The 121,683-nt window shown below is 37.6% G+C and overlaps 3 protein-coding genes, 1 non-coding gene and 3 pseudogenes across 11 annotated transcripts; 4 read left to right on the top strand and 3 right to left on the bottom strand.

Annotated features, from left to right (window-relative positions):
* Positions 1-9,140: 9,140 nt before the first annotated feature.
* Positions 9,141-10,160, top strand: LOC113919761 (annotated as a pseudogene).
* A 6,905-nt stretch (positions 10,161-17,065) lies between these two features.
* Positions 17,066-17,699, top strand: LOC113919760 (annotated as a pseudogene).
* An 11,666-nt stretch (positions 17,700-29,365) lies between these two features.
* BBS5 (Bardet-Biedl syndrome 5) lies at positions 29,366-54,284 on the top strand. 4 transcript variants are annotated; one of them, XM_027589420.1, is made up of 12 exons: positions 29,367-29,562; positions 31,656-31,738; positions 37,053-37,118; positions 37,811-37,860; positions 37,991-38,118; positions 42,026-42,161; positions 44,951-45,046; positions 46,474-46,536; positions 48,144-48,278; positions 52,385-52,468; positions 53,377-53,400; positions 53,555-54,284. In XM_027589420.1, exons 1-12 carry the CDS (start codon positions 29,504-29,506, stop codon positions 53,654-53,656), a joined length of 1,026 nt encoding a protein of 341 aa, XP_027445221.1. In that variant the 5' UTR covers positions 29,367-29,503; the 3' UTR covers positions 53,657-54,284. The 4 variants fall into 4 exon arrangements, with proteins under 4 accessions (XP_027445223.1, XP_027445221.1, XP_027445222.1 ...); XM_027589421.2 differs by lacking the exon at positions 29,367-29,562 and adding an exon at positions 29,571-29,825; XM_027589422.2 differs by lacking the exon at positions 37,053-37,118 and having other exon boundaries at positions 29,366-29,562.
* Positions 39,203-39,309, bottom strand: LOC113921099. The gene has a single exon (XR_003519507.1). It is a non-coding gene; the product is annotated as a U6 spliceosomal RNA (small nuclear RNA).
* A 3,037-nt stretch (positions 54,285-57,321) lies between the features above and the next one.
* KLHL41 (kelch like family member 41) lies at positions 57,322-73,351 on the top strand. The gene is made up of 6 exons (XM_027590933.1): positions 57,322-58,516; positions 61,897-62,054; positions 62,178-62,285; positions 66,288-66,473; positions 68,141-68,287; positions 72,712-73,351. Exons 1-6 carry the CDS (start codon positions 57,407-57,409, stop codon positions 72,821-72,823), a joined length of 1,821 nt encoding a protein of 606 aa, XP_027446734.1. The 5' UTR covers positions 57,322-57,406; the 3' UTR covers positions 72,824-73,351.
* A 4,262-nt stretch (positions 73,352-77,613) lies between these two features.
* On the bottom strand, positions 77,614-120,987 carry FASTKD1 (FAST kinase domains 1). Of its 5 annotated transcripts, none has more exons than XM_027591172.2 (15): positions 120,888-120,987; positions 117,853-118,370; positions 115,622-115,687; positions 100,576-100,701; positions 97,829-98,227; positions 95,328-95,438; positions 94,322-94,453; positions 90,666-91,152; positions 89,288-89,402; positions 87,212-87,340; positions 86,028-86,159; positions 85,553-85,666; positions 79,827-79,965; positions 78,843-78,957; positions 77,614-77,861 (listed from the first exon to the last, which is right to left on the bottom strand). In XM_027591172.2, exons 2-15 carry the CDS (start codon positions 118,221-118,223, stop codon positions 77,766-77,768), a joined length of 2,532 nt encoding a protein of 843 aa, XP_027446973.1. In that variant the 5' UTR covers positions 118,224-118,370; positions 120,888-120,987; the 3' UTR covers positions 77,614-77,765. The 5 variants fall into 5 exon arrangements, with proteins under 5 accessions (XP_027446973.1, XP_027446974.1, XP_027446977.1 ...); XM_027591173.1 differs by lacking the exon at positions 120,888-120,987 and adding an exon at positions 119,724-120,879; XM_027591176.2 differs by lacking the exon at positions 97,829-98,227.
* LOC113920821 lies at positions 110,940-111,505 on the bottom strand (annotated as a pseudogene).
* Positions 120,988-121,683: the final 696 nt, after the last annotated feature.

A 121,683-nucleotide genomic window follows, 5' to 3' on the forward strand; every position in this document is an offset into this window, starting at 1 on the left:
GGCCAGAAAGGACTGGCAAGATATCTTCAGAGCACTAAACGAGAAAAATATGCAGCCAAGAATACTATATCCAGCTAGGCTGTCATTGAAAATAGAAGGAGAGATAAAAAGCTTCCAGAACAAACAAAAACTAAAGGAATTTGCAAACACGAAACCAGCCCTCCAAGAAATATTGAAAGGGGTCCTCTAAGCAAAGAGAGAGCCTAAAAGCAGCATAGATCAGAAAGGAACACAGACAATATACAGTAACAGTCACCTTATAGGCAATACAATGGCACTAAATTCATACCTTTCAATAGTTACCCTGAATGTAAATGGGCTAAATGCCCTAATCAAAAGACACAGGCTATCAGATTGGATTCAAAAACAAGACCCATCAATATGCTGTCTGCAAGAGACTCATTTTAGACCCAAAGACACCCCCAGATTGAAAGTGAGGGGGTGGAAAACCATTTACCATGCTAATGGACACCAAAAAAAGCTGGGGTGGCAATCCTTATATCAGACAAATTAGATTTTAAAACAAAGACTGTAATAAGAGATGAGGAAAGACACTATATCCTACTTAAAGGGTCTATCCAACAAGAAGATCTAACAATTGTAAATATCTATGCCCCTAATATGGGAGCAGCCAATTATATAAGGCAATTAATAACAAAAGCAAAGAAACACATTGACAACAAAACAATAATAGTGGGGGACTTTAACACCCCCCTGACTGAAATGGACAGATCATCTAAGCAAAAGATCAACAAGGAAATAAAGACTTTAAATGACACACTGGACCAAATGGACTTCACAGACATATTCAGAACACTCCATCCCAAAGCAACGGAATACACATTCTTCTCTAGTGCCCATGGAACATTCTCCAGAATTGATCGCATCCTAGGTCACAAATCAGGTCTCAACCGGTACCAAAAGATTGGGATTATTCCCTGCATATTTTCAGACCACAGTGCTTTGAAACTAGAACTCAATCACAAGAGGAAAGTCGGAAAGAACTCAAATACATGGAGGCTAAAGAGCATCCTACTAAAGAATGAATGGGTCAACCAGAAAATTAAAGAAGAATTAAAAAACCAATGAAAATGAAAACACAACTCTTCAAAATCTTTGGGATACAGCAAAGGCAGTCCTGAGAGGAAAGTATATAGCAATACAAGCCTTTCTCAAGAAACAAGAAAGGTCTCAAATACACAACCTAACCCGACACCTAAAGGAGCTGGAGAAAGAACAGCAAATAAAGCCTAAACCCAGCAGGAGAAGAGAAATAATAAAGATCAGAGCAGAAATCAATGAACTAGAAACCAAAAGAACAGTAGAATAGATCAACGAAACTAGGAGCTGGTTCTTTGAAAGAATTAACAAGATTGATAAACCCCTGGCCAGACTTATCCAAAAGAAAAGAGAAATGACCCAAATCAACAAAATCAAGAATGAAAGAGGAGAGATCACAACCAACACCAGAGAAATACAAACACTTATAAGAACATATTAAGAGCAACTCTATGCCAGCAAATTAGATAACCTGGAAGAAATAGGTGCATTCCTAGAGAAGTATCAACTACCAAAATTGAACCAGGAAGAAATAGAAAACCTGAACAGACCTATAGCCACTAAGGAAATTGAAGCAGTCATCAAAAATCTCCCAAGAAACAAAAGCTCAGGGCCAGATGGCTTCCCAGGGGAATTCTATCAGACATTTCAAGAAGAATTAATACCTATTCTCCTGAAACTGTTCCAAAAAATAGAAATGGAAGGGAAACTTCCAAACTCATTTTATGAGGCCACCATTACCTTGATCCCAAAACCAGACAAAGACCCCATCAAAAAGGAAAATTACAGACCAATATCCTTGATGAACATGGATGCAAAAATTCTCACCAAAATACTAGCCAATAGGATCCAACAGTACATTAAAAGGATTATTCACCACGACCAAGTGGGATTTATCCCTGGGCTGCAAGGATGGTTCAACATCCGCAAATCAATCAACATGATACAATACATTAACAAAAGAAAGAACAAGAATCATATGATCCTCTCAATAGATGCAGAAAAAGCATTTGACAAAGTACAGCATCCTTTCTTGATCAAAACTCTTCAGAGTATAAAGATAGAGGGTACATACCTCAATATCATAAAAGCCATCTATGAAAAACCTACAGTGAATATCATTCTCAATGGGGAAAAGCTGAGAGCTTTTCCCCTAAGATCAGGAACGCGGCAGGGATGTCCACTCTCACCACTGCTATTCAACATAGTATTAGAAGTCCTAGCCACAGCAATCGGACAACAAAAAGAAATCAAAGGCATCCAAATCAGCAAGGGGAAAGTCAAACTCTCACTCTTTGCAGATGATATGATACTGTATGTGGAAAACCCAAAAGACTCCACCCCAAAACTGCTAGAACTCATACAGGAATTCAGTAAAGTAGCAGGATATAAAATCAATGCACAGAAATCAGTGGCATTCCTATACACCAACAACAAGACAGAAGACAGACAAATCAAGGAGTCGATCCCATTTACAATTGCACCCAAAACCATAAGATACCTAGGAATAAATTTAACCAAAGAGGCAAAGGATCTGTCCTCAGAAAACTATAAAATACTTATGAAAGAAATTGAAGAAGACACAAAGAAATGGAAAAACGTTCCATGCTCATGGATTGGGAGAACCAATATTGTGAAGATGTCAATGCTACCTAGAGCAATCTACACATTCAATGCAATCCCCATCAAAATACCATCCACTTTTTTCAAAGAAATGGAACAAATAATCCTAAAATTTGTATGGAACCAGAAGAGACCCCGAATAGCCAAAGGAATATTGAAAAAGAAAAGCAAAGCTGGCAGCATCACAATTCCGGACTTCCAGCTCTATTACAAAGCTGTCATCATCAAGACAGTATGGTACTGGCACAAAAACAGACACATGGATCAATGGAACAGAATCGAGAGCCCAGAAATGGACCCTCAACTCTATGGTCAACTTATCTTTGACAAAGCAGGAAAGAATGTCCAATGGAAAAAAGACAGTCTCTTCAACAAATGGTGTTGGGAAAATTGGACAGCCACATGCAGAAGAATGAAACTGGACCATTTCCTTACACCACACACAAAAATAGACTCCAAATGGTTGAAAGACCTAAACGTGAGACAGGAGTCCATCAAAATCCTAAAGGAGAACACAGGCAGCAACCTCTTCGACCTCAGCCACAGCAACTTCTTCCTAGAAACATCGCCAAAGGCAAGGGAAGCAAGGGCAAAAATGAACTATTGGGATTTCATCAAGATAAAAAGCTTTTGCACAGCAAAAGAAACAGTCCACAAAACCAAAAGACAACCAACAGAATGGGAGAAAATATTTGCAAATGACATATCAGATAAAGGGCTAGTATCCAAAATCTATAAAGAACTTATCAAACTCAACACCCAAAGAACAAATAATCTAATCAAGAAATGGGCAGAAGACATGAACAGACATTTTTCCAAAGAAGACATCCCAATGGCCAACAGACACATCAAAAAGTGCTCAACATCGCTCGGCATCAGGGAAATCCAAATCAAAACCTCAATGAGATACCACCTCACACCAGTCAGAATGGCTAAAATTAACAAGACAGGAAATGACAGATGTTGGCGGAGATGAGGAGAAAGGGGAACCCTCCTACACTGTTGGTGGGAATGCAAGCTGGTGCAACCCCTCTGGAAAACAGTATGGAGGTTCCTCAAACAGTTGAAAATAGAGCCACCATACGATCCAGCAATTGCACTACTGGGTATTTACCCCAAAGATACAAATGTAGGGATCCGAAGGGGTACGTGCACCCCAATGTTTATAGCAGCAATGTCCACAATAGCCAAACTGTGGAAAGAGCCAAGATGTCCATCGACAGATGAATGGATAAAGAAGATGTGGTATATATACACAATGGAATATTATGCAGCCATCAAAAGGAATGAGATCTTGCCATTTGCAACGACATGGATGGAACTGGACAGTGTTATGCTGAGTGAAATAAGTCAATCAGAGAAAGACATGTATCATATGACCTCACTGATATGAGGAATTCTTAATCTCAGGAAACAAACTGAGTGTTGCTGGAGTGGTGGGGGGTGGGAGGGATGGGGTGGCTGGGTGATAGACATTGGGGAGGGTATGTGCTATGGTGAGCGCTGTGAGTTGTGCAAGACTGCTGAATCACAGATCTGTACTTCTGAAACAAATGCAACATATGTTAAGAAAAAAGAAAAAGAAGAAGATAGCAGGAGGGGAAGAATGAAGAGGAGTAAGTCAGAGGGGGAGACGAACCATGAGAGACGATGGACTCTGAAAAACAAACTGAGGGTTCTAGAGGGGAGGAGGGTAGGGGGATGGGTTAGCCTGGTGATGGGTATTAAAGAGGGCACATTCTGCATGGAGCACTGGGTGTTATGCACAAACAATGAATCATGGAACACTACATCAAAAACTAATGATGTAAGATATGGTGATTAACATAACAATAAAAAATTTTTAAAAAAATATCAGGGAAACAAAAGCAAAAATAAACTATGAGGACTTCATCAAAATAAAAACTTCTGCACAGCGAAGGAAATAATCAACAAAAATAAAAGACAACCTATGGAATGGGAGAAGGTATTTGCAAATGATATCTGATAAAGGGTTAGTATCCAAAATCTATGAGGAACTTATAAAACTCAACACCCAAAAAGCAAATAATCCAGTTAAAAAATGGGCAGAAGGGGTGCCTGGGTGGCTCAGTCAGTTAAGCATCTGCCTTCAGCTCAGGTCATGATCTCAGGGTCCTGGGATTGAGCCCCACATCAGGCTCCTCACTCAGTGGGGAGTCTGCTTCTCCCTCTCCCTCTGCCCCTCCCTGCTGTTCATGAGCGTGGCCCTCTCTCTCAAATAAAATATTTTTTAAAAATGGGCAGAAGGAACACCTTCTGGGTGGCTCAGTCGGTTGGGTGTCTTCTTTCGGCTTAGGTCCTGATCCCAAGGTCCCGGATCAAGTCCCACATCGGGTTCTCTGCTCAGCGAGAAGCCTGCTTCTCCCTCTGCCTGCTACTCCCCCTGCTTGTGCACTTGTGCTCTTTCTCTGACAAATAAATAAATAAAATCTTCTAATAAAAAATAAATAAATAAAAATTAAAAATGGGCAGAAGACATGAATAGACATTTTTTCAAACAACACATCCAGATGGCTAACAGATACATGAAAAGATGTTCAACATCACTCATCATCAGGGAAATACAAATCAAAACAACAATGAGATATCACCTCACACCAGTCAAATGTCTAAAATTAACAACACAGGATAAAACACATGTTGGCAAGGATGCAGAGAAAGGGAAACCCTCTTACACTATTGGTGGGAATGCAAACTGGTGCAGCCAGTCTGGAAAACAGTACGGAGGTTCTTCAAAAAGTTAAAAATAGAACCACCCTACAATCCAGCAATTGCACTACTAGGTATTTACCCAAAGGATACTAAAATACCTATTCAAAAGCATACATGCACCCTGATGCTTATAGCAGCATTATCAACAATAGCCAAATTATGGAAAGAGCCCAAATGTCCATCGACTGATGAGTGGATAAAGAAGAGGTGGTATACACACACACACACACACACACACACACACACACACACACACACACACACACACTGGAATATTACTCAGCCATAAAAAGAACAAAATCTTGCCATTTACAATGATGTGAATAGAGCTAGAGAGTATTATGGTAAGCAAAACAAGTCAGAGAAGGACAAATACCATAAGATTTCACTCACATGTAGAATTTAAGAAACAAAACAGATGAACATGGGTTAAAAAAAGAGAGAGAGAGACAAACCAGGAAACAGATTCTTAACTATAGAGAAAAAACAGAATTACTGGAGGGGAGGTGGGTGGGGGGATGGGTTAAATAGGTGATGAGTACTACAGAGGGCACTCATGATGAGCACTGGCTGTTGTATGTAAGTGATAAATCACTAAGTTCTACACCTGAAACTAATATTACACTGTTTTGTTAACAAACTGGAATTTAAATAAAAACTTGGAGAAAAAAATAAAATAATAAAAAATTTTTTTAAATCTTTAACTTCAAAATATCAAAACTCACCTAAATGAAATAGATAACCCAAATTGCCATATAACTAATGAAAGAATTAATCTATAGTCAAAATCTTCTGAAAAGAGATTTCCAGGTCCCAATGGGTTCACTGGAGAATTCTACCAAACATTTAAAAAAGATATTACACAAATTCTACACAATCTCTTCCAGAAAACAGAAGAGGAGGGAATACTTCTCAGCTAATTTTATGAAGTTAGCATGACCTTGATGATAAAACCAGACAAAGACAGTACAAGAAAACTATAGACTAATATCCTTCATGAACAAAGATGCAAAAATCCTCAACAAAATATCAAATCTAATCCAGCAATATAAAAAAATACACCATGATTAGGTGGGAAAAGAAGGCTCATTCAATATCTTAAAAATTAATCAATGTAATTCACCATATCAATAGTCTAAAGAAGAAAAACCACATGAGCATCTCAACTGATACAAAAAAAAGTATTTGACGAAAATCAACATCCATCCCGGATAAAAATCCTCAGCAAACTAAGAATAGATGAGATCTTTCTCAATCTATTGAGAAAAGTCATCCTCAGAAAAACCTACAGCTAACATATACTTAACTGATGAAAGACTGAATGCTTTCCTTCTAAGGTCAGGAACTTGACAAGGATGTCTACTCTCACCACTCCAATGCAACGTTATACTAGAATTCCTAACCAGTGAAATAAAGCAAGAAAAAAATAAAATAAATTGCATACAGATTAGAACTGTCTCACAATATGTAGAAAATCCCAAGAAATCTATTTCAAAAATTTCCTAGAGCTAATAAATGTATTTAGCAAGACTACAGGCTAAACAGCCAACACAAACACAAATATCAATCATATTTTTATATAGCAGTGATAAGCAATTAGATACTGAAATTTAAAACACAATATTACTGGGGCACCTGGGTGGCTCAGTCATTAAGCGTCTGCCTTCAGCTCAGGTCATGATCCCAGGGTCCTGAGATCGAGCCCCGCATCGGGCTCCCTGCTCCGAGGGGAGTCTGCTTCTCCCTCTCCCACTCCCCTTGCTTGTGTTCCCTCTCTCACTGTCTCTCTCTCTGTCAAATAAATAAATAAAATATTTTTTAAAATAAATAAATAAAATACAATATTACTTACAATGGCGCCAAAAAATGAAATATCGGTATACATCTAAGAAAACTGTATACTATAAACCTCAAAACACTGATTTTTAAAACAGATGTGAATAAATGGAGAGACATATTATGTTCAAGAATGGGAAGACTCAACATAGTAAAGATGTCATTTGATCTACAGGCTTAATGGAATTCCAGTCATCATCTCAGCAATATTTTTGGTAGTATAGGCAATCTGATTCTAATATTTATATGGAAAAGCAAAGGAACTAGAGAAGCCACAATAAATTTGGGGAAAAAAGTTGGAAGAATCACACTACTCTAAGATTTGCTACAAAGCTACAATAATCAAGAGTGTATTATTAGTGAAGAAATAGACACAAATCAATGGGAAAGAATAGAACCCAGAAATAAAATCACACATACATTAATTTTGACCTAGCATTTTGATGAAGAGAGGGTAGTTTTTCAGCAAAGGGTGTTGGAACAATTGGGCATCCATACACACACACACACACAAAAGCCTCAACCCATACCTGAACCATATAAAAAAATTAACTCAAAATGGGTCATAGATCTAAATGTAAAACATAAAACTATACAATGGTTAAAAGAAGAAATATAAAAAGAGATTCATGGCCTGGGGTTAGTCAGAGTTTTGAGACATGACACCAAAGACGCAATCTATAAAAGAAAAACATGGATAAATTGGACTTAATCCAAATTAAAAGCTTTTACTCTATAAAAAATACTCACTGTTAAGAGAATGAAAGACAAAAAATACTCACTGTTAAGAGAATGAAAGACAAGCTAGAGACTGGGACAAGTTATTTGCAAATCATATGTCTGATAAAGGACTTGTATCCAGCATGTATATATATATATTCTCAAAACTCAATAATGAGAAAACAACTCAACTAAAAGATGAGAAAAAACTTGAATAGACATTTCACCAAAGAGGATATTTAGAAGGCAAATTAGTGTAGTCCAACATCTTCAGCCAGTAGGGAAATGCAAATTGAAACCTGGATGAAATATCACTCAACGCCTATTAAAATGGTGAAAATAAAAAATATTGACAATACCAGGTGCTGACAAGTATGTAGAACAACTGTAACTCTCAAATACTGCTGATGGAAATGCAAAATGGTACAAGTACTCTTGAAAGTCATTTGGAAGTCTTTTATAAAATTAGATGTATCTTGACAATTCTACTCCAAAGTATTTAGGAGATATGAAGTCCATGTTCACAGAAAAACTTACACATGACAGGTCACAGTAGCTCTACCAAAACTGCCAAAAATTGGAAAAAACCAAATACCCTTAAACAAGTGAATGGATAAACAAACTATGGTGTACCCATAAAAGGGATTACTACTTGGCAATAGAAAAGAATGAACTGTTGATACATGCAACAACTGAATAAATCAAAAAGGCACTATACTGAGTGAAAAAAGCCAGTCTCAAAAAGTTACATACTGAATGATTCCATTTATATAACGTTCTTAAAAAGACAAAACTATATTTTGGAAAGAAGACTAGTAGTTTCCAGGGCTTAGGAGTCAGAGGAGGGTGTAATTACAAAGATATAGTGGGAGGGAATTTGGGGGAGATGATGAAACTATCCTGTATCTTGATTGTGGTGGTGGTTACACAAATCTACACAGGTATTAAGACTCACAGAACTGTACGCTAAAAAAATGCTAATTTTACGGTATGTTAATTTGTTTAATTATGTAAATTTTTAAAGTAAGATAAGACAGTTTTTGTTGGCCACAGCTCAATATATGCCAAAAGTGTGACTTGATCACCAAAAAAAACCATAAAAAACAAACGCAAAACCATCTTGGGCTGCATTAATGGAAGAATTAAATCCAAATCAAAGAAAGATATAGATGTGCCTTTCTGCCGGTGGACGCTGCAGAGTAAGCATCGTTAAAGTCTCCCCTCCCACCACCGTCAAGTCTAAGTCAGAGTCTCCCAAAGAGCCTGAACTGCTGCGGAAGCTCTTCAACGGAGGTTTGAGCTTTGAAACAACCGATGAGAGTCTGAGGAGCCATTTTGAAAAATGGGGAACGCTTAGGGACTGTGTGGTAATGAGAGATCCAAACACCAAGCGCTCCAGAGGCTTTGGGTTTGTCACGTATGCCACTGTGGAGGAGGTGGATGCAGCCATGAACGCAAGGCCACACAAGGTGGATGGAAGAGTTGTGGCACCAAAGAGGGCTGTCTCAAGAGAAGATTCTCAAAGACCTGGTGCCCATTTAACTGTGAAAAAGATTTTTGTTGGTGGCATGAAAGAAGACACTGAAGAACATCATCTAAGAGATTATTTTGAACAGTATGGGCAGATTGAAGTGATCGAGATCATGACTGACCGAGGCAGTGGCAAAAAGAGAGGTTTTGCTTTTGTAACATTTGATGACCATGACTCTGTAGACGAGATTGTCATTCAAAAATACCGTACTGTGAATGGCCACAACTGTGAAGCAAGGAAAGCCCTATCTGAGCAAGAGATGGCTAGTGCTTCATCCAGCCAAAGAGGTGGAAGTGGTTCTGGGAACTTTGGTGGTGGTCATGGAGGTGGTTTTGGTGGGAATGATAACTTTGGTCGCGGAGGGAACTTCAGTGGTCGAGGTGGCTCTGGTGGCAGTCGAGGTGGTGGATACGGTGGCCGTGGGGATGGCTATAACGGACTTGGTCATGATGGAAGCAGCTTTGGAGGTGGCAGAAGCTATAATGGTCATTAAAACAATCAATCCTCAAATTCTGGACCCATGAAAGAAGGAAATTTTGGAGGCAGAAGCTCTGGCCCCTATGGTGGTGGAGGCCAATACTTTGCCAAACCACAAAACCAAAGTGGCTATGGTGGTTCCAGCAGCAGCAGTAGCTAGGGCAGTGGCAGAAGGTTTTAATTACTGCCAGGAAACAAAGCTTAGCAGGAGAGGAGAGCCAGAGAAGTGACGGGGAAGCTACAGGTTACAAGAGATTTGTGAACTCAGCCAAGCACAGTGGTGGCAGGGCCTAGCTGCTACAAAGAAGACATGTTTTAGACAATACTCATGTGTATGGGCAAAAAACTCAAGGAATGTATTTGTGACTAATCGAATAACAGGTTATTTTAGTTTCTGTTCTGTGGAAAGTGTAAAGCATTCCAACGAAGGGTTTTAATGTAGATTTTTTCTTTTGCACCCATGCTGTTGATTGCTAAATGTAATAGTCTGATCATGACGCTGAATAAATGTGTCTTTTTTTAAAAAAAAAAAGGAAAAAAAGAAAGATATAGACGTATTGGACCCTAAGCTGATCAGACCACACTTACAGTTTTCTGTTCTCTTTGGACCTTGATAAAATCAACACTATCTAGAGGAAGGAGACCAGGATGAATAGGGAATGGTGGAAAGAAGATATTTAGCCTGGAGAAGAAAAGGAATGACATGGTAATTGTCTTATTCTGTTAGAAAAATTGCTCGGGCGCCTGGGTGGCTCAGTTGGTTAAGCGACTGCCTTCGGCTCAGGTCATGATCCCGGAGTGCCGGGATCGAGTCCCACATCGGGCTCCCTGCTCAGCGGGGAGCCTGCTTCTCCCTCCGACCCTCCCCCCTCTCATGTACTCTCTCTCTCTCATTCTCACTCTCTCAAATAAATAAATAAATCTTTAAAAAAAAACAAAACAACAAAAAAACATGTTCTTAAAAAAAAAAAAAGAAAAATTGCTCAATTGTTTACTAAGTCTTATTCTGTATTACTCCTCAGGAAGGAACTGGCTCCCTGGGAAGTAGTTGCAAGAAGGCAGACCTTAGACAACTATAAAGGAGGGCTTTCTGATAATTCAAGTCGTGAATAAGTAAAATGACCTGCTTAGATAAGCACTGAGCTTCCCATCGTTGGAAATCATTGAACATGTTTAAGCAGATATTAAATAACCATCTGTCAAGGTTATCCTCAAAAGGATTACCTCACCAAGTAGGAGACTGATCTCTTTAACCTCTTGGGTCTCTTTGAACTCCACCTCCTGTATTCTAAATTATAAAGGATATTATAAATCACCCACCCCCCCACTTGTATCTCCATCTCCCTACAATTCATTAGATTGTACATTAGATACAGAGTGCTCACAAAATCCCCTTGGACTCCTCCTAATACTGACGGTCCCGAAACAGCCTTCTAGGCAGTTTTAATGATTTCCAACCAGCAACAGGAAAGATATGCCGAGGAACAAGTGAAAAAAATTAAACTTGTGCAGAGAATGGATAACCTCTAATCGCATATAAGGAATGTTTGACCCTGCTCTATTTATGTTTGATGAGTTATTGAATCTTCCTAAAAATGGACTAAAATGAGGTTTGAGACGTATTTTGACTTCCCTGATCTGGTCATTGCTCTAGTCTAGTAAAGGAAACCAAAAAGTTCCATGTCTTAAAATTTACCAAAAGGCAGAAAGAAATACCCCTATTGTTTCCTGTCCTTTTCCATTATTTGAATATTACTCTTTATATTTGACTCTCTAGTTTTCTCAGTATGAACTATCTACGGCTAAACCTTCCAAAAGTCTGGCAACAAATTAGGAGTAAGAGTGCCTAGTTAAGGTCATAGTGGGTAACATCAAGGCAGGTTTAGCAGCCATCAGGCTGACAAGAATTGCGACAAGGAGAAGGTATGGGGATTAGTTTTATCTGGTGGGATATGAATCAAGCCAACTGATCAGTATTGGTATATCTGAGGTTGGAAGTGCAAGATTTAACACAGATCAGGCATGACTTAGATAGGACTTCAATCAGACATCATGTGGCACCCCAATGATTCCAAGAGAGCCAAGTTTTGCTGTCCAAGTCCAAGGCTATGATGATGCCTTCCCACATTAGAGTCCACAGGCCTGCCTAAATGGCCTCGTCCCCTTAGTGGAACTCTAGTTCTGAATTATTTATGTCAGATGCAACTTTACTCTTTTCACGGTGTACCTGAGGGTACAATCTTTCCCTTTCCAAGTCCAATAGAATTAAAAGTCCGTTTGGCAGACAAAAACAATCTATGGTATGGGAAGTCAGGTCACTCATTGGGGTAGGTAATCACTGGAAGGGAGCATAGTGGGGGGTTCTGGGGTGCTGGTAATGTTTCTTGATCTAGGTGTATTCAGATTGAAAATTCTAGTTGTGTACTTATGATCTGCGTACTTTTCTGTATTTATGTTATACTTCAATCAAAATGTTCCCAAGATAGGGAAAAAGCCCTGAGCAGCAGCTTCCCAAGGCCACTCTGGTTCCTGGGCAGCCAGCAGTGTAATCACTCAGTCTGAGCCCTGGACTCTCAGCTCTCTTTCTTTCTTTCCCTGTGTGTGTGTGCCTGCTCACACATGTTCACTCATACATGTGCACACACCCAAACACAAACAAGATCTATGCAGAGGCACAAGAGGCAGCAAGCACAGACCAGAGGTTTTCTGCCTTATATTCCCAACCCTGACCCCAACTCCAGGACTTGGCTCATGTCATTCTACAGACCAGGATTTGACATTCTACTCCTCACTGTTGGAAAGGGGGTCCTCCTTCTCTTGGTAGAAATCCAGACCTCTGAGGTGGAAGAAATAAGATAACTTTAAACATCAGTTAACTAATGACACTGTATGTTTGTAGTTATGTGTATTTAGCAAAAAAGAAAAGAAATATATCAAAATGTTAACAATTTTTACCACTGAGCTATGGAATGAATTGCATTTTTTCTTTGTCCTTTTCTCCCATTTTTATATTTTCTATGGTAATTGAATACTAATTTGTAATCAAGAAAAAATATATGCTATAAATAAAAATTTGTTTGTATATTACATTAGCCTTTCAAACCTATAAGCATATGTTTTCTTTTTTTTTAAGATTTTATTTATTTGACAGAGAGAGACACAGCGAGAGAGGGAACACAAGCAGGGGGAGTGGGAGAGGGAGAAGCAGGCTTCCCGCCGAGCAGGGAGCCCAATGCGGGGCTCGATCCCAGGACCCTGGGATCATGACCTGAGCCGAAGGCAGACGCTTAACGACTGAGCCACCCAGGCGCCCCAGCATAAGTTTTCTCAGTGGGTTCTCTTATATTTTGGATACAAGTCCTTTATCAGACATGAGTTCAGCAAATATTTTCCTTCAGCCTCTGGCTTGTCTTTTCATTTTCTTAACAGTCTGTTTTGCAGAGCAGAGGTTTTAGATTTTAATAAAGTCCAATTTACCACTTTTTTGTTTCATGGATTGTTCTTTTGGTTGTATCTAAAAATTCATCACCATCTATTGATTCTTACAATTAACTCTCTGATATTATTACCTCCGTTTTGCAGATGAGGAAACCAAGACTCAAAGATGAAGTTGACTAAGCTCACGTGGGCAGAAGTAATGGATTTGAGACTGATATAATCCAATACACATTCCATTATGCAATGTTGTAACGCTCTCTAACTCTATTCTTCTTGCCTTTTTGTTTTCTTTGCCTTTCTTTCCTTTTTTCTTGAAGGTTTTTTTTTTTTTAACCTAGGGTGAACATGTTTGCCAGAAGAAATGGCAACTTCCAGAGAAAAAGAGATGGATGAAACTGGTCCAAAGGTTATCTATCACAACAGTATTGATAAGAATGTACTCTAGAGCGCCTGGGTGGCTCAGTTGTTAAGCATCTGCCTTCGGCTCAGGTCATGATCCCAGGGTTCTGAGATCGAGCCCCACATCGTGCTCCCTGCTCAGCGGGGAGCCTGCTTCTCTCTCTCTCCCTCTCCCCCCACTCCACACCAGCTTGTGTCTTTCCCCTGGTTCACTCTCTCCTTCTCTCAAATAAATAAAACCTTGAAAAAAAGAAAAAGAAAAGAAAGAAACATGCTCTAAGGTAGCAGTGTCAAGTGTTGTGGAAGCTAAGGGCCCATTTCTCTAGAAACACACATAAACACATTTTGCATACAATTTTAGGTATTCTGAATGCCACTCCTGCTTTATGACATAGGTATAATTAGTTTAGCACCTGGTCATCTGGGAGACATATAAAATAATAAATAAATAATATCTAGCATAGTTCCTGTGCATAGTAGGCACTCAATAAATTCTCATTTAGTCTGAAGTCTGATTAATTTGGTTAATAGTACTTTTGGCCTTCAAGTAGGAAATCCATACCCACTCGATTTAAAATAGTCTATTACAAGGATTTGCCACAGGGTGTCACTATTGGTCTAGAGAAAAATTAAGAGCATACAAACCCCCCCTCCTCCTCGCTCCCCCCACCATGCCACGCCCCCTCCCCCCAACCTCCATAATTTAAAAAACTAAGTAATGCCTGTGTGGTGAGGAGGGGGCGGGGAAGGGCATTACTTTTGTATTCTAAAAGCTTTTTAAAAATTTAATATTAACACAATTCATTGCATTTGAATTATCACTATAAAAATGTTGCATCAACATATTTGGGGTTACTGAGCAGCTGTCCAGGGTGTAAAAGAAAAATTAAAAAGCACTATTTGGGTTCAGAAAGTTTACTCCAACCCAGAGGATCCTTGGGGAGTCTCAATTGCTCATTTACTCATTCATCAAAGATTTATTACTGGCTATGTGATATGCATCATGTAAATCATAGTATGCCAAGAGGTTTGGGCATATCTGGTCACTTTCACAATAGCTCGAGGTGATTAGACCCCTGCTTAGGGTAGCAATAGGATAGGGATTTGGTTCAGGATACCTATAGAGAATTTGGTCATCCCAAATAGCCTCTCATGGTTACTCGACCTGAAAAATGTAATAATAGTCCTACATCCTATAGTGCTACCTGGGGTAATATCCATCCATCACTGCTAAAGTGAGCAGCAGACACCTGTAAAATATCCTCCTGGCTCGTGCCTTCCTCCCTCTGGACACCACTGATGGCATAAGAGACAACATTCAGATAAGCAGTTTTGTTTTGCTTTGTTTATGTAGGCTCCACACCCAACGTGGGGCTTGAACTCAGGATCCTAAGATTAAGAGTCACTTCCTTTACTGACTGAGCCAGCCAGGCGCCCCGAACAGTTTTGTTTTATAACAGCATTTTTGAGATATTCATATACTGTAAAATTTGCCCATGCAGAGAGTTGTGCAATCATCACCATTATCTAATGCCACAACATTTTTGTTAGCGCCCAAAAGAAAACCACACACCCACTATCAGTCACTCCCACCCTTTCCCCAGGGTCTGGCTACACTTACCTACTTTTGGTCTTGCCGGATTCACTTATACTGGACATTTCATATAAATGGAGTCATAATACAGGAACTGTTTGTAAATGGCAAAAGAAAGCAATTCTTTGATCTCTATTCCAACTACCATAGTTTGGGTAGATTTCTGCTTCCAGAAAAGGGCTTTTAGAGTAGTGCCCAATATGTAATTTATAAATTTCCATAATATTCATCATGAACTCCTCTGGGGAATTAGTTCAACAATACATCCAAATTGAAGTGAAATTGGTGTTACTCAGGACAAAAGTGGCTGAAATTAGCCATCTTCTGAAATCATTACTTTTTAAGTATGGGTCTGTGAGAATGTGGGCTAAGAGTTATACCTATTATCTTATATTCTGAAGTAGGAGACAAGAAAAACTATCTATAAAGCTCCGCTATCTCTCTTAATTAATCCTTAAATAAATACCCACGTCCTCCACCCAGGCCCACAGCATAGAATGAGCTGACAAGAACCCGCCTGGTGGTGAAGAATAACATCCACAGAGAGAAAACCGTGCTAGGTATTGTGCTAGGCATTTTCCTCCCACCAATTGAGATAAGTACTATAAGAATGAGAAAATGAGACTCAGTGACATTCAATAACTTACCCAAGGGAGGCTACATGCCTAGTATGTGGAAGTGTTTAATAATGGATAAAAGCACAGAATCAGGAGCCAAACTATCTGGGTTCAAATCTTGAATTCCACAGCACACTACCTGTGTGACCTTCAGCAAGTTCCTTTACCTCTCTGTGCTTCAGTGGGCCTCTGTAAGGAAGGGATACTAATAATGCATACCTTATTGGGAGGTTGTAAGGTTCAAATAAGTTAGTACCTAAAGCACTTAGAACAATGCCTGGCATATTAAAAGCCCTCTAAAAGTATGAACTGTTACTATTATTAGAATCCAGATGTGCCTAGATTTAAAGTTCTTGACCTTGATGAAAAACCAAGCCTCTCCATGCCTACCCTCTATTCTTGCAGAGTTAGGAGATCTGGGCCGGAGCTGAACTGACAGTGCTACAGAAGGTGATGTCTCAATCAATGTGTGAGCCTGGTGCACTGAGCACATTGGTGGTACCACCCTGTTCACACTCCGGACAATGTCTGCCACACCTTATTTCCCCACCCACTCTATGCAAATACCACAGCTCTGGCCTGCATTGCAATAGTACGCGTTATAAGGATGAAAGAGAAGGGTGTGAGAGCGGTTGCCTCCTGCAAGAGCTCTTTTACATCACTGTAAAAGCAGAATAATAAAACTTCACTGTCACTTTCAAGAAAGAGAAAAGCAAAACCAGGCCAATGAAGTGATAACATGAACTAATGACCAGGGAGGTATTTGCCTGCCCACATCCCAAAGCAAAGGGGCCATTAAGATGATTGATGGCAACAGTGGGTTACCATTACTGGTCTTGACAGCAATTGTCTTTAAGAGGACTAGGTCCTGTAGTCCTACAAGTCTGCTTAGATTTCCAGAAGGAAGGACTCCAAGGGGAAAAAAAAAAAAAAAAAAAGCTGTTCCCTAATACATAAATAAAGAGGGCAAACTTGAATTTTGTTTTCTTTTTAATTTTTCTTATTAAGTAATCTCTATGCCTAGAGGGAGGGAGAAAGATGGCGGCAGCAATACTGGAACATATGGGCGCATTACAGATGCAGAATCTGAGGGGGAAGCTGGCCCTACGGCTTCTTTCATCTCATAATGTTTTACCCCAATCACATATCCACACGAGTGGGTCTCCGGACATTTCTCAAAGATAGGAAAAGAAGAATAAAATTGTTTATCCTCCACAATTGCCTGGAGAACCTCGGACACCAGCAGAAATCTACCATTGTCGAAGGCAAATAAAATACAGCAAAGATAAGATGTGGTATTTGACAAAATTCATACAAGGAATGTCCATTGACCAGGCTTTGGCTCAACTGGAATTCAGTGACAAAAAGGGGGCCCAAATAATTAAAGAGATTCTCTTAGAAGCACAAGATATAGCAGTGAGAGACAACAATGTGGAATTCAGATCCAATTTATATATAGCTGAGTCGACCTCAGGGCGAGGCCAGTACCTGAAACGCATCCAATACCATGGCAGAGGTCGCTTTGGGATCATGGAGAAGGTTTTTTGCTATTATTTTGTGAAGTTGGTGGAAGGCCCCCCCACCTCCACGTGAAGCACCGAAGGCAGCAGTCACCCACACCAAGGAGTATATTCAGGAGCTGCACAACCGGACCATTATTCACACTCTGTGATTGGCGATTCAGACTCCACAGTGTATATATTTTGCCATTTATTTCTTAAAAACAAACAGAAATTAAAGACAAATTCTTATTTTAAAAAAAAAAGTAATCTCGGGTGCCTGGGTGGCTCAGATGGTTAAGCGTCTGCCTTCAGCTCAGGTCATGATCCCAGGGTCCTGGGATCGAGTTCCGCATCAGGCTCCCTGCTCCTTGGGAGCCTGCTTCTCCCTCTGCCTCTCTCTCTCTCTCTCTCTGTCTCTCTCTGTCTCTCATGAATAAATAAATAAAATCTTTAAAAAAATTTAAAAAATAAATTTAAAAAAGTAATCTCTATGCCTAATGTGGGGCTTGTACTCACAACCCCAAGATCAAGATTTGCATGGTCGGGTGCCTGGGCGGCTCAGTCAGTTAAGCATTTGCCTTTGGCTAGGGTCGTTATCCCAGGGTCCTGGGATGAAGGCCCACATTGGGCTTTCTGCTCAGCAGGGAGCCTGCTTCTCACTCTCCCTCTGCTGCTCCACCTGCCTGTGTTCTCTCTCCCTCTCTCAAATGAATAAATAAAATCTTAAAAAAAAAAAAAAAAGATTTGCATGATCTACCGACTGAACCAGCCAAGAACCTCGAATTTTAAGTTTTCTTAATAAAATGTCTTATCTCTTTATCTGTATCTTTTATCTGCTTGCCTCTCTGGAATCATTTTAGAGAAGATTTAATAGTCAGTAAATAAATAAATCCCTGCTGTTTGTAACCTGGGTTCTGCCCGAAATGATCAAATGATAAAATTTGCTTCTTTTCCAAAATTCTTTTACAATAGGGACGACTGGGTGGCTCAGTCAGCTAAGCATCTGCCTTCCCCTCAGGTCATGATCCTGGGGTCCTGGGATTGAGTCCGCATCAGGCTCCTTGCTTGGCCAGGAGCCTGCTTCTCCCTCTGCCTGCTCTACCTGCCATTCCCCCTGCTTGTTCTCTGTCAAATAAATAAATAAATAAATAAATAAATAAATAAATAAATAAATAAATCTTTTATAATAGACATTATAATTAATCTAATTAAAGAAACGTGGTATCTTTTAATAAAACTTGCAGATTCTTTTTTAGTCAGTTCAACTTATTTTTCATTTTCATACAAACTGGTAAAATCATTTAGCTCACTGGTTACTTGGGTCCAGCCCTTGAGAGAGGAAGCTTTGATAAACTAGTCCCAGTTTATTCCAGGAACCCGGTTACATTGTTTCTGGGACTTTTGATCAGGAATGGACAATACTGAAGAGTCAAAAAAAATCACTGATATCATCTGTAATAGGTGTTTTGTGTGGGCTGGTGAGGTGCAGATAGAGCTTCAACCACTTACCCTAATTCCACCTCCACTGAGCTTAGACTGTGCCTCATATACTGCTCATCATCCACCTGACTCTAATTTCATCAGAAGGCTGACATTAAAAACCAGTGACTCAGTGAGAAAGGAATGAGTAAGAAGCCAAAAACATAAATAGAATCCTATTATGCTCGCTCCACTTTCACATATGCCTCTGGAGTACGTGAGTGACTAAATAAGTGAGTGAGTGTAAAAGCATTTGAATCTGAGTAACAAAATAAATAACTACAGTACTGTATTATAACTCAAAGAGTAAGTTAAATATCCATGATTCATACTGACATGAGTAAATGATTGAAAAAATAAATACATGGAAAAAAAAAGGGAAAATCTTTCTTACAGAATTCCAAATAATAAATGTAGATATTTTCACCTCCAGGATATGGAGCCTAATCTCCCCCCCCCCCTTAGGTGTACGCTGGACTTAGTGACTTCCAAAAATTGAGCAGGGAAAGAGAAAATAGTGACTTGACGGTGGAGAAACCTGGCGCAGACCCCACCTTAGCCAGGTGATCAAGGCCGGCATTATCAGCAATGTCATGTTGATATCATCTACCCCCTGATCCCATACCTACATCACAGAACTATCTAAATATATAAGGAAATTTAATCTTAAAAATATAATTAAAATCTCTTTTGTTTCTTTACACACTTGCCACAATTTAGGGATAGGTATGAGTGTGTGAGTATATTCAGGAATATACAGAAGAGGTTTGAGAGGAAATAGACCAAACTGTTAACAATGGGTACTTCCAGGGAGAAAAGTGTTCTTGGAGCAAAGGGGACAGATGAAGGAGCATTTTCACTCTTTATTCTACGTATTTCTGTATGGTTTTAAATTTTTTCACACTTTTGTAATTTTATTAATTTTAAAAAATAGAAATGGTCAAAAAGAAAGAGCTCTAGGGAGAAATTTGCAACTTTATACTCCATAGCTCTGGTCTCCTTCCAAACATGAAGAAGTGCTCTCATAAAGCATCTTTTGAAGATCTTTTCTGATTTGTCATTCTCTACGTTCATTGATTTTCAAAATACTTAATTACAACAATATAATTTAATGCTACTCTTAAATTTGAATTCTCCCTTCTCAACTCTAAACTTTAGTGTCTTTTTTGGCAAGAGTGTTAAGGCTTAGTTAGATGGTGAGTGCCTATATGTCTGTGGGTGTTCTATGTAAGTGATGAATCACTGAATTCTACTCCAGAAACCAATATTGCACTGTATGTTAACTACCTAAAATTTAAATTAAAAAAAAAAAAAGAGTAGCTCCCAGGACTACTAATCTTTGCCCATTCCCAGCTAAGGCAAGTGACAAGTGGGTGAATACATGTCTTACACACCAAAGAATCACTGGAGTTAGAATATGAAACCTATGAGAAGGACTATAAGAAAGGTAAAGAACATCACATCTTCACTGAATTCCCAAGATATCATTATTTTCATATGTGAAAACAGGTATTAATCTACACGAACTGCAGATGTCAGCACTATCACCTTGACTCTAACAGTAAAATTGGGTAAAACATCCTCTCCACATTCTATTCAATATCCAAGATGTCTGTGATATCTCAAAGGGTTTGTCTTCTCATGGTTTACAGCTCCAAGCTTTGACTTCCTCTGAATTAATTGGTTAAGATTATGGATGGCCCCTTCTTAAGAATCCCCGTCCCTGTTCTGAGCCACGAAATTTGGCACCACTTTCTGATTTCTACTGAGGGAGAAATACTCACACAAAGCCTTTGTGTTTTAAAGTTTTGTGAGATGAATGGGGTTTACATCACAATTCTACAGATAACTTAAAATCCAGAGTTAGATGTCCATGCCATTCAAATGACCTGACATTACGTTGAAATCACAATTTCTACTTTAGCTTCCCTCCAGGTTTCTCACTTTTCCTCTCCCTCTCTTCCCCCTCTCTCCTCACAATGTGAGTATCCTAAAGGTATATAAGCTGAAAGCCTCTTGGAAAGCATTTTTCATACTGTTTACTTTTTTATTAGTACAGATATTACAGCTTACAAAATGGATTCTTCTAAACTCTACTAGTTGTTACAATCAGCAGACAATAGAAATTCTAAGAAATAGGCAGTAACTTTTTTCTTTTCTATATGCTCTTTAATCTTTAAAATTAACCTGATGCTTAATGTACTGTAAATAGCCCCAACGTCATCAGATTGTTTTTGTTTTCAACTTGCATGAAAGAACAGTAACGATTAAACCCATTCCATTCATAATGTTTATGCTTAATGCTGTGAGGAGTTGCTATTTCATCAGCCCATTGAGCACTGAAGCTCAATTTGAGTGTACAAATCATATTGTAAAACAAAATAATAACCTTCTAAATGTGTTACTATGTACTACTAATGGCATGCTATTAAAATAACTTTGGGTACCACAGTAAATCTACCTTGGAAGTGTGAGTTTAAAATGTTTGTAAAATGTTTTGTAAATATGATTAATAATGAAATATAAATAATTACAGACATTTTCCTTGTTCTTTTTTATACAGAAGATACACAGGAATTATGATGTAGATCAACTTAGATCAAGGCCATGTATGTGTGTAATACAATTGTATTATAGTACGGATATAAATGACCCTACTTAGTTTTGGTAAGGTGGCTGCCAAAGAAATGTCTATCGTTTTGACGACAATGGTCAATACATAGCGGTTTACCCAGTTTTGGGGGAGGTTGCAGTAATATATATATAAATATGAATTTTGGAGTATAACTTGATAGTCTGATAGGTTTAGATTGGGAAGGATGGTGTACGCAGGGAACAGCATAAAGAAAAGTACAGGCACATACTGGGAATCAGTTCAACGGTTCAGAATTCCTGGCCATTGGTAAATAATGAGATGCAATGCTAGAATTTTGGGGTAATCTGGCTTGATAATGATAATGATAAAGAGAATTCATCCTTTTAAAGTTCAGGGAAGACACACTGACGTATGGTAAATGGAACTAGGGTGATTCACTTCGGAGTCATTGGTTTGTTTCCAATTTGACCAGATCAGTGGAGCTGTTAACATTGGGAAAAGAAGAGGCCTAATACCTCCTATTACTAGTAGCATCAACACAGAAGGGCTATAGCTATTACCATGAGAACTAGGTAGGAAGATACAAGGTGAGGAGTACATAGCCTTCCTCTCTTCCCTACTCTACTCTTTGCTGTCCCCATTAAAGCTGAGATCTGCCTCCTCTGCATCCCAACCTTTTACGCTAAACTCAATTCAATCTACCTGAACAAGAATACATCTACTTTGGATGTGGTACGTTAAGAAAATGAACAAGTTTTGGGTGTGCCTGGGTGGCTCAGTCAGTTCAGCATCTGCCTTTGGCTCAGGTCATGATCCCAGAGTCCTGGGATTAAGCCCCACATTGCACGGAGCTCCCTGCTCAGCAAGAAGTCTGCTTCTCTCTCTCCCTCTGCCTCTCCCCCAGCTTGTGCTCTCTCTCACTCTCTCTAATTAATTAATTAATTAAACAAACAAGTTTTTAAGCATGGCATACTGTTCTTGACCGCATATATTAATTGCTGATGAATATTCACAAATTGAGAATTTTTATGTTTCACCCAGTTGCTAAGCAGTACATTCCTTTTCAGTGATATAAGGAAACATCATTTCTTAATGCATCCTCTATGATGTCTAGGAAAGCATCCCACAGAACATCTTATAAATAAACCATGTTTCATTTTATTTTGCATAGGCTTAAAGTCTTTAAATGGATTCCACAACTTCTTCATAGTAAGAACATCTTTGTTCAACAAAAGAACAAAGGATTCCATAAATTCAATATTTCAGTATATACATTAATTCAAAATAAAAATTTTTATAGGAACATCAAAACCATCTAGTAGAGCTTTTACATTTTAAGACAGCGTATAGTAAATGCTACTCAGGGACTCGTGACATGTATTTAATGATTGTCTTCACATAGAAGCTAAGGAACAGATCAAACACTTGGAAACACTTGGAAAAGCACAAATATAATTACTTCTTCCTCTAAAGGCTTTTTGCTTAGTACCCATTTTCTAGTAGTTGGACTTGAAAATTTGTTTCTAAGTGCAATAATTTTATTTTGATAGAAATATATTTCAATCAACGTTGATTGCCATCTAATTGAACAGAGTAACATATTTACACTAATGCATATTTTGTTATATAAATTCTAGATTTTATATTTTTTAAATATTAAGGTTATAAAATATATTTTGGCTTACTGAATATCTTCCTAGTAAGATGTGTCTTCTTGGCAGAAAGAATACTGGGGTATCCAACGTATTATGAACACGCAATAAAAAGTAGAAACTAACACCTTGAAGGAAAGATTATCATTACCTATGAACTCTCAACATTAATAAAGGTGATCATTTTAAAAAGGAGATGAGTGGAGTAGAGGAAAGAAGAAATGACTCAGTGACATAAAGGTAACAACAAGTTTTTATTTGCATTTTGACTTTACTGTACTTCTTTATTACCCAAGCTATGTACTGTCTTTCACTGGGCTCAAGGTCATCATACATGCCCCCCTCCCCACGCCCTCATGCCCTTAAGTTTGCTTTTAGAAATAAATATAAATAGGTATTCTTTTTTATGGAAGTACAATTGACATACAACATTATATTAAAATAGGTGTTCTTGGCCAACCCTAAAGGCCCTCATTGGCAACCCTGTTGGGACCCCTCTCACTCTTGAAAGTTTTTTCTGTATCTTCACTTAATAAACTTCTATCACTTCACTCACACACACACAAAAAAATAGGTGTTCTTGAAAGAAGTGAGCAGGCAAGAGTAGATCAACAAATAGTACTAGAACAACTGGATATCCATACACAAAATAAAGGAACCTTATGGAGAACAAAAATGAACCTCTACATTTCCTCACACCATATGTAAAAATTAACCTAAACCAGATCATAAACTTATATGAAAATCCAAAACTATAAAACTTCTAGAAGAAAACAGAAGAAAATCTTTGCGATCTTGGGCTGGGCATAATTTCTCTGAGAGGATATGCAAAAAAACATTATTAAATAGGAAAGAAAAAAGTGATAAATTTCATTAACATTAAAAACTAAAAACTTCTGTTCTCTGGAAGACAAACATTAAGAATGAAAAGGCAAGCCAGAGACTGAGAGAAAATATTCACAACACACATATGTTAGCAAAGGACTTTACTCTTACAAAATTCAATTATAGAAAACAACCCCATAAAAAATGTGAAATGACATAAACAGGCACTTTATAAAAAATATTTACAAGTGCCTGGTAAGCACATGAAAAGATGCCCAACACCATTAGTCATCAGAGAAATACAAGTTAAAACCACAATGAGATACTATATACCCACTAGAATGGCTAAGATGAAAAAGATTGACAAGTAATGGAGATGAGTTGTTGGTGGGAATGTAAAATGGTATAACTGTTTTGTAAAATAGCTGGTAGTTTTTTAAAAAGTTAAACATACACCTATCATATAACACAGCAAATCCACTCCTAGGTATATTTACCCAAAAGAAAGGAAAATTTGAAATCGGAGGGGGAGATGAACCATGAGAAACCATGGACTCTGAGAAACAAACTGAGGGTTCTAGAGGGGAGGGAGGTGGGGGGATGGGTTAGCCTGGTGATGGGTTTTAAAGAGGGCACGTTCTGCATGGAGCACTGGGTGTTATACGCAATGAATCATGGAACACTACATCAAAAACTAATGATGTAATGTATGGTGACTAACATAACATAATAAAAAAATAAAATAAATAAAATAAATTTTAAAAAAAGACTTGTGCATGAATGTTCTTGGCAGTTTTATTAATGACAAAAACTGAATATGACCCACATGTCTAACAGGTAAAACAAACTGCAGCATATCTAAAAAATGCAATACAAGACAGCAATAGAAAGGAATGAACTGTTGACACATTAACAATATGGATGAACCTCAGGGTGCCTGGGAGGCTCAGTCAGTTAAGCATTCCATTCTTGGTTTCCACTCAGGTCATGATCTCGGGGTTGTGAAACTGAGCCCCGCATCAGGCTTTGTGCTCAGCACAGTCTGCTTGAGATTTTCTCTCTCCCTCTCCTTCTGCCTCTTCCCCCTCACACTCTCCCTCTCTCTCAAATAAATTTTTTTTAAAAATGGATGAACCTCAAAACATTATGCCAAATACTGGATGTTGTATGTAAGTGATGAACCACTAAATAGTATACCTGAAACTAACATTATACTGTATGTTAACTAACGGGAGTTTAAATAAAAACTTGAAAAAGAAAAAAAAATTGTGCCAAATAAAAGATACCAAATACAAAAGAGTACATATACTAGTCTTATGTAGTATATATATAATTTATTACACCATTTATATAAAATTCTAGAACATTCAAAATTAGTTTACAGTATGGCAAATTTTATGTTATAATTATTTTATCACAATAAAATAATAAAATAGAAAAACAATCTACAGTAATAGAAAGCAAACAAGTGATTTCCCAGGATCTGGAGTTGACTGCAAAGCACAAGGAAACTTCTTGGGGTGACAGAAATGTTCTATAGACATGGATGCATACACTTGTCAAAATTCATCAAAGTGCACAGCTAAATAAAATAGACGCATTTTTTAAAGGATTTTATTTATTTATCTGACAGAGAGAGAGAGCACAAGCAGGGGGAGGGGGAGAGGGAGAGCAGACTCCTCACTGAGCAGGGAGCCCGACGCGGGGCTGGGACCCTGGGACCATGACCTGAGCCGAAGGCAGATGCTTAACCGACTGAGCCACCCAGTCGTCCCATAGATGCATATTTGTATGTAAATTATACTTAAGTAAAATTTATTTAAAATTTTTGAAACAACAACAAAATTTAAAAAATTTTAAAAACACACACATACACACACAAAACTTTCCTTACAAAGGCAGGAAAAAAAGAAAGTCTGGGAAACAAAGTATATGAAGTTCCAGTTATAAGCACATTGAAATAAGTCTTCATTTCAGTCTTTGTTACAAAAGGCCTACTGTGATGTCAGTGTATTAATTTAATATTGCTGCACAATAAATTTTCACAATCTTAGAAATTTAAAACAACACAAATTTATTGTCTCACAGTTTCCATGGGTCGGGAGTCTGGGCTGAGTTCATTGCTTAGGGTCTCACTTGAAATCAAGGTGTCAGAGGGACATGATCTCATTTGAGGCTTAGGGTTCTCTTCCAGGCTCATTCAGGTTAGCAGAATTAGGTTCGTCGTGATTAGATGGCTGGAGTTTGTTTTCTTGCTGGCTCTCTCAGCTCCTAGAGGCTGCCCTCAGTTCCTAGCCTTATGGCTTTCTCACAACTTGTCTACTATTTCAACAAATCCAGCAGAAAAATCTCCTTCAAAGGTTCACCTGATAAGTCAGGCCCACCACAGATAGCCTCCCTTTTTGATGAATTCAAAGGACATTAATAACATCTGCAAAATCTCATCTTTGCCACATAACATAATCTCATGAAAGGGCTGATATCCAATTATATTCATAGATTCTTCCATGCTCAAGGGAAGTTGACTAGATAAGGTATGCACATAAGGAGGACAGGAATCTTCGGGGCTATTCAGAATTCTGCCTACCATCGTCTGCCCTCTGGCACTCAGTAATTCATTCCCCCCCAAAGGAAAAAGAAGTTCACTCCCTCCCAAGGTTCCCTTCCCCTGCCATTACACTGGCAGTTCAAAATCCATGATCTTATCATCTAAATCATCTATATGTGGTACAAATAATGCTCCTGGGTATAATCCATTAAGTACAGTTCCTCGAAGAAGCACAATTCCTCTTGGCAGACCTGGGAAACTAAAGAGACCAGTTGTCTGTCCCCAACACTCCCATCACAAAATGGTGGACCAGGCATAGAACAGTTAGAGATATTTCAGTTCAAAACTTCCATTTTTAAAAAAAACTTCCATCCTTGCCTTTTCATGAAAGGTATAACAAACTTGTAGGTGAGTAATTTTATCAGCCTGCTTCCTAACAGAATTTTGCTGGGTCTTAGCCTCTGCTGTTTGTTAGAGTAGCACCACCCTTGATTCTACAACCTGTCTTAGTTCTCTGTTCTTGCATATAACAAATTACCACCAATTCAGCAGCTTAAAACAACAGACATTTACTATCTCCCTGTTCCTGTAGATCAGAACTACAAGCATGGTTTATCAGGTTTTCTGCTTATGGGCATGCCAGGAGGCATCCCAGGTATTTCCTGGAGCAAAGGGCTTATCAGAAGAATTGCTGGAGAAAGATCTGCTTCCAAGCTCATTGAGGTTGTAGGTAAATTCCCATTCCTTGCACTTATATAACTGAGGCTACTGGCCCTAAACGCCGTATCATAGCAACTTCAAGGCAAGCAGGAGAGTCTTGCAGTCAGCTAAGATCAAGTCTTACATAACAACATAATCATGGAAATGATCTCCTGTCACTTTTACATCCCATCACTTTTGCCATATTCTTTTGGCTAGAAGCAAGTCACAGGTTCTGCCCACATCTAAGGAGAGAGGATTATACAAAGGCATGACTCATTGGGCGCCATGTTAGTATGTTCCTTTGTCTCCGTTATTTTCTTCAACCTGAGAAAAACTGCTATGGTCTTTCACATTTCTAGCATTTGGCACAGAGCCTAACACAGAGGAGCTCTAGATAATTTAAAGCTGCAGTTATCAAACCTATGATTTCAGGATCCCTTTTATACTCTTAAAAAACATTATTGAGACTTAAAAAAAATTATTGAGGACCTGAAAGAACTTTTGTTTATATGGGTTATATGTATTGATTTTTAGTAAGACATTTAAAACTTCATTTACTGATTCATTAAAAAGTAGTAAACTCATTATATGTTAACGTACATAACATTTTTTAAGATTTTTTTAAAAGATTTTATTTTTATTTATTCGAGAGAGAGAGAGAATGAAAGAGAGCACGAGAGGGAAGAGGGTCAGAGGGAGAAGCAGACACCCTGCTGAGCAGGGAGCCCAATGTGGGACTCGATCCTGGGACTCCAGGATCATGACCTGAGCCGAAGGCAGTTGCTTAACCAACTGAGCCACCCAGGCGCCCCATTTTTTAAGATTTTATTTATTCACTTGAGAGAGTGAGAAAGAGAGACAGAGAATGCACACAAGCCAAGGGAGGGAAAGAGAAGCAGACTCCCCATTGAGCAGGAAGCACGACACAGGACTCAATCCCAGGACTCCAGGATCACTACCCGAGCTGAAGGCAAACGCCCGACTGAGCCACCCAGGTGCTCAACGGACATAACATTTTTTTAAATAATTATATTATCCAAAAAAATGTGAGAAGAGTAGCATTGTAAAACAAAGATTTTGCTAATCTTTTTCACGCCTGGCTTAATGGAAGACAGCTAGACTCTCATACCTGCTTCCACATACAATTACACATCATACAGCCTCTGGAAAATGCCACTGTAGAAGGCAAAGAATGTCTCCATATTATTGCACATATAGTTTGACCTTATAGGTGCCCCGAAAGGATCTTAAGGAACTACAGGGATCGCCAGACCACACTTTAAAACCACTGCTTTAAATAATTGTCATAAGTTGAGGGAAGGAAGTCGTTTTAATTCACTCGAAAAGTTTTCGAGTGCCTACTCTGTGCCAGCTACTGTTCAAAGTAAACTAGATAGATCAGGTCCTGTCCTCGGGGTACTCAGGGTACGGTGACAGAAAGTTCAGGAACCGCTTCTGTTGACATTTGAGCTGAGACTTAAGTGAAAGAGGTCACGCCATGCAGAGATCTGGGGAAAGAGAGTTCCTGGCAGAAAAAGGGGGCCCTGCCTCTCTGGAATGTAGGCAGAAGAATCGGGTCATAAGAGGTCAGACAGGTGGGCAGGACCAGATCTGGCGGGGCCAGGTAAGGAATTAAGAGTTTTAAGTCTACGGGCGCCTGGGTGGCTCAGGTCATGATCCTGGGGTCCTGGGATCGAGACCCGCATCGGGCTCCCTGCTCGGCTGGAGGCCTGCTTCTCCCTCTGCCACTCCCCCTGCTTGTGTTCCCTCTCTCACTGTGTCTCTCTGTCAATTAAGTAAAATTAAAAAATTTAAAATAAAAAAAGTTTTAAGTCTAAATTTCTTGACTGTAGCAAAATGGAGGAAGAGGGTGGAATGGCTTAAGGTTGTGTGTTTGGAGCTAGGAAAGTCACTCAGAGGTCAAGCACATGCTCCTGGGCCGGGGCCAGTTTGGCTCCTCCCAGCCGCCCGACCCGGCCTGGAGCGTCAAATCCGCTTAATGACGCGACTGGGGGCGGAGGGGTTGGGGAAGAGCGCGTCCTACCTCAGGAAGTTTGGATCTCGGCGCCCGCCGTAGACGTCGTGACAGAGGCGACCCGTTGCCTGGGAGCCAGTGAAACGCCACTCGGCCTCCGCCGCTGTGGAGAGTGCCAGCGTTGGTCCTCGGTCACCATGTCGGTGCTGGACGCGCTTTGGGAGGACCGGGATGTCCGCTTCGACGTCTCCTCGCAGTGAGTCGCTCCCGGGGCCTGTAGAGGGCGCCGCAGCGCGGTTTCAGGAGGAGCCTGCGCCCCCGCAGAGCTCACGGCCCTCGCGAGAGTGGGAGGAGGTTTGATCCTGTGGTCTGCTCGCCGGGAGATCCCGGACTGGCCCGACCACTGCGGGAAGGCGTCTCCGTTAAACCGTTTCAGTCCAGGGCGACCCCAGCCCGCCGGGGAAGCTGAGCCCAAATACGTCCGGGACCATGTAGGGCTTGGGCGTCCAGTACACCCAAGTGAGCTTGGAGTGCCGGTTTCCTGTGGTGGAGGGACGCTGGGCAGGGACTCAGGAGACCAGGGTTCTGAACCTGGGTCTGGAATAGCGACACACCTTGTGGTCGCTATCCTAAGCTTGAGCCTCTTTGTCTGTAAAACAAGGGAGGTGGGAATAAAGATCCTCCAAAATTCCTAACCACGCAGACTTTTATTTCCATAATAAGCTTTCATTTAAATCACCAATGGAAAGAAGGAACTACTTTTTGGAACCTCTCAATAGAAACTCTGGGTTTTTGGGGGGAGGGGAGGTTTGTTGGGTTTTTTTTTTTTTTAAGCTCACGCTTTAAAGAAAGAATACTTAAAATCCTCTTACCCAAAGACCAGGGGGAAAATGCCCATTGAGATATTAACTGTTGGAAGACCGTGAAGCTAAGATTCTAGGGTTAATGGAATGAAGCTTCTTAGCCACTTCTTATGATTCCTTATTATGACCAAAACCTTAGAAAATGAAATAATTTCCTAGGCTTAGTTGTAGCTAGATATCTAATAATAACATCTTAGATCCTTTAAAAAGTTGTGAGGGAAGGGAATTTATAAAATTATAAACGATGGTTACATATTGCACACATTCTGTGATTTTCTATTATTCTTGGAGGGTTCTTAATCCAAGCAAAAGTCCATTTCATGAATAATTCCATTTTATTGAACACTTATCAAATGCTTACTATGTGCTAGTTACTGTGCTGATAGCTAGAGATACAAAAATAATAAAAAATTATTACCTGCCCCCCATTTTAGTGCAGGAGATACACACAGACAACTATTTTTAAAAATGTGGTAAATAGCATCCTGAAAAAAATGAACAAGAAGCTGGGGTATCATAGAAACAGAATAGTTCATTTTGCCTGGGGAAGGCCTTGAAGAAGAAATAATATTTGAGTTCAACCCTGAAGATTGGACAGGGCCTTGTCAGGATAGACAGAAGGAGAGTATTCCAGAAAAAAAGAAAACAAAACATTAGGAGCATAGTCTTGGAAGTATAAACGTCATTGGCTGGAAGGCAGGGTCGGCAGGTAGAGGATGGAGGAACAAACAGGTAGATTAGCCAAAATGTTTAGCTGAGGATTTTGGACGTCATTTTCTAGGCAGGAAAATTCTTAAGCAGGGAAGTTATATTATGATTATATCTGTATTTTCAGTAGGTAATTGAGTCAGCTGTATGGAGAATGTGTTAGAAGGCTTTACCAAATATTCTGCCGTTTTTGTTTTAGGACACTCTGGAATGCATTCTATCAGTCAGCAAACTATTTTTCACTCCTTATTTCCTTTTATTTCCTGTATCTAATTGTTTGCCAAGTCCTGATCATGCTTTGCTTTAACTTGCTCCTTCCATAACTGCCTGACTTCCTTTCCTCTACTCAGAAACCTCTGAGGGTTCTCCATTGTCCATAGGACAAGGCCCATACCTATCCGACTAGCATTCAGAGGTAGTGGCATATATTTCTCACTACCTCGTAACATGGATCTTTTTCCCTTGCCAGGCCCGTCTTTCCACATTCCCTTATCATTTCTTTTTTCTGGTCTTTAATCATGGACTCTCCTCCCTCTCTCTCTTATTTCTCCAAATCCTACCTCTCCTATTTCAGGCTTCTCTACATGTCCCTGGTCACTCCAGGCCCCAGTGGTCTCCAGATTCTTAAAGTTCTTAAGCCCTTATTTTCAAATGCATGAGCATGTGGTACTATTTCATTTATACTGTTGGCTGTTTTATGTGCATAAATCTCTTCTCTCCTTAACTAGATTGTAAGTGGGTATAGTTGTAGCTATTAAAGCCTTGATATTTACTTTAGACAAATGAAAACAAGACCTGGAGAAGTCCTTATTGATTGTTTAGATTCAATTGAAGACACCAAAGGAAATAATGGGGATAGAGGTGAGTATATTTTCTAATATTTTTTATATTTCTGGTTTGATTTACAAATGTTAAATCATACTAGCTGGAGAATAAGATATGAAACAGCATTATATGTAAATGTAATTGTGACAGTGAAAGAGTTAAATCCACATAAGACTTTTCTCAGACTTAAACAGGAGAAAAGGTGGGTATTAAACCTGTAGCCAGGGAATACAGGTTCTTCCTCGGAACTTTGGTCCTTCAGTAAGTCCCAGTTTTGACATCAGCTTTCTCCAACATAACTGTTAAAACTCTGGGATCCCTGTTTGTAAGGGGCATGGAATAGTTCTGACTTTTGAATCTGCCTCCCCACACAAAGAATATGACATCATAGAACATAAGTAGGTCACAGCTGTGCTATCTGGAGCCATGCTTCCTTTTAAGAAATCCAAGAGTAATTCACAATTCCCCAGACTGACACCTGGAGATGGACATGTGGAGAGCAAATTTAGTGCTGTATTGTGAAGTCTATTTGTAGGTTAAGCACTGAAAAGTCCTGTGAGACATTTATGTATGTCATTGAGGAGCAGCCAGAGTTGGACTCTGGACTCCCTCTCAAACCAAATTTTCCAAAGGCTGGAACTTTGAAAAGTCCAGGCTGCACACAACAGCTGTACATAGAGTCAGTATCCAGTGACCAGGTCTTGTAAGTATCATTACTGTTGTTTTTGGGGAAAAAAATAGGGGATGAGTGGGCAGCCGATTATATCTGAGAAGGTTTTTTAGAGGAAAGGAGGTTTAGGAGGATGGGTCATAAACCTCTTATTGAAAAGAGTAAGCGGGGGCAAAGGAGCTGACCTCCTTCAGGTGAGAAAGATCAGTAAATCCTAGAGTCTCCACAGTAACCCTTATTGGGAGAACATGCTCACTGCAGCCTTTCAAGTGGCCACTTGCTCTCTTAGTCTTTCTTCTGGTCTGCTCTGGGGTGGAATGTGAGCAGCAGGTTTAGTTGTGGGCCTTTCTTCCCTGTGAAGGGCACCTGTCGTCACCACCAGCTACAGGCAGATCCTGTCAATGGCAAGGGCCCATCCTTAAAAGAATGCTTAGATCACATTTATGAAATGCTTCCTAGTGTCGGGCAGGCCCAGGTGAGAGTGAGGTGTGAAGGTTTAGCAGCAAACAAGAAGTCTTAGTTTGTGCCTTTGAGGACCTTTGAGAGTGCAATAATAATCTCTAGATATCTGGATCTTGACAAATGTGAATTAACTTAAGGAAGCCAAGAGAAAATTCGGTTCTCATACAGACTGGCAGGAACTCTTATGTGACAGTCCATCCACCAGTCCAGACAAAGACTATGGGTACTAGAACATTTTTCAATTCATTGAGTACTCATTGAGTGCAGAATCTTATACTAGGATTTTGGAATAGAGGGGTCAAAACACCTCCCTGGCCAGAAGTATCCATCACAGTGAGTGCCTGAAATCTTCCTATTCATAAAAATAACTATGTGTACTCACCTCAGAAACAGTTCCCCAGAAAATAGAATATTACAGGAGGGCATAGAGCTTCTGGTTAATAAGAAGGTAGAAAAGAGAAGGGGACTCCTGCCTTCTCCTGCCATCTTCCTTCCCAGCAGTTTGAAAATGACCCAATTAAGGCATTCATTAAGTTCAGGAGACCCGTGTTAAAACTATAAATACCCCAAAAGATTAGCACATTTAATCCATTTCAACTGTAAGTACCCTGACATGAAATTATCAGATTAGCTTTATACATTGAAGCTGAATGGGAATGAAACAGCCGTATTTCAGTGTTTGAGATTAGGAAAAACAGGGACAGTTATTATTTTGGTGTTTGGAAAGAGAGTAAAGTCCATGCCTAGGACACTGGGTTTGTAGCGATAGGATGAGGCCTTTCAGCAAGAAAGAGGCAACTTAAGAATGATAGAGATTTGTAGGAAATGTACCAAGAACAGAAAAATAGGTAATCAGACTTGGTCACTGACTTTACTTACCACTCCATAATTTTTCCTGGAATCCTCTAGTAGACAAATAACAAAAAGAATCAAAAGATGTGGTAGGCTTATAGTCCAGTTGTGGAGACATAATGTTACTTACATGAAATGGTGTAAGGAAAACATAAATCAGTGTATCTATAATAACAAAATAAATCATAAAAATTGGTTTGTAAAGAATTAAAATATTAAAAAATAACAATAGTTAACATTTTGAATGTTTACTCTTTGCCAGTCACTGTTCTGAATCTTTTACATAATATGTGTAATATCATTTAATAATAAAATTAATAATAAAAAATGAAGTGGATGTTGTCACCCTTTTTCTTAATAAGGAAACTAAGGAACAGAGGTTAATTAACTTTTCCAAAGCCACATAGCTACCAAGTGATGAACCAAACAGCCTACATTGCTTTCCAAACTGCTAGGATCACATTATTCTCTTCTCAGAAATTTTCAGTTCTCTCCAATCCCAATTCTAAACCCCAACTCTGCCTCCATTGCTAACAGATCTAAGTCTGACTTTCTCTCTTTTAAATTTTTATTTTAATTCCAGTTAGTTAACAGTCAGTGTTATATTAGTTTCAGGTGTGCAATATAGTGATTCAACAGGTCCATGCATCACAGGTGCTCATCACAACATGTGCACTCCTTAATCCCCATCACCTGTTTCACCCAAGGCCTTCCCCCACACTCTTGGTAACCATCAGTTTGTTCTCTATAATTAAGAGTCTACCTCTTGGTTTCTCTCTATTTATCTCTCTATTTCTTTTTTCCCTTGTTTGTTTTGTTTCTTAAATTCCACTTATGAGGGGCACCTGGGTGGCTTAGTCCTTAAGCGTCTGTCTTCGGCTCAGGTCATGGTCCCGGGGTCCTGGGATCAAGCCCCACATTGGGCTTCCTGCTCGGCGGGAAGCCTGCTTCTCCCTCTCCCACTCCCCCTGCTTGTGTTCCTGCTCTTGCTCTGTCGCGCTCTCTCTCTGACAAATAAATAAGATCTTTAAAATTAAAAAAAAATCCACATATGAATGAAATCATACGGTATTTGTCTTTCTCTGACTTACTTTGCTTAGCATTATACTCTCTACCTCTGTCCACGTCATTGCAAATGGAAAGATTTCATTCTTTATGGCTGAATAATATCCCATAGTTTATATATACCACATCTTCTTTATCCATTCATCAACCAATGGGCACTATATCTTGGCTGTTGTAAATAATGCTGCTATAAACATAGGGGTGCATGTATCCATTTAAATTAGTGTTTTTGTATTCTTTGGGTAAATACCCAGTAGTGTGATTTCTGGATCGTAGGGTAGTTCTATTTTTAACTTTTTGAGGAACCTCCATACTGTTTTCCAAAGTGGCTGCACCAGTTTTCATTCCCACCAAGAGTGCATGAAGGTTCCTTTTTCTCCATATCCTCACCAACACATGCTGTTTCTTGTGTTGTAGATTTTAGCCATTCTGACAGGTGTGAGGTGATGTCTCATTGTAGTTTTGATTTGCATTTCCCTGATGGTAAATGATGAATATCTTTTCATGTGTCTCTTGGCCATCTGGATGTCTTTGGAGAAATGTCTGTTCATGTCTTCTGCCCATTTTTTAATTGGATTATTTGTTTTTTGGGTGTTGAGTTTTACAAGCTCTTTATATATTGTGGATACTAACCCTTTATCAGATGTCATTCGCAAATATCTTCTCCCATTCCATAGGTTGCCTTTTGGTTTTGTTATTGTTTCCTTTGCTGCAAAGAAGCTTTTTATTTTTATTTAGCCAGTAGTTTATTTTTGCTTTTGTTTCTAAGTCTGAATTTCTGGATCTAGCATTGAAGAACTTCTAGTTTGTCCACAAAGAGTCTTTCTTGCTTATGCCACTGGCTTACATTTGTCCCTCCAGGTCCAGCATCCATCACCCTTTCCCCCTTGCCCTGGAAAAATGACTTGTATAGACTACATCAGGGGGCTCTTATGCACTGTAGCTTTGGGTTGGAAGAGCCATTCCAGAAGATCAAAGGGAGGCAGGAGAGTGAGGTCTGGGTATTTATTCCCCTGGTTCTTTCTTCTCAAGGTATTCAGCTGTGCAGGACTTCCAGATTTGGCTAACTGTTCCCTGTCCTTGTCCCATTGGGCCCGGGGTGGTAACAGGTTTGCAGCACTCACTTATGGTTCCTGACACCCCACCCATACCTTTATAATAGTCATTTTATAAATAAACTTCAGTTACTCTAATTTGAGTGTGCCATCTGTTGTCTGTTTGACCTCAACCGATAGATGCAGTGTCTACTCTTCTATGATCTTGAGTGAATCTTATACTCTTGCCATGATGGGTTATTTATTTTTTGTCAAATATATTATGTTATGTTCCACAGTTTCTCTTGAGAAGGCCTTCCTTTATTTTGGTAACCGCCTTGTATCATCTCACTCTAGCATTCATACAAGCTTAGTTTCTCTGATTTTGGATATTCTGGAGGTTTTCAGGGAGGAAGAAGTATTACCTGGCTATAGATTACTCATCAAAAGAATTCTATGGTTATAATTTGTTGAAGAAATGTTGGTTAAAGTTAAGTGAGTTTTATTCAGGATATCACAAAGTTATGCTAAAATGTTAATTACATTATAAATCCGTAAGACAGTTTACCATGCTCAGATTTACTTGACTTTTTTTTCTAGAGCATTTATAGGGACTACTGTTTCATAAGACACACTTTGAGAAATGAAGTTTATCTAACTCTCTATTTCAGTGTAAGAACATCAGTCTGAAGTTAGGAATGAAAAGCATAAAGCCTTAAGCAGACTTCAGCCTGGTCATAACTTCATATGAGCAAAAATTTTTTGCTTATTGCAAAAAAATGGGTTTATAAGTGTCGCACCTGTAAATGAGAACTGTTAAGAGAGCAGTCCTGTGGCAGAGATTAGTGTATATATGAAAGTCCTTTGAGAAGTATGATTTCATTAAATGGCTTTGTAATTATTCTATCACATACTCATTCTCAGTTGTGCACCTATGACCTGCCAGGACTCCCAGAACAGCTTCCACCAAGACAAAAATCCAAGACACAGTTCTCTGTGCTAATTTGAGTCAAACCAAGCTGTTGACATTGAATACCTGTATCCCTTCTGTAACTATCAGATTTTGTTTCTCTGGGATTCTGAATCATGCATTGTATACTACACAGGATAGATACGAGCCATAAACATGTTCAGTTGATAAATGTATGAGAACATCTGTGGGGATTACTGCCGTTACTGAGCTAGAGGTTCCATGTTTACCTCTTTCTGTACTGTAAAAATGGGTCCTTACTTAAAGTAACCTATTTTTTGGTTTGTTTGCTCTTAGGTAGACTCTTAGTAACAAATTTAAGAATTATCTGGCATTCTTTGGCATTACCCAGAGTCAATCTTTGTAAGTATCTTTGTTAGATTACACTAAAGAAAAAAAAAATACTTTGTCAGGTGAACTTGCACAGTGGCTTTTGATAACCAAAAAAGCTATACCATGAAATATGCGGAAAACTTAAATTGATAAAAACTTTAGCAATCTTAGACTAACCACAGACTGTACCATTTTGCAAAAGAAATATTTTTCAGTCCATTTTGTCTCTTGGACATACACGAGATTAGTGCTTTTACACTGAATGGTTTTTGTTCTTTGCTTATCTTTGACAACTTGCTGTGACCTGTTTCAACTAATCCCAAAGAAGGGAGATCTAAATTCTAAGAAAAGTGCAACCTTCCATTGTGTTCACTTTTGTTTTACTTATATTTTTTAAAATTATTTTAGATTGTCCAGCTAGACTTTTTCTCTTGAGGTACTGGTGCTAAAATGTTCAGTAAATAATACTGTATAGGTTTTAGAGAAGCAAACTTCCTTTCTTTCTTCCTTAGAGAAGCTTTGAATGTTGTTTGTCCGAAGAAGCAGAATTCACTTTTAGGTCTTTTAATTATTTAACTTAAATTTGTAGTAATTTATTAAAATGTTTTAAAGTTGTACTTTCCATATATTTAATTTTTAACACTTAAAGTTCTGTATATAGAGGTTTTTATCTCTCAGTTTATTATATCATGTTCTTGAAATTCTTTGCTTTTGAATTTTAGCTATAGGTTACAACTGCATATTGAACATTACAACAAGGACTGCTAACTCTGTAAGTCTGAAAAATTTACTGAAATATATATAGTGAAGAAACATTAGATATTTGAGATTGGACTTTGTTTTCACTGTAAATGGGAAATTGCTCTTGAAATCTGAACTTTTAAATAAATTTGTCCTTACAGAAATTACGAGGCCAGACTGAAGCTCTTTATATACTAACAAAATGTAACAGTACTCGTTTTGAGTTTATATTTACAAATTTGGTTCCTGGAAGCCCTAGACTTTTTACTTCTGTGATTGCAGTACACAGGTATGGTAATACTTTATGGATTATTGAATAATTTTAAGGCAATTCTATGATAATAGAGGTTTAGAGGATAAAGTGTGTAAGTATGGTACCATTTTCCTCCAAGCTCAGAAAATTGCAATATTCTGAAGATAGATAGAAGAACATTCTGCATTATCATTTAATAAGCACTTTGAAAGTATTTATAAAACAATAAGACTACTGAAGATTCATAAAAATTTCTACTTGAAGATTCTATTAAATTTTTAAGCTACCAAGGTAGTTACAGTGAAATAGAGAGTTCATTCAATATAGATAACCAAGTTGGATAATTCAGTTAATGAATTTAAAAAGATTATTTTAGGGGAACCTGGGTGACTCAGTCAGTTAAACCTCCAACTCTTAGTTTTGGCTCAGGTTGTGATCTCAGGGTCATAAGATTGAGCCCCACCTCGGGCTCTGCACTCAGTGCAGTCTGCTTGAGTTTCTCACTTCCTTTCCCTCCCTTCCCCCTCCCCGCACTCTGTCTCTCTCTAAGATAAATAAATCTTAAAATATATATATTTTACTAGCAGTAGAAGGCATGTCTGGGTATTTCCCCAAAGAATTTTGTTGTTGTTTTCTTTTGTGGTTGTTTGTTCATTTGTTTGCTAAATTATTTTCACTACCTTAGCTCTTTCTTTTTTTAAGATTTTATTAATTTACTTGAGAGAGAGAGAGCACAGAGGGAGAAGGAGAAGCAGACTCCCTGCTGAGCAAGGAGCCCGACGTAGGGCTCCATCCCCGGACTCTGGGATCATGACCTGAGCCGAAGGCAGCTGCTTAAGTAACTGAGCCACCCAGGGGCCCCGCTCTTTTCTTTCTTTCTTTTTTTTTTTTTTTAATTCTATAAGGAAATGCAAGTTGACATTTTCTCATTTCCAAGATATGTAGAAACAACATATTTGCACATAATTTTTTGGGTGTAACTCAGCCTCAATCCACGTGTCATAAATTGCTTTGCAGGAATATTTTTCTAATGTCACAATTTCATTATTCAGTGCTGCACATTGTGCTCATATCATTTCCTCCAAGTTAATCTACAAAGGGTGGCAGCTGGGGAACTGCAGAAAATATGGAATGCTTCACAAATTTGCATGTCATCATTGTGCAGGGTCTATGCTAATCTTCTCTGTAACATTCCAGTTTTAGTATATGTGCTGCTGAAGTGAGCACCTTAGCTCTTAATTTTTAATCAGCCCTAAGTACGATGATTTTTTAAAAGCTTGGCTAAGATGACAGGCTGTTACACATATGCACAAATTAAGACTCACACACACAGAGAAATATATATGCTATTGTTTTAATTTGCATTTCTTTATTACTCGTGATGTTGACATTTTTCTCCTTTTTTGGCTATTTACAGTTTTCTATTATAAATTTCTTAATTATGTCCTCATCTGTCATATATGTTGCAAATTTATTTCTTAGTTTCCTAGTTATTTGATTTTATATTTTGTTGATGATTTTCTAATCTACATAATGGTTTAAATTTTTTTTTAAAGATTTTATTTATTTATTTGCTAGAGAGAGAGAGCATAGGCGAGAGAGAATGAGCGAGAGCACAAGCAGGGGGAGCTGCAGGCAGAGGGAGAAGTAGGCTCCCCACTGAGCAGAGAGCCCAATGCGGGACTCGATCCCAGGACCCTGGGATCATGACCTGAGCTGAAGGCAGATGCTTAACCAACTGAGCCACCCAGGCGCCCCATGGTTTAAATTTTTTGAGACATAACTCATATAATATAAAATTTACCATTTTAAAGTTTACAGTTTGGGGGGTGCCTGGGTGGCTCAGTTGGGTAAGTGTCTGCCTTTGGCTCGGGTCATGATCTGGGGGTCCTGGGATGGAGTCCCGCAGGGAGCTGAGCAGGGAGCCTGCCTCTCCCTTGGCCTCTCCCACTCATCCCCTCCCGCTTGTGTGCTCTCTCTCACTCTGCTCTCTCTCAAATAAAATCTTTTTAAAAAATAAATAAGGTTTACAGTTTGATAGTTTTAGTATTTCACAAGATTGTGCAGCTATCATCACTACCCAATTCTGGAATATTTCTCTCACCCCAGAAAGAAACTCTTATAGCCCTATAGTCCCCATAGTCCTTCCCCATTCCCTCCTCTTCATAGCTCCTGGCAACCACTGATTTTCTTTCTTTCTCTATGGATTTGCTTATGTGGGACATTTAATATAAATGGAATTATACAATATAGTGGCCTTTTATATCTGACTTATTTCACTTACATAATGTTTTCACTGACCATCCATGTTACAGCATGTATCAGTACTTCGTTCTTTCCTATAGCTAAATAGCATTACATTGTATGAACATATTTTGTTTACCCACTAATTGTTGATAAACATTTGGATTGTTTCTACTTTTTAGCTATTATGAATATTTTTCAGTTCTGTTGGACATATATCTAAACCTTATGAGCTCTTTATTTTACTTTACTTAGAAATATAATCTGAAGATGAGTATGAAAGGAGTATATAAGCTGCTTTTCTTCAGTAGTATAAAAATAAGTGTTCCCCTTACAGCATAAATAGTTTCCGTTTTGTCCACTGGTTAAACATTGATGATTACAGCACTAAAGGAAATTAAGATTTATAGGCAAATGCTCAAATCCTCCTCTTTCACAATTTATATGTTAGGTTAATTAAAGTTAAAATCACAAGTTTAACAATGAGTATTATGATTTATATAAATGATTTCTAAAGTTATTCAGGCTGAGAAAATCCTTTAGTTTTATTAAGTGGGTAAATTCGCCTATAATTTTGAGGGGTAAAATTATAATTAATCAAATGTTACAATAAAACTAATCCAAAAACTTATAATAAAACTAATCAGGGGCGCCTGGGTGGCTCAGTCATTTAAGCATCCTGACTCTTGATTTTGGCTCAGGTCGTGATTTCATTGTTGTGAGATTGAGCCCCATGATGGGCTCCACACTCAGCGGGGAGTCTGCTTGAGGTTCTTTCTGTTCCTCTCCTTCTTCCTCTCCCTCTGTCCCTCCCCCTGTTGTGTGTGCTCTCTCTCAAATAAATAAATCCTTAAAAAAACTAATCAAAACTAATAATACAGAACTTTCTTCTGTATTTATTATTTATCAATAGGAAGACATGGAGAGAAAACAAAGTTAGAGGGATTTTATATATATTTTATTTGTGTGTGTATATATATATATATAAATTGCACACAGACACACTGTCCTAGGGTCCCTTTTGGAGTTGGTACAGAATCATTCCAATTTCCTCTATAGAGGTAGCTGTGAGCACAATGTTTGTAGTTGCAATGAGAAAAGTAATTGTACTCCCAATTGTGCCTTTGACTAAAAGGTGCCTTTGACTAAAACAGAAATGGAGGGAAGCATTTTTTTTTAAAGATTTTATTTATTTATTTGAGAGAGAGAGAGCACATGAGAGGGGGGAGGGTCAGAGGGAGAAGCAGACTCCCTGCTGAGCAGGGAGCCCGATGCGGGACTTGATCCCGGAACTCCAGGATCATGACCTGAGCCGAAGGCAGTCGCCCAACCAACTGAGCCACCCAGGTGCCCAGAGGGAAGCATTTTGATAGGGAAAAATAATTTCCATGTCTGTTATATGGAAGCATTGTTTTTCAGCTTAAAGAGAAAATGTTTCCTCTCATTTGTGCTGTATGATACATGTTGTCTTAAAAATTAGACCTCCAAAAATAGGTTACTGAAATACTACACTAAAATGATAAAGTCTATAAAAGACTGTGACACCAAAATTTATTGAAAAGCAAATTTTTAAATTTATTGTGATAATTACTTGAGTGATATACATAAGTATTAATAAGTGTATATTTTGGTAGATAAGTAAACATAACCTAGGAAAACCACATTTTCAGTTTGGGTTGGTCTTTGTTCTTTTTTATAGAGCATATGAAACTTCTAAAATGTATCGTGATTTTAAATTGAGAAGTGCACTAATTCAAAATAAGCAACTAAGATTATTACCACAAGAACATGTATATGATAAAATCAATGGAGTATGGAATTTATCCAGTGATCAGGTATTGTGCAAAAAGCTAATGAACCTTTTGGGTCAGTACTTTGGTAATCATTTTTCCATTGTCATTGAGTTTGAATATTCACTTAACTCTGTTAAAATTAGCATTGTATCTCCTGATAAGCTAATATTATAGCTCTTGATATGAAATGATATTCTGATTTTCATGTTTTTATGGGTTTGTGTTCTTTTTAGCAACACTTGTTGTACATAGAATTTACAGGTGGAGTGGTCCTTGAGATTATCTAGTTCAGTCTCCATTCACATATAGACTAAAAACTCAGGCCCCAAAGAATTAAGTGACTTCACACATCTAGTTCATCTGAGAACTGTGTTCTTCCCCACATGCTGCACTACTCTCAACATCTTGATAACTTATGCTGATGGAAGATAGCCATGAGGTGGACAGTCGTGGAAGACTTTTAAACTGGTCTTTTAGGGGCACCTGGCTGGCTCAGTTGGAATAGCATGCAACTCTTGATCTCGGGGTTGTGAGTTCAAGCCCCATGTTGGGTGTATTTTATTTAAGAATAAAATCTTAAAAAAAAAAAAGAAAATCTGGTCCTTATGGAATTAAACGTAGAACTCATTTGGTGATTCCTACATCCATTATCATAACTTCTTATTTGCTCTTGAAGTTATGACCAGTTAAAACATCTAAGTTGGAATTAAGTAACACATCAATTTCTAAAGAAAAATTTTCTCTTACCTAAGAATAGTTTCCAGCCTCTGTGTTACACCCTAGGTTAGACTGATAACCTCTGGAGTAAAGCTATAGCATTTGAATGAAGAGCTTCTTGCTAAACATTGAATCATAAACTTAAGTTGTAATTAAATTTTGCTCATTTGAAAAGTTCTAGTTTTGGGGCACCTGGGTGGCTCAGTCATGATCCCAGGGTCCTAGGATCAAGCCCCACATCGGGCTCTCCACTACGCGGGAAGCCTGCTTCTCGCTCTCCCACTCCCCCTGCTTGTGTTCCCTCTCTCGCTGTGTCCCTCTCTATCAAATAAATAAATAAATCTTAAAAAAAAAAAAAAAGAAAAGTTCTAGTTTTAAACACTGATAATGGTTCTGTAGTATATAGACAGCTCTACATCTGAGTAAGTCCTCATCAGGATTCAGCAGTCTTTTTACTCTAATGGGCCAGATGGTAAATATTTTAGGCTTTGCAGGTCATACCATTTCTGTCATAACTTCTCAGACTTGCCATTGTAGTGTGAAACCAGCCAAAGGCAACAAATGAGCATGGCTATGTTTCAATAAAACTTTGTTATGGACGCTGAAATTTGAATTTCATACAGTAGTCATGTATCATGAATTATTATTCTTTTGACTTCTTTCCAGCCATTTAAAAATCTAAAACTTGGTTTATGGGGCCAAGAAACTTGGCTTCTTGGCTTGTGGGCCATACAAAATGAGGCAGCAGGCCAGATTTGTCCCGCAGACCATAGTTTACAGATCCCTACCTTAGGTCATAGCTTAGATGTCAGTTTCTATAAGCTTCCCTCTGTATGTTACTGATGCAAGCTATACTTAATTACCACTTTACATTGTTCCTGCTCTAAAATACTGAGCTTGTCTGTACCCCAACATTAGTAGGCTTTATAAGGGTAGGGGTGGAATCACTCTGTTAGATCCTTACCATCTAGCACCACACCACAGGCATTTTAAATTAATTAATTAAGATGTTCAGGATTATCAGAAATATTTTACTGAAAAGAGGAATGTTATTGTTAACCTAACTTATGTTTATTAAATATAAAATATGCCCTCCTGTTCTTTTAAAAAATCCTTAGTTTTGCAAGTTGCTCTCTTCTAAAATAAGAAGAAAGAATGACATAAATAATTATTCCCTATAAAATTAGACTTAGTACTGTTTAATGGGACGTGGGCCAGGAAAAGGGGGCTAAAATTTTTTGTATAACAATTTTTTGCAAGATGAGAGTAGAGGAGGGAAATCTAGACACTTACACATATGTTTATTAACTTAATTATAATTAAGAAATAGGTGGTCTTTTCTGATGTTTCAAACCTGGTCATCCCAGAAGAGGACTTTTCAGGTTTTGGGTTTGTAAGTTAATGTTTTGTGTCCAAACTCAGCGTATAAAATAAATTCCTCTGGGAGTATATGGTGGGGAGGAGGTGGAGGTGGAGGTGGATAATGATACGGATAAATGGTAGAGGTGGCTAATTTTGGTGCCATGTACTAGGTATTACAGATTTTTTTAGACCATTTAGTTACCATACTGGAGTAATTTTGAGTAGATGTTGAGGGGCCATATAATTGGAAGACAGTTTTGATTTATAGTTAGTATTGAAAAGCTGTAAAACATTTCTTGTGGACTAATGGGGGTTATCACATAAGTTTTGTCTTTCTCTCACCACAACTTCCTTGTCTTAACTTATCCCAGGTTTTGAATAAGAGTTGTAATAAGATCTAACTCTGCAGAATGCTTACTATGTGTTAGACACTGTGATAAGGGCTTTATTTATAGGGGTTATTTTATCAAATCTCCATTTTACGTTTGACACAATGCACCAAGAACAAATTTTTGCCCATGGTCTGGCAACTGATAAGTACTGATGGTATAATGATTAAAGTCTAACTTCAGAATCCAGGCCCTCAGTCATCTAATAGTTCTTCGATCCAGTGAATAATGAAGTCATTAATACTCCATGGTACTTAATTCTGGTATTCTCTGCTACTGTGATAATCAGAATTATTCTGATGTTTAGAAAATAAAGAATAAGTAGTCAAGCAAATAATCATTGATGTATCTCATCTTTTACAGGGAAATTTAGGAACCTTTTTTATTACCAATGTGAGAATTGTGTGGCATGCAAATATGAATGACAGTTTTAACGTCAGCATACCATATCTACAAATTGTAAGTGCATGCATTTTGGTGACCTTATTTTAATGTAGAATAAATAATTTCTGTTCATTAGTTAATAGAACTTTCAGGATTAGATGAATTCTGTCTCCCTCTTTTTAAGTGGCAGCAGTGTAGCTGAGAGCAGACTTTAAAATGTTGATAATTTACAATTTCAACATAGAAAAGATCCAATAGTACTTACATTCAAGGGAAACTCCACCATTATCAACTTGCTATTAAGAGAGAAATATACTGGATATAAAAATTTTTAATAGTCACCATAAAGGGGCACTTGGGTGGCTCAGTCAGTCAAGCGTCTGCCTTCAGCTCAGGTCATGATCCCAGGGCCCTGGGATCAAGCCCTGCTCCAAGGGAGGCCTGCTTTTCCCTCTCCCCCTCCCCCCCCCTTGTGTTCCCTCTCTTGCTGTGTCTCTCTCTGTCAAATAAATAAATAAAAATCTAAAAAAAAAAAAATCATAGAGTCTGATAGGAAGAAGGTGATTTCTGGCCATCTAAAGAAATACAAGAATTAATAATCGTGGCTGGGAATATATGACAGAGTCTACATAAGCATTTGATAAACTGGTGTTTGTATTGTTCATTGCTGTTTTATATGGTTTACATATGTTAACAGCTTGTCTGACCTAATCTCTATTATACTAAAAAGTTACTGAGTAGTAAACAACCTTGTGCTTTTTATTCTTCAGATAGACACTTTTTGTTATTTAAGAATACAGTTACCAAATATCGCCTCTGGAATGAATTCAGCCTGGTCCAAACAACTTGCAATCTGATATCATCACAGTCTGTCACTAGGACAGTCATATTCATGTGACTTTTAAAAACTAACCCAGCCTTGGGAACCACAAAAAACACTGGCTCTCCAGTACTAAAAGATTACTGGCCTTTGGTTTAAAATACTCAGAAAAATTGTAGACTCCCTGGGCGCCTGGGTGGCTCAGTTGGTTGAGCGACTGCCTTCGGCTCAGGTCATGATCCTGGAGTCCCGGGATCGAGTCCCACATCGGGCTCCCTGCTCAGCGGGGAGTCTGCTTCTCCCTCTGACCCTCTTCCCTCTCGTGCTCTCTGTCTCCCATTCTCTCTCTCTCAAATAAATAAATAAAATCTTAAAAAAAAAAAAAAAAAAAAAAAAAAAAAGAAAAATTGTAGACTCCCTGATTGTGGGGGATATTCAAGTCAGATAATTTTGTGCATATTTCAGAGATGTCTTCTTTGTATTACCTTACAAGTTTGCTGCCTGTTTCTAGTATGAACATTTTCATTTACTTGATCTCTATGGGAGTATAATGAAGGAAAGAGGGAGAATCTTTAGATTATGAAATGCAGTTACTGTATAGAAGTTGAAAAACTTGTGCCAAAGAATCACTAATATCAGATAATAAAAACGTGCATTTTCTTTTTTTCCATTTTACATCTAGCGTTCAATAAAGATTAGAGATTCAAAATTTGGTTTAGCTCTTGTCATAGAAAGCTCTCAGCAGGTAAGATATTTTGTCTGTATTAATCTTTAATAGGTTTTTTAAACTATGTGACAGTCTATATTTTTTGTTTTATTTATATAGTAACCAGTTTACATCCAAGAGGAATATTAGCTATAACATGTTAAATAAAGAGTTTAAAGTCATATAGTAATTGTCCACATAGGAAAAATCTTTTTATGTTTCCTTGTTGGGCAGACATAACCATTATTGTCATTATGATTATCATTTTTAATGACAGAGTTAAGTCACTGTACTTTTCATGAATTCTCTCAATCTTTACACAACCCTATGATACAGTTACTATTTTTCCCCATTTTACATTCAAGGAAACTGAGGCTTGGAGAAGTTAGTCTCACAACTAGTAAGTGGTGGGAATAGGTTTTGATTCAGGTCTGACTGACTCACCAGAGTGTCATTGAGAAACACAGATATATACAAATATACACACACATGCACCCTATTTGAGATTTTATACTCTCACATGCAGATTATACTATATCTAATTACAGTTGCTGTGCCCCATTAGGCCAGATCTTTGCAGAAATACATTTGAATAAAACATTTACTTATTTGTAAAATCAACGCTCTTCTAAATTCTAAATATAAATATAGAATGTCTAGTCACACCTTTCCCCTGGTCTGCAGATTTGTAGCTTCCATTTCCTGAGTGCTTACTATGTTCCAGGAACTGTATCAAATATCATGTGTACATTATTTTATTTAATACAACAATTAGATAACTGTTTTATGGTTAGAAGATTGAGGGTTGAATGGGGTAGCTGAGTGATGGGTATTAAGGAGGACACATGGTGTGATGAGCACTGGGTGTTATACGCAACTAATGAATCATTGAACACTACATCAAAAACTAATGATTACTATATGTTGGCTAACTGAACATCATAAAAAATAAATAATAAATAACAAGAAAAAGAAAATTGAGGCTTAAAAGATTAAGAAAAGTATGTTTCCCAGCATCATATAGCTAGTAAATTTGTTGTAAAACCAGAATTTAAACTCAAAAGTATATGCTCTCAACCTAAAGCATATGCTCTCACCTTTCACAGTATGCTACTTAATTTTTTAACACTTTTCAACAACAACATGTCGTGGTCAGGTTTCTTTCTAATTCTTCAAGGAATTAGCCTCAGCTGGGCCATTCCCTTTCTTTTAATATGTGGTCTGTTCCTTTTCAAGGTCTAGCTCAAAAAGTTCCATTGGCCTTCACAATCTGTAGTCTATTTTTTTAAATCTTAAAATATCATCTTTGATATTTACAGATGAAATGATGTGATATCTGGATATGCTTCAGAATAATCCTGAGTGGGTAAGGGGAGGAGATTTGGGGAAAGGGGAGGTTAAAGATGGAACAGAGTTGGGCATAATTTGCTACTTACTGAAGCTGGATGATGACTACATGGACACTTATTGTACCCTTTTTTCTATTTTTGTATATGCTTTATGTTTTTCATTACAAAAATTTTAATTAAAAAAATCAGCTTACCTATGGTGCTCTGAAATAAGGACATTAGAGCTATAGTTTTCATGTACTGTAAATACCCATTCCTCAGGCTTGTTTTTTGTTTATTCATTATTTTTTCTTACAGAGCGGAGGATATGTTCTTGGCTTTAAAATAGATCCTGTGGAAAAACTACAAGAATCAGTTAAGGAAATCAATTCACTTCACAAAGTCTATTCTGCCAGTCCTATATTTGGAGTGGATTATGAGATGGAAGAAAAGGTAATTTGTTCAGTATATAAAATACAGAGTTTGCTGAGTTGCTTTTACAGCCTATAAAATTCAGATATAAACACATTGTATACAGTTTAATTTTGAACTATGTTTAAAATGATGGATATAAAGACTCTGCTCAAAGAGCATGACCCCTCGGCCATCACTAATTTGTGCCATCTACCTGTCTTCTCACTGCCTGCTTCGTCATTCATTCCTGCCCTTCTAGATGAGCATTTTATCCAGAGAAGTGTCCATGTGCACGGCTCCTCTGATGTGGACAGACTTCAGTCTCTCACTCTGTTTTATTTTTATTCCACTTCTGCCTCCCACTAGCATTTGGGCAAACCTCACAGGCCTCACAGACACCACACCCACCCTGCTCTCCAGGTACATCAGCTCTCCTTTGACTTTACTCTTCAGCCTCTCCAGCTGGGACCCTTGTCATCTGGTCTGTCACTGGTGTCCTCACCAGTCACTCCATTAGAGATGTCCTCACTTTCTGCTCTGTCAGCGGTATTCTGGCCAGAGGTTCTGTCTCAGGTGCCCTCACTGACCACTCCTGACAGGTTCCCTTGCTGTCTGTTCTTTTGCTGGCGCCCTCACTGTACCCTACAATGGTGCCCTTGCCACCCACTCTTTCAGCAGCGTCCCTGCTGGTGCTCAGCACGTTGAGCCCTATCACATACATTATCTATATCTCTTCTGCTCTTGGAATGCAGCGTGTGACCAGAGAAGATCGGGAAGTAGGGCTGGGCAGCTGAGTTCAAATTCACACCCTCTGACTTCAAACAGACCCTTGTTGCCTGGTAGCGCTCCTTGCTAGTTTTTTCTCTCCCTGTAATATTCTCTATATATCCCCCTTCCCTTCCAGCTGAAACGTCTCTCTGGATCGCTGACACTATATTATACATACACTCATGTTTTTCACATCTTTAACCATCCTTTTCTGTTTTTCTCCCAACCTACACTTCTTTCAACACTATCCCTTTCATTCTGCCTTCTCTGTATTTCCCTCAGGAATATCAGCCCTCTTCCAGTTTCCTCAACCTGTACTTCTGTAGATGACTCCCACATCTTTTATTCTGATCTTGACACATTCTCTCAGATGAGCATGGTTCTAAATATTCCTGAATATTTTCATGTAAATGAGCATTCCAAACAACATAAATTGAATTTCTCACTTAAAAGTTTGTCCTAGTAATTTTCCAAATCTGTAAGATACACTGGGACTTGAGTATCTCAAACTTGGTATACCTAAAATGCTATCATTTTTCTCAAAAGCACCATCCTGCTGATGTATCTATTTATTTTCTGCTTATTTACTTTTAGCATTGGCAAAGTCAGCTGTGCTCAAAACCTCAGAGATTTCATTTTTTATTGTCCTGATTGTCTTATTTTACACATTCAATCATACAGCCCCCTCCCTTTTCCTATCCCTTTCTTTTCACTCAAACCACAATTACTGTTATTACTCTTGCTTGCATAATAATATTGTAAAACATGCCTGGTCCTTGGAACCTGGCAAACCTGACTTTCGTCCCAATTTCACCGTTTGTGATTCTAGGCAGATTTGAGCTTCAATTTTCTCATTATAAAATGAAGATAATCTGGGTGCCTGGGTGGCTCAGTCAGTTAAGCGTCTGCCTTCGGCTCAGGTCATGGTCCCAGGGTCCTGGGATCGAGCCCCGCATCGGGCTCCCTGCTCGGCAGGAAGCCTGCTTCTCCCTCTGCCCTTCCCCCCTGCTCGTACTGTCTCACTCTCTCTCTCACTCAAATAAATAAATAAAATTTTTACTTCAAAAAAAAATGAAGATAATCTCTCTCACAAAGTTATTGACCACATTCATGAAATGCCTGGCACATGAGAGACACTCAGTATATTAGTTCTCCTACCCATTCTCTCTCTACCTTTAATTTCTTTTCTTTTTTTGGCCCCCACTACGTAATAATAACCAGCCATAATAACCCATTCTGTCATCTCATATAAGGCCCTACTCCAAAGCCACCTCTTCAGGAGGGTCTTCCCTGACCACCGTCTAAAACAGCAGCCTCCATCATTTTTTTGTTCCTTATCCCTGTTTGCTTGCTTGCTTTATTTTTGGTAACACTCATCAGTCGTCTCCACTATAAATAATCTCCATGAAGTCAGGGATTTTCATCTATTTAACCACTGTATTTCCAGCAGTTAGAACTAGCACATAATAGGCGCTCTAGTGAATATTCATAGATGTTGAATGATTGCACTGAACAACTACTGTTCCCATTCACTGCTCTAAGAATGTTATACGCATCATCTCTTTTAATCCTCCCAACCATACTATAAAGTATAGCATTATTATTATCCTTATCTCACAGTTGTGGAGACTGAGGCTTACCTAGGTTAAGTTACTGGTACAGAGGGGCACCTGGGTGGCTCAGTTGGTTAAGCAGCTGCCTTCGGCTCAGGTCATGATCCCAGAGTCCTGGGATCGAGCCCCACATCAGGCTCCTTGCTCAGCAGGGAGCCTGCTTCTCCCCTTCCTGCCGTTCCCCCTGCTTGTGCTTGCTCTCTCTCTCTCTCTCTCTCTCCTGCTCTCTGTGTCGAATAAATAAATAAAATCTTTTTTAAAAAAAGTTACTTGTACACAGTCACACAACTCTGAACGTTGTTGAAACATTGAGGCTGTCCTCAGATTAGAGGATCAGGTCACTCTTGTCAAGCAATATACTTCTACCCTACACACCCTCCCACCAATTACCTATAGATAAAGTCTGAATTCTTTGGGCTGGTATTAAAGAATTTCAGTGGACACCAGCCTACATTTCCTACCTTATCTGCACAGCCACAGTATCTGGCTGTGAGGCTGTGCGCTGCTTAACTATGAGAACAGGTAAATGTAGGCTTTAGTGTGAATGATGCTCCTTGGGATTGTTCAGTACAATAGCCCTGCACAGCTTCTTCTGTCTCATGGGACTCTTCTGTTCTGACCATACTGGATTATTCATCATTCTTCAGCACATCCTATGGTTTCTCACCTTTGCTGATGCTGGTCCCCTCTGCCAGAAATACCTTTCCCCTAATCCTACCTATGGAAGTTATCCTCATTCTAAAAGGCCTAGATTACATGCCATTCTTTTCTTCATGAAAGTTTCTGGGATTCACAAGCCAGAAGTTGTGCTGTCTCTAAACTTCTTTATTATAATAAATACTACATTTGTTACAACTATTTTCATAGGTTGAACCATATGTTATTAATATCTGACCATGTTTGACTAATAAAAATGGCAATTTCATATGTTCCAACCTAATATTTAGTTATTTGTAATTGTGTTTTATCCTTTGCTCCACCCCCACTAGATTACAAACCTTTTGTCGGTAGGGGTAAGGACTTTTTACCCTTGGTAGTGTTAGCATAATGCCTAACACACCTAAAATACTAAAACATTTGGAAAAAGGGCGCCTGGGTGGCTCAGTCATTAAGCATCTGCCTTCAGCACAGGTCATGATCCCAGGGTCCTGGGATCAAGCCCCACATCGGGCTCCCTGCTCAGCGGGGGGCCCACTTCTCCCTCTCCCCAGGCTTGTGTTCCCTCTCTCTGTGTGTCTCTCTCTGTCAAATAAATAAATAAAATCTTTAAAAAAATTTTTTTGAAAAATGAATTAATATCAGCACCACATTTTATTCTGCTTTACCATTGGAATATTGCATGCAAATCTTAGTTCTTTTACTTTTCACAAATTCTATTTAATGACTGTTTTGAAGAAAATTGAAAATTTGCTATATCCAAACTTAGTTTTTTTAAACTATGTGAAAGAAAATCAAATTAAGTCCATTGAGTTTTTCTTTAAGGATATCTCTAAGTATCATATTAAGTTTGTGTAAATTTGTCATATTAATACTTTTGATATTGACTTCAGATTTAAAAGCTTAGGTTTAACTGATTTATTACTCAAATTAGTTTTAATAGAATATAAATTATACAATGATTTTTCTAAGACTTGAGTAGTTTTCAGTTGTTTTATCCTTTTACAAGTATTTACAGTTCTCACAGCACATTTTATTAAAATTAATTAATATTGTCTCCTTTATGCATTTTTTCCTTGATGCATTTTAATATCTGCTGATTTTTAGCCACAGCCCCTTGAAGCTCTGAGAGTTGAACAGATTCAAGATGATGTAGAAATAGACTCTGATGATCACACGGACGCTTTTGTGGTGAGCATGACAAAGAAGAGCTACTAAATTTCTTATGATTTTTTTAATCTGAGTCATGTGTAAGTAATGGCTTAAGTGCATAGAACTTGAGACTTTTGAGAGTTACCTTAAACATGAGTTGGAAAGTAATTTTTTTTTTAAGTTAAAGATTCTTTCTTTGTGTGAAATTACTTCTAAATTACCAAACTGGGAAATAGTTTGAGAACACTATTATTCAGAGGATTTCAGATCTATGAAAAATTTTTTACACCTTAGAATAATAGAACAGGTTAAATAGTTAAATTAATTTAAAATCTATACTTTTCATTATTAATCCTTATGAGATGGACATCCTTTCAATTTATTGGTATATTATCTTAAAAAGTGTATTTGAACTATGAGCTTTCCTGTTTCCAAATTTGTATTATTCATAGCCAAAATAATACTAATGCTTTCTATATAGTGTAGTGTATGAATCTGACCAGCATACCTCTCTGGGAATAAATATTTTTTTAAAAGTGTGAAATTAGTATAAAATATTTAATTATAAACTACAGCATTTGCTGACACATTGAAGCACTGATTGTTTTGTTTTGCCAGCACCTTCTTCTAAACCAAAAGTAGGGATGAAGTTTTATAGCTTCTGAGTCATTCTTTTTATCTCCTTTCAAGTTAACAATGCTAATTGTATACTAAATTACAAAACACATTTTTTGGAGCTCAAAGCATAACTCATAGTCATTACTAATGATTGACAGAAGTGAAATCTGCTGCTAGCACAGTAAAGACAGGTGTGAACACCATTAGATGCACAGAAGCAGACCGTAAAATACATTTAGTTACACAGTTCTGTAAATTAATTACTTGTTCCTTGGTCCACTGACCTGTTATATGTCAAGTATGTGAAATATAATTTCTTTGTCTTATAGGCTTATTTTGCTGATGGCAATAAGGTAAGGACATTTTATCTATAGTATATGAAATAAAAACTTTCTGTATTCCAGCATTGAGTATTCACAACACTTAATGTGAAACCTATTTTTTGTTTTTTTCCTCTTCCTTGCCCACCTTGTCTTTTCCCATCTCATCCTCTTATCTCCCAAAAAGCAACAAGATCGTGAACCTGTATTTTCAGAAGAACTGGGGCTTGCAATAGAGAAATTGAAGGATGGATTCACCCTACAGGGACTTTGGGAAGTAATGAGTTGATCTTGAGTTGAGCTGGATTTCTATTTAAAGATATCTCAAGATTAAAGATACTAGGCGCCTGCTATAAGGCATGGAATAGTTTCTACTTTTACAGAAAAAGCTTTTAAGAAAGTTTTTTAATGATTAAGGAAAAACTCATTTATCTAAGATTTTATTGCCACTTTTCTAAAACGTATATTTAAAATTGTAATCAAAACGTATCTGGTTTGTAAATATGTTTATTTTGTACCTAATGCTTGTAAATTATTTGTCTGCAGATAATAAATGACTGCATCATGTTGGGTTTAATAAAGAATTTATACAGCACCATTTAATGTTTTGAAAGTGTTATTTAAAAGAATAAGACTATTATGGAGTAATCAAAATACTGCCTTTTTAATTGTAAAACTCTGGTTTAAATAAATTATCAAATAGCTCCAAATGTAAGCCAACTCTACTATAAATTGTAGCCCTTAAACTTGTTATGTTTAAGTGACCATTTCTGTAAAACCTAAAAATTATAGTTAACTCTGGAGTATATCAACCCCTATGTAATGTTTTGGGCACTATCTTATAGTTTTGGCAAGAATACATTTGTTTTGTAAGGAAATAGTTTTAAATAGTTTGTAAATAAATTGTTCATTTATTGACTTTCTTTGTACTCATTGAAACCTCTTTGAAGTTTTCAAAAAATAGGATATTCTCTGATTTCTTGGTTAGCTGTGATTTGGGAACTTCTCTGGCATCCGTGTTTTTTGCCACTGCTTTGGTATAAAGAAACATTGTAAGGAACCTTTGTCAAATCATTGAAATTAGCCAAAGGAGCCCTCTTTCTCTAGAGGGAAAGGAGTGAGTGTGTAATAACAACATACAAAATAAGATGCAACTGTATGTACAACCATAAACACATAGTAAAACCAAATGCTAGTGGGACGCCTGTGTAGCTCAGCCGGTTAAGCATCTGCCTTCAGCTCAGGTCATGATCCCACGGTCCCGGGATCGAGTGCTGCATTGGGCTCCCTGCTCAGTGGGAAGCCTGTTTCTCCCTCTGCCTGCTCTGCCTGCCAGTCCCCCTGCTTGTTCTCTCTCTCTCTCTCTCACAAATAAAATCTTTTAAAAAAGGCGGGGGGGGGGGGGGCGTCTGGGTGGCTCAGATGGTTGGGCGTCTGCCTTCGGCTCAGGTCATGATCCCAGGGTCCTGGGATCGAGCCCCACATCCGGCTCCTGGCTCAGCGAGGAGCCTGCCTCTCCCTCTCCCTCTGCCTCTCTCCCTGCTCATGCTTTCTCTCTCTCTCTCTCTATCTATCTCTGTGTCTCAAATGAATAAATAAAGCCTTAAAAAAAAATGCTAGCCAAGTGCTAACTTGAGTTTAATTAAAATCAATGAAGAAAGCTATACATTGGTTTCTTTATTTAAAAAGGAAAGGAGGGCGCCTGGGTGGCTCAGTTGGTTAAGCAACTGCCTTCAGCTCAGGTCATGATCCTGGAGTCCCAGGCTCGAGTCCCGCATCGGGCTCGAGTCCCGCATCGGGCTCGAGTCCCGCATCGGGCTCGAGTCCCGCATCGGGCTCCAGTCCCACATCGGGCTCCCTGCTCAGCAGGGAGTCTGCTTCTCCCTCTGACCCTCCCCCCTCTCATGTGCTCTCTCTCTCTCTCATTCTCCCCATCTCAAATAAATAAAATCTTTAAAATAAAAAGGAAAGGATTTGTACATTTTTAAGAGATGGGGTTATAATAAGCAACCTACATTAAGGGGGAAAAAAAGGTTGAAAAATTTACACAGGTCACAAAATGCTGCCAGGAATATGTTTAAATAGTTTTTGAAGCAAAACAGACTTTATAATTGCTGACTAGTAAGAAATCTCAAATGTCATATCATGGTGTTTGCATCTGACTCATTAATCTTTTCAAATGTTAGTTGTTACGAGTAGAGAGAAATGAGTCATTTATTGTTTAAACAAGGGAGCAGCTGTTAGTTTTTTCTAGTGTGTTAAAACCTTTAGTGACATCTATAAATGGAAAAAAGTCAATGAGCTCTTTCAGCTGTTGTTTTAGCAGCTGACAGTACCTTTGACTTCACTGTGATGTAAAATAAGAAAAAAACCTTTACTCATAGAGACCTTGAAGTTTAAAAATACACAATTCACTGATCTGGGGGCATTTATTCATTCGACAAATATTAGAGCACATGAGGCCCTGGGGCTATAGCCCTGAACAAAGCAAACCAAAAAAAAAAAAATTCCCATCTTCAAGGAGCTTATATTCTTTTGAGGTTTAAGAATACCAAACTTTGAGGGGCACCTGAGTGGCTCAGTCGGTTAAACGACTGCCTTCGGCTCAGGTCATGATCCCAGGGTCCTGGGATCAAGCCCTGCATCCGGCTCCCTTTGCTCAATGAAGAGCCTGCTTCTCCCTCTCCCGCTGTCTCTCCCCCTGCTCATTTTCTCTCTCTCTCAAATAAATAAATAGAATCTTTAAAAAAAAATACCAAACTTCGAAATTCTACAGTATTTCCGCAGCCTCACTGAGTTCAGAAAATGTGACAGTATAATTTTGTAATAAAATAGTTCATGAAGAGGTATATATGATGTCATATGCATATAAACAGATCTTTTTTTTCAAATGACTTCTGCATTCTGTAATTAATAGAGTGTTCTGTTACAGTCAACAACTTAGATTATTATTTCAGTTATATATTTTTTTCCTTGAATAGGCTTGTTTTCCAAATTATGCAGGTGATATAGCACTTCTTCCTGATTTTGCTGTGTTCTGTTGATAACATTGTTTTCATGGAGTTTCATCTATTCTGTATTTTAACTTTTTATTTAATTTTTTTATCTTCACTTAAATCACAGGATATCTTTAGTAATCATATGTGATTTTTTTCTTTACCTAGTGTTGACTTTTAACTATTTCTATTTCTTTCTGGACTTGATTCATTTTAACCTTTTGCCTTTATGCTACTTGTTTTGTAATTGTTTGCCACATCAGATCCTTTGTAGAGAAAGGCAGGGTATGAATAACTTAAATAATTTTATAATGTAATTCAATACCAATTATAGTTTTTCCACTTAAGAAGAAGGATAATTTAGAATATCTTAGAAAATTAGCAGGTTCTCTGCTTTTATTACTTCAATTATGATGGGGTATTGTTATTAAAGGGGTTTTTAAAATTAATAGTACATAAATAGAAGTCTTTAAGTTTCCTACTTCTAAAAGAAAATTGTAAATACCACTGTTTTAAGTAGAAAATAAAAATTTGTATGTAACAGTAATTGGAAAAGGGGTTTTGCTTGTGAGTATTCAAATGAACTCACCTCATATTCTTGACCTTTGCATCATTAATTCAGACAACTAAGGAGTTTGCCACTAGACCATTTTTAGTGGACTGACTCATTTTTATGATTCAGTTTTCTGTCAGTTCAATAAACACTTTCTTTAAACATGCCTTTATTGGCATATGTTCTCTAATGCTTTACGTTTATTAAAGCTTCCCACTTCATTTCAATCTCTTGTTTCTTAGCTGTTAGTGCTTAAAAGTTCCAGTTGTTCCCTTCAATCTAGAACAGCTGCAAGAACAACGCTTCTTTCCAAACTAGCTCTCCTGAATTCCCGTTGTTAGAGTTGGTGTCTATATTTAGCTGGTGGGATTAAATTGCAAAGGCTTCAAGCTGGGCAAAGCACACTGATCTGCCTTTTTACAGCTAGACCTGTGTGCTGCAAGGAGCTAAGGCCTTCAGTGTCCCCTTCCTTACCCAGGTTACTCACAAAATGGATTCCCAGCGGGAGCTCACAGAGGAACTGCGGCTTTACCAATCCACTCTTCTTCAGGATGGTCTAAAAGATCTCCTGGAAGAAAAAAAATTCATCGATTGCACCCTAAAAGCAGGTGACCAAAGTCTTCCTTGCCACAGATTGATTTTGTCAGCTTGTAGTCCTTACTTCCGTGAGTATTTTTTATCTGAAATTGATGAGGGGAAAAAAAAGGAGGTAGTATTAGATAATGTGGATCCTGCTGTACTGGATTTAATCATCAAGTACCTGTACTCCGCCAGTATTGATCTCAACGATGGAAACGTGCAAGATATTTTTGCCCTGGCCAGCCGCTTTCAGATCCCCTCGGTGTTCACTGTCTGTGTTTCTTACCTTCAGAAAAGACTTGCTCCTGGTAACTGTCTAGCCATCTTAAGATTAGGACTTCTTCTTGACTGCCCGAGACTTGCCATCTCTGCCCGTGAATTTGTGTCGGATCGCTTTGTACAGATTTGTAAGGAAGAGGACTTTATGCAACTCTCTCCACAGGAACTGATCTCAGTCATTTCAAATGACAGCCTCAATGTGGAAAAGGAAGAAGCAGTATTTGAGGCAGTGATGAAATGGGTGCGAACAGACAAAGAAAGCAGGGTCAAAAACCTCAGCGAAGTGTTTGACTGTATCCGTTTTCGCCTTATGGCAGAAAAATATTTTAAAGATCATGTTGAGAAAGATGAAATAATTAAAAGCAACCCGGAACTCCAGAAAAAAATCAAAGTTCTTAAAGATGCCTTTGCAGGCAAACTCCCAGAACCGAGCAAAAATGCGGAGAAGGCTGGGGCTGGGGAGGTGAATGGGGATGTTGGTGATGAAGATTTACTTCCCGGTTACCTGAATGACATTCCCAGGCACGGAATGTTTGTCAAAGACCTCATCCTCTTGGTGAATGACACAGCGGCAGTGGCTTATGATCCCACAGAAAACGAGTGCTACCTTACTGCGCTGGCTGAGCAGATTCCCAGAAATCATTCCAGCATTGTTACCCGACAAAATCAAGTGTACGTGGTAGGGGGACTGTATGTGGATGAAGAAAATAAAGATCAGCCTCTACAGTCCTACTTCTTCCAGGTAAGAAGCGCTGTTTCTATGAAAGCGGAGGCATAAAGGAAACCCTTCTGCACCATCCCGTTAGCTGACGCGTGAGGTATTCAGGCCGCTTGTGTTCTATTCTGCTCGAGGTCCGACTTCCAGCCCCTTGCACTTCAGAACCCGAAGAATGAGGTTCTAATTAATGTGTAAGTGATGACTCAAGATTTACTGTATGCTCTTACCCAAATGTCAAGTTTACAGCTGATGGTGACTATGATCTTTCAAAACCCAGCGTTTTGGTAAAACTTAAATTTAACCTGGTACCTCTTTTCTGAAAAATAGGTTAAAGTATTTCCCTAAGTCATAGCACTTTACACATGACAAAAATGATAATTGATCAGATTTGCAGCCTTGTTCCAGGTTTTCTTGAACTGATCTGAAGTTCTTAAAGGTAGCACTTTATCTGTTATTTGTATCTACTGCCTAAAATATAATTTTGTTGACAATGAAGAGAACTTATGTACTTAATTTACACACTTTGGGTTACCTTCTGGGGAAAAAGTATCTATACCAGTGTCACTAACTTGAATTCATTAATTATATTTAGAAATTTTTATTTATGATGATTTTTTTTTTTTAAGTAGGCTCCATACCCTGTGTGGAGCCCAATGCTGGGCTTGAACTCACAACTCTTGAGATCAAGACCTGAGCTGAGATCAAGACTTGGATGCTTAATGGACTGAACCACCCGGGCACCCCATTAATTTTTATTTATGACAAGTGACCACATGTATTTGGATCAGAGTTGTACTTAGACATTATGACAAGTTAATCTGTTTTGTGAAACCACAGAAGTGTCTGAGAAAACAAATCCTCCAAACTAATAGATTCTTTGTGGTTTATATGAAGAGAGCTTATTTCATATTATCAACATGTTATATTTTATCAGTTTATGAAGAAATCAGTGGCTTAACCTTTATCTTTAATAATGCCAATACCAGTACTTTGTAGCTTACAGCTAGCTCAGGAGAGTTTGTTTAGGTCATAGCTACCCATAGCCTGAGGTTTATGGGCACTTGAGTTGGAAAGGCCAAAGATAAGTGTAGAATGTCATATCACAGTCACTGTGTGCTCTGAGAGTGTGTGACATGCTGTGCATTCACAAAAATACTACCTTTAACCAGCTTTTTCTAATCTTGAAAAAGGTAATAATACATGTTAATCATGATCCTTAATTTTCAAAGTTCTGTTGAAGAGTGTTAACTACGAAATATAAAAATAAAACAGAAGCCATAATCATAAGTATTTGAATGCATGCCAGAAAATTTCCTAAGCCCTAATTTTAAATTCACTGAAATTTCAGAAAAGCCAAATTCAATTTAAAAGGCAATCATTATATCTAGGAAGTAAAAATGACATCAAAACACAGATTGACAAAAACAAAAAAAATACAGAGGGACAGATATCTGGAAATCATAGATCCAAGAAATACTTATAGTCTTCATTCTCTTCCGTCTTGTTACTATTTTTACTTTCATTGGCACAGCTTCTCATTTCTGTTCTAAGAAACCTGTTTGATGTTCTTTATAGCTACAAAAACAGTTACACAAAGTTGAAAAGATCAACTTCCTGTCATTGCCCTTGCCTTGCTCCTTTAAAAAGGCACAAATAGTGAACAAGATGCCAGGATAAAAACACCTGACTATAAAAAGGGTTATTTATGACTCACAAGAAAATGCATGTATGAGAATATCAGGTTTTATATTGTATTCTTCTGCTGGGCCCCATCTGTTTAAAATGTATGAAGTTAGGAATAATATGATCTTTGATTGTATGCTATAACAAGACAATGAGAATTTTTTACCTGGGTAAGAGAGGGGATTTTTTTCATAAATTAATAGATTCATCAAATCTTTGAGTAGCACCCCATCTTAAAGTAATCTAGGTCTAAACCCCGATCTTGAGGATGAAGAAACAGGAGCCAGAGAGGTTAAATAGCTTGACAGCTCATCTGTAAAAGAGTCTGGTAGGCAGTCTCCTGTTACATTTGCTGTAGTAAGTGCCCTAACTGGGGGTGGTGTGGGGATGTGGGCAGTGCTGTCCAGCATAGTACACCCTCCAGTCTGAGATTACGATGGCTACTGTTCCCATTTAAAAAACAAACAGGGGATTTATATAACTTCTATTTGGGAATATCACTTAAAAGTTCTGTGAGCATTTAGTACAAAGCCTGTCACAGAACCAAGACTTCATAAATGTTCATTATTTCTACTGGAGTACACACCACTTTCTTGATCAAAGGATTTGTTTTCAAAAATGAAAACATTAGGGCTCACAATCTAGATGTTAAAATTCGTGAATGCAGAGCTAACAATACATATGTGAGGAGTAAACTGCTCATCATATCTAGTCTTAATTAGTGCTTTGCTTTAACCAGAGTTACTGGCAAGATATACACAGACTTCTATGGAGATCCCTCCCTTGACCGCAGCCTTTAATATCTGCACCTACTCTTGGTACCAGTTATTCTCAGGTTTATTCCTTTTTCTTCTGCTACACAGAAGTAGCACTACAGACACCAACAAATCTGTAACTGCACTCCATGGAGCAGTGTTCTTGTGTCTTGGTGTCCTAAAATGCAAACTGGAAAAATCTTAAAATGACCAATAATAAGTGCTGGAACCGACACCAGCCATACCAGAATGACCTGCGGGAACATGAGCACTCAGAGAGCTATCTTAGGCTTGCAGAAATGGCAGTAGCATAAACTAGCAAGTTGCTTCCTAAGATAATTTTTTAAAAAAAAGAAAAAAGGGTATTTCAAATGACCTCCAACAAAAGGCTAGGAGGTTATAGCTGTTAACACCTGCCTATGTCAGAAGTAATAAAGCGAAACAGAGAGAACCTAAACAAATTTTGAAGAAAAGAAAAAAGATGTTGCCTAACATCCCAGTTGTCTGTGGGCTAAGCGACGGGTCCAGCTGTCCTGGGTGCCGGCTTGGGGAGCGTGTTAAATATAGCATTCGGGGGTCACTCACATACTGTGACCCTCCCTACAGTGACAACCTCTCTTTCCTCAATTCCCTAAAAGTATTATGATGCCTTTTTTGAACCTGAAGAAGGCAACATGGGAAGAAACTTTGACAAGGAACCTCACAGTTCTAACTGACCTCTAGTGACTCTGTTCTCTCCTTCTTTTCTGCAGATTTTGGCATTTTAAGTAAGCCAAGTAGATGTTCTCATTTTTCTTGGTAGTCCAGAGGTAAAATACGATACTTTCAGATTGCAGTTTTATTTTACCTGCAATATCTTTGACTATCTCAGTGTATTCTACACAACACGTAAAATATAGCATATTTCTCGGTACAACTGTAACTTTTTTCTAACAAGTTCCACAATTCTTCATGTTTTTCTTTCAGCTTGATCACATAGCATCTGAGTGGATTGGACTTCCGCCTCTGCCTTCAGCCAGGTGTCTCTTTGGTCTGGGAGAGGTAGATGACAAAATCTATGTAGTTGCAGGCAAAGACCTTCAAACAGAGGCTTCGCTGGATTCAGTTTTATGCTATGATCCTGTGTAAGTTGACATGACGTTCCTGTTTCCTAAGCACTTGGGTATATGAATGCCTAATACATATTCATAATTTTAGACCCTGATACTAACTGAAAGCACAGAAATTCTATCATCTTTTCATTGCAGGGCTGCAAAGTGGAATGAAGTTAAAAAACTGCCTATCAAAGTCTATGGCCACAGTGTGATATCACATAAGGGGATGATATATTGTCTAGGAGGAAAGACAGATGACAAGTAAGTACCCTAAAATTCCCTTATGGTTTACAACCAAATGATTTTTTTTAAACCTTTGTGTTTTTTTAAGTAAACTCCACCCCCAGTGTGGGGCTTGAACTCACAACCCTGAGATCAAGATTTGCATGCTCTACTGACTGAGCCAGCCAGGCACCCCTCCAAATGATTTTTTTATTGCAAGAGTTCTTTCCTCCTTTCATTTGAATCTACATACTGAAATGGGACTTGGTTCTCACCCGTAATATTGTAGAAGTTAAAGTTTCAAAATAAAATTTTGAAAAGCTATTGGAGAATATTATAAATTATTTCTAAGGGAAACTGAAGGGAAATTTAAATAAAATTTAAAAGTTGCTGATGTGGGATCCCTGGGTGGCTTAGTTGGTTAAGCGTCCGACTCTTGATTTCGGCTCAGGTCATGATCTCAGGGTTGTGAAATGCAGCCCTGCATCAGGCTACACGCTCAACACAGACCCTGCTTGAGATTCTCTCCTTCTCCCTCTGCCCCTCCCCCTGCTCTCTTGCTCTAAAATAAATAAAATCTTAAAAAAAAAGTTGCTAAACTTGTAGATTCCAGCATATTGCTAGGAACTAGCATATCTCCATCATACGCATTCTTACAGTGAAAAAGCAGCACTTAGGAGCATAATCAAGTTTTTAATTGAGCTAATTTTTAATTATATTTCACTACATTAAAACCAGTGGGTTTTCGGGACACCTGGGTGGCACAGTAGGTTAACCCTCGGACTCTTGGTTTCAGCTCAGGTCGTGACCTTGGGGTCCTGAGATCAAGCCCCTAGTAGGGCGCCCCTAGTTGGGCTCCCCAAGTCGGCTTCCCTGCTCAGTGCACAGTCGGCTTGAGATTCTCCCTCCCTCTCCCTCTGCCCCCCCACTTGTGCTCTTACACTCTCTCTCCCTCTCTAAAATGAATTAATAAATCTTAAAAAAAAATAGTGGGTTTTCTTATTCTTTTGGCCGTAACTAAATAAAAATTAAGTGTACCTCTGTAATGTAATACTTAAAATATAACTGCTAAAGCAATAGTGCATAAAAATATTACAGATTTGTACTTTACATTCATAAAAGAGAATTTAGATAGATGGTTTGAAACTGAAAAGCATGGGGACTGAAAAGAGGGCAGTTATTTCCGAAACAATGTTTCACTGACTTACTGCTGGACTGAGGTGATATTCAAAACATTTAACAACTGGTCACAAAGAGGCACTGATCAAACAGAACTACTACACCTGGTTCACTGACTCGTTCCCAGTCTCTTGTGAGGAAAACAGGATAAAAATCATACAACTTGATTTCCACGCACTTCTCAAGGGACAGGTCATTAGGAAAAAGATTTTGTAGCTCAAAGGGAGAAGTGAGTTCAGAGTGCTCCAGAGTCAGTTAATTAAACCAGTAGCCCATCTGGTAAAATGAAGATTTTCAGTGTAAATAGAATTAATTTCCTGCCCCTGAAAACTCTGCCTAATTTGGCTTGTCCTCATTTGCCCAGGTTACTTAATAAATAAAGATGTTAATCCTGGAAAGGGAACCAGAATTAAGAATTACATGGACAAAGCAGGAAAGGAGAGTAAAATATGGAAATGTGCTAGAAATAAAGATCTATATTCTGAGTGAATAATTAATGGTCATTATTAAAATGACAAATAGCACAGGAAATGTGATTTTAAAAAGCAAGGGGAACCTTTAAAAAAAAAGAGAGAAAACAAAACAGAAACATACTCATGGATACAGGAAACAAACTGGTGGTTACCAGAGACAGGAGAGGTTGAGGAGGGACAGATAATATTGTAATAACTTTGTATGGTAACTAGACTTACCATGGGTGATCATTTCATAATGTATAACAAGATCAAATCACTGTGATATACACCTGAAAGTAATAAGATGTGGTATGTCGGTTATACTTCAATTAAAAAATAAAAATAAATGATTAATTGTTTAAAAAAATAACGGGCTTTTATACAGTCTGTCCATATTCAAAGATAATATATTTTGAAATTTTGATATTTTCCTTAATCTCAGCTATTCCCATCAAATAAATATTTAAAGGAAGGCCATATTATAAACTTACTCAGTGCAAAATCCTATTTTGGGTATTTTTCCTGAGTAAATGGAATAGAAAATGTGTATTAAGCAGTGTTCTGACTTTGGAAATGTAGTGACCCTGCCAAATGATTTAAATTGTTTCCTTCAAGTGGTATTAGTAACTGGGAAATTGATATGTCAGTAAAAGCATACAGGTCTTGTCAGTAAGAATATATTAATCTTCAGAATATGATTAACCAAGACAACATTGCTTGATGAATGCCAAAGTCAAGAACTTTGAAATGAGTCATTATCTAAAAGTAAGCACTGAATCGCACTAGTTAACACCACTGAATTTGAAGAACATGATTTTGTAATCATGCCCTTGTCGAGAAGTTTTAAAGTAGGGCGCCTGGGTGGCTCAGTTGGTTAAGCAACTGCCTTCAGCTCAGGTCATGATCCCAGGGTCCTGGGATAGAGTCCCACATTGGGTTCCCTGCTCAGCGGGGAGTCTGCTTCTCCCTCTCCCTCTGCCACTCCACCTGCTCGTGCTCTCTCTCTGTCAAATAAATAAAATCTTTAAAAAAAAAAAAGTTTTAAAGTAATACTTATAGTCAAATATTAGAGGAAATGCTTCTACTCCAAATACCTGGTCTTTCATAAGATTAAAGAAAAAAGTCCTCACAGAAAGTTAGGGTTTTTGTTTGTTTGCTTTTTGGCTTTACCAAATATATCCAGGGGTGCCTGGCTGGCTCAGTTGGTAGAGCATGTGATTCTTGATCTTGGGGTTGTGAGTTCAAGCCCCACATTGGGCATAAAACTTACTTTAAAAAAGTAAAAACTGGGGCACCTGAGTGGCTCAGATGGTTAAGCGTTTTCCTTTGGCTCAGGTCATGATCTCCAGGTCCTGGGATCGAGCCCTGTGTTGGGCTCCCTGTTCAGCGAGGAGTCTACCTCTCCCTCTGCCTCTGCCCACCGCCCCCCCCCCCGCCACCACCAGCGCATGCCCTCTCTCGAATAAAATCTTAAACAAAAAAAGCAAAAGCAAAACAAAAAACCCCAGAAATATATCCAGTTAATCAATTATTATTTAGCATTTTGAACTCCCATCAGTAAATTATGGATAACTTTAATGAACCATAAGGAACATGCTAAGAATAATTCAGATGAGTACAGGTTTTCCTGGTAGCATTTAGCATGTAAAAACTGTTCTCATTACTCATCTACTCAGATGACTAGTTGCCTAATCTATAGTCCCAGATTTCTTTTTTTTTTTTTGATTTATTTATTTATTTATTTGACAGAGAGGACACAGCAAGAGAAGGAACACGAGCAGGGGGAGTGAGAGAGGGAGAAGCAGGCTTCCCACCGAGCAGGGAGCCCAACGCGGGGCTCGATGCAGGGCTCGATCCCAGGACCCTGGGATCATGACCTGAGCCGAAGACAGACGCTTAACAACTGAGCCACCCAGGCGCCCCTAGTCCCAGATTTCTTAAAATGCATTGGTATATCAGTATATACTAAAATGAAATGAGCCATCATATTATAGTTAAATTTAAAATAGATATTTTCATACCTAATTATTTTTTTAAATTAACTGATTCATTCCTAGGAGATTCAAATAATAAGATAAACTTAACATTTTTGTTACTTGGCACAATAAAGGGTTTATGATTTTTTTTTAACTCTGTTCCTGTCTTTCATTGAATTTAGCCGGAGATAGGATTAAAATCTACTCTGGGCAGTTGCCAAAAGGAAAGTTATCCTACCTTCCAGTAGTATAATTAAGTACCCCACATTTGGAATTGTCCTTCACTTGTGTCATATGTTCAGATTAAGAATACTTCCAAGGTTTTCTAACTCTGATGTGTTTCAGATGGGAAGCAAAGCTAAATGATTAGTGAAATTGCTTCCTTCAGAAAAGGAAGGTTCTAACCATTTTGTTGTCTTTTATGTTTACAGAAAGTGTACAAACAGGGTGTTTATCTACAACCCAAAAAAAGGAGACTGGAAGGATCTGGCTCCAATGAAAACCCCTCGTTCCATGTTTGGAGTGGCAGTGCATAAAGGCAAAATTGTGATTGCGGGAGGTGTCACTGAAGATGGTCTTTCAGCTTCAGTGGAAGCTTTTGACCTCACAACCAATAAGTAAGTTGCTGTATCTTACTACAGCGTATGAATCACTCTACTTTCTAACTTTGGATGAAAATTAAGCTTTCTAATTGGGACATAGGGAGAGGAGAGCAAGGAGGCAAGGATTAAGAGAAAGCATCTGGATCTGGGTTTCTTCTGCTGTTACTGGGTGTGAAATGCCTAACATTCTGATGCATTACATGTGTTTGCAACTTGGAACACATAACCCTCAAGTTAATGCCAGAATGTCCAATTTATCCTTGTTATTAACTTTGTGAATTTAGTCACACAAAGGCAATACTTCTAAATAATCATATGCATGTGGATGGGTATACATGTCCCCATACGGGTTATTTGATTTGAAATATGTAGTTTGTTTAAGGATGGAAAGACCTCCATTTAGCTTGTGATGTTTGTAAAACAGGAATGCTTCAGAAATTTTTTTATGCTCTTTATAATATTCTTAAAATATTCATATATAAGCTTTTACTTACTTAAAGTTAATGTGAAAAGATACTTGACAGATATTCTTTATGTAAAATCAGTCTTTTTCAAATTTTTGAGCTCACTCATCTGGGTAAGTATATAGTTTTTATACTCATAGTTTAGCAATGAAGAAAAAATTAGAGCACTGTCATTACTTTTTTAAGGAACCATGTAATGCCTGATTACAAAATAGACTTTAGTATCTGAAAATCACCAAGGAATTTTTATGGGAGAGGATTTAATGATCATTAAAAATCATCTTTTTTGAAAACTATATAGTATGGGTAAACACTCATAAGACGTTAAAAAGCAGCACACAGAATTGTAAATACTCTATATTCTTAGTTTTTTTCATATGTATGTATAGATGTTTATATTTAAATTTGTATGCTTTTTGAGAAATAACAAAATTACACTAAAATATTCCTTATGATTATTCTGGAGGCTATGATCATGGGTGGTATTTGTTTTCTTCTATACCTTTCTGTATTTCCAGATTTTCTACAATGTACATATACTACTTTTATAGTTAGAAAAACAGATAATATGTTTAGAGTAAAGGTCCACTTTTAATGCCACCGTAATAAAATAGAGAGTTGCCAAAATGATTAACTCATTCTGGACTCTTGATCCTTCCAACTAATTTTGATTGATTTTTATCATTAGTTGTCATATGGCTGTTAACATTAAAAAGTTCCCTTAAATCCTTTATTTAAAAAGATGATGTATAAGTCATTAAAAAGAAAATTACCAACCCTAGTTTCCTAAACTAGGATAATATAAGGTTAGTCACAATGACTTTATTGCAAAGGATTTAAAGATTTCTTGAGAAATGACAGAAATCAGAGTTTCTAAAAATTTATATATACGCATTCAAATGAAATCCAACACCTCCTAGGAGCTAGGAGGCCTAGAACTGCCACAAAACGCCCCCTGTTTATAGCATGATTGCTGAATATGCTAACTGATGAAGGTGAAATTTTCTGGGACTGACATATTGAGAGCTTTCTATTTAATCTGGCTACATCTTTCAAATAAAGGAATATTTAGGGATTTTTTCAATAACAAACTCAACCTTCTAATTTTAGATGCCTTTGCTACTTGAATTTTTAAATTAAAATTTTATATAACTGTTCAGTAAATACATTTGACATTTCCTTAGGTTTTACATTGACTCTATTTTCAATAATTCCTAGATGGGAGGTAATGACTGAATTTCCCCAAGAGAGAAGTTCCATCAGTTTGGTCGGCCTAGCTGGGTCCCTGTATGCCATCGGTGGTTTTGCCATGATTCAACTGGAGTCTAAAGAGTTTGCACCCACTGAAGTCAATGACATATGGAAGTAAGTTTTTTTTACTCCAATTTCTGGACCAAATATTCAGTCAAATAACTGATAACAGATAAAACAAACAATTCTGCAGTGAAGAGTAGGCCAGACTTTCCCAACATGTATGCTTCTTCTTGGTAGTAAACACTTTTCGAACCTAACTGGACTTCTGCATGTGCCACTTACTTGAGGGTCAAGTACTGCTTCTAATTGTGCCTGGGGAAAGACTTTTCTGGGCCTGTAAATCAGGAAAATGAGTAAAATGAGACATGGACTGGTGATCCCTTAAGCTCCATTCTAGCTCTAAAAGTGTGATGCTCTAGGCATCTGGTAGAGCAAAGGCTACTTCAAAACCTTTCTACTAGAGAGTTCTTTATTTCCTAAGAAAACAGAGTTCTGAAGAAACATTTAGCTTCTTCAGTTTTCCATGAATTCATTAATTCTATTTTGAATCTAATTTAAGTGGTTTTCCAGTTTTTGAGGATTGTTACAAAAGCTTTTTCAAAAAAAAAAAAGAAAGAAAAAAGTGAAAAGTAGCAATCCATTTTACCTCTCAGATAGGTGCTGGGCAGATGTCCCAAATATGACACTTGCAGTTGTTATTCAGTTGAATATTTTAAAGTTAGGCTTAAAACGAATGTAGTATTTCTACAGTGTGTGGGGGGTGGAAAATTTTGCCACCGTTTCTAATGCTGTGACTATCGCCTGGAGACCAGGGTATATACAAGAAGTCTTGGGAGCAGAAGTGTAGGTTGTGTCCTGCACAGAGAGTCACATAGTTGGGCAGGGCATACAGTATTCAGATGCCTGGTTACCATTAGGATACCGCATGGTCTGCCAAATGGTGCCTGTTGCCTTCAGCCCAGGAACTGTGCTTGCTGAGAAAAATTTATAGTAGGGAGATCTCAGTTGCCTGAGGTGAGCATTAGTGAATTCATGTACACTCATCCAGAAATTGCCAAACTCATGCTTAAAGGCCAGCCCCCACTCAAGGATGGATGCCCTTACCTGGTCTGTCACCAGATTGTCCAGAACCTCGGACATACTCAAAGGACGGTCTATGGACCAGCAGTGGTAGCATCTCCTGAGAGCTTAGAAATGCAGAATCCCAGGCCCCACCCCAAACTTACTCAATCAGAAAAACTTCATTTTAACAAGATTCCCAGGTGATTTGCATGCACATTTAAATTTGTAGGTACAGCTTTAGAAGAGTGATCAATGAAGGCATACCACCAAGGCTGAGAGTGGAAGTGGTATTGGTTCTATACCTGACCCAGCACATGCCTTATTCCCTGGTGAACGGGAAGGCTGAAAGGCCCATGGCTTAACCAAGCAATTATTTTATGCATCAAACATCATTTCCTAGTGTTGTAATAGTAACTAGCTGTGTAGAGGGCAAGAAAAAAAAGTGGCTATAAAGGGAAGTTGACTATTAACTCATCTCCCCCCAAGAAAGGAGGAGGAAGAAAAAGAAAATAGAAATTTCCAGGGAAGAAAGAGGCAAGACTTAGGGAGAAGTTGAGATGGAAAAAGACTGGAAGCAGTAGGAAAAAAAGAATGAAATAATGGAGGGCTGAGAAGATCAGGTTTTTGGAAAACAGGGATAAATACCAACAGTGAATAGGCAGTGATTCTTAACGCTGGCTGCACATTTAAATCACCTGGGATGCTTTTAAAATATACCAGCACCTGGACCTCAACGCAGGCCAATTGAATCAGGATTTCTGCAGTTAGGTCCTACAGCCTTCTCAGGTGATTCTAATAGGCAGCCAGGGTTGAGAAACACTGATGTTAGGGAATGGTGCCATCAATCAGCTGAATCCCACATGAGCCTGTACGCTTCCTAATGGTGACCAAAAGCCAAGTTGCTTCAGCAGGAGCATGTTGTAGGCAGCAAAGGAGAGCATCTCCGCTAAAAGTAGCCCTTACCTTGCTGCGGGGAGCCTGAAAAAGGGATCATCTCTGATGATGGTGTATTTTGTGAGTAGGGCAGTGGTTCCCAAGGTTCACCTAGGGAGCCTCAAAAAGTACTGTCCCCTCTGTCCTACCTTACTATGATTTAATTAGTCTACAGTATAGTCTGGCTTTGAAACTTTCAAAAGACCCCTGGATGATTCTCATGTGCAGACAAGTTTGGGAACCACCAGATTGGGGAAAGGCAAGAATGCATTCATCACTGTCTGCCTGGCTGTAAAATTTTTAATTTAGGTAGGGGTGTTTTCCGCGCGGGTGATAAAAATCTAGGGCAATAATTCTCAAATCTTGCTGCATATTAGAATCACTTCGGAAACTTTAAAAAAATGATCATGCCCAGGCCATACTCCATATTCAGTTAAGTCGATCTCTGGGGGTGAGAGCCAGGCATCACTATTTGTTTTAATAATTTTTTATTGTTATGTTAATCACCATACATTACATCATTAGTTTTTGATGTAGTGTTCCTTGATTCATTGTTTGTGCATAACACCGAGTGCTCCACGCAGAACGTGCCCTCTTTAATACCCATCACCAGGCTAACCCATCCCTCCACCCTCCTCCCCTCTAGAACCCGCAGTTTGTTTTTCAGAGTCCATCGTCTCTCATGGTTTGTCTCCCCCTCCGACTTACTCCCCTTCATCCTTCCCCTCCTGCTATCTTCTTCTTTTTTTTCTTAACATATATTGCATTATTTGTTTCAGAGGTACAGATCTGTGATTCAACAGTCTTGTACAATTCACAGCGCTCACCATAGCACATACCCTCCCCAATGTCTATTTTTAATGTCTCTAAGTGGTTCCAAATGTGCAAGTTTGAGAACCAGTGATCTGCTGTGGTTCCCAAGGCAGCATCAGCACCACCGGGGTACTTGTTAAATATGCAAATTCTCAGACCTTACCTCACATCTACAGAAACTCTGGGGATGGGGCCCAGCAATCTGTGTTTGAGCAAGCCCTCCAGGTGACTCAGATGTGTGCTATCATTGACAGCAACTGACCTGCAGAAAGGTGGCTGCCCACTTGTCCTCAACTTCCTAGTGAATCTACCCACACATGCAGAGACGAAATTCAAAGATGAAAACTATCGGTATATCGGTATACCACATTCTAAACCTATAGACCCTCTTGGTGTAATGTGTAAAAACATTTTTTTTCCATTCTTGTATTTTTTATTGAAATCTTTCCATTATTTAGGATTGGCCAAGCTGAAAGTAAAAATATAACTGCTAGGAAGCAAATGCTTTTAAGACTCACTTAACCTTCTATTGCTTAAATGTGGTCACTTTTTCATTAGGTCATTTAAAACTATTCTTTCTCTCTTAGCGTGTTGCTCCAAATTTTGTAGAGATAAAGGGTTCTTCCCTTTATTAGTGGTAAAATATTTTTGTCTACTTTTCTCAACATAAAAATCACTTAGTGCTTAGTGCAAATATTAAGATTAAATTTGGACCACGGATGAAATTAAGTCAGATAGCACATATCTTACATAGGTATTAGCCAATTTTTTAAATTTTTTAGTTTAAATCTTATTCATCATTATAGAATGATTTGGGGGTATTTCCTATGGGTCAACTATTGATAGCTTCTGGAGGAGGGGAGGATACTAAAATGCATAAGATGTTATTTGCCTTCAAGTACCCTTAAGCTTGTTGAGAACATAAATATAGGGGAAAAAATTAAAGGAATGATAACTGCTATAATAGGTACTATATAAAGGACAATGTGAGAAATGAGGGGAAACTACAAACTCTGCTTGAGGAAGGCTTTCTAGAAAGGCTTCAGAGAAAAGGCAGCGTTTCGGAATTCCTCAGGCAGAGAAGGCATTCCAGGCACCAGGTAGAAGAGAGGCACACATATTTCAAAGCAATTCAAGTTGCCTGCATCTTTATAACCGTGACTAGTCCCTGGAGGAAACGACCTAATGCTAGTTCTTACCTAACACCAAGTGCAAAATCTAAGAGTAGTCCTCACACAGGACATTAAAGCGGGAGGGGAATGGATTCTTCTGGAGGGATCCCTACTGTTAGGTGCCATGCTCCACACAAGTATATTGGAACAATTGAAATTATAATCAAGGTGACTAGCCATCCCTGTTCTTCCCAGTTCTTACTTTTAAGGTAGAGTCTGCTGACCTCGACTCGGAGACCAGCCATCATAACCGGTCCAAAGGTGAATAACTGATTGCTTAACTGTTGATTACTCTTCATCTCTGAACAGTCTTTGATCCCCAGAAAAGGCTTAACTGCCTAAACATCCATATTAAATACCATGGCAGTAAGTTCAGACATACACTCATTCAGAGAAAGCATATTTGGGGAGGAATTCAAATGTCACTCTACCAGTCGGGTGCATGCTCCTCTGGACAAGAGCCAGTAGGGTTTTCTCGAAAACCCTTATTTAATACAAGGAGACCTACAGAACTATTAAAAAAATGCTTATTGATTATTTTTTTTTCTCCATCAGGTATGAAGATGATAAAAAAGAATGGGCTGGGATGTTGAAGGAAATACGTTACGCTTCAGGAGCTAGTTGCCTAGCAACACGTTTAAACCTCTTCAAACTGTCTAAACTATAAACAGGGAGGTGAAAAAACACAATAGAATGGGATGTGTTTTGTTTGGAAATAGGGCTTTAATTTATTCTGTTTTTCAAAAGCCTATGCAGAGATTCATGTAGAAATTATTCACTAAATAACTGTCCATGAGGTTAGCAGTGGGCATCAAAACCTCAAAGTCACTGAAATCTTCGGTGTAATGATCATTGTTTAAAACCATTTTCTAGTAAGAAATTAAATATTAAGTTGAATGGATTATTTCTTTTGTTAATCTGTCTCAATCAATTGTAAAGGTTTCTAAATTTGAGTTGTTTACTAATTCTTTCATTTGCATTGTTACAGTAACTTCACACTCATTTTTTATTATAAATTAAATTGGAATGAAATATGTACATCTACATTTTAAAGTATCAAATATCACTTTCCCTTGTGCTTCAAGACATGACAAGAATCCTATGCATTATGTTAAAGATTACATGCCATGAGAAAACTTTGGAAATGCTTTTTAAGAAGTATAAGTGGGTCTCATTTGAAGGGGAAAAATCTCTAGTCAAATTCAAGGGGTCTTTTTTTCTCCATTCCTTTTGTGATACTAGTATATTGTTCGTGATTTAAATCAAATTTAATTTTTTTTTTTTAATTTAAAACCAGTAAACCACAGTCTTCAAGCTCCTAACTACAATATCTGTGGTAGAAGGGTTAAGGATTGTCCTTAGGAAATGAACTGATTCTTTAAATTGCTGGGCATTAGTTGGGGCCAGTGAGCGTACTGGAGGAGGGTGTGTATTTGTTGGTTTAAGTTTTATCTATATTTTCCATGAAAGAGCTACCTATTTGCAAATTTTTGATAGAAAGGTGACTGTATCGTTGCATTTTCTGGGATGTAAAACACCATATTCAAGATGTCGTTCTTAGTGTACACACTAAGTTGACACCTCAGTCTGTCCACAACCATCACATTCAACTCTGCAATCATCAACTAATCATCACTAATGGGTTTCACATGCTTTCATAGACATATTTGACTTCTATCGTTACACATCTTATTTTCTGAGAAACCTGACTTGGAACTAATTTGGAGTGTTCAAGCAATTTCATAAAGAACAGGTGAGTGTTCATACAGCTTTATTGTCTCTATGGAAACATCCAATAAAAACCAGTTTTACTTTGGATCTCTGAAGTAGAATCCTGGGTACTTTTCTGTATTGACAAATACTGCGCTAGACTATACCACGATTATACAATCAACAAATCCTGAGGGTGGGAAACTCCACAGGTTGTTCAGCAGAAAAACTGGAAGAGAAAGGGATGGTGGGAGATGCTTATAGATTAAGACACACTTAAAAGTGGGGGAGGTGCAAATTATGGTGTCTATAGAGATGCAAACCTGAGTGATAAAAACTGTTAAAGGAAGTGCTTACTATAAAAGCAAGAGAGTGGTTACTACTGGGCAGAGTGCTGATCTATACAGACATGAGATTAAACTGTAAAAATAATACTTTGCAATGATGAAAATGTTCTAGAATCAAATAGTGGTAATGGTTGCACAAAAGTGAATTATTTTAGAAACCACTGCATTGTATATTTTTAAAAGGGTGGATTTTATGGTATGTTAATTATATTTCAATGAAAAAAAGAATGCTTTAAAAAATGCTTTTAACAACTCCAGTTACGTAAACAGAAAAACCATCAAACAAAAAATATAAGAGTATATATATATAAAGAAAACCATTTGAATCAGGCAGCCTACAGGAAGACCAGTAAGAGATGTGGCACATGAGACATCAGAGTATGTGTAACAGTAAGTGAAAGGTACAACAGGGTCATTTAATCAAGATTTCCATGTATTCAAAGTCTACTATAACTGGGTTTTCATTTATATCCAAAGGAAACAATTTATAATCCTCATCGGTCTAATCACTTTATTCTAAAAGTTGCTGAGTAAAATATTTTAACCTATTCAGGGTTTATTTCTCATAATTGGCTTGGGAAAGAGAACACATTCATGAATATAGAAGACAAACACTTAGAATTTAGCATTTCAGCTAATACGAATGAATATCATAAGGAAATCCAAAATGAGGGAGAATGGTTACAAGGAGACATCTTTCATTTGCTTACTGTTTTGATCCTGTTTTTCACAAAAGGTTCTGTGAAGTTTACATGTTGCAAAACGATTATGTATTGGATTTCACATCATGCAAAGTAATAATATTTTATTATTTTTTTAAAAGATTTTATTTATTTTAGAGAGAGAGAGTGCTCACAAGAAGGGGGAGTGGCAGGCAGAGGGAGAAGCAGGCTCCCGAGTGAGCAGGGAGCCCGATGCGGGACTCAATCCCAGGACCCTGGGATAACGACCTGAGCCGAAGGCGCCCCTCGAAGTAACAATATTTTGAACAAGTACTTCAACTAAACCTAAATCAAGTATCAACAGACCAAAATCTATGCAGGACACATGTTTTATAGCTATCCGTAAGACTCAAGGCACTCTGGCTACCAGCTGAAATGAACTTAGAGGGTCACGAAGTCAGAAGACAGCAAGTTTCAGATGCTAATTACCTACACTCCCACCAGGTGGCCTGAGGATAGTTACAACATGGCTTTCAGCCCAGCACAAATACATCACTATTGGAAGAAGGGCTAGGGATTATATCACATAGTAGACCCTTAGTAACTATTTTATTGAATAAATGTGTTGTAAGACAAGAGAAAATCATTATTCCCCCATCATGGGTAGGATCAGACCAGGTCAAGATCAGTCCATTTCCCACTCCATATCTTCTCCTCCATTTATTTAAAAAAAACAAAAACAAAAACAAAAACCTGTCTCCTCCCACTTTCTATTAAACCAGTCAGGCTTTCACACATACCCCTTCCCCAAAACTCCTCTTCTCAAGGTTACCAATGATTTTCATGTTGCTAAATTTAATGGACATTTCCCAGTCCTCACTTTACCTAAGCCATCAGCAGTATCTGATACAACAGCTCACCTCCTCCTCCTTGAAATGCTTTCTCGACTTGGCTTCTAGGAAGTATCACTACCTATGACTTTCCCTCCTACCTCACTGGCCACCCCTGCCCAGCCTCCTTTGCTCATTCCTCTTCTCCTTGACCTCATGTTGGGGCACCTGGAGCTAAGTCCTCAGACTTCTCCTCCATTCACACTCTCTTCTAATCACATTTTAGTGATTTCATCTACTTTCATCACATTAAATACTGCTGACAACTTCCAAATTTATATCTGGCCCTGGACCTCTGCCTTCACCTCCAAACTCATTAAAATGCCTATTTGAGATCTCCACTTACGATGTTTCAAAGGCATCACAGGGACGCCTGGGTGGCTCAGTCGGTTAAGTGTTTGCCTTCAGCTCATGTCATGATCCCAGGGTCCTGGGATCGAGTCCTGCCACTCCCTCTGCTTGTGCACACACACACACACACACACACTCTCTCTCTCTCTGACAAATAAATAAAATCTTAAAAAAAAAAATAAGAAGGCATCAAAAACTCAACATCTCTAAAACCAAACTCATGATCCTCCCACCCACTGCACCCCCTACTTCTTCCTCCTGTAGACTTTCCCATCTCAGTCAATAGCAATAACATCCTTTTAGTTGGTAAGGACAAAAACTTAGAAGTATCCTTGACTCCTTTCCCTCGTACTTCATATCCAATCAGTGAGCAAATTTTGTTGCCTCTGCCTTCAAAATACATCAAAAAAATCTGAGCACTTCTCTACTTCCACGGCTACTACTCTAAGCCAACCATCTATTTTTTATTTATTTATTTTAAGTAGGCTCCACGTCCATTGTGGGGCTTGAACTCAAGACCCTGAGATATAGAGTTGTATGTTCTACTGACTGAGCCAGCCAGGCGCCCCACCAACCATCTATTTTTTTGTCTAGATTCTTGCAATGATCTTCTAATGGGTTTTCCTGCTTATACACTTGCCTCACTGCAGTCTTTTCCCATCTCAACAGAGTAGCCCAAGTGATTCAATTAAAACATGAGTTCTTACCATTCCTTTATAGAAACTCTCCAATGACTGCTTATCTCACTCACTATAGCCATGAGGTCAGGTCATATGTATTTGACTCCGTTTTACCTTTTCTCCTATTACACTTCTACCCTCAACCTCCTACTTGTCCTGCTCTAGCCACAGAGGATTCCTTGTTATTCTCAAATATGCCAGGCATATTCCTACCTCAGGATCTTTGTACCTATTGGTTCCTCTGCCTGGAATACTCTACTGCCAGTTAGCCTCATCTCCTTAAGTCTTTACTCAAATACCACCTTAGTGAGTCCTCATATCAACCTATTTAAAATTATACCTACCCAAAATATTCCTATCCCCTCCCTCTCCCCCAAATCTTTCTCCATATCAATATCATCTATGGTATAATGTAATTTATTCATTTATTTTGTTTGACTCTACCCATGGCAAATACGCTACATTCACTGCTATATCCCCAGCATCTAAAACACTTCCTGGCACTTAGTAGACAAAGAATGAATTATAAAATTATTATTATTTTTTAAAGGTTTTATTTATTTATTCATGAGAGACAGAATGAGAGAGAGGCAGAGGGAGAAACAGGCTCCCCACAGAGCAGGGAGCCCGATGTGGGATTCGATCCCAGGACCCTGGGATCACGACCTGAGCTGAAGGCAGACACTTAACCGACTGAGCCACCCAGGCACCCGACAAAGAATGAATTATAAACTATTTAAGTTTCTTAAAAGCTACAAGTCCTTTATATTAAGAATTTTATACAATTTCCCAACCAGATAGTAAAGAAATACGGGAGAAAGTAAAATGTCTGTTTATTTCAATAGGTATTCAACTGACCTTCAAATCAGTCAATTCTGTACCATTATTTTTTCATTGAGTCAGGCCACTTAATTAAAATAAGTGCAGTTGTCACACACCATCGTCACTAATTTTAAATAAAAACTACAATCATGATTTGCTTTTTCCAAATATACGTTCTCTCAGGTAGTCCATCCGAGCTTCCTTTGTTGACAATGCCATAGAGTTCCATTCAAAATGCGGGATCTGTAAAATAAGCCATGTAGTTTGAATGGAAGTTTTAAAGCAACAACAAAAAGACATCAGGGAAAACTTGTAAGCACCACTGAGCCAAGCTGTAGAAACCTGTGAAATTAGTTTACATAAACATAAACCATTTTTAGAAGCCAAGTTGGTCCTTCTTCCTGGTAAAGCCCAGAGACCTACTACTTCCTTCACAGTTCCTTTAATCCTCCTGTTCCTACAATACCAACAGTAGACATTCTTCCTATTACCTTTCCAACATACATATATTAGCCTTTTTCTCTTGTATCTCTACCCATCTCCACAGTGCCTCTCGTAAGATAAATAAAAAAGCCAATAGATCTTCTAGAGAGAATAAAATAAAATGATTTTTATTTACTATTCAAGAAAAATGAAGGAGGTTCTGTTTCAGAGATATTTTAATATAACTTTTTTTAATATTAAAAAAGGTAATTCTAGAACTTTCACATTAAAAGGGAACACATACTGGTGAAAAGAAAAAAAAAAAAAGGGAACACATACTGGTTGGACCTAGAAGGTATAATGCTAAGTTAAATAAGTCAGACAGAGAAAGACAAATACCGTATGACTTCATTCATATGTGGTTAAGAAACAAAGCAAATGAACAAAGAAAAAGACCAAAAAAACAGACTCTTAAATAAAGAGAACAGGCCTGTGGTTGTGAGGGGCTAGAGGGGGAATGGGTGAAATAGATAAAGGGGATTAAGAGGTACAAAGTTCCACTTGCAAAATACATAAGTCACGGAGATGAAAAGTAGAGCATAGGGAATATACTCCATAAGACTGAAAAAATGGTGACAGATGATCACTACACTTAATCGTGGTGAACACTGAGTAGTGTAGAGAATTGTTGAACCATTGTGTTGTATACCTGAAACACTGTATGTTAATTATACTCCAATTTTTAAAAAAGGAAACATACGTACAGCCAGTTCCCTAGGTTTTTTAGAGGGTATTTCATACCTGAATTACACGATAGCCCAAAATTTCCAACTGTCGTTTTTTCATAGCAGATTTTCCTTTTAAGTGAGGGATGTTTCTACAAAAAGCTCTTGAATCCAAAAATTCCAGAGCAATCCTACAGAAGATAAAAAAATATTTACTTCTGAAATCAAAATGAGAAACAATAATTATAAGCCTTTCAGGAACAAAGTTGCATCTTTAGGGGCACCTGGGTGGCTCAGTCGTTAAGCGTCTGCCTTCGGCTCAGGTCATGATCCCAGGGTCCTGGGATCGAGCCCCTCATTGGGCTCCCTGCTCCGCGGGGAGCCTGCTTCTCCCTCTCCCACTCCCCCTGCTTGTGTTCCCTCTCTCACTGTGTCTCTCTCTGTCAAATAAATAAATAAAATCTTAAAAAAAAAGTGAAAAAAAAACCAAAGTTGCATCTTTATAAATTAATTTATACAAAAAACAAATGAATATAAATGAGTATGCTATTTTTCTACTTAAATTAGTAATTGATGACAAGTAAGCCTATTCATTATAATTTACACCAAATTAGAGTAAAAATCTCCATGCTTTCATTCGTTTCCTTGTTCAATATATATTTACCATGCAACTACCATATGGAAGGTACTGTGAGGGATACAAACATAGAGAATAGCTTATAGTCTAACAACATGTGATACATATTAAGTAACTGCAATACAGTGTAGGAAGAAGTTAAGTGCTACTGGGTAAGCAGAGAGGTAGGGGAGTTTCAAAGAAGTTACTATTTGCTTCCACTGAGGACAATGAGGTTAGCACTTTAGTTAAGACTGCCAGGCGTTGGACAGCAAAAAAGGACAGACATAAAGGCTGAAGGCAGAGGAAAAGCAAAGGCACAGAGGCAGAATGCAGGAGATAAATGAGAAGCAGATTCTCCTACAATCAATCCTTGATAACGGAGTTCATTAAATTATGCCAAACTTAACGTTTAACAAAATCTGAAACTAAGAAATAAGTTACCTTTCAGCTCCTGGTGGCAGTCTTGATCCAGTTATTTGGGTATGTGATTCCCAGTGCGTTTCTGGCAGTTTTCCCAAAGTTATATTGTGGCTTCCATATGGAAGAGCTTTTTTTCTTTTATCCAAGATACACTCAAAATCTGTAAGTACAGGAGTCAACAGTATGAATTAAGTAAATTCTTACAGGTAAAAGTTTAAGATATATTTTAAATTTGTATACATATAGCGATATACATGTATACACACACACACACACATGAAAGAATGATGTACAGCTCCCTAATGATCCAACTTGTTTTATAAGATCTGGTCCAATGGCACCTCTCTTTGGAAATCAATCAATAAAAATCAACCAGCAAGTATTACTAAACTATATTTAGTACGGAGTTATATTTAGTGCTGGTACAGGTCAAATAACATTAAGAGTTTTATTTTAATCCTCTTAAATTTCTTGGTAGCATTTGGAAGAAGCTGAACCTACTCATCTGAAAACTAGTAAGACTAGGCAAAGATTCAAACGTGTATCCTGTCTTTCCTGTATGAACTGTACATAAGAGTAACTAAATAGTTGATATGGGAAAGTTCTTTTTAGACAAATTCCAGCTAATGCAGAAGAAATGATAGATGTTGAATATCACTACTTTAGGGGCGCCTGGGTGGCTCAGTCATTAAGCGTCTGCCTTCGGCTCAGGTCATGGTCCCAGGGTCCTGGGATCGAGTGCCGCATCGGGCTCCCTGCTCCATGGGAAGCCTACTTCTCCCTCCCCCACTCCCTCTGCTTGTGTTCCCTCTCTTGCTGTGTCTCTCTCTGTCAAATAAATAAATAAAATCTTTAAAAAAAAAGATCACTACTTTACCACCCCTAATGAATAATGGATTTAGACAATAATCTTAATGACTGATAAAATCTGTAGGTGAAAAACTGATAGAATTTTCTCATGGATGAGCTGATAAATCTTTAATATAACAAAAACAAGACAACCAACACTGTATGTCTTCTGATATGATACAGTAAGAAGTACATATCACCTATGAAATAGTCTGGGCAAAACAAACAAACAAAAAAACCCAACCTGAATTTAACCTGAATCTAATCAAGCCTCTAGATCTAAGGAGTGACTTACAGAAAAACAAGGGATGCAGAAGCAGGTTAGGAGATACAACAGAGGTATAACTGAAAAGTCCGGAATGTGAAAAAAATATTTATTTTCAATAAATAAATTGTAAGGGGAAAAGAAAGAAGAAAAAAAAAAGAAAAAAGGGGAAAGAAAGAGGTAGAACTTAAAAAGGCCTATCAACCAAATGTAATGTCTGGATCCCAATTTTAACAAATAAACAGTAAAATAAAACATATAAAAGACAATTGAGACATTCGAACATTGACAAGCTATGTGATATTAAGAAATTTTTATGAATGGCGGTGGGGTGATAATAATGGTACTGTAGTTATGTATCTTTTTAGATAAACATTTTAAGATGATACGTGTGATTTGCTTGAAAAGGATCAGGTGGGACTCTGGTGAGTTTTGACAACTGTTGATGCTCGATGGGAGTTCATCATACTATTCTATTTTTTGTATATGTTTGAAATTTTTCTGTAATAAAAACAACTGTAAAAGTATTTAAACCAAGACAAAAAGGACAAATGAAAAAAGAAACAACAAACGAAAAGGAAAGAGTAGGTTTAATTATCTGCTTTTTATACATAAGGGAAACTGGGGCACTGAAGCAGCTTTGAGCTAATTATCAAACGTGAAATATAGTTCTCTCATTGAGAGAATGAATTATGGAGCTAGAATGCCCAGGTCAAATACTGGCTCCACCAGTTGTCAACTATATAACCTTGGGCAAACAATAATGTCTCAGCCTCAATTTCCTTATCTATGAAATAGAATAATTTATGTACCTGGTAGGGGCATAATAAGTTTATTATATATAAAACACTTAAAACAATGTCTAACACATAATAAACAATATGTAGGTATATCATTTTCTATTGCTGTTGTTATATGAAATTGCAGCACTGTTTGACAGATGCATGTACCTACAAAAAGCCCTAAGGATTAAATAAACCATCATTTACTCAATTCAATGAAATACGTATGCAGCCACTAAAAATAATGTATATTTCTGGACACAGAAAAATATTTGCAATATATAAAGATAGCTACAAACATTATAAGTTATTTTTGGTTTCAAACAAGTCAGTTACAAAAATAGCAAAAGTAAACAATGGTCATATCATGGTAATTTCTCTCTTTTGTTATCTGTCCTTTCTGGTTTTTCTATAAGTAGGTATCCTGTGATTTTTTTTAAGTGAATTTTTTTTAAACCTTAAGCAATGCTTCTAGTCCATAGTTATTAATTATATTATTATATTGTCTTAATTACGCTATATCCATGTACATAAATTTACCAATTAAATTTTTTAAATGATTTATATACATTTCACATAAAAATAAGCCTCTTGACAACAGGAGGTGCAAATATGAATTGGAAATACAATGGTCTTGGGACATAGTAATCCTAGTTTCAGTACTAATTACACGTTATGCATGATTTGTTATGCGTGATTTTTTTTTCTGTATTTTCCAAATGTTTTACACAGATAGGACTATTTATAGTTCGAAAGAAATATTAACAAGAACAAAACAAAAAGAATAAAATGAAATAAGAGGAATAAAGAGCCGGTCACAGTGCCTGTCACAAAGTTGGTGCTCAATAATTTTAAATTACGAGATGGAATTACAGACCATTTTCATATTCATATTTTAGTGCATTTCCTTCTGTGAGCATTATTTTTACAGGAGTATATTTTAAAATACAGATATATTTTAAATAGTACAGATTAACAGTATACAGATGGTCCCCAACCTATGATTTTTCAACTTTACAATTGGTACCAAAGTGATATGCATTCAATAGAAACCATACTTCAGATTTTTGAATTTGGATCTCTTTCGATGCTGGGCACCAGTAGTGAGGATAAAAAGCTTAGAATGATTATTTTTCACTTTCAGTACAGTTTTCAATAAATTACATGAGATGATTCAACACCTTATTGTAAAACAAGCTTTGCGGTAGATGATTTTGCTCAACTATTGGCTAATGTAAGTGTTCTGGGCACATTTAAGGTAGGCTAGGCCAAGCTATGAAGTTCAGCATGTTAGGGGTGTATTAAATGCATTTTTTTCTTTTTTTAGAGAGAGAGTGTGTGCAAGAGTAGGTGCAAGTGGGGGATGAAGGGGGGCAGAGGGAGGGAGTGAGAGAGAATCTCAAGCTGGCTCCACACCCAGCACAGACCCACAGGAGGGGCTTGATCTCACAACACTGAGATCATGACCTAAGCAAAAATCAAGAGTTGGACCCTTAACTGACTGAGCCACCTAGGCATCCCTAAATGCATTTTGACTTCAATATTTTCAACTTATAATGGGTTTATTGAGATATAATCCCATGGTAAGTCAAGGAAGATCTATACCAATCTCCTAAAACAACCCTCTTGCAGAGAGTGCAAGTTGTCCCCCAATATCTAATACTTCCCTTCATTTTTAATAATAGAATTCCTAATTCTTAGCTGGGTACATGGCCACCCAGAATGAAAACATTTCCTAAACTCACTCATAGCCAAGTATGGCCATATGGTATAATTAAAAATGGTATGTGCAACTTCAAGGAACTGTGCTTAAAGGGACACCCTTCCATTTCCTCCCCTCCACCTTCTGCTTAGATTGTAGATGTGTTGGGTAAAGCAGAAGGAGCCATTTTGGACCATAAAGTGGAAGCTACCTACATGTTGAGGTTGTAGTTTATAATAAAATAGAAGGATCTTGGGACACCTGGGTGGCTCAGCCAGTTAAGCATCTGCCTCCGGCTCAGGTCATGATTCTGGAGTCCTGGGATTGAGTCCTGAATCGGGCTCCTTGCTCAGCAGGGAGCCTGTTTCTCCCTCTGCCTGCCCCTCCCCCTGTTTGTACACACTCTCTTTCTCTGACAAATAAATAAATAAAATATTTAAAAAATAAAATAGAAGGATCTTGATCTTTAAGGCTTGTGGAACTGGCATCCCAGCCCTGGATACCCTATGCGTATGGGAGAAGGAAATAAACTTTGTTAAGTTCCTGTTATTTGTGGATTTCTGTCACTCATAGACAAATGAAATCCTAACGTAAAACCAAACAACTGAGAAAATGTGTTTTGTAGTGCAAGATGGGGGTATAAATGGCTAATTTGGTTCAGTCTTCTGAACACACGATCTGATATCCAGCTTCTGCCTAAACATTTCTTCTTCACAAGGCAGCCCATTATTTCATTTTTTGACAAATCTCTCATAAAATTCTCCTTTTATTGACTTAAAATATGATTCCTTTAATTTTTACCATACTTTTATCCTGAAATAGATATCTAATTCTTCTTTCACATAATAATCCTTCAAACATAAGTTATGCTTACCACTTTTCCAGTTTTCAAATTAAACATTCCTAGCTTTTTTTAAAATAAAATTTATTAAGCCCTATGTTCCAAGGGCAGTGCTAAATGTTTTTCATAAAACATTCATAAAATGTTTTTCATTAACTGGGTATTATTATCCCCATTTACAGATGAAGAAACTAATAATATTCAGAGGTTGAGGAACTTGCTGAGGAATTGAAATCTGTGCAGTTCCCGTCCTCTGTAGTTCTTTTTTTTTTTTTGAAAGATTTTATTTATTTATTTATTTATTCGACAGAGAGAGAATGAGAGAGAGAGAGAGAGCACATGAGAGGGGGGAGGGTCAGAGGGCGAAGCAGACTCCCTGCCGAGCAGGGAGCCCGATGCGGGACTTGATCCCGGGACTCCAGGATCATGACCTGAGCCGAAGGCAGTCGCTTAACCAACTGAGCCACCCAGGTGCCCCCCGTCCTCTGTAGTTCTAAGATAGGATTTCTAGACTCCTTTGTTTCCAGGCCCCGTTTGTCACTGTCTCTCACAAAATGTAACACTCAAAAAAAAGAATACTAAGAAATGTCTGCAGAATACAGTGGTACTACCAACTTTCTTATTATTATTAATAACATAGGTTAAAATAGTATTTGATTTTTGGCAACCACTTACAGTATTAGCTAATATCAGGCTTATAATCCTATATAACATCCTGTATGTATGCAGATGTTTTCTAAGCCTAAATTTAGAAAGTTTATGTTAATTCTCTTAAAATTTCATCTTTTCCTTTAAGTCCACCACTTGAATTTAGCTATTTTTTTTTAAATCTTATGTTGCCATCCAATTTATCAGCTAGCCTACTAATTTTGTGTCACCCACTACAAAATCAGAATGCCTTCTACAGCTAGACCACTGAGAAGGTTAATGAGTTTATTTAGAGTTGAGCACAAACCTATGGAAATCTTCATCCAGGTGGATAATCCAACTTTGTTTTTGACATAAAACAATGAAATGATGCTAAGTCATTTCCCTGACTTTAGGGTACTTAGTGGAGAGGAAAAAAACTTTTGAAGATCTAGAAATGTTCAGTGAATCTGAATCTGGGTTTTACTTAGAATTGGTGAAAGATTGGTAAAAAATTAAAACCAAACAAAAAAAATGCTGATGGTTATCAAAGCTGGCCCGTGGGAACTTGAGGAATCATTGTACTCTTCTATTTCGGTCTGTTTGGAAATTTCCACTTGATAAGATGATTCTACTTTAATTAGTCTTCTGAGAGTACCTAATAACCTACGACAGACTCACCTATTCTGTGGTAATAAGGTGTAAGAACCGAGGCTTTTACACAATTGGTTCCTCCCAGCACCTCTGCTAACATTTTATAAATCTGCTGTTGTGCTCCATTCATGCTGCCAAAATCTTTATGAAAATAAAGATAATTAGTTCACTTAAAATAAGTTAATCAGTTTCAAATGAAAATCAACCCAATTCTGCAAACCGAAAAATCAAGATTAATATTTTCAACAAGAGCTTCGATATAATAGCACATGCAATGGTAGTAAATTCAGAATGATACAAGTTCTGTGCTCTCTACCAGAGAGGTTTAGTGTCCTAAATATTAAGAAATTCTTATAACACAAATCTCACCTATAAAATGGTTCTATCAAATAGGTCATGGCACTCTCGGTAACTCTGGTGTCACGGTTGGGCTTAACAATGTGCTAACTAGTAATTCACTTGGGAATTAAATTTTGCTGTCTGACCCAAAGACAAGGCAAACCTTTATTATACTGTTGTTGACAGAAGCGGTCATGAAACCATGGAATCTGATACTCAGGGCACTCCAAGCAGACTGCTCTATTTAATTCCATAAGACGAAACTGGACCTTCATATTTAGAGATGAACATAAAACTGAAATCAAAAACAAAATATTAATTGATTTTGACAGGTTGGACCTAACAAAGACAATCCATTTTTTCACATTCATTTATCCCCATTATTTGTTAGTACTTTTATTCTCACCTTATAAAACTGTTTCATTTGCACACACATGCTTTATATTTTTAAATTATTCAGTGGCAAGATTAGGACTAACTCCTATGTTGTTTTCACTAATCATGAATACTACAACTACATTTTTAAAAATACCACCAAAGAACTTTCATTGACCTAATATTCAACATTTAGGTATCTATCCTAAAGAAACAAAGATGAGGTCAATGATTCATGTATAATAATCATTATTTATAATGAAGAATTGGAAACAACCTACATGATAACAAATGTTATTACATTCCTATCATAGCCAATTATATAGACACTAAAACAATCATGACACCAAAAAATATTTAATGGCATGCAAACCTGTTCAAAATACAGTTCAATGACAAAAGGCAACATACAAAAGTGAATATAGTAATAATCCAAATTTTGTTTTAAAATACATACAGATATATAAACATATACATAAGAGCAGGAGAGAGACAGAAAAGAAAGATATACTCAAAAATATTATTAAAAGTGGTAGTTTCACTTGGTAGTAAGATTATGAGTAATCTTTTATCTTCTATTTTATACTTTTCTGTTTTCCAAATTTTCCATAAGAAGGAAATACTTTCATAAACAGAAAAAAATTATGTTAACATTTAAATGCTTTAGTATAGGTAGAGCTGAAACTTGGATGTAAAGTATAGGTAATAGTTTAATAAATTAAAATGTAGATACAGGGTCACCTGGGTGGCTCAGTAGGTTAAGCATCAGCCTTCAGCTCAGGTCATGATCCCAGGGTCCTGGGACTGAACCCCACATTTGGCTCCCTTCTCAGCGGAGAACCTGCTTCTCCCTCTCTCTCTCTCTCTCTCCCTCTGCCCCTCCCTCTGTTTGTGCTTCCTCTCTCTCTCTCAAATGAATAAATAAAATCATTAAAAAAATTGAAATTAAAATTTAAAAATGTAGATACACACATTCAAGTTGAGAATCCATTTTGGCTAAGAATTTGATGTTAAAAATTGCCTTCAGCAGATCTTCCGGAAAATATCCAAGTGTGGCCAAAGAATAACCAAGAAACACTAACATGAGAGGATCCAATCCACCTAAAACAAAATTAAGATAAAAAAATTATAATGTACAGCCACCTCACATATACATAAGCACACACTTTATTCAGGTCAAGCTGGGTTTTAAAATAATGATACAAACGCAGCCTTGACAAAGCTAATCTATACTGTTACAAGTCAGGAGAGTGGTGAAGTGCTTACCTTTGGGTGGGAGTAGAGTAGGAAAGGGGGGGCAGGAGAAAAGGACACTGTAGTAATACTGCTTCTTCACCTGGGTATTGATTCCTTGGGTGATTCCATTTATATAAATTCATACTATGTGCTAAGGATATGTAAATATTCCTATATTATTTTACTTCATAAGAAGTTTTAAAAATTGCTTTGTAAAGAGAAAGAATTCAAAACAAAAGGTCAGTAGTGTATGTAATAAGTGGTCCGAGTCTCTATGTATTGATGATAACAATGTAATAGTGCTCAGAATGTGTTCAGTATCATTCTAAGCTCTTTACATATATTAACTCATTGAAATCTCACTTCAGTATACAGCAGGAATAATGATTATCTCCGCTTTGTAAATAAATAAGTGTACAGAGGCACAGAGAAGTTAAATGACTTGCCTACAGTCACACAGTTAGCAAGTGGCAGTGAGGTTTAACCCTGAGAGCCCAGCTCCGGAGCCTGGACTTCTATTCTGTGCTGCTGTTAGGGATCTCAAATATCCAGGCTGAGTGTAGACACATATGAAGCTCAAGTTTCAAATAGCACCTCCTCCCTTACCTGTCACCCAACAGCATGGCACATGTCCCAGAGTACAAGATTGAGGTTATTTAGCTGATTTGCCTCGTCCAAGAGACATTTCTGATGAGAAGGAAGGGGTCCCTACTGGCAGCAATATTCTTAGAAAGGACAAAAAAGATGTTAAATCTTTCCTTTTGGATTGTTTGCTGAGTTTATTTAATAAATCAAGATCAAATCATAAATGAGGTTAATAGTGACCTGTCAAATCTAATATTTATTCAAAATAAAATTATTATGCCATTACTTAAAATTTTAATTATAAAGGTCTCCAAGAATTTTCCAAACATTCTCTTGGTAAGGCTTAAAAAAAAAAAAATCAAAGCTGTATTTCTCAACCTTTCTTCTCTTAAACTCTTTATTGTTATTATTTTTTTAAAAGGATGTGCTTTCATTTCCTTCTGGTTGTCGGCACAAGACTAACCAACCAGGAGAGCATACTAAGTCTCAGTTTCAAGTCTCCTCTTTCTACATAATTATGTTACTAAAAAGAGGTATATATGAATGCCACACATCCATATGCCCATTCATGACTAAATATAAACATATCACAGCAGCCCATTTTACTTTTCTATTCACAAAGTAGTATCAGATGGTTATCGTATCATGGTGTCAGTCAATGGCAGGGGTAAAGAAAAAAAAAAAACAGTATCTAGACTATAAAAGACTAAAGGGGTATCAACCTAATGCAGTGAGTGGATGCTGGGTCCAAAATAACCATTTTTGAGACGAATGAGGGAGATTTAAACATGGACTGTGTATTAGATATTAGGGACTATTAATTTTCTCAGGTGTCATAATAGTATTGTGGCGATATAAGAGGTCATTATTCTTAGGAGGCATACGCCTAAGCAATTAGGGGTGAAGGGTCATGAGGCCTACAACTTACTGTGAAACGGTTCCGAAAAAAATAAGAGAGAAAGAGAAACAGTAAGGCAAATAGGATAAAATGTTAACAATTACGAAGTCTGCCCAGTGAGTATATAGGCACTCTTTGATTCTTTCCATTTTTTCCTTAAGCTTGATATTTTTCATAATAAAAATGTTTCAAAAATGGGTACAAACTTTTTTTAGGTCTAGAACTCATGGCTCTTACAGTTACCCCTTAAATGAGAGCTCTCTCTTACCACAGTGGCAATGGTATCCTCCAACCTACTTACTCAATGTATTACCAAACAATATACCTACTTAAGTAAGAATTCAGGTATTGAATGCAAATCCTGAAAAATTCATCATTTTGAGGTGGATCATAGTTGAAGATGCTAAATGGAAGAATAATATCAAGGATCACATAAGGGTGGATCTGTATAAACACAACAAAATGTTATAGTTTAAACTTCAGTAAAATAAAACAAAAATTTAACCTAATTATTATTTTCAGTAGAAATCTTTTTCTAACATGCCTAGAGTAAAATGAGAAATGCATCACTACTTATTACTTTTTCCACCCTGCTATAATCTATTTAGTCCCACCACTAGTTTCTAGTAACTCTAAGTATCAATGCAGAAAAAAATTAATCAGATAATCTGCAAATTATTTTTGTTAGGTGTAAAATCCTGTTCCAGAATTCATTAATCATTAAAATGAATAGGAAACAGTATTACTAATTTCCATGATCTCAGTGCACTTTATATACTCATCATATAATGTAATTAAGGAAGTTAGTTTATAATCATTTTTCTTTCATTCATTTCTTTCATTCATTCATTTTTAAAATTTCATTATTCACTCATTCATCTAAAACTTAATGACTGCCAAGTACTATGCTAAACAAGTAAGACAGATTTTTATTTTACTTTGGAAGAAATACTGTCTCCTTAAGTAAAAGCCTTATCCCGATATAGATTTAATAAGTGAATTTCTTCTCACATAATCCAAAAAGCAACATTTTACAAGTAAGTTCCAGAAACAAATTTGTAAGAAGACACACTGACAATTTAAGAATATAGAAGTCAGTGTACACCTTATGTTTTCCTCATTTTTCACACTTTTGAACATAGTTGTTCTTAAATATAAAAGTAATATCATAGGATTATAGAAAATAAGAAAAAAAACAAAAATCATTCATACTTCATTTTCTTAAAACAGTATTGTTTTAAGTATTTCTTTCTAGACAATAAATTTTGACTACAGATCTTAAAAATATCGTAGTGAACCAAAAGATGACTGCTATACTCCCCAGATCTACAATGCTGGAGGAAACAACTTTAGAGAAACAAATTGCTGAACCAGACATGAGAATTTAATTTTTAAAATTCAAATTCCAGGGGTGCATGGGTGGCTCAGTCAGTTAAGCATCTGCCCTCAGCTAAGGTCATGATCTCAGGGTCCTGGGATCCAGCCCAGTGTTGGGCTCCCTGCTCAGCTGAGAGTCTGCTGGACCCTCTCCCTCGGCCCTTCCCCCACCCACCCCTGCTCGAGTTCGCATGCGCACTCTCTCTCCCAAATAAACAAAATCTTTTAAAAAATAAAAAATAATAAAATTCCAATTCCAATTAAGTTCTTAAAGTACTTATAAACACTTATGCTTTTAGAAGTTGACAACTATTTAAAACTCAATTTCACCTTTTGACTCTGCTGAACAACCACTGAGGCTATCCTATCAAGTAGCAAAGTACTGAAGTAGTTAGTTCTAGAAATAAAAGATGCAATCTCTGCAACATTTTTGTAATTAATTTCCTCCATCAAACGGTGTAAAGTACCAGCTGTTTCTTCAAGAAGTGACTCAGCAAACCAGTCTCCTTTTAAAGATTTAAGTTCTTCCCACAACAGATTCAAATTGTTGCATTTTCGTAGTCTCTGAAGACCAAAGTGATCTAGTTTTTGAAGCAGTTTCAGTTGTTTCCCAGTGGTATTATCCAGACATTTGCGATCATAATGAATCCATCTTAAAACAGATGTAGCAAAACCATTCAGGTCATTTAGGTCACACTGTGGTAAAATGGCTTCAATTCGAGATATCCCCACTTCATCTAGGTGAGAAGATGGAAGAATGGAAAGAGCATAGACCAGGATGGAAATCTCACTAGGTATAACACTAATTTTCAAATATCTATAAGGAAGAGGGAGAAAATGAAAATGAAAAGAATAAAATTAATAAATCAGTAACAAAATGAAAAATACTTAAAGTCTGAATACATAATTATTATTATAATTAACAGGTGTGGGAGGTGTAAAATACAAGTTAATTTAAGAAGGGTTAGATAAATTCAAAGATGACAGGTCCACAAAGGACTACCATGAGAAGTCTTAAGATTTTTCTAAGGCACGCTCAAATATTTTATACAAAAATGAAACCACAGTCCCTAACATACCAAAGATCGGGGTCAAAACAATGTTTCCAGTGCTGTTGCTAGAGACAGATTTTGGGCTGAATGTTTGATATGACCTGTTAGGGGCTGGAATGACCTAGTATAGGCCCTGCCATACAGTGATCACTCAGTGACACTAGTTCCCTCAATATGTACCAACCTTGTAATAACTGTCTAAAAATAAACCCCCAACAGATACAATCTTTCCAACCTCCACTTGATATTTTTCCTGGAAACACTTCCTCAAATTCCAAAACTTACATGTGCATGTGTGTTTATTTACAATACACCACACACCTATCAGCATGGCTAAAATTAGAAAATAAAAATATGTCAAGTGTTGGCAGGGATGTGGGGCAACAGGCATGCTCAGCTCACATTCTGCTACTGGGAATATAAACTGGAACAGCCACTCTAGAAAACCATTTACCAGATCTACTGAGGATGAACAACGTATGTATAACCTATGAACCCACAATTACACTCTTTGGTAAATATCTACAGCAATGCATACATATGTTTACTAAAAGATATGTATGAGGATATTCATAACAGCACTATTCATAATAGCAAAAACTGGAAATAAATAAAATATCCATCAACAGTAGAATGGATAAAAATATTTTTGTTATATCCTTACAAAGAGAACACAATACAGCAAAAATATGGGTAAATCTCATAAACATAATTATCAAGCAAAAGAAGCCAGACACAACAGACACACAAAATAGGCAAAACTAATCCATGCAGTTGGTACTAGAGGTAGTAATTAACCTGGGCGACAGGGAAGCAGAGTAATGAGGAGGAGAAAGGTATATTTTATGTAGATTACATTTCAATATGGTTAAAAAAAAAAAAGGCCACATTATTCTAGTATATGAATTCCCTGTGTTCCCTGAATGGCTTCAGGAGCTATTTATTTATAGGAATAGTTATGTGAATAGTTTAATTAGACTGTGTTCCTTCTAAAGTCTATTTGATACTGCCTGCACTGAAGTAGGGGAAAGTAAGCACCTATGATTTCCATACAACATCCTCCAACTAACTTTTTGATAAGATTTTAAACTCCAGAGATGTATAAGGGTCCTCACTACTCAGAATTACTAGATTTTAACATTATCATATTTGCTTCAAGTCATTTTACAAAGGAAATAAAACATCGCGGGTAAAGTGGAATTCCCTTTGACACTCCCACTTCCGCTCTTATTTTTCTGTTAACATACCTATAGGCAAACAGGACTGTGTAATTTCACTTTTTAAAAATCATTGTGCAGGGAGCCTGGGTGGCTCAGGTGGTTAAGTGACTGCTTTCGGCCCAGGTCATGATCCTGGAGTCCCGGGATCGAGTCCCACATCAGGCTCCCTGCTCGGCGGGGAGTCTGCTTCTCCCTCTGACCCTCTTCCCTCTTGTGCTCTCTCTCATTCTCTCTCTCTCAAATAAATAAAATCTTAAAAAAAATAAAATAAAATAAAAATAAAAATCATTGTGCAGACCAAAAAAACCATGTCCCTGGGCCAGTTTATGATACTTAATTTAGAACATAAAATTCTACATTCAGAGGCTTTGTAAAAGTCTATGCTGGGGCGCCTGGGTGGCTCAGTCGTTAGGCGTCTGCCTTCGGCTCAGGTCATGATCCCAGGGTCCTGGGATCGAGCCCCGCATCGGGCTCCCTGCTCCGCAGGAAGTCTGCTTCTCTCTCCCACTCCCCCTGCCTGTGTTCCCTCTCTCACTGTGTCTCTCTCTGTCAAATAAATAAAATCTTAAAAAAAAAAAAAGTCTATGCTAAATATGAAAAAGGTGAAGAAACAATAATCCTGCATATAATCACCTTGGTAAGAAAAAAGTTATTTCTTTAAGAAAAGGGTGAACTTTCTACTAACATACCTAACAAGCACCTGATAAAGTGCCACCTCTTATTCTTCAATTCAAATCCTTCTTAACTTTAACGGCAAATAATTTTACTATAATTAAAATCATTTTCAACTCTATGCCAATCCTTTTGATTATGGCATAGAATCCCATGCCTGGTCTTCCAGGAATCAAAATCAGAAATCAAACTAGTATAGAAAAACGGAGAAAAAGATTAATCTAATTTTAGTTTCATTCAGGTCATTATTCTGATTCTTAAAATAAAAAACCTTTTCATGCAAAAGTCCATTTTGACTCCATTTCCATAAGCATCCTTGGAAAACTGAGTAACTTCCCTGTTAAAATATGAATGTTATAGCCATAGAAAAATAGAAAACATTAAATTATAAAGGTAAAATACTTTTTCAGTAACATTACTCTTAAATATTTTATTTTTTAAATTTTTTTTAAAGATTTTACTTATTTATTGGAGAGAGAGAATGAGAGAGAGAGAGAGAGTATGAGAGGGGGGAGGGTCAGAGGGAGAAACAGACTCCCCACCGAGCAGGGAGCCCGACACAGGACTCGATCCCGGGACTCCAGGATCATGACCTGAGCTGAAGGCAGTCGCCCAACCAACTGAGCCACCCAGGCGCCCTTAAATATTTTATTTTAAAAATTACAAATTAAAAAATTTAATATGCTTTAAAACAATCTAACATGCCTTAAAATAGGCACGTAAGCAGACTGAAGGCCTCTGAATATAAGTGCTCCCAAATGGAAGTTTTGCCTTGTTGGGCAGCTCCAATCTTTTCATAGTTATTGTATTCCTGCAGGAAAGGAAAATGCCTTGGCTTTTACTGTTATTCATGCCTGGGGAACTCATCGCCCTACTGGCTTCATTTCAGAATATACCAAGCATGAGCACTGGCAGAGATAAGTGTGTTAACATTTAAATAACAAGCCACTTAATTCTGCCTCCAAAAGTTCCAACAACTCTCTACATAATCAAACAAAAGAAACATTGAGTCCAGATTATAAAATAAATACTGTAACCTTACCTAAGCAGTAATTCTCTGAGTCTCACAAAAAGCTCTTTACTTTGAAAATGTAGAAAAATCAATGCTTGAGTTATCCTCAATAACTCTATTGGTTTATAGTTATCCAAATGTTTATACAGAATTGAAGCAATTCTATAAAGAATGATAAAACATATATTACAATCAATCCATTCATTTATGTATTAAGTATTTACTGAGGAGCTCTTTCATGCCAGACATGCTGTGTTGGAGAAACAGCAATCAATGAAATAAGGTTTTCTGCTCTTAAAGAGCAGCCTCAAAATGGTGACAGAAATGTAAACAATTAAGATAGAATGATATAAGAGCTATCAATGAAGTGTAAATATTTAATTATTAATAGCAACAGTAGAGAAAAGCATAAAGTTTCACTTTCTAATTAAAAAAAACTCACAAAACAGCCATCAAATTCCACATCTTCCCCACAAAGAAATCTTTACCAAGAGTTACTAACAATTAGCAAAACTGATTTAATTTTCTTCCTTAATTCACTGGCCCTCCAATGGAATGGATTAAAAGCAATGAGAAATGCTAAGAGGGAGTATGTTGGAAGAAACGGGGCAGAAGGAATACTTTAAAAAGGATCATACAATGGATAATAAAACATTAAGTATATATAATCTGAACTGTATTTTTTTCTTCTTAAATTTCTTTAAAAAAAAAAGACAATATATGGCAGTATGATTTCAAGGTAACTGTGGTGTGCAATTCAAGTTCACATAGATGCTCTCCACTTTCCCAGATTATGATCCTCTGCTTGAAAATAACAACAGCAGCAAATGAAATGAAAAAATGCTATAAACAATTTAAACATCTCTATTTTAAAAAACAAACTATTTAGATTATGAACAACGCCTTAAGTGTTAATTCCTTCTTTCTTCAAAACCAACAGCTAGATTATAGAAAAAAACATAATGCATCCTCAAAAAAAATAGTTACTTATGGATGACAACTAAACATTAACACCATGAATTTCAGGAAAGACTACTTTTTAATCAGATGTGAATTTCTGCTTTCCATCTCCTCCATTGCTCCCATCACTGCCAGGGCCTGTTGTCTGGTTAGCTCCTCTGACATCAATAATAGAGTTGATTTAAGTCTAGAGGTAAAGAAAAATATTTTTATGTTGAAGAACTGATGATTAGCTTATAAAAATTTTTTTTAAATCTTTATTTATTTTAAGATTTTATTTATTTATTTGAGAGAGAGAGAATGAGAGACAGACAGCATGAGGGGGAAGAGGGTCAGAGGGAGAAGCAGACTCCCTGCTGAGCAGGGAGCCCGATGCAGGACTTGATCCCGGGACTCCAGGATCATGACCTGAGCCGAAGGCAGTCGCTTAACCAACTGAGCCACCCAGGCACCCTAGCTTATAAAAAATTCTTTTTTAAAATAAGTTCTTAGGTAGGGTGCCTGGGGGGTTCAGTTGGTTAAGCGGCTGCCTTTGGCTCAGGTCAGATCCCAGGATCCTGGGATGGAGCCCCACGTGGGGCTCCCTGCTCAGTGGGGAGGCTGCTTCTCCCTCTCTCCCTCCCTCTGCTCGTTCTCTCTCTAGTAAATAAATAAAATCTCTAAAAAAATAAATAAAATAAGTTCTTAGGTAATGAATAGAAAAGAAATACAAACAAAAACTGAATTCAATATGCAGTATCAATTTTCTCCCCACATAATAGGGGATAATATAAATGATTGAATAAAGAAAAATATATTGTTTTTATCAAAGGAACTAAGGCTTCAGTACACTCTAATCTTAAACTGGCTCTTAAAAAATACAGACAAAAAGTTTTTAAAGTGATATTCAAATAAGGTTATAATGATTAAAAAGTACAACGATTCAGTGAAATTATTCAGTACTACAGAGCTATAAAGAACTAAAAACTGACATTCTAACAATATCCCAATTATCTTAAATTGAGTAAGATCTGATCAGGAAGTCAATATACCTGCATATTAACAGAAATCTCATACACTAAATACTCACTGTGACACTATAAACTGAAAATTTACAAAGACTATCCATTTTGAAACCACCCAAAGTAGTGCATGCACTAATACGAGTATCTATATATAACTGTATCTTTTAGAATAACTTATTTTTTTAAAAGATTTTATTTACTTATTTGTGAGAGAGAGAGTACACAACCACGAGGAGCCACAGAGGGAGAGGGAGAAGCAGGCTCCCACTGAGCAGGGAGCCCAATGCAGGCGGGGCTCCATCCCAGGACCCCAAGATTATGATGCGTTGAAAGCAGAGGCTTAACCGACTGCCACCCAGGTGCCCCTACAGAATAATTTAGAAAGCAAGCCCAAAATATAAAATCTGAAGATAACAGGAAAAACTAATTCTCTATTCTTACCGGATAGCTCTATACCATCCTTTTCATAAACCTTATTAAACATTTCAAACCTAGCTTCTCCTCAAAGATTTTCCCAGCTATTTATGTCCACATTTTTCTCTCATTTTCCTATCTACTATTTCTATCACTAATTTGAGTACCTATTCATAACGGTATTGCAATATCATGGTATTTACACATTTTTATTATATATACATTTCTATCCCCCCAGTTGGAATATAAATTCCTTAAAGGCAGGGACCCAATTAAATTCAATTTTTGTATTACTTTAGCATATGAGATTCCAACAGTACTTGGTGACCAAAAAAAAAAAAAATTCCAATAAAAGCTTTTTAAGTAGTCATCTTGTTCCCATCTTGAACAGTCTCTTAAAATATATCCTTAAATGTCTTCATATAATTCAAAGGACCCTTAAAAATAACTCTCCATGAATCTTTTGGTAAGAGGGTAATGATGTAGATACCTCTATTATGCAACTCTTGGAACCCCTGCTTAATTGAATCTACTAATCATACTTCTCTCTTTGCTCATACCTAGTAATCATGTATTAATTTAATGTTTGCCCATCTTTATATCCCAAACAGTTCTATCTACATCAATATCTGGCAAAACTGGGAATTTTTAAAAGATAGGAAAAAGATGAAATTCACTCCAACCTGACAAGGGAACACTTACCAAGGTGCTAAAGAAATGCCTTTGATGACGAATATAAAGACGACAAAGGATAGAATGGTCCATTGTTAAGGCTATTATAATTCTGAATATTCTACACCCTATACTGGAGGTGGGAGAGTCTTATATCTGTGTGGAAAGTCAATCATATGGGCCAGGAAGGGAGAATAAAAACACTTAAAATGGTATTCTCCACAGAGACTATCCATTTCCCTCATCCTTTCTTGTGTTGGCCACCACCATGGAGTTACTGGCTCTTTCTCAGAATTTAACAGTAGACTAAGAGTTTGAGATGTAAACTAAAACAATCAGAGAAGGAATCAAGGAGCAGACATAAGAGATTATTCTCCCTTCCAGGGCTGCATGGGGTGATGCGTGCCTTCCAGAACCGCAAGGAGGTCTAAGCTTGCAAGGCTCCAAGCAGTTACAAGAAAAGTAAAGCATTTTTAGCTGAACTTACTGTTTCTTTTCTTCAGGTCCTGCAATAGGTCCCAATGCTACAAACAGTTTTACAAAGCCATCAGGGTGATCAAACAGAGGAATCATTTCAGCTAGCCTCTTTTTAGCCGTTTTAACAAATTCAAAACTATGAAACTGTAGAGAGTGATACAGACTAAGTATTTTACTGATGGAGTCCAAATCAAGGTGGTTCATATTGCTTAAAAACACTTTATTGCACCTTTCTAATAGTGGGTAATAACTATATTTAATATTTCGAAGAAATTGTACTATTCTTCTTGCAACGTTGACCTGGGAAGAATCTATGGTATCAAAAAGATTTTCTGTTTTGTTCACTAATTGTTCTTGAAAACGTTGTGATATTAAAGAAGATATGCTGACCATCAATACAGACAAGGACCTAAAAAGGAAAAAGATGCAGATTTTCACCTTATTTAAGAATAAAGAACAACTCTAAGACTAAATGATTAGATACAGAAAAGAACTAGTTAAAATATTTTGGATTTTATTAAGCGTCTGCCTTCGGCTCAGGTCATGGTCCCAGGGTCCTAGGATCAAGCCCCACATCGGGTTCCCTGTTCGGCGGGAAGCCTGCTTCTCCCTCTCCCACTCCCCCTGCTTGTGTTCCCTCTCTCGCTGTTTCTCTCTCTGTCAAATAAATAAATCTTTAAAAAAAAAATTATGGATTTTATACCACAAAAGTTTTTCCTTTAAATATTCTTACAGGACTTGAATGCAGACCTCCTAATAATCAAATGCCTTTAGATAAAAAATAAATAAATTACAATATCTTTTGTTAACTGTGTATAATATCTTACTCTATAGATAACTGCCTTGAAGGAAAAAATTTTAGTGAAATTCACTCAGAAATCACTTTGGACCAACAGCCCATGAATACAACATTAAAAGTCTCAATTTATATTTTTGGCAGTAGACTTCACTTTGTTACTCCTTTCTCTGTGTATCAATAACTTACGAATAAAACTCTTGGTAAAATATTTCTCACTAATAAATGACTTCATATTTTTTAATGTCTCATGCTAGGTAGATAGTAACATATGACAGTAAGTACTGAACATAAGGTAGCATTTAATATTTCTTCACTAAAAACTAATTTGAAGGAACATAAGTCACTCTTCCAGGCCTTGAGGGAGACGTCAAAAATACAAAGGTGAGGTCCCTGCTTTCAAAACACAGATCTTAACATAATACAAAAATCAGAAAACTACAAATACAAGAATGCACCCATAAGAATAAGGAATGCAAAATGGAAAAGGTATATAACAAATGTTCAAGGATGATAATAATAAAACATTTACAGAAAAGACACAAAAATGTAAATATAAAACTATCTCAACCATTAGGATAGGGGGACTGTTTGCATTTATTTTTGTTTTCAAATTTCTTCAACCTTTCCAATAAAATATATTTTTTTTATTTTTTATTTTTTTAAAGATTTTTATTTATTTACTGAGAGAGAGAGAATGATAGAGAGAGCATGAGAGGGGGGAGGATGCGGGACTCGATCCCGGGACTCCAGGATCATGACCTGAGCCGAAGGCAGGCGCTTATCCAACTGAGCCACCCAGGCGCCCAAAATAAATATATTTTAAAAACCCAGTTGTACAACACTTTGACTTCTCTACTCAAATGTTTCATGTTAATATTTAGCAACAATAATTAGTAACTTAACATTGCTATTTCATTTAACCATAAACCCTCTGAAATGATTTTTTTTAATTGCATGTATATTTGTAATTGCAGATTAGAGTAGGGAAATGTCCAAAGATTTTAGTAGATTCTCAAGGGGATCTATAAGAATTTTTTAAAGTTAAAAAAATTTACACTGATTTTTATTTTCTCTTTTATAAGCTACTTTGCCATATGTGTGTGAAAATATATATAACATAAAATTTACCATTTTAAACATTTTTAAGTGTACAGTTCAGTGGTATTAAGTATACTCACAGTGTTGTGCAACCATTACCACTATCCATCTGCAGAACTTTCTCATCTTCTCAAACTAAAATGGCTTACCCATTTAAACAGTAACTCTCAATTCTTCACCCCTGCCAGCCCCTAGCAATAACCATTCTACTTTCTGTTTTTATGAATTTGACTACTCTGGGAGCTCATTTAAGTGGAATCATACAGTATTTGTCCTTTTGTGCTTGGCTTACTCCACTTAGCATAATGTCACCCATGTTGTAGCATGTGTCAGAATTTCCTTCCTATAATTATAAGGCTGAAATATCCCATTGTAGCTATATACCACATTTTGATTGTCCCTTCATCTATCAATGGACATTTAGGTTATTTCCACCTTTTGACTATTATGATAATGCTGCTATCAACACTGATATGTGCTACAGACGGAACTGTGTCCCCCGCAAACTCCATATATTAAAGGCCTAGCCCTCAATGTGACTATATTTGAAGACAGGGTCTTTAGGAAGGTAATTAAAGTTAAATGAGGCCACCGGGGACAGGCAAACTTGTTAGATTGCAAGTAAAGTAAAATCTAAGTATTTCATAGAGCTCAACAATATCACGTTATACTTCATATACTTTATCTCTAATTTCCACAGCAACATTGCAAAGGAGATTCCAAAGTAGTACTGTTCTATAGATAAGGATACTAAAGTTTCAAAAGATTAAAGTCACATAGGTAGTAAGTGGCAAATCTAAGTGTGTGTGCATCCAAAGCCCAGAATCTCTCTACCATATATTTACCTTAAATACATTTACCTTAAGTCCTCTATGGTTTCCAGGTTCCTATGTACAATATCAGCTATTTTTCCCATTAATGGACTGAAATATAAATTTTGCTTTGCTAGGCAAGAGGAAAATTTTGACAGCACATTAATATCAAACCTATTAAGGGAAATATACAAAGGACATCATTACTATTTACTTTCACTTAAAACACAATACACAATTATAAAAAGCAATCAGAAGTATTAATATACTACTAATACATTACTAACATAAAAGAATTTTTTTTAAATGTTGATTTTTTATTATTATAAAAGTAACCCATGCTAACAATTAAAAAGTCAGATACTATTGGAAGATTTTTTAAAGGGAAAAATCACCTGAAATTATTTGAATCATTTATCTATTAATTTTTTGAGGTGACAGATCAATTTCAACATAAGGTTGTACATTAACAAAACAACCACTACTATAACAAGGCTGTAAAAAACTCCAGAATTTTTCTGTAGGAAAAATGATCCCATTTCTTCAATAAGTAAATGGCAACAGAAAAGAGGGAAGAAGAATTGTTACAGATTTTAAAAGACTCTTGGAAAGGGGCACCTGGGTGGCTCAGCTGCTTAAGCTACTGCCTTCGGCTCAGGTCATGATCCCAGGGTCCTGGGATCAAGCCCCGCATCGGCCTCCCTGCTGGGCGGGAAGCCTGCTTCTCCCTCTCCCACTCCCCCTGCTTGTGTTCCCTCTCTCGCTATCTCTCTCTCTGTCAAATAAATAAATAAAATCTTTAAAAAAAAAAAAAAGACTGAATTCACTAAGACAAGCATAATGAAGTCCACAGCAGCACAACATGTTAATAGCAAAAAACTGCAATCTATCAAAAGTACATTGCATAAATTGTACATATTCATAAAATACCACACAGCAAAAAAGAACAACTGAATCATGCAAATCATGGAGGAATCTTTAAAACAAATACATGCTAATTCAAATACATGCTAATTACCCTTGCTAAGATCCATCATACAGTGTTAACCCATAATGTACCATATTCGAATCATTACAAATTATGTTTATATAACATTTCTAAACATTTTAACAAAATCATTAATAGCAAATGTAGTAACAAAAAAATTAACATCATAGGCCATAGAGACCAAAAAAACAGAAGTTATTTTATGACACTATTAAAAATTCTACATAGGAAATACAAATTAGAGTTTTAAAATTTTTTAAACATTATCATTATGAAAAAATAAAAGTATCACTAAAAATAAACAACATCATATAGAATAAAATCTTCTAAGCTATTTTGAAATGAAAAATTAAAAGGAAATGTCTGATTGGGAAGTACAAGTGTACATTTGTAATTTAATGGTTTAACGGAAAAACAAAAAAAAGCATCTATTTTACAACTGATTTGTTCAAGGTGCATAATACACATAATAATGCTGCTTTAAAGAAAAAATTTTAAAATCTGAGCTATTTTCAACAATGACCAAATTTAACCCAAAAATCCAGTAGTTTGGACTCCTTACAAAAGAAATAAGGTATTTCTCCTTACTCTCAATAAAAGATAACTGCAGATAAAGGGAATGCAAAAATGGAGAAGAGAAGACAGATGAGTTTAGGTCATGAGATTTATTAAAATCACAATTCAGTAAATGAATGTAGAATCTCTCAGCCCAGAGAACTGTTTGATCCTATTTCATTTAATCCAGCACATATTAACAATGACCAACAGATATAACTACATATATATACAGTTTTATACATACATGTAACTACAATTTTAAGATTTATCATGGTTTATGCTTTAAGAAGCATTATGCTGAAAGGGCATAAGATGGGGTAATAATAACCAGTGATATGCCTGCTCCTCTCTGTCTACTGATAAATATCCTGTTCTCTCTTCTGCATCTTAGTCAATCCTTTCCTTTCTGCCCTAGGTTTCTACTTGGTTTAGGAGAGCTGTTGTGGTTTGTTGGTTTTGTTTTTTACTTGTTAATCCCCATTACCTATTTCAGCCATCCCTCCCCTACTCACTTCCCCTCTGGTAACTATCAGTTTGTTCTCCATACTTAATCTGTTTCTTGGTTTGTCTCTCCTCTATTTTCTTTGCTCATTTGTTTTGTTTCTTAAATTCCACATACAAGTGAGATTATATGGTATTTGTCTTTCTCTGACTTATTTCACTTAGCATTATACTCTCTAGCTCCATCCATGTTGTTGCAAATAAATGGTAAGATTTCATTCTTTTTTATAACTGAATATTCCATTGTATAAATGTAGTATATCTTCTTTAGTCACTCACCTATTGATGGACACTTGGGTTGCTTCCATAGTTTGGCTATTTATTGTAAATAATGGGGCTATAAACATTGGAGTGTATGTATCCCTTTGAATTAGTGTTTTGTATTTTTGGGGTAAATACCCAGTAGTGCCATTACTGGATCATAGGGTAGCTCTAGTTTTAGCTTTTTGAGGAACCTCCATACTGTTTTCCACAGTAACTGCACCAGTTTACATTGCAAGAGGGTTCCTTTTTCTCTAAATCCTCGCCAACACCTGTTTTTTGTGTTGTTGATTTTAGCCATTCTGACAGGTGTGAGGAATTATCTCATTGTAGTTTTGATTTGCATTTCCCTGATGATGAGTGATGTTGAGCATCTTTTCATGTGTCTGTTGGCCATCTGGATGTCTTCTTTGGAGAAGTACCTGTTCATGTCTTTTGCTGATTTTTAATTAGATAATTTGTTTTTGGGATGTTCAGTTATAACAGTTCTTTATATATTTTGGATACTAACCCTTTATTGGATATGTCATTTGCAAATATCTTCTCCCATTCAGTAAGCTGCCTTTTGGTTTTGATTATTTCCTTTGCTGTGCAGAAGCTTTTTATTTTGATGTAGTCCCAATAGTTTATTTTTGCTTTTATTTCCCTTGGCTCAGGAGATGTATCTAGAGAAATATTGCTATGACCAATGTCAGAGAAATTACTGCCTATGCTCTCTTCAAGGATTTGTATGGTTTCAGGTTTCACATTTAGATCTTTAATCCATTTTTAGTTTATTTTGGTGTATGGTGAAAAAAAAAAGAAAGTGGTACAATTTCATTCTTTTACATATGGATGTCCAGCTTTCAAAACACCATTTGTTGAAGAGAGTGTCTTTTGCCCATTTGATATTCATTCCTCCTTTGTCAAAGATTAATTGACCATATGATTGTGGGTTTATTTCTGGGTTTTCTGTTCTATTCCATTGATCCGTCTAGTTTTATGCCAGCACCATACTGTTTTAATTACTACTGCTTTGTAATATAACTTGAAATCTGGTATTGTGATACCTCCAGTTTTTTCTTTTTCAAAATTGCTTTGGCTATTAGAGGTCTTTTGTAGTTCCATACAAATTTTATGATTGTTTGTTCTAGTTCTGTGAAAAAGGTTGTTGGTATTTGATAGGGATTGCATTATATCTGTAGATTGCTTTGGGTAGTATATATTTTTTCTTCCAATCCATGAGCATGAATGTCTTTCCGTTTCTTTACACCATCTTGAATTTCTTTCATCAGTATTTTATAATTTTCAGAGTAAAGTCTTTTGCTTCAATAATATTTCATTGAGGATTTTTGCATTTATATGCATGAGAGATATTGGCCTGTAGTTCTTTTTGTGGTGTCATCTGATTTTGGTATCAGCGTTGATACTGGCCTCAGAATGAATTTAGAACTTTTCCTTCCTCTTCTATGTTTGGAATAGTTTGAGAAGAATAGGTATTAACTCTGTTTAGTTAATGTTTAGTAGAGGGGCACCTGGGTGGCTCAGTGGTTAAGGGTCTGCCTTTGGCTCAGGTCATGATCCTAGGGTCCTGGGATTGAGCCCTGCATTGGGCTCCCCGCTCAGCAGGAAGCCTGCTTCTCCCTCTCCCACTCCCCCTGCTTGTGTTCCCTCTCTCGCTGTGTCTCTCTGTCAAACAAATAAAATCTTTAAAAAAAAAATGTTTAGTAGAATTCGCCTGTGAAGCCATTTGGTCCTAGACTTCTGGTTTTTGGTTTTTTGATTACTGATTCAGTTTCATTGCTGGTAATCAGTCTTCAAATTTTCTATTTCCTCCTGCTTTAGTTTTAGTAGGTTATATGTTTCTAAGAATTCATCCATTTCTTCTAAGTTGCCCAATTTGTTGGCATATAGGTTTTCATAATATTCTATTACAGTTGTTTGTAACAGTGGTGTTGGTTGTTTTTTTAAAGATTTTATTTATTTTACAGAGAGATAGAGAGCATGAGCAGTGGGAGGGGGCAGAGGAAAAGGGAGAGAGAATCCTAAGCAGATTCCCTGCTAAGCGTGGAGTCCGACATAGGGCTCAATCCCAGAACCATATCATGACCTGAGCCAAAAATCAAGAGTTGGATGCATAACTGACTGAGTCACCCAGGCGCCCCCTGTGGTGTTGGTTGTTACTTCTTCTCTTTCATTAGTGATTTTGTTTATTTGGGTTCTCTCTGATAACACTGGCTAGAGGTTTATCACTTTTGTTGATCTTTCAAAGAACCAGCTCCTGGTTTCATTGATCTTTCTATTGTGTATTTTTAGTTTCTATATCATTTATTTTTGCTCTAATCTTCATTATTTCCTTCCTTTTGCTCAGCTGTGGTTTTGTTTGTTCTTCTAACTCCTTTAGGTGTAAGGTTACATTGTTTGAGATTTTTTTCTTGCTTCTTGATGTCAGCCTATATTACTATAAACTTGCCTCTTAGAACTTTTGCTGCATCCCAAAGATTTTGGAAACTTGGTTTTTTTATTTTCATTTGTTTCAATGTAATTTTTGATTTCTTGTTTGACTTTTTGGTTCATCAATTCATTGTTTAGTAACATGTTACTTAGCCTCCATGGTTTTTATTTTTTATCGAGGTATAATTGACATTTAACATTACATTAGTTTCAGGTATACAACATGATGAATTGATATTTATATACACTGTGAAATGACTACCCCAATAAGTCTAGTTTCCTCTTGTCATCATATAAAGTCACATAATATGTAACATAATATCACTGACTATGGTCCACCAAGCTGTTCATTGCAACCCTATGACTTATTTGTGATTGGACGTTTGTACCTCCTGCCCACCACCATCTCCTATTTTGCCCAACCTCCAATTCCCCTCCCCTCTGGCAACCACCAATCTATTCTCTGCATTTATGTTTTGTTTTGTTCACTCATTTGCTTTTTAGATTTCCACGTATAAATGAAATCATATTTGTCTTTGTCTGATTTATTTCATTTGGCCTAATATCCACAAGGTCCACCCATGTGTTTACAAATGGCAAGATTTCATTCTTTTTTTTATGGCTGAGTAACATCCCATTATGTGTGTGTGTTCACGTGTGTACACACACCACATCTTTATCCGTTCATCCATCAGTGGACACTTTGGCTGTTTCCATATCTTGAATATTATAAATAATGCTTCCATGAACATGTATCTTTTGATTAGTATTTTTATTTTCTTTGGATAAATACCCAGAAGTGGATTTACTGGATCAATGGTGATTCTACTTTTTGTTTTTGTGGTAACTCCATAATGGTTTCCATAGTGACTGTACCAATTTATATTCCCACCAATAGTGCAAGAGGGTTCCCTTTTCCCCAATCCTCACCAACACTTGTTACTTCTTGTCTTTTTTATAATGGCCATTCTGACAGTAGTGAGATTATACCTCATAGTGGTTTTGATTTGCAATTCCAATGATTAGTGATGTTGAGAATATTTTCGTGTGCCCATTGACCATCTGCATGTCTTCTCTGGAGAAAGATCTATTCAGGTCCTCTACCCATATTAATTAATTAATCAGGTTGTTGTTGTTAATTGAGTTGTAGGAGTTTTCTATATATTTTGGATATTAACCCCTATTCAGATACATGATTTGCAAAGATCTTCTCCTATTCAGTAGGTTGCCTTTTTGTCGATAATTTTCTTCACTATGCAAAAGCTTTTTAGTTTAATGTAGTCTACTTGGTTTATTTTGCTTTTGTTGCCATTGCTCTTGGAGTCAGATCAAAAAAAAAAAATATATATATATATATATATATATCACCAAGAGCAATTTCAAGGAGCTTACTGCCTGTTTTCTTGTAGGAGTTTTATGCCTTCCGGTCTTATATTCAAGTGGTTTACTCCATTTTGAGTTTATTTTTATGTTTTTTTGTTTGTTTGTTTTAGATTTTATTTATTTATTTGAGAGAGAGAGAATGAGAATAGAGAGCACAAGAGGGAAGCGGGTCAGAGAGAGAAGCAGACTCCCCACCGAGCAGGGAGCCCAATGTGGGACTCGATCCCAAGACTCCAGGATCATGACCTGAGCTGAAGGCAGTCGCCCAACCAACTGAGCCACCCAGGCGCCCGAGTTTATTTTTGTGTATGGTGTAAGATAGTAGTCCAGTTTCATTCTTTTGCATGTGGCTATTCAGTTTTCCCAGCACCATTTATTGAAGACACTATTCTTTCCCCATTGTATATTCTTGTCACCTTTGTCATAAGTTAATTGACCATACGTGCACAGGTTTATTTCCTGGTTTTCTATTCTGTTTCATTGATCTATGTGTCTGTTTTTATGCCAATAATATACTGTTTTGATTACTATAGCTTTCTAATATGGTTTGAAATCAGGGAGAATGGTGCCTCCCCTGTTTACTCTCAAGATTGTTTTGGGTGGAGCACCTGGGTGGCTCAGTCGGTTGGGCAGCTACCTTCAGCTCAGGTCAGGATCCCAGGGTCCTGGGATCAAGCCCCGTACCAGGCTCTCTGATCAGCAGGGAGCCTGCTTCTCCCTCACCCTCTGCTGCCCCCCCCCCCCCCCGGTTGTGCTCGCTCGCTCATTCTCTCTCTCAAATAAATAAATAGATAAATCTTAAAAAAAAAAAAAGATTGTTTGGCTATTAGGGATCTTTTGTGGTTCCATACAAATTTTAGGATTATTTGTTCAATTCTGTGAAAAACCCCATTAGAATTTTGATAGAGTTGCATTGAATCAATATGTTGCTTTGGGTAATAGGGACATTTTAACAATATAAATTCTTCCAATCCATGACCATGGAGTATCTTCCAATTTTTTGTGTCCTCTTATGATTTCTTTCACCAATGTCTTAATTTCCAGTGTACAGGTCTTTCACCTCATTGTTTAAATTTATCCCTAGGTATGTAATTGTTTTTGAGGCAATTGTAAGTGGGACTGTCCTCTTACAATGGGACTGTCCTTCTACTTCTCACTGTTTGTTGTTAGTGTACAAAAACACAATAGATTTTTTTATAATGATTTTGTATCCTGTAACTTCACTGAATTACTTTATTAGTTCTCACAGGCTTTTGGTGGAGTCTTTAGGGTTTTATATATAGAAAAATATTTTTTCATGTCATGTGCAAATGTGACAGCTTTACTTATTCCTTTCCAATTAGGGTGCCTTTTATTTCTTTTTCTTGTCTAATTGCTCTGGCTAGGATTTGCAATACTGTATTGAATAAAAGTGATAAGAGTGAGCATCTTTGTCTTGCTCATGACCATGAGGAAAAATGTTGGGCTTTCCATCACTGGGCATGATCTTAGCTGTGGGTATGTCATTTATGGCCTTTATTATGATGAGGGGCATTCCTCTCTACCTACTTTGTTGAGAGTTTTTTTTATCATAAATGGATGTTGAATTGTGTCAAATGCTTTTTCTGCATTTATTGAGAGGTTCATGTAATTTTTATCCTCCATTTTGTTAATGTGCTATATCACATTGATTTGTGGATGTTGAACCACAAATCTTTTTAATGTATTATTGAATTTGGCTTGCTAATATTTTGTTCAGGATTTTTACATCTGTGTTCATCAGGGACACTGACGTAATTTTCATTTTTATGGTGTCCTTGTCTGCTTTTGGTATCAGAGTAATGCTGGCCTTGTAAAATGAGATTGGAAGTGTTCCCTCCTCTTCAAATTTTTGGGAGAGTTTGAGAAGAGGAGGAATTAAATCTTCTTTAAATGTTTGGTAGAATTCACCACTGAAGCTGTCTGCTCCTGGACTTTTGTTTGTTGGGAGTGTTTTGATTACCGATTCAATCTCCTTGCTAGTAATTGGTCTATTCAGACTATTTCTTCATGATTTAGTCTTGGAAAACTGTTTGTTTCTAGGAATTTATCCATTTCTTCTAAGTTGTCCAATTTGTTGGCATATAATTGTTCATCACAGCTGCTTATTAGCCTTTGTATTATTTTGGTATCAGTTATAATGTTCCCTCTTTCATTTCTGATTGCATTTATTTAAGCTTTCTTTCTTAGTAAATAGCTAAAAGTTTATCAATTGTTTACTTTTTCAAAGAACCAGCTTAGTTTCATTGATCTTTTCCTTTTTTATTTGAGAAAGAGAGAGCACAAGTGGGCCGGGTGCGGGGGGAGCAGGGGGAGAGGGAGACTCCCCACTGAGCAGGGAGCCCAATGTGGGGCTCTATCCCAGGACACCAAGATCATGACCTGAGCCAAAGGCAGATGTTTAACCACCTAAGCCACCCACGCACCCCTCATCAATCTTTTCTATTTTCTATTTTGTTTTATTTGAGAGAGAGCACACACAGGCACAAATGGGGGGAGGGGCAGAGAAGGAGGCAGAAGGAAAGAATCTCTCAAGCAGACTCCATGCTGAGAGCAGAGTCTGACTCGGGGCTCAATCTCACAACCTTGAGATCATGACCTGAGCTGAAACCAAGTCACTTAACTGACTGAGCCACCCAGGCACCCCTCTTTAGTCTCTATGTCATTTATTTCTTCTCTGACCTTTGTCATTTTCTTCCTTCTACTACCTTTGTGGTTCATTTGCTCTGTTTACTAGTTCCTTTAGGTATAAAGTTAGATTATTTCAGATTTTACTTGTTTCTTAAAGTAGGTCTCTATCACTATGAACTTCTCTATTAGAATTGCTTTTGCTGGACGCCTGGGTGGCTCAGTCATTAAGTGTCTGCCTTCAGCTCAGGTCATGATCCCAGGGTCCTGCGATCAAGCCCCGCACTGGGCACCCTGCTCAGTGGAAGCCTGCTTCTCCCTCTCCCACTCCCCCTGCTTGTGTTCCCTCTCTCACTGTCTCTCGCTCTGTCAAATAAATAAATAAAATCTTTATTTTTTTTAAGATTTTATTTAATTTGAGAGAGAGAGAGAATGAGAGATAGAAAGCATGAGAGGGTAGAGGGTCAGAGGGAGAAGCGGACTCCCCGCTGAGCAGGGAGCCCGATGTGGGACTTGATCCCGGGACTCCAGGATCATGACCTGAGCCGAAGGCAGTCAGTTAACCAACTGAGCCACCCAGGCACCCAATAAATAAGATCTTTAAATAAATAAAAAAAGAACTGCTTTTGCTGCAGATTTTGGAAAGCTATATTTTCATTTTCATTTATTTATTTCATTTTATTTCTCTTTCAATTTCTTAATTGATCCCTTGGTTGTCTGGTGGCATGTTGTTAAATCTCCACATATTTGTAATTTTTCCAGTTTTTTGTGATTGATTCCCACTGTCATATCATTGTGGTCTGACAACATGCTTGACAGGGTTTCAATCTTCTAAAATTTCTTTAGATCTGTTTTATAGCCAAACATATTATCTATCCTAGAGAATATTCCACATGCACTTGAGAAGAATGTGTATTCTGCTTTTCGGTAGAATATTCTGCATATATCTAAATCCATCTGGTCTGATGTATTTTAAGGCTGATGTTTCCTTATTATTTCTGTATGGATGATCTATTCATTGATGTAAGTGGGATATTAAAAGCCCTTATTAACACTGGATTGGTGTTGATTTCTCTCTTTAAGTCTGTTAATATTGCTTTATACTTTTAAGTGCTCCTATGTTGGGTGCACAAATATTTGCAAATGTATCTTCTTGCTAGATTGAGCCCTTTATCATCATGTGATGCCCATCTTTTCCTTTTATTACAGTCTGTTTTAAGTCTATTTTGTCTGATATAAGTGTAGCTACCCCAGCTTACTTTTGGTTTCCATTTGCATGGAACAACTTTTTCCATCTCTTCACTTTTAACCTGTGTCGCTACATCTGGGGGGAGCCTCTTATAGGCAGCATATAGATGGGTCTTGCTTTTTTTATCCATTCAGCCACTCTGTATCTTTTGATTGAAGAATTTAGTCCATTTATGGGGGGGAGGGGTTGCCCTTTTCACCAAAACATTTATTAGATGAATAACCACACTCAGCCTGAGCTGGGTATGGGCTATTAAAGGCTTAAATCCTTAGCTAAAACCAGGAAAACTGCTGCCCCTTCTTCACGTTCACAGAGCAGTTACTGTTCATAGTTGGGCCAGCCTTATGGCTTGCAAAAGGAGTAAGTATCCCAGAGCAAGATTCTGCTGAACTGGAATGGAGCCAGGGATGAGGGCACTGAGCCAACCCCTCTAGGCAGAGATCTTGTGCTCTGAAGACAGATGGGGAACATGAAGGCTCTCTTTTGGCTAGGGTGAGGCATGTAGGTGATGGAAAAGAAAGCCAGAGAGAGGCTGGGGAAGGGAGACATGAATTGCTTTTTATTGACTTGGTAGTGCGTTCTGCAGTAGAGCCCCTTCAGGTTTAAGGGCATTTTTTTCTGCTTCCTTTCTCCTTTCTGCAACTTCTCCTGCTGCCTAAGCTGCCATGCCTGTAATCTAGTATCCATTTCCTCTGACAGCAGTATAACTCATCTAGCAAACTTCTCCCTTTGGGCTTTTCTTTGAAGCTGTAAGACTAGTTTGGGAACTCTGTAAGGGACCCTTAGCAGAGGGGCTGGAAGCCACGCCCTGCCTGGGTGGAGAAAAACAGTCCGGTGAGGATTCAGCCCAGCTTCTGGTCCCCCATTTCTCCCCAGACTGGCACTCACTGCAATTGCCACTGGCTGCCCACCTGAGCCACCACACTGCTGTGCAGCTTCAGGACACCTAAAGCAACCATGCTGAGGCCACAGAGCCAGAAGTGGGCATCAGTCCATTTATGTTTAAAATAATTATAGAGGGGCGCCTGGGTGGCTCAGTCGTTAAGCGTCTGCCTTCGGCTCAGGTCATGATCCCAGGGTCCTGGGATCGAGCCCCGCATCGGGCTCTCTGCTCCGCGGGAAGCCTGCTTCTCCCTCTCCCACTCTCCCTGCTTGAGTTCCCTCTCTCACTGTGTCTCTCTCTGTCAAATAAATAAATAAAATCTTTTAAAAAATAAATAAATAAAATAAAATAATTATAGGTGGTTATCTACTGTCATTTGTTATGTTTCCTGGCTGTTTTGTAGTTCTTCTCTGCTCCTTTTAACTCTTGCTCTCTTCCTTTATGGCTTAATGTCTTTCTTTGGTGTTATGTTTCCATTCCATTTTCATGATCTTTTGTATATCTACCATACATGTTTGTTCTGTGGTTTCCAAGAGGCTTACATATATCAGCCTATACATATACCAGTGTATTTTAAGTTGATAGCAAGTTAAGTCTGAATGTACTCTAAAACTCTACATTTTTACTTCCCTTCCCACATTTTATGTTTTGGATGTCACATTTTATATCTTTTTATTTTGTATATCCCTTAACTAACTGTTGTAGTTATACTTATTTTTACTACTTTTATCTTCTAACCTTCACGTTAACTCTATAAGTGATTAGTCCACTACCCTTAATATATATATTTACCTTTACCAGAGAGATTTTTACTTTCATATATTCTCTTGTTACCAATTGGCCTTCCTTTTCAGCTTAAAGTACCTTTAACGTGTCTTATAAGTCTAGTTTAGTACTGGTGAACTTGTTCAGTTTTTGCTTGTCCAGAAAACTTTCTCTCCTTCAATTCTTTTTATTTTTTTAAACTCTTTTTTTATTTATTTATTCATGAGAGTCAGAGAGAGAGAGAGAGAGGCAGAGGCAGAGGGAGAAGCAGGCTCCCTGCCTAGCAGGGAGCCCGATGTGGGACTCGATCCCAGGACCCTGGGATCATGACCTGAGCCAAAGGCAGACGCTTAACCATCTGAGCCACTCAGGCGCCCTCTCTCCTTCAATTCTAAATGATAATCTTCTCAAGTAGAATATTCTTGGTTGGAAGTTTTTTTGCTTTTAGCACTTTACATATATCATGTGACTCCCTTCTGGCCTGCAGTTTCTGCTGAAAAACCTGGTAAGAGTCTTGGCGGAGGGGAGGGAGGGGCGGGGGGGCGGGGAGCATGGGTCCTTTGTACATAACAATACATAACAAGCTGTTTTTCTCTTGCTGCTATTAAGATTCTCTAACTTTTGACGTTTTAATTATAATGTGTCTTGGTGTGAATCTCTTTGGGTTCATCTTATTTGGAACTCTCTCGGATTCCTAGATCTAAATGTCTGTTTCCTTCCCCAGATTAGTGAAGTTTTCAGCTAATATTTCTTCAAATAAGTTTTCTATCCCTTTCTCTCTCTTCTCCTTCTGGGACACCTATTATGAGAACACTATTCACTTGATGTTGTCCCATAGCCCCCATAAGGTAACTCCACTTTTTTTTTTCTTGCTGCTCTGTTTGAGTCCCCTGGTCCCAGTCACTAATCCTTTCTTCTGGTTCATCTAGTCTGCTGTTGAACTTCTGCAGTGTGTCTTTCAGTTTAGTTATTACATTCTTCAGTTCCATGACTTCTGTTTGTCCTTTCTTACGTTTTCCATCTCTTTCTTGAAGTTTTGTGTTTATCCATTCTTCTCCTGAGATCAGTGAGCACTTTATGACCATTATTTTGAACTGTTTATCAGGTAAGTTACTTATCCCTGTTTCATTAAGGTTTTTTTCAGGGGTTTTATCTTCTTCTTTCATTTAGAACATATTCCTTTGTTTTCTTTCTTCCTTGACTTTCAGTGTCTGTTCCTATGTATTAGGCAAAACATCTATCTCTTCGGTCGTGAAGGAGTGGTCACAGGAAGACTGGGATATTTCAGTCTGCTATCTGTGTAGTCCTTTATGGGTATTAGCCTGCCAAAAACTCTGACTGGTTCAGTCCCATGCGTCCCAGAAACACAAGCCTCCCTGGACACCAGAGGCAGGTGTTCAAAGGGCATTCCTTCTATGGACTGCCATACTTGCCAGCTTTGGCAGGGCCAAGAGGAGCACCAGGCCAAGGCAAAGCTGCCTACCAGCTTTCGCAGTGTGGGGCTGCATGGGGCACTGGGCCAGGGGAAGCTGGCCCAACAGGTTTGGTGGGGCAGAGCCATAGGGGAGCACAAAGGCAGGGCAAACAGCTTTTACAAGGTAGAGGGAGAGTGCAAAAATGCCACCTGCCATTGCTGGTGCTAGCAAGGTAGAAGAGTGCAGAAAGAGTGCCCACCAGTGCCTCTAGCCACAGAGAGGGTTCCAATAGACCCCTGTCCCTCTGACAGGCACTTTAAACTTACCCAGTGAATCCATCACATATGGCCTAGGCACTTCCAAACTGCTACTTTCGTGCTGGGTCCCAGGACAAGTAAGTCTGTGTGTGAACACTTTAAGAGCAGAGTCCCAGTTTCCTACAACCCTTGGGTTTCCTTGATGTAAGCCCCATTGGTTTTCAAAGCCAATTTTGAGAGCTCATCTCTCTGGTACAGGTCCCAAGAGTTGGGGTTCCTGATGTGGGGCTCAAACTCCTCACTCCTCAGGGATCCACTCCATATTTGTTAGATCCCTCCCTCTTGTGAGTCCCTGAGTTGGGAGTGGGGTTCTTGGTGAGACCATGCCTCTGCCTCTCCCACCTATCACGAGGTGGCCTTGCATCATTTGTTGTGGAGGAGTTGTTCAGCTAGTCCTCAGGTCTTTTTCAGAGACAGTTGTTCCATAGGTATCTGTAAATTTGGTGTGTCCTTGGTAGAGTGAGTAGGGTCTTTCTGTGCCACCATCTTGAACCACCTCTCTGTTCTGTGGTTTTTAAATCCTCCTTTCTCTTTCCCACTTTGATTTTCCCTTTCTTCACTAACATTTGTTATACTCCACTAATAATGGATATAGGCTATGCTGAATCCCTATGTCAAAAAGTTCAAAATTTTCAGAAATAGCTAAACATTTCCCAAAATAAGGTCTGTTATTATCTCCCTTTTTTTTTTATAAATGGAGTTTCTCACATATTCTTATAAAGTATAAATAATATAGTTTTTTATTTATAGAATAGACTTCTCTAGGGGCCCCTGGATGGCTCAGTCGGTTGAGAGTCTACTCATGATCCCAGCGTCCTGGGATCAAGCCCCACATCAGGCTCTGTGCTCAGCGGGAAGCCTGCTTCTCCCTCTCCCTCTGCCTGCCTATCTGCCTACTTGTGATCTCTCTCTCTCTATGTCAAATAAATAAATAAAATCTTTAAAAAAAATAGACTTCTCTATACTCATAAAAACACCTGGAACAAATTTTACATTTTTCTAGATGATTACTGATTATGGCAACATGCTACAAATATAGCTATGTACAGGAAAGAGATCTGATCATATTCACAGCAGTAGACTTGAAAACTTCTAAGTCACCTATGAGTTATGTTCATTGCCTCTCCATAAAGAAGTGATAAATAAGTACCTACAAATGCTGCTAAACAATGTTAAGTAGTTTCCCTTTCCAGTAAACTGGTGTCTTCTTTTCTCACCTATCGCTCAGAGAATCTTTTCTTTTTTTTTAAGTTTTTTAAGTGAACTCTACCCCCAATATAGGCTCGAACTCACAATGCCAAGATCAAGAATCTCATGTTCTACCAATTAAGTCAGCCAAGCACCTTGAATCTTTTCTTTCTGAAGTAGAATCTTTCAGAAAAGAAGATCCAAAAAGCCAAATAGCTGTTACTGCACCTTACTTATATTTTGATTAATTATATATTTGCAAAAGCACACTGTTCCCACTCTTAAAGAGAAAATATTCGAGTTTTCTTTCCCTCTTAAGGAAAATACACATTCCTTATTATTTTCCTTTACACGATCAAAAAATCCTCAACCTAAATGAGTTCACATTTTTTTTTCAGTGAAGATGATAGGTAGGCAGCAGCTCCCTATTCTTTCTCTACAAGATTTTACTGAGTTAACCTTGTATAGGGTAACTGGAATCTAAGATGATGAACCCAGAGTACTTGCCTTTCCAGTCTTCTCCATGCTTCTATAACTAGCGCTGCAACCAGGTCATGGGCTTCAGTAGCACACCTCAATAAAATCAAGAGAAAATCATTTTCCATACATAAACACTTTTAAATTATTAAAAACAATTATGCAAGGGGCGCCTGGGTGGCTCAGTCGTTAAGCGTCTGCCTTCGGCTCAGGTCATGATCCCAGGGTCCTGGGATCGAGCCCCGCATCGGGCTCCCTGCTCAGCAGGAAGCTTGCTTCTCCCTCTCCCACTCCCCCTGCTTGTGTTCCCTCTCTCGCTGTCTCTCTCTGTCAAAAAAATAAATATTAAAAATAAATAAATTTAAAAAAATAAAAACAATTATGCAAGTAAGAATTATAATGCAAAAGTGAATCTCAAGTTCTCGTACTCTTACACAGTCCTTATTTCTGGTCCATTCCCTTTTCAGTATTCTCTTTCCTTGATGCAATATAATAAACACCTACATTTTATCCCATGCCTCTCTCATTCTTTTATCTGTTCAATGCCTTCCACTAAACAATGAAAATGTTCAATGATACATATTATGTTAAAAGTACACATAATATATATTAATTTGCTCTGATTACAAAAATATTTTTATAGGAGAGAGTTTGTAAAATAAAGAAAAACTTGAATAGGGTACTAAAAATCATTTATAGGTCTGTACTAATAAATAACCACCATCATTAGTTTGGAACATTTTATTCCAGTTATCTTTTCTACACACATATGAAATACACATATTTCTTTTACACTTTTATATTCTGCCTTTTTCAATAAGTTAACATTATATTATGGACATTTGTCCATGACATATTATTCACAACAATTTTTATTTATTTTTTTTAAAGATTTTATTTATTTGAGAGAGAGAATGAGAGAGAGAGAGAGAGAGCACATGAGAGGGGGGAGGGTCAGAGGGAGAAGCAGACTCCCTGCTGAGCAGGTAGCCTGATGCGGGACTCGATCCCGGGACTCCAGGATCATGACCTGAGCCGAAGGCAGTTGCTTAACCAACTGAGCCACCCAGGCACCCCACAACAATTTTTAAACATTGTATACTATTCCCTTACGTGAATATAATATCATTTAAACACACACCTACTTTTAGAATTTTAGTTTTTCAATATTATAAAAAATGTTGAGATGAATATCAATGTACAGTGACCTTTATATGCATCTTGGATTACTTTCTTAGGATAAATCCTAGAAGCAAAATTATTGGATCCAGGGTATTTTTATAGTTTTTGATATATATTGTACCACCAGAGCACATAAGAGTCCCTCTTCCAGTATATCTTCATTAACAATGAATACTTTCTATATAACTAAAACACATATACTGTATTTTGTATGTATAAAAATCTCTTTTTAACCAATTTCAACATCTTTATAATGTTAAGGCTATATTAGTTTGTCTCCTAAAAATCAAAGACTTTCAGGTTGAGCCATGAAGCAAAATTGAACTACATGCTGTTTTTAAAACTTGAAAATAAAATTATATTTTATTCTTGAAATCCTTCCATTATTAAAATATGACTTAGAAGGGAAACATAGGAATATAGTTTTTAGACAAATCATCACCAAGCAGCATTTCTCCATCTGCCGAACAGACATGAGTCTGATGAGGTATTTAACACAATGTTTTGGTAAGTTGGAACCTGACCTCGCTTAGATATTTATAACATATATTAACATATTAAAGGCTCTGAAGAGTCCTGCAAAAAAGACTTGTTTAATTTTGTCTTATTCATCATTTTCCAAGTTAATACAACCACTGAGAAAGCAAATGTATACTGATATACAGGTTGGATAATCATGTGAGAAAACTGCTGTTTTTCCATGAAAGAGACAAAGAGACTTATTGCAACTTTTGTGTGTTATTTTTCTCTTATATATCTGCTAAATACTTTATTTGAAAATCCATTTCTTCTGCAGGCTGGATTCCCTTGCAAACAATGTAAAATTTCTTTTTTTTTTTTTGTTTTCCCAGCTTTACTGAATTATGATTAACAAAAATTGTATGTATTTAGGTTGCACAACAGGATATTTGATATACATATACAATGAATATCCTCTAAACATCTTAAAAATATTAGATGATCAGGAAAACTATTTACAGAAAAAACCGCAGTTTTTCATTTTAAAGAGATTTTTAGAAAATTAAGATATAAAAATAAACTACAATCATTTCTATAAAATCTAAAAGTACATTACTTACTGTTGTGTGATGTACAAGACATTCACCAGAGTATCATCATTCATGAATTCCATTTGACTTGTAGCTAAATTATGAAGAGTAAGAAATTGGGGATGGTCTCTGATACAGTCAACATTTTTTAAAAAGCTGGTCTTCTGCTTTTGAAACTGCCAAAGTATATTAAATGCACATTCCACTTGCTTTTCTGAAAGTATGGCTTTGTTTTTTTCAATAAGATCAAATACTTGCTCTTCATCTGTACACGTAATCATCTGGCTAATTAGTGGTTTACAGCTGCAGGTTCGAAATTGAAACACTCTCCAGGAGAACGGACAAATAGCTCTTAGGCGAAGCATATTTATAAACAGTGAGTCTAAAAGGTAATTTTTCATTTACATCACAAATTTTCTTAGGTAATGAAAACCACTTGCAACTAGTAGTCAGGTGCAATACGCTGATAAAAAGGTAACTATTTTTCCTTCACGTATTTTGCTTCCATTATGATAACTCCAAATCCCATTCATTCCAACATGCAGCTTCTGTAAAAGGATTGGTTTAACATGGTTATGCTAATATTATTAATAACAAATTAGTTCCAAAATTCAAAATAAAGTAACAAGCTTTTTCTGCATTAACTAGAGACTTTGTTTTTTTTTTTTTTAAGATTTTATTTATTTCAGAGAGAGAGTACACAAGCAGGGGTGGGTGGGGAGTAGACAGGCCAAGGAAGAGGGAGAAGCAGACTCTCCACTGAGCAGGGAGCCCGATGTGGGGCTCAATCTCAGGACCCTGAGATAATGACCTGAGCTGAAGGCAGATGCTCAACCAACTGAGCCACACTGGCACCCCACTAGAGACTTTGTTCTTAGTCTGAAGCAAACAGCAGGATTTGGTCCAAAACTAAGTGTCCAGGAAAAGGGACTTCTTTCTGCACTCCATTTAAAAAATGTTTGTTAAATCTGACATATATGTAGTTTTCAAATTTGATCACAAAAGCAGAAGGGAAAAAAATCCTAAACTCAGAACCATCTTTTTAAACAAATGAGTCAAACTATTTGCAACAAATAAATATATCACCTTTAACATTTTTACAAGGAACAGCCATTAATTCAGGGCCATACATTTTTTTTAAAGGTTTTATTTATTTATTTATTTATTTGGCAGAGAGAGACACAGCGAGAGAGGGAACACAGCTGGGGGAGTGGGAGAGGGAGAAGCAGGCTCTCCGCGGAGCAGGGAGCCTGATGCGGGGCTCGATCCCAGGACCCCGGGATCATGACCTGAGCTGAAGGCAGACGCTTAATAACTGAGCCACCCAGGCACCCCGAGAACCATACATTTTTTTTTAAATTTTTTTTTCAGGTGGTTCAGTCAGTTAAGCATCTGCCTTCGACTTGGGTCATGATCCCAGAGTCCTGGGATGAAGCCCCATGTCTGGCTCCCTGATCAGTGGAGAGCCTGCTTCTCCCTCTTCCTCTGCCCCCCCCATTCAACTCATGCTCTCTCTCGTTCTATGTCAAATAAATAAATAAAACCTTTTATAAAATAAATGAACAACTAAATTTTTTCAGGGGCACCTGGGTGACTCAGTTGGTTAAGCAACCGCTTCTTGGTTTCTGTTCAGGTCATGATCTCAGGGTGGTGGGATCCAGCCCAGGACCGGGCTCTGCCCTTAGCACCCAGTCAGCCTGAGATTCTTACCCTCTCCCTGCCCCTCTGCTTCCCCCTCCGATTGCACACGTGCACTCTCCCTCTCTCTCTAAAATAAATAAGTAAAATGTTTTTTAAAATTTTTTTTCAGAATAGTTTGTGGTATATTTACTTTCAGGATAATTTCTTGCTCCCTTCTTCCAGTACTCTAAAAGAACTCAAATGGTTTGGTCACTACTCACCTTAGATCAGTTTAAACCAATAAGCAAGATGATTAAAGCTCCAATAAGGACATATAAAGAAATCAAGAAATGTATCAAGACATGATGAAGCAATTTAAGAACCGAAGATAATTATGAAAAAGGATAATTTGTTTTAAAAACATATTATAAATATTTATATTTCTAACTGAGAAACAACAGAAAAGCTGGGACTAAAATCATAGCATCTAACACTTCTGAAACATTTCACAAAGGACTTCTAAAATATATCATTCCATTAAATTCTCTCAACTAACCTACCAGGCAGATATTATCATTTGCATTTTACAGATAAGAAAAGCTATTTTCAAAAAGGTTAAAAAACTATTCTAGTACTTGTGAAGCTGAGACAATCACCCAGTTATTTCAATTCTTTCAACTTGAAACACCTTACATCAAAAAACCAACACTGAAAGATTGCCTCAGACTCCTCTCTATAGCTATACTAAGCTGTCTGCTCACAAGAACGAAAAAAAAACAGTATTGGTACTTTGTGGCTATCAGTACAGCATGCTGACCAAAGCCAACCTGGGTCACACACATACACAAAAACCCTGCACACAGCAAGGATATCTTCAAGATTCTCCTATCTACCCACAACAGAAAATGGAAGCAGCTCAATGGCTAGAATACCAACACGTCAAGTCCCCAGTTCTGCCCCCAGATAAATGACCTTGGGGAAGTCATTTAACCAAAGGAGGGGCCTTGGGACTATGAGTGCTGGGTAAACAGTGAAACCCTGTGTAAATTACAAGCATTCTCCACGCTGGGCGCACAGTAAGCCCTGAACCAATGAAAGTGATCTCCCGCGTCCCCTCTAGCAGTGGGCTCAGCCCTGATCTCCTCCAAGCACTGGAAAAATCCAATACCCGTAAGGAGGTTTTCAGCTAAACCTTGCATCTCAGGACCGAAAAAACGCTGGGTGATAGAAAAGCTGCCGCCGCTACCCGGCCCTGACTTGCAGGTTAAGCTCTTCTCTCAACAAGCTTCAACTTTTCTGGAGGATTCCAGGTAAGGCTGGTCACGATGGCTCATAAGTCAGGACTATTTCTGGTCCCCAACAAGTGACGTAACAGGCTCGGTTGTGGCGTTCCCTCCCGTACCCCCATATCACATAGTTTGCAGCCTTTCCTCGAGAGACATCACCTATCTTTTGACGATCCAGTCCCCAAACCGGAAAAAATGCCGGGACAGCAGAGCGTGCTCAGCGGAAGGCCCGTACTACATGCCCCAGAGGACGCAGCGGCGAGGTCAACGGAATGGACGTCGCCTACGCATTCGCGGGGAATTCTGGGCATTGTAGTTCCACGTTGAGAGACTCTGGGACAACACATTTTAAACTGTTGAAGTTATAGGTGCTTTAGGTCATTGTTTCCCAGTCATCTGAGGTTTTCTCCCAGTCCATGGAAGACTGATTTTTTTAATAATATATAATAAAAAATGGGATGCCTGGGTGGCTCAGTTAGTTAAGCGTCTGCCTTCGGCTCAGGTTATAATCCCAGGGTCCTGCGATCAGTCCCACTTCAGGCTGCTTGCTCAGCAGGGAGCTTGCCTCTCCCTCTGCCTGCTGTTCTTCCTGCTTGTGCACTCTCTCTCTCTCTCTGACAAATAAATAAATAAGATCTTTAAAATATACGTATAATAAAAAATGAATATTTAGAAAATAGAAATTTGAAAAGGTAAACGGAAAAAACACAGGTGGATTTTTGTTTCTTAAAATATTCAACATATATGAAATAAGTGTCAAATGGTTATAAGAGTAAACTCTTACTCTCAGTATCAGCCCTTGTGTCATGGTGAGGCCAGTCTTTGGAACCGTACTTTTTTTTTTTTAACAGCTTTATTAAAAATAATTTACACACCAAGCAAATTACCCATTTACAGTGTACAATTCAATGCTTTTCCTCATTTAGTGTTGTGGAGCATCACCACAATTCATTTT

The sequence above is a fragment of the Zalophus californianus genome, chromosome 3 (assembly GCF_009762305.2).
Source record: "Zalophus californianus isolate mZalCal1 chromosome 3, mZalCal1.pri.v2, whole genome shotgun sequence".
NCBI lineage: Eukaryota > Metazoa > Chordata > Mammalia > Carnivora > Otariidae > Zalophus > Zalophus californianus.

What these genes read in the sequence shown, in the direction of transcription:
- KLHL41 (XM_027590933.1), top strand. Translation starts at nt 57,407, where the DNA reads ATGGATTCCCAGCGGGAGCTCACAGAGGAACTGCGGCTTTACCAATCC. An exon ending in TACAGTCCTACTTCTTCCAG is followed by an intron (nt 58,517 to 61,896) that starts GTAAGAAGCGCT and finishes TTTTTCTTTCAG; the next exon opens with CTTGATCACATAGCATCTGA. An exon ending in GAAGTCAATGACATATGGAA is followed by an intron (nt 68,288 to 72,711) that starts GTAAGTTTTTTT and finishes TTTCTCCATCAG; the next exon opens with GTATGAAGATGATAAAAAAG.
- FASTKD1 (XM_027591172.2), bottom strand. Translation starts at nt 118,223, where the DNA reads ATGAAAAATTACCTTTTAGACTCACTGTTTATAAATATGCTTCGCCTA. An exon ending in GCATGGAGAAGACTGGAAAG is followed by an intron (nt 100,702 to 115,621) that starts GCAAGTACTCTG and finishes TTCCCTTAATAG; the next exon opens with GTTTGATATTAATGTGCTGT. An exon ending in GAAACCATAGAGGACTTAAG is followed by an intron (nt 98,228 to 100,575) that starts GTAAATGTATTT and finishes TTTCCTTTTTAG; the next exon opens with GTCCTTGTCTGTATTGATGG.
- BBS5 (XM_027589420.1), top strand. Translation starts at nt 29,504, where the DNA reads ATGTCGGTGCTGGACGCGCTTTGGGAGGACCGGGATGTCCGCTTCGAC. An exon ending in AGGAAATAATGGGGATAGAG is followed by an intron (nt 31,739 to 37,052) that starts GTGAGTATATTT and finishes GTTTGCTCTTAG; the next exon opens with GTAGACTCTTAGTAACAAAT. An exon ending in TCATAGAAAGCTCTCAGCAG is followed by an intron (nt 46,537 to 48,143) that starts GTAAGATATTTT and finishes TTTTTCTTACAG; the next exon opens with AGCGGAGGATATGTTCTTGG.